Genomic DNA, 144,179 nt, shown 5'->3' on the forward strand with positions numbered 1-144,179 from the left:
ACTTTTGATATTGTCATCTACCCTATTCCTCTCTCTTTCCTCTCTTCTTATCCTCCTATCCCCATTCCTCCTATCTTCAGCTCTTCTCTCATATCTACCCCTCCTAGGTCTTTCAACCTCAAAATCATAGTTATCAACCTCAACTTCATCAGATTCAACTACTGGAGGTACAAGATCCCTCCTATTCGGCCTTCTCTCATTTTTGCCTATCTCTTTGCTCCAATCTTTCCAACCTATCTATGATTTCATTGCACACAACATTCATTCTTTCAAATTGTTGTCTGACTGCATGTAGAATGGATTTTCACCTTCCCCTCACTACCATCACCCCTTCTAGACATGTTTTGGACTGCAAGAAAATGGTTAGTGTAAAGAAAACACCTCACTCACTCCCTTACGTGTTTACACTCAACAGAGGACACTCCACTCGTGTTTAACTCAACAAGGCTTTTTCCCTCTTATGAACTCACCACTCTGTGCCTTTTACCTCTCTTGGCTATGTCCACAAGTTCTTATCAAACTCAAGTAACTCAAACCAAGATCAGAGCCACAAAAATTTAACACACAATAAAATTCTTGAACGTGACGGATCAAAACGAGTAATCAAGAAAACAATAATGTGATTCAAGAAGTCAAGAAAAGAAAAGCTCAAGTATGGAAATGTAATGCAATAGGAATCAAGAAAGAAGACACCAAAATAAAATAGTAGTAAGCTGGAAAAGAGACAACCTAAAGTAGAGATATTAAGCTTAAATATCCAAGTTTGCCACCAACTTATCACAATTACCAGCAGTTCACACAATACACCAAGAATTGCATAAATTTAGGATCACCAAGCAAATGAGTGTATTTTGATCTGAAACTGAGTAGGCAAATTCAACCCAATACTGACTAATTGCTGCAAGAATTTCAGCCTTTTCTTGACAGACTTACTATGTAAATCAAATATAATCGTGTCTGCCGCAAAATTTTGGGTCCCCACACAAACGATTAAATTTTGAGTTGAAATTTAATTTGAGAATAGCTCAAATGTGGCACAAATGGCCTGTAAATTTTCAGGAATTTCGGGGCTGATTTGCTATGTGCAATAATTTGATCCGGTCTGCCACAAAATTTTGGTTCCCCACACAAACGGATGAATTTTAAGCTGAAATTTAATTTGGGAACTACTGATATGGGTTATAAACACCCGGTAAATTTTCAGAAATTTCTGGGTATATTTGCTATGTGAACTTATTTTGATCGATTCTGCCGCAAAATTTTGGTTCCCTATACAAATGGTTGAATTTTAACCTGAAATTTAATATGGGAACTACTGATATGGGGTATAAACTCCTTGTAAATTTTCAAGAATTTCTGGGTCTATTTGCTATGTGAACATAATTTGATCGGGTTTGCCGCAAAATTTTGGTTCAGTAGGCAAACGATATCAAACGACCCCCAAAATTTACACCCAACGTCTTAAACACACCCAAATATTGCTGGTACAGTTTCAGGCCAAATTGGTAAGTTGAACTCAATGAACCAGATAATCTCTCATGCTTAATATAAAAATGAAGGAAGCAAAATGGATGGCTAGAATAATCGCTTTGGCTTGATTAACCCAAAACCCTAAGACAAACCCAACAAAACAAATTTTTAAACAAACAGGTCCAACTAAACCCCAAGAGCCAAACAACAAATATAAAGAAGGTAAAAAACACAAAGAATAAAAAGCAAATAGAGAATCTACCTTGTTTGGACGTCCCTTTGCTCTGATACCAAAAACTGATGTGAACCTTCAAGTAATTGGTAACTTGAAAACCCACATTCAAGAATTAAATGAACAATATGGAAAGCACCAAATCAAGATGTATGAATTTGAATCTTTGAACCAGCACAATCAGATTGTTGTGTAATTCAAAGAAAATATCAGAAATGGGATTCTTGACCTAATTCATATGGAGAATGAATAAACCAAGAATATTATGCACATTAAACCTTGCAAGATAAAATCTCAAAGAAGTTAATGAGCTTCACAAGAACAAAGGCAACAGCCAATTTACTCACTAAAGGAGCAGAAACAATCTCTCATTAATATTCAAAGTGTGTCCTCCACTCTCTCATTACACTTGTATTTATAGCCTCTTGGCTTCAAAGCTAAAGACAAAAATATCCCTACTTTAGTAACAGCTGTAAGGAGCTTTAAGTCCAAACAAAAATTAATCTATCAAAAGACTAAAAACTCCTTATAAAAAAGTAAATTTAATACAGCAGCAAATAAGGGCATTTAAGTCCAAAAGAGAGGTGGTTATAACAGATGGAATATTCCTTGAAAAAGGTTCTAGCAGATACATGTACATGGGTTGGATCTGGTGCATGCATGTCCATAGGTTATTCCATGTAATCTAATGCTCCACATGACACCTGGTCATTTCTAAGCATAATTTTCACCAAATTTAATCCTTTACATTTTTCTTCATGCCATTCCAGCTTATAATCCTTGCTCCTTATGATTTCACAAATTAAATTCTGAAGTGATTTAGCTCTAGCTCTAGTAATTGGACCTTGGATGAAATCCTTTGTCGTGGATGTAGCTTGATTCTCATCAAGTGATGTGGTAATACATGGGGAGAGGCAGCTATTGCCATCAAACATCATTTCGACTACACTAGCCAGAAAAATGATCAGAAAGGGGTGTGAAGCATACTTGGCACATGTGGTAGACACCCAAGTGGGGAGTTCAGCATTAAGGGACATCCCTACAGTATATGACTTTCTAGATGTGTTTCCTGATGAATTGCCAGAATTACCTCCGGAAAGAGAGGTGCAATTTGAAATTAATGTTATACCTGGTGTGGATCCAATCTCCATAACACCATATAAAATGGCACCAGCAGAGTTGAAGGAGTTGAAGGTACAATTGCAAGAACTACTTGAAAAGGGCTTCATCCACCCTAGTGTGTCACCATGGGGAGCGCCAATATTGTTTGTTAAGAACAAGGATGACACTCTTCGTTTATGTATTGTTTAACCTGGAATCTGCATACTTTTATGTTAGTGTTAGAACTATATGTTCTGTTGTTATTCCTTTACAGGGGAATAAATTTTGATGCATTAGTGATTAGTCCTTTAAGATAAGGATTGTGATAATAAGTGAAATTAGTTTTGGAAGAGTTTATAGACGAAAAGTATTTTCTAACACACCATAAATTATAAAGCTAAACTGCAAGCCTACTTAATATAAGGCAAGAGGACGTAAAAGTAAGTTACAGTAATAGAATTGCTCTAGATGAGGGCAAGGATGTTACTGTTAGTAATTTTTAATGGATATTGTAATCAAAATAAGATTCGAATATTAGTAAATTCGAAAAGGAAAAAATATCGAAAAATTTGATCTATTGGGATGTATCGTAGTAACTATGCAATGTTCTTGATGTTTATACTGTAAGCTGTAGATTACAATACTGACTTGAGATTATTGTATAGAGCTACGCACTACTCAATAGTACACCAAGATGAGAATAGTTGCCAACGACATCTGTTTTGGTATAGTTATGCCAGGACAGAGTTTAATTGTTAGAAATAAGTTTGAAAATCCTACTTAGGGATTTAAAACTCAAAAGTTCGAAAATCGAAAGGTTATAGTTTAGTACAGAAGGAAGTAAGTTATAGAATATTAAAAGATAAAAAGAGTTGTGGAAGTAGAAATTTGAACAGTTGATTCAGATATAACAAAGAAATGTTACGAATGTGAGGAAGACTATTGACTAGAATGGTCAGAGGACCAATGACTAGATAAATCATTCTAACATGACCTCAAGGGTCATTCAAGAAGGAACATGAACCAAAATATTAGACAGCACAATAGTAAGAGAAGATTGGTGTTATACAACCGAATTAAATGTTGTATTAGATTGTTAAAAGTCTTATACAAATTCGAGGGAAAGAAGATTATACGATCATATAGAAAGGAGAAAATAAATGTATGACTATAGTAATATGGCTATTGGGAAAAATTTTGCGGACGAAATTTATTTTAAGGGGGGGAGAATTGTAACACCCCTATGTTCAGTAGTGCGTTCTACTACTCCGGTGACTAGTGTCTGTCCGGACAGCTAGAATGCCTAGAACTATATTTAAATATTAGGGAGGAGGCATAGAATAATGAAATAAAAGAAAAGAAAATACAAGAAAAACAAAGGAAAAATAATAGCAATGAAATGTAACCAAGTTAAGCGAGTCGAGAACCCTAGCGATGGGTGACCGCACCGGAAATTCATGGTGTGGACCGTTGACTAGCCCTGGACCGCGGGAAACCCTGGAAAATATTTTTAATACATAATTAAAGACCTATTGAAGTATAAATATCATTAGAAATTTCAAAGAAAAATTAATTAATTAGTACAAAGAAAAATGAGAAATCGAGAAAATGACAAAACTCGGTGTTACGAAAAAATTGGGAATGCAACCCGAACAGGGGCATTGTGGTCATTTGACACCCCAAGTTGTCTTTTGGCCTAAATATCCATTAAAAATAAGTAGTATTAAATTTTGGAAACCCTATGAAAAAGTAAATTAAATATGTAATGAAAATAAGAGAAATTAAGGGGTATGAGTTAGAATAATTAAAAGTTGATTAATTAAATAATTAACTTTGAGTTAGTGGAGATTAGTGGGACATATAAATAGATATAAGTGGACTGAAATTTCCACTAACCACTTCATCTACTTCTCTCCTCCATTGATGGGCGAAATGAAGCTCCCAAAAACACCATAGCTAAATTTCATGCAAACTCCCACTTCACCACCTTCAAGCCATGATCTTCACAAGTTGTCTTCATTAAAGTTAATCCTCACACCATGGGCAGTAGATAGGCAGTAAGAAGATCAAGTTTTGGAGAGGTTTTGAAGAGTTTCCAAAGAGGAAAGTACGTGTTTTTGATTATTGCTTCATTAAAGTTTGTGAGGATGTTATGGGTACTTGAATTGTGGAAAGAATTTTGGAGTTTGATGTTCTAAGGGAGATGTTTATTTTTGGCAGCCATGGAAACTCCTTAAGGGCAGTTTATTCTTGCTTGTAAATGGTAGATTAAAGAGTTGATTATGTGTTTATGTGTGTAGGAATAAATTGGGTGATGTATACTAAGTATATGTGAATGTGTACTTGAATTTGGAAGCTTGGAAATTAATGGAGAGAGATGTATGAATCGGCAGCTTGAATGGTGAACCAAAAAAATGTTATTTCATAGTTTGGTTTATGGAATATTAATGTTGAATTGTGGTACTTGTTATGGAATCTTGTGTATGTGTATGAGGGTTTAAGTTTGGACATGTAAATGAGCTTAGTTATGTAGTTAAATTGTGTGTAAATTGAACTTGGTAAATTCTGGACTATAATGTGCATATTGAGTATGGTTATAAGCTACCAAAGTGACCAAAAATGTTTTGTGAAATATGTTCATGTTATGGTACAAAACAGAAATGGCATGAATGTGTAACTTGGTAAGTGTTAAAAGTGTATTTGGTATGTGATGAAGAGTGTTGCAATAGGGTAGTGTGCATTTTGGCCTAGAACCTTAAGTGTGTGGCTCCAATTAGTATGAAACCAATTCAAGGTGAAACTAAGCACAAAAAGTGTCAACTTTCATGAAGGAAGCTTACCAAAATTCTGCTTGTAAGGCAACTTGAAAAATGACCAAATCCGGATTACTGCATTTAAGGCCTGAAAATTGACCATTTGGGCAACAGTTAGTATTTTGGCCATAACTCACTCAAAACAGGTCCAATTGACCTAAAATTTTTTACCATGAATATTTGAGACATATATCTACAAGTCTTATGAAGACACCAAAGCTCAAAAATGACCACAAGCAACTCAAATAGCTTACACAAGTTCGGGTCCAAAAACTGGCCGAACCAAAAGTGACCTAAAATGACCTAAAGTGACCAATTTTGGTACATTTTGACCAGCAATAGTAAAATGACAATAACTTGGTCTAGTAAACTCAGAATGACCTGAAATTTTGCCCCGCGTGCAATAAGACATAGATTTACAAGTTTGTAGTTTTGACCGAAACTCGAAAACCGAGGGAACTAGGTCATCCGGTTAGGTAAAATTAGTATACCGAAATCTGACAAATTGCACTAAAGTGCACTATACATGGAAATGAATTGGGTAACATGTACCAACACTAAAAGGCTATAAAATGTGACATATTGGTAACATTGAAATCTAATTCACCTAGACTGCATCGAGGGTCGACATCTTAGGTTAACTAAGGAAATAATGGAATTCGATAAATTAATTATTGAATCTTATTCTTAGAAACAGTTTAAATGAGTACTGAAACACTTCAAATTGTGTTTCTCGGTTAGCAAAGACTCAAGGAAAGGGAAGGAAACACTGAGTCAGAGGCAAGAGACAGTTATCAGAGGTTTGTGCACAACAGTTATTTCTTCTGAATTTTTCAATTGAAATAAATTATGATTATTTGTATGTTATTGTTTTAAATTGTGTTTGTGCACAATAGTTATTTCTTTTGAATTTTTCAATTGAAATAAATTATAATTATTTGTATGTTATTGTTTTAAATTGTATTTGTGCACAATAATTTTGACTTCTCATTTTTTACTTAAAAATTTAATTGAACATTATAGTTTTAAATTGTGTCTGTGCACAATACTTTTTATATTCACTGCTTTTACTAGAAAATTTATTTGGAGAAATGAGTTATGAATAATTTTTTTATTATTTTGGCTTTGAGAATTTATTTGGAAATTATTGTGTTGCCTACTTTACAAATGAAAATTTTGAGATAAAATGTGATTTGTGGTTTGTATGTAATATTTAAATATTGTGATTTGGAATTGTTTTTGATTCACACTTGGCATGGCAGTCCCTTACTATGTTCCTCCTCCACTTGTGGGGTTGAGTTTGATATTTGATTATGTTCCTCCCTCTTTGACTTGTCAATCTGAGGTGAGTGTGGATGTGTACTCATTATCTAGCTAGCTTCCTCCCTCATTGATTTCGATTATTGGGTGAGTGTGTCTTGTCGTGGTGTACAACACGGCATATGTGGAAAAATTGTGTCATGGCCTAAATTGTGTTATCAATTGGCAACACTGTGTTACTCAGTTATTTGATCAAATTGTGTTATTGATTGACAAAACTGTATTATTCAGTTATTTGATCAAATTGTGTTATTGATTGGCAAAACTGTATCGTTCAGTTATTTGATCAAATTGTGTTATTGATTGGCAAAACTGTATTATTCAGTTATTTGATCAAATTTGTGTTATATGAACTTTGTAAATTGTGAAATGGAATTGTGAACTATTTGATTTGTGAATTTTCAATAAAAGATTTATGTATCGCATTTCAAATTGTTATTGTGCACCATTGAGTAAATTTTACTCAGCGATAGCTTTTCATTGCTGTCGCTGGTAGACAGACTGACAAGGCAGTAGACTAGGCTGCTAGTACTACACTGAGAGATCATCGGTTATATTGAGTATACCATAATTTGCATCTTATATTGTAATGCATGTTCACTGTATGTATATAGTGTTCTTGGTTTTGAGCAGTTATAAATTAAAGTTGTACATTAAAGTTGTAAAATAAATTGTGAATTATTTTAGGCTTGTAAAATTTGTACTATATTTCTTTTATCTCAGCCTTTGGAAATATTAAAAAATTATTGTAGATTTGAGCTGAGAAAAATATTGTGTTAATTAAGTATTGGAGTTTGAGATTGGGAAATATATTTGAAGTGCTTTTTTACAGGTTTTTGAAGAACTGCTTTATTCAAAATACAAATGGCACTTCGCCAAAATTTTTTTTACAGAAATTACTAATAATTCAAATGTGTTAGCTGTTTCACTTCAGTTCAAAAAAGTTTTTAACACCTGTAAATAGTGCTCACCACTGTAAAAGAAGTAAGAAAAGTTTTAAAATCCCTTGTAGTGTATTTAATGGGTTATCAGTAGACGAAGTTGGTAATTCATTAGGTATACTACGGGATCAAGTTATGCCTTACAGAGGGGTAGGGTGTGACACGATCACCCTCTTCCATAGTCAATTCAAGGATCTTAGACCTCTTAAACAAATAACACAAGGAGATTTTCTCCCGTTAGTGCATATTTATAATGTAATGTACTATATGTATCAAACAATGACATTGAGCAGTTGTACTATGAAGAAAGAATATTCAAATTACAGGTGAAAATAGAATTTAAAAACTTTGCTCTGATACCACTTAAACATGTCACACCCTACCCCTCTGTAAGGCATAACATGATCCCGTAGTATACCTAATGAATTACCAACTTTGTCTACTGATAACCCATTAAATACACTACAAGGGATTTTAAAACTTTTCTTACTTCTTTTTACAGTGGTGAGCACTCTTTACAGGTGTTAAAATTTTTTTTTGAACTGAAGTGAAACAGCTAACACCTTTGAATTATTAGTAATTTCTGTAAAAATTTTAGCGGAGTGCCATCTGTATTTTAAATAAAACAATTCTTTGAAAACCTGTAAAAAGCACTTTAGATTATTTCTCAATCTCAAACTCTAACATTTGTCTACTCAAATCCACAATAATTTTCCAGTGTTTTCAAAAGCTGAGATAAAAGAATATATCACAATATTTACAAACCAAAATAATTTAAAAATTTAGTTTACAACTTTAATGTACAATTTTAATTTACAACTGCTCAAAACCAAGAACACTATATACATACAGTGAACATACATTACAATACAAAATGCAAAATATGGTATACTCAATATACCCAATGATCTCTCAATATAGCATTAGCAGCCTAGTCTGCTGCCCTGTCAGTCTATCTACTTGCGACAGCAATGAAAAGCTATCGTTGAGTAAAATTTACTCAGTGGTGCACAATAACAATTTGAAATGCGATATATAAATCTTTTATTGACAATTCACAAATCAAATAATTCACAATTCCATTTCACAATTTACAAAGTTCATATAACACAAATTTGAACAAATAACTGAATAATATAGTTTTGCCAATCAATAACACCATTTGATCAAATAACTGAATAATACAGTTTTGCCAATCAATAACACAATTTGATCAAATAACTGAAGAATACAGTGCTGCCAATTAATAACACCATTTAATCAAATAACTGAATAATACAGTTTTGCCAATCAATAACACAATTTGATCAAATAACTGAAGAATACAGTGTTACCAATCAATAACACAATTTAGGCCATGACACAATTTTTCCGCACATGCCGTGTTGTACACCACGAAAAGACACACTCACCCCAATAATCGAAATCAATAAGGGAGGAAGCTAGCTAAATAATGAGTACTCATCCACACTCACCTCAGACTGGCAAGTCAAAGAGGGAGGAACATAATCACACTCACCCCAGACTGATAAGTCAAAGAGGGAGGAATATAATAACAGTGTCATGCCAAGTGTGAATTAAAATAATTCCAAATCACAATATTTTATACAATTCCCAAATCACATTTTATCTCAAAATTTCCATTTGCATAGTAGGCAACACAATAATTTCCAAATAATATTCTCAAAGCCAAAACAATAAAAAATTATTCATAACTCATTTTTCTAGTAAAAGTAGTGAATATAAAAAGTATTGTGCACAGACACAATTTAAAACTATAATGTTCAAATAAATTTTTAAGTGAAAAATAAGAAATCAAAATTATTGTGCACAAACACAATTTAAAAGAATAAATACAAATAATTATAATTTATTTCAATTGAAAAATTCAAAAGAAATAACTATTGTGCACAAACACAATTTAAAACAATAACATATAAATAATCATAATTTATTTGAATTGAAAAATTCAAAAGAAAAAACTATTATGTACAAACCTCTGATAACTGTCTCTTGGCTCTAACTCAGTGTTTCCTTCCCTTTCCCTGAGTCTTTGCTAACTGAAACACACAATTTGAAGTGTTTCAGTACTCATTTAAACTATCTCTAACAATAAGGTTCAATAATTAATTTATTGAATTCTATTATTTTCTTAGTTAACCTAAGATGTTGACCCTCGATGCAGTCTAGGTGAATTAGCTTTTAATGTTACCAATATGTCACATTTGTAGCCTTTTAGTATTGGTATATGTTACCAAATTCATTTCCATGTATATTGCGTTTTATTGCAATTTGCCGGATTCTAGTATACTAATTTGACCTAGCTGGATGACCTAGTTCCCTCGGTTTTCGGGTTTCGGTCAAAACTACAAACTTGTAGGTCTATGTCTTATTGCATGCGGGTCAAAATTTCAGGTCATTCTGATTTTACTAGACCAAGTTATGGTCATTTTACTATTGCTGATCATAATGTACCAAAATTGGACACTTTAGGTCATTTTAGGTCACTTTTGGTTCGGCCAGTTTTTGGACCCGAACTTGTGCAAGTTATTTAGCTTGCTTATGGTCATTTTTGGGCTTTAGTGTCCACATAAGACTTGTAGATATATGTCTCAAATATTCATGGTAAAAATTTCAGGTCAATTGGACCTATTTTGAGTGAGTTATGGCCAAAACACTAACTGCTGCCCAAATGGTCAATTTTCAGGCCTTAAATGCACTTATCTGGATTTGGTCATTTTTCAAGTTACCTTGCAGGCAGAATTTTGGTAAGCTTCCTTCATGAAAATTGGCACTTTTTGTGCCTAGTTTCACCTTCAATTGGTCTCATACCAATTGTAGCCACAAACTTAAGATTCTAGGCCAAAATGCACACTGCCCTATTGCAACACTCTTCATCACATACCAAATACACTTTTAACACTTACCAAGTTACACATTCATGCCATTTCTGTTTTGTACCATAACATAAACACATTTCACAACACATTTTTTGTCACTTTGGCAGCTTATAACCACTCTCAATATGCACACTATAGTCTAGAATTTTCCAAGTCCAAATTACACACAATTTAACTACATAACCTAGATCATTTACATGTCCAAACTCAAACCCTCATATATATACACAAGCTGCCATAACAAGCACCATAATTCAATCATATAATTCCATAAACCAAACCATGAAATACATATTTTGGGTTCACACTTCAAGTTGCCGAATTGTAGTCTTCATCAATTAGCTTTCCAAGCTTCCAAAGTCAAGTGTACATTCACATATACATCTAATATACATCACCCAATTTATTCCTACACATATAAACTCTTAATCAACAGTTTAATCTACCATTTACATACAAGGATAAAATGTTCTTAAGGAGTTTCCATGACTGCCAAAAATGTACATCTCCCTTAGAACATCAAACTCCAAAAATCTTTCCACAATTCAAGTACCCATAACATCCTCACAAACTTTAATGAAGCAATAATAAAAAACACCTACTTACTACTTTGGAAACTCTTCAAAACCTCTCCAAAACTTGATCTTCTTGCTGCCTATCTACTGCCCAAGTGGTGTAGAGCAATTTTAGTGAAGGAAGGTCAAGGAAATAGGCTTGGATCATGGGAGAATGAAGCTTGCATGGAGCTTGAAAACTTTGGCCATGGAGGTTTCTCTCACTTTAATTTTGGCTGGTTGTCTCAAAGGTTGAAGAAGATGAAGTTTTTCTGTCCAAATGAAGGTTAATGGTCCACTTAATGGAGTTAGTGGACCACTAAGTGAAGATATAATGTTTATTTATTCTAATAGTTCCAAATTCTCACATTAAGCTCCTATCTTTTGCTATTTGAATTAGGTACCATCAATTTTATTTTTCATGACATTTTCCTAGTGTAATATCATTTAGTTTTAATGGACATTTAGGTCAAAAGACAACTCGGGGTGTCACTTTACCAAAATGCCCCTATTTGGGTTGCATTCCCGATTTTTCAGTAACACTGAGTTTTCTCGATTTTTCACTTTTTCTTTGTACTAATTAATTAATTTTTCTTTGATATTACTAATGGTATTTATACTTCAATAGACATTTATTTAAGTCCTAAAAATATTTTTCAGGGTTTCCCGTAGTCCAGGGCTAGTCAACGGTCCACGCCGTGACTTCCCGGTGCGGTCACCCATCGCTAGGGTTCTCGGCTCGCTTAACTTGGTTACATTTCATTGCTATTATTTTTCCTTTGTTTTTCTTGTATTTTCTTTCTTGTATTTCATTATTTTATGTCTCCTCATCTATATCTAAGTGTAGTTCTAGGCATTCTAGCTGTCCGGACAGACACTGGTCACTGGAACAGTAGAACGCACTACCGAACATAGGGGTGTTACAGATAAACTCTTTCAAAACTAATTTCACTTATTATCACAATCTTTATCTTAAAGGACTAATCACTAATGCATCAAAATTTATTCCCCTGTAAAGGAATAACAACAGAACATATAATTCTAACACCAACATAAAGGTATGCAGATTCCAGGTCAAACAACACATAAACGAAGAGTGCCATCCTTCTTCTTAACAAACAATACTGGCGCTCCCCATGGTGACACACTAGGGCGGGTAAAGCCCTTTTCAAGTAGTTCTTGCAACTGTATCTTCAACTCCTTCAACTCTGCTGGTGCCATTCTATATGGTCTTATGGAGATTGGATCCACACCAGGCATAACATTAATTGCAAAATGCACCTCTCTTTTCGGAGGTAATCCAGGCAATTCATCAGGAAACACATCTGGAAAGTCATATACTGTAGGGATGTCCCTCAATGCTGGACTCCCCACTTGGGTGTCTACCACATGTGCCAAGTATGCTTCACACCTCTTTCTGATCATTTTTCTGGCTAGTGTAGCCGAAATGACGTTTGATGATAATAGCTGCCTCTCCCCATACATTACCACATCACTATACTGGGGGAGACCAAAAGTGACTGTCTTCAATCTACAGTCAATCATGTCGTGATGCCTGGCTAACGAATCCATGCCCAAGATGATATCATAATCTCTGAGGGGCATTTCAATGAGATCAGATAGAAAAGTGTCCTTAGATCACCAAAGGACAATCCCTATACATTATATTAACCCTGACCTCTTATCCTAACGGACTGGCTATTTGCACCTCAAAGTTCATTTTTTTGTATATGGAACAGCAATGCAATCAATGATGCTAGCACTCACATAAGAATGGGTAGAATCCGGATCAAATAACACAAACACATCTTGATTAAAAGTTGAGAAGGTACCAGCCACAACATCAGATGTCTCGACTTCTTCTCTCTGTCTCATTGTGTAGACTCTGACTGGAGCACTATCTTGCTCTGATTGTTTCACTGTGCCTTGGTTGCCTACTGGGTTACCTCCACCCCTGCCTCTACCTCTGCTGGGTGGTTGTGAAACTCTGGTGACAGGGCTCTGAACTAACCCTTTAGCAGTAGTAGGAGGTGGTCCAACTCTACGACACTGGTGTAGTCCTTGGCAAAGTGTCCTATGCCTCCACAGTTATAACAGGCTCCTATGGCCTTGTAGCATACCCCACCATGATTTTTACCACAGGTTTCACATTAGCAGGGAGGGTAGGCACTTCTAATTGTTCGACGACTGGACCTTGGTGGTCTCTGCCTTGATGATCCACCTCTGTTATATCCCTAAGCTCGGGGCTCCTCAAATTCTTTTCTCTTCCTCAAATTACTGCTTGAGCTCTGACCCATAGGTTTCTCCCTTTTCTCTATTTCATGTAGCCCTTGTGGGGGTTGGGTCTGTACTTGGGCTTGGGCTGACAGATTATCAGCCATTTGTTGAAAGAAAGTGGCCATTTACTGGGCCATTTGTGCAGTAATTTGTACCAGTAAAACTGGTACACTCGGGCCTTCGACACTTTGTGGAGCTGGGGCCTCAACTTGTACCTCAGCCTCTATCGATTGATCAACTGAACGATCGCCCTCTTCCATAGTCAATTCGAGGATCTTAGACCTCCTGAACAGATAACACAAGGAGATTTCCTCCCGTTAGTGTATATTTATAATGTAATGTGTTGTATATATCAAACAATGACATTGAGCAGTTGTACTATGAAGAAAGAATATTCAAATTACAGGTGAAAACAGAATTTAAAAACTAGCTCTGACACCACTAAAACATGTCACACCCTACCCCTCTGTAAGGCATAATATGATCCCGTAGTATACCCAATGAATTACCAATTTCGTCTACTAATAACCCATTAAATACACTATAAGGGATTTTAAAACTTTTCTTATTTCTTTTTACAGTGGTGAGCACTATTTACAGGTATTAAAAAAATTTTTTTGAACTGAAGTGAAATAGCTAACACATTTGAATTATTAGTAATTTCTGTAAAAATTTTGACGGAGTGCCATCTGTATTTTGAATAAAACAGTTCTTCCAAAAACCTGTAAAAAGCACTTCAAATATATTTCTCAATCTCAACTCCAACATTTAATCAACACAAATCCACAATAATTTTTCAGTATTTTCAAAGGCTGAGATAAAAGAAATATAACACAATATTCATAAACCAAAATAACTTACAATTTATTTTACAACTTCAATGTACAATTTTAATTTACAACTGCTCAAAATCAATAATACTATATACATACAGTGAACATACATTACAAAACAAAATGCAAAATATGGTATACTCAATATACCCGATGATCTCTCATCAAGCACCAAGTGATACGCTACCTGTTACTGTTAGTTCACGTCTACCGCGATAAGAATGAAAAGCTATCGCCGAGTAAAATTTACTCAGTGGTGCACAATAACAATTTGAAATGCGATATATATATCTTTTATTGACAATTCACAAATCAAATGATTCACAATTCCATTTCACAATTTACAAAGTTCATATAACACAAATTTAATCAAATAACTGAGTAACACAGTTTTGCCAATCAATAACACAATTTGATCAAATAACTGAATAATACAATTTCGCCAATCAATAACACAATTTGATCAAATAACTGAAGAATACAGTGTTGCCAATTGATAACACAATTTAGGCCATGACACAATTTTTCCACACATGCCGTGTTGTACACCACGACAAGACACACTCACCCCAATAATAAAAATCAATGAGGGAGGAAGCTAGATAAATAATGAGTACTCATCCACACTTACCTCAGACAGACAAGTCAAAGAAGGAGGAATATAGTGTACTTATCAGAGCATTTGTAGGCGTTACATATCGCCATCCCTGCAAGCTCCTGGGTTCACGCGTGAGAGTTCCCAGGAATCGCAGGTGTTACATATCGCCGTCCCTATTTTGCTCCGATACCACTAAACACAATTTATCTCAAAATTTCCATTTACAAAGTAGGCAACACAATAATTTCCAAATAATATTCCCAAAACCCAAACAATTAAAAATTATTCATAACTCATTTCTCTAAATAAATTTGCTAGTAAAAGCAGTGAATATAAAAGTATTGTGCACGAACACAATTTAAAACTATAATGTTTGATTAAATTTTTAAGTAGAAAATGAAAATTCAAAATTATTGTGTGCAAACACAATTTAAACAATAACATACAAATAATCACAATTTATTTCAATTGAAAAATTCAAAAGAAATAACTATTGTGCACAAACCTCTAATAACTGTTTCTTAGCTCTGACTTAGTGTTTCCTTCCCTTTCCCTTAGTCTTTGCTAACTGAAACACACAATTTGAAGTGTTTCAGTACTCATTTAAACTGTTTCTAAGAATAAGGTTCAATAATTGATTTATCGAATTCTATTCCTTAGTCAACCTAAGATGTCGACCATCGATGCAGTCTAGGTGAATTAGGTTTCAATGTTACCAATATGTCACATTTTATAGCCTTTTAGTGTTAGTACATGTTGCCCAATTCATTTCCATGTATAGTGCACTTTAGTGCAATTTGTCAGATTCCGGTATACTAATTTGACCTAACCAGATGACTTAGTTCCCTTGGTTTTCGGGTTTCGGTCAAAACTATAAACTTGTAGATCTATGTCTTATTGCACGCGGGGCAAAATTTCATGTCATTCTGAGTTTACTAGGCAAAGTTATAGTCATTTTACTATTGCTGGTCAAAGTGCATCAAAATTGGTCACTTTAGGTCATTTTAGGTCATTTTAGGTTCGGCCAATTTTTGGACCCGAACTTATGCAAGCTATTTAACTTGCTTATGGTCATTTCTGGGCTTTGGTGTCTTCATAAGACTTGTAGGTACATGTCTCAATGTTCATGGTAAAAATTTCAGGTCAATTGGACCTGTTTTGAGTGAGTTATGGCTAATACACTAACTGCTACCCAAATAGTCAATTTTCAGGCCTTAAATGCACTAATCCGGATTTGGTCATTTTTCAAGTTACCTTCCAAGTAGAATTTTGGTAAGCTTCCTTCATGAAAGTTGGCACTTTTTGTGCCTAGTTTCACCTCCAATTGCTCTCATACCAATTGGAGCCACACACTTAAGGTTTTAGGCCAAAATACACACTGCCCTATTGCAACACTCTTCATCACATACCAAATGCACCTTTAACACTTACCAAGTTACACATTCATGCCATTTCTGTTTTGTACCATAACCTAAACACATTTTACAACACATTTTTGGTCATTTTGGCAGCTTATAACCACACTCAATATGCACCATATAGTACAGAATTTTTCAAGTTCAAATTACAAACAATTCAATCACCTAACCTAGCTCATTTACATGTCCAAACTCACACCTTCATACACATACACAAGCTGCCATAACAAGTACCACAATTCAACAATAATATTCCATAAACCAAACCACAAAATAACATATCAAGATATACACTTCAATTTTGCCGATTCATGCATCTCCTTGAATTAATCTCCAAGCTTCCAAAATCAAGTATACATTCACATACATCTAATATACATCACCCAACTTATTCCTACACACATAAACATTTAATCAACCCTTTAATCTACCATTTACAAGCAAGGATAAATTGTCCTTAAGGAGTTTCCATGGCTGCCAAAAATAAACATCTCCCTTAATACATCAATCTCCAAAAATCTCTCCACAATTCAAGTACCCATAACATCCTCACAAACTTTAATGAAGTAATAATCAAAAACACGTACTTACCACTTTGAAAACTCTTCAAAACCTCTCAAAAACTTGGTCTTCTTGTTGCCTATCTACTGCCCAAGGTGTATGGACAACTTTTAATGAAGGGAAGTGCAAAGAAACAAGCTTGGATCAAGCTTGCAAGGAGCTTTCAAGTGGACGGCAATGGAGGTTCTCTCTTGGGAGCAATTTCGGCTGGTTCCAAGGTTGAAGAAGATGATGAATATTCTGCCCAAGATGATGAGTAAGTGGTCCACTTAGGTGAGTTAGTGGAGCACTTAGTGATATTTAATTGTTTATTCATTCAAAAGTTTCATTTTCCCACATTTAACTTCCCATTTTTCCTATTTACATTAGGTACCACTAATTTAATTTTTCATGAGATTTTCCAAGTGTAATATCATGTATTTTTAATGGACATTTAGATCAAAAGACAACTCGGGGTGTCAAATGACCACAATGCCCCTGTTCGGGTTGCATTCCCGATTTTTTGGTAACACCGGGTTTTGTCCGTTTTTCGATTTCTCACTTTTTCTTTGTACTAATTAATTAATTTTTATTTGATATTTCTAATGATATTTATACTTCAATAGACATTTATTTAAGTCCTAAAAATATTTTTCAGGTTTCCCCGCTGTCCAGGGCTAGTCAACGGTCCACGCCGCGACTTCCCGGTGCGGTCACCCATCTCTAGGGTTCTCGGCTCATTTAACTTGTTTACATTTCATTGCTATTATTTTTCCTTTGTTTTTCTTGTATTTTCTTTTCTTGTATTTTATTATTTTATGTCTCCTCACTCATATCTAAGTGTAGTTCTAGGCATCCTAGCTGTCCTGACAACATTGGTCACAAGAACAGTAGAACGCACTACCGAACATAGGGGTGTTACAGTTTTGATGATTTTTTTTTAGTTAATAAAGATGATTAATGAAGTTTAAGGCATTAGAAATCAAATTGCATGGATGTATGATTGAGATTGAAATTATAAGTTAGGGTTTTGACCTAACTTAGTTTTTGTATTATTGCTTGGAATTTGATGATGTTGAGATGATTTAATGACCATTAGAAGTGCCAAATATGTCAAATGAAGTTTGTGGAGTTGGGAGAATTGAATTTGGGAGTGTTGATTCTTATGCAGGAAATTCAGACCTTTGAGTCCAATGTATTGTTTGAGCCATAAATGGAGTTGTATAGGTTGAATTGGTGCAAGGCCAATTGGACATGAAACTAGACACATAGTGGCACAATTTTGGTGAAGAAACCCTACTCAGAAAACCAAACCAAGTTGACCTAAAAATTGCCCTAATCTGGGTGACTTGCATTCTGCCTGGGTAAAATGACCAAATAAATAGTGTTTATTCATTTGGTCATAACTCAGAGTAGAAAGGTCCAATTGACCTGAAATTTTACCAGAGGATAGCTGAGACATAGTCCAACAACTTTCATTAAGAATACAAATCCAAATTCTGACCATAACCTAATCAAATTGCCAACCAAACTTAGGTCACCAAATCTGACAGAACCAAATTGCCAAGAAATTCTGGGTATAGGTCAATCCGGCCAGTTATGGTAAAATGACCATAACTTGAGCTACAAAACTCCAAATGAAGTGATTCAAAAAAATAAATGTAACTAGACACAATAAGGAACAACTTTCATGAAGACAATTTTGTCAAATTCTTACTGTACAAATGACCAATGGAACAGTAAACCTAGGGTATGAAATCTGAAAATTTTGAATAACATAAGATAAGCTTTGAAATGGTATTGGAAATCAATACCAACAAAAATAAAATGCAAAATGTGGTATCTTGGAGAACTTAGGTTTAATAAATTTATTATGTATTAAAAAGTCAATAATTTGAGTGAATAGTCATGTGAATAGCAGTACAAAGACATAAAGTGTAAGAACTAAATTGGTAGAGGAAATTAAGGTATGAAATTTGGAATCCATGAAATGTTCATGGATTACTTGGAACAGAAATAGTAATTTACCTAAATGACTAAATGAACATGTAAGTTATGTGAATATATAATTAAGATTTGTATTCCCAATACTAGTAGGTCAAATAAACATGAGTGATACCACTTGAATATGAAATGAAATTAATCTAGATGGATTGTTGAGACTTATACTCCCAACACCAATGGAGTTCATAATATATTAGCAATATAACTTGAAGTATGAAATGTACTTTATATGAATAGATTGTTGAACGAATAAATATGATAAAAGTGTCATTTGGGATTTAGGTTCCCATCAAGAGAGAAAGGAAAGATGTTTTGAATGTGAATGGTACGTGAGATTAGATGAATGTGAATTGTAATTAGTATGAATATTACGATGAATGCATAAATTACCTAGAAATGTGAATTTGGAAATTATGTTTCTATTATAAACAAAATTAGAATGCTATAAAAATATAAACGAAAAATATAATGAAATGATGAAATATATAAATTGTAACACCCCTTACCCGTGTACAGTGTAGCCAAGCAAGATATGCCACACAGTGTACGAGAACACCCTATTTTAATTCAATCATTTTTATTCTTCCTAATTTATTATTATTATTTTTTATATAGTGATGAAGTATAATTTGTGAAATATAATTCATTTCAATCATTTATTGAAATCATAAATTTATTTGAGGTTCCGCAAGTTTTATAGAAAATCCGGCAGAGTACCGGCTAAAAATGGAGGAAACAGTTCTTCGGAACCTGTGAAAAACACTTCCAAAATTTTCAATCAATCCCAAACTCTATTTTATCAACAAAATTCCAATATTTCTCATATATACTCCCATTCTCATTCATTCATTTTATATGAAATTCATATAAAAGTCATAAATAAATATTCACTTGTTAATTCATAAACACAATTTCCATAATTTACATCAATATTAAAATACATTACATAAGTCTTAATTACACATGAGAGAATAAAAGCTAATTACAAAATACCAAAATAAAACCTAGTGTCCTACCAATGCACTGAGGACGGTAAGGTGACACAGATACTATGCAGAGCTGCAGAAAGTCTCACCCAGTCTGTGGTCTACCGGTCTCTCGGTCGGTCTCTCCAGAACCTACGCGTGGCAAAAAGTAACGCGCTAAGCAATAATGCTTAGTGGTGCAAATAATAAAATAAAAAGAAATAACATAAAATAATTATGCAGTGCATGTTCTGGTGTCTTATACAGATAATTTTTCAATCATTATTGGTAATCTTATTTATTTTATACTCATTATATTCATAATTTCATTAAATTTATTCACTTTAATTTTTGGTTGCCCAAGTAACCTATACTGGATGACTGGACTAGATAAATAGGTAAACCGGCACTGGGTATCAAGTACCTCGGGCCGTCACACCATCGGTCACATATGTATCTCCCGGTGTGCAACAGAATAGCTAATGAGCCGTAATAAATATTGGGCACAAGGCCAAGTATCATCATAATGTCAGAATGGCTAAAAGCCATGAAATCACAGAATGGCATAATGCCATGTGCAGTACTGCTAACTGAACCCTATTAGCATGCCAACCTATCCAAACCAATTTTGCTAGGTGTACTAGGGCATGTTACACTTTTAAACTTTATAATTCTTGAAATTTATGTTTAGGTGTTACTATTCATTTCATTGGTCAACTAAAATATTGACTTTTGCATAGACAATAGGTAAATTGGTTCTAATACTCTCAACATACCACATTTTGCATTCTAAAGTTATTGGTATTGGTTGCCAATACCATTTCTAAGCTTAGTGTTAATTATTCACAATTTTCAAATTTCAAGCCTTATGTTTACTGTTCTATTGGTCATTTATACAGCAGGAATTTGGCAAAGTTTTCTTCATGAAAGTCGTTCCTTATTTTGTCTAGTTACATTTCTTTTTTTGAATCACTCCATTTGGAGTTTTTTAGCTCAAGTTACGGCCTAAACACCATAACTGGCCGATTGGACAGAATCCAAAATTATGGGAAAAACTGGTTCTGCCAGATTTGGTAAGCTAAGTTTGGTTGGCAATTTGACTAGGTTATGATCAGAATTTGGATTTGTGTTCCGCATGAAAGTTGTAGGTCTATGTCTTAGCTTTCTGCTGGTAAAATTTCAGGTCAATTAGACCTTTCTACGCTGAGTTATGACCAAATGAATGAATACTGTTCATTTGGTCATTGTGCCCAGGCAGAATGCAGGTCACCCGGATTAGTTAAATCTTTAGGTCAACTTGATTTGGTTTTATGGGAATGATTTCTTCACCAAAGTTGTGCCATTTTATGTCTAGTTTCATGTCCAATTGGCCTTGCACAAATTGAACCTCTAAAACTCTAGTTATTGCTGCCCAAACCTGCTGGACTCATACTCAATCCTGCAGGTCAGCCAAGGCAGCTCACCCATACACAAATGCCAAGCCTCAACTCACTTCATTTCTTGTTCACACACAACCAAATGATCACTAATTGATCATTAAAACTTATTTTCATCCTTACATGAACAAAGTCTTAAGTTTGTGTCCAAACCCTAACCTCCACAATTCACATCTCATGTAAATACCACAATCCAATTATACAAAGCATATAAACAATTCAATACACACTAGTAGGCATGTGTAATCAACTCAATTCCATAAAACCACTAAGCTCTCATTGCTGGCCAAAATTTTGGTCTTTTATTTAAGCATAATTTCATTCATTTTCCAAGAAATTTCATCTCATGTTAACTTAATTCTATGAATTAAAGAAGGAAGAGATTTAGAAATTGCACTAACCTTAACTTAACAATTTTCCTTCAAGACCAAACTTCAATTTCTTTAACTTTCTTAGCTCCCAATCACTCTAGCAAGGTCCCAGAACAAGTTTTAGTGTTGGGGCTTATGGGAAATATGGTAAGAATTTATGGAAGATGAAGCTTTTCATGAAGAAAAATGATGGAAGAAGAAACCATGGGCAATGGTTCGGCAAAAAAGGAAGAAGATAAAGAAATTCTGATTTTTTTTCCTTCATTTGCTACCCATTTATCTATTTTAAGTGAGTGCTAGCCATGTGTCATCATGTGATTGGTTAAAATTGTTTTAATGACATCATAATGATGTCAAAATTCCCATTTTCTTTCCTTTTATTTTCTACTCATTTTCAATTAAATTTTTAGCAATATTTATTTACATTTTATGTCAAAATAATTATTTACTTAATTGGACAAGTCGATCAAAAATTACCTCTGAAGGCGAAATGACCAAAATGCCCTCTGTTTGGCTTAACAGACCAAAATTGTCTGTACCGATTGAAAAACTTTCCTAAGCATTTTATTGGCATTCTAATACCATAGGAACCTCAATGACCCTTCTCTGGAGTCCAAAAAATTATTTTATGAATTTTCCCTCGGGTCTAGGGCTCCTAGTTGCGAGAACCGCAACTTCCCACTAGGTTACCCATCGCTAGGGCACTGGCTCATTTAACTTGGTTGTATTTTATTTCTAAAATTTTTCCTAAATTTTTCTTATTAATATTTGAGTTAATTATGGTTCCTCACTTCAGTTTAAATATTTTTCCGGACATTCTAGCTGTCCGAACCGACACTGGTCACCGGAACAGTAGAATGTATGGAGTTGCTACAGGGTATTACAACTCTTCCCCTCTAATTTAAATTTTGTCCTCGAAATGTACCTGATGCAAACAGTTGAAGGAACTGTTGCCTCATCGTCTCTTCACTTTCCCAAGTTGCCTCTTCAGTGTTGTGGTGCCTTCAAAGCACTTTCACCAGTGGAATCTGCTTATTCCTCAACTCCTTCACTTCTTGAGCCAGGATCCATATGGGTTCTTCTTCATATATGAAATCCGGTTGTACTTCAATTTCTTCCATGGAGATGACATGTGAAGGATCTAAGCGGTATCGTCTTAGCATAGATACGTGGAACACATTGTGGATCTTGTCCAGCTTTGGTGGTAAAGCCAGCCTGTAGGCCATTGGACCCACATGTTCAATGACTTCATATGGGCCAATGAACCTAGGGCTTAACTTATCTTTTCTTCCGAACCTCAATACCTTCTTCCATGGTGACACCTTGAGAAACACTTTGTCGCCAACCACATATTCTATTTCTTTTCTCTTTAGGTCGGCATAGGATTTTTGTCTATCTGAGGTAACCTTTAGATTGGCTTTGATTAGTTTTACTTTCTCCTCAATCTGTTTCACTAGGTCTGGCCCTACCAGTTTGTTTTCGCCCAATTCAGTCCAGCACACTGGAGTTCTACATTTTCTCCCATACAGTGCTTCATACGGGGCCATTTGGATGCTAGCTTGATAGCTATTGTTGTATGCAAATTCTGCCAGTGGGAGGTATCTATCCCAACTTTCCTCAAACTCAATGACACAACTCCTCAGCATGTCCTCAAGGACCTAACATATATTTCATGTTATTTTTATCATTTCAGTTCAATATTTGTATTAGTTCAATTGGTTTCAATTGTTTACCTGGATTACTCTTTTTGATTGCCCATCCATCTAAGGATGGAAAGCTGTGCTGAAGTGAAGTTGTGTACCCAAGGATTCATGCAACTTCTTTCAAAATCTCGATGTAAACCTTGGGTCTCAATCAGATATGATGGAAAGCGGAATTCCATGTAGTCTAACTATCTCACTGATACACAATTCTGCTAACTTCTCCAGTGAGTAGTCAGTCCTAACTGGCAGAAAGTGTGCTGACTTCGTCAATCTATCTACTATATACTGCATCATGTTTTTTCTGGGTGAGAGGTAGACCACTTACAAAATCCATGGTGACCCGATCCCATTTCCATTTAGGTATGCGTATATGCTATAGCAAACTCGATGGAACTTGATGTTCTACCTTGACTTGCTGACATATCAAGAATTTAGTCACATAGTCAGCTATGTCCTTCTTCATACCAGGCCACCAATACTGAAGCTTCAGATTATGATACATTTTTGTACTTCCTGGGTGCATAGCATAAACACTGGTGTGTGCCTCTTTCAGAATACTGGCTTTCAATTCCCCATCATCTGGTACACACACTCCTCCTTTATAGTACAGACACCCATCTGCTTTCACTTCATAGTCAGTTGCTTTCCCTTCTGAGATTTTACTCATAGTAGTCATTAATTTCTCATCTACCTTCTGCACATCTAAAATCTGCTGTAGAAGGTTTGGCCTCACTTGTAACTCAGCCAAAATAGCTCCATCTCGAGCCAAGGATAGACGGGCATTCAATAATCTCAAAGCTGTGATGGATTTTCTGCTCAAAGCATCAGCAACTACATTTGCCTTCCCATAGTGGTAATCAATCACACAATCATAGTCCTTCAGGAACTCAATCCATCGCCTCTGTCTAAGGTTGAGCTCCTTTTGGGTTGGCAAGTATTTCAAGTTTTTGTGGTCTGTGTAAATGTAGCACTTTTCACCATACAAGTAGTGCCTCCATATCTTCAGTGTAAAGATAATTGCTGCAAGTTCTAGATCATGGGTAGGGTAATTCTGTTCATGTGGCCTTAGCTGCCTGGAAGCATAAGCGACCACCTTCCCCTCTTGCATCTGTATACACCCTAACCCATTATGAGAGGCATCACTATAAACCACAAAGTCCTTTCCTGACACTGGCTGTGTTAACACTGGTGCCTCTGCCAACATAGCCTTCAACTTCTCAAAACTGGTCTAACATTTGTCATTCCAGTCAAATCTGACATTTTTGTGTAACAACTTGGTCATTGGAGCAGCTATTAAAGAAAATCCCTTCACAAATCTTCTGTAATACCCAGTTAGCCCCAAGAAACTTCTGACCTCAGTTGTATTTCTAGGAGGCTTCCATTCTATCACTGCTTCTATTTTCTTGGGATCCACCCTAATCCCATCAGTTGATACTATGTGCTCAAGGAATGCAATCTCATTCAACCAAAAGTCACACTTGGACAACTTAGCATACAGTTTCTTTTCTCTCAGGGTTTGTAGAATAATCCTCAAATGCTCATCATGTTCTTCCCTGGTCTTGGAATACACCAAAATATCATCAATAAAGACCACTACAAACCGATCTAGGTATGGATGAAAGATACGATTCATAAGGTCCATGAATGCAGCTGGTGCATTTATTAGGCCAAAGGGCATCACCAGAAACTCATGATGCCCATATCGGGTCCTGAATGCAGTCTTTGGAACATCTGCATCCTTTACCCTCAACTGATGATACCCTGATCTAAGATCAGTTTTGGAAAATACTCCTGCTCCCTTCAATTGATCAAACAGATTGTCAATTCTAGGCAACGGATATTTGTTCTTCACAGTCATTTTATTCAACTACCGGTAATCGATACATAACCTCAAAGTCCCATCCTTCTTCTTCACAAATAGCACTGGAGCTCCCCATGGTGACACACTGGGGCTTATGAACCCCTTATCCAGTAACTCTTGTAACTAGATTTTCAGTTCCTTCAATTCTGTGGGTGCCATCCTATAAGGAGCAATAGAGATAGGTGCTGTACCCGGCAGTATTTCAATGGCAAATTTGACTTCCCTTTCTGGTGGCAAGCTAGGCAACTCTTTAGGGAACACATCTGGGAAGTCTCTTACTGTGGGTATGTCACACAGATTTGGCTTAGCCTACGTAGTATCCACCACATGTGCTAGGTAGGCTTCACAGCCTTTTCTCATTAGTTTTCTTACCACTGTGGCTGAGATGACATTGGACAAGAAATCTGTCCTTTCCCCAACAACTGTGATCTCATTACCCTCAGTAGTTTTCAAAGAAATCCTCTTCAGTTTACAATCAACCATTGCCTGATGACGTGACAACCAATCCATTCTCAAAATCACGTCAAACTCGTGGGAAGGCAACTCAATCAGGTCTGCCAAGAATTCATACCCCTGAATCCTTAACGGGCAACCTTTGTATACTTTGTTCACCACTATACTGTGGCCCAGTGGATTAGTGACCAGAATGTCTTGGTCACTCTCCCTTACTAATATCCCCCTTTCTACGGGTAGGTTGATGCAGATGTATGAATGAGTGGATCCTAGATCCACCAATGCATGCACAGATGTATTATAGAGGGAGAACATACCCCTGATGATGTCGGGGGCATCTTGCTCCTCCTGAGCTCTCATGGCATAGGCTCTGGCAGGTGGTCTGCTCTTAGCCTCTTTGTTGGCTTAGATGTAGGCCTCTGTGATGGTCCCACTGCCTCAGATTGCCAGATTTTCGACCCCTTTGTGGTGCAGGAGTAGGTCTGTCTGCTTGTGTTGGAGCAGTTGTAGTAGTTCTGCGTGGGCAGTTCCTTAACTGATGTTCTATTGACCCACACCTTAAGCAGGCACTAGTCACTCTCCAACACTCCCTCTTATGCCACTTCAAGCAATGTGGACATGCAGAAGATGCTGGGGCTACTCCCCTGAACCCCGTCCTTGGAGAGCTACCCACTGATGGTGTGGATTGACCTCTCCTAGGGGTGAACTGTGGCCTGGGCCACTAGGACTAACCCTGACCTTGAGGTTGACCTGAACTCTGTGTAGGTGGACCTTTGAACTTCTTTCCTGGTGCAGGAGATGAGCTAGACTGACCCGGGCCCCTCTTCTGTTGTCTCTCTCTTCTGGTCTGTTCACTTATTCTAACCTTTTCAACTTTTATTGCAGCTTCCACTAACTTGGTGAAGTCTGTGATTCCCAAGGCAATAATCATGAGCTTTATATTGTCATTTAATCCCTCTTCAAATCTCTTACACCTTTCGGCTCCATTAGGGACTATCTCCCTTCCGTAGTAGCTCAATCTGACAAATTCTTTTTCATACTCTGCCATTGTCAACTGTCTTTGCCTCAGGTTAATGAACTCTCTTCTTCTCTCTTCTAGGTATACACTGCCCACATATTTCTTCTTGAATTCTGAGAGGAAGAAGTCCCAAGTTATTACTTCTGGCTGCACTTCACTAGACACTGTATCCCACCATTGATAGGCATCATCTTGCAACAGAGATACAGCAGCTTCTAAATTTTGTTCAGGAGTGCAGTGGAGTTGTTTTAAAACTCACTGCTCTGTTTCAACCAGCTTTTACGCAATGTAATCATCTTCTCTCTTGCCAAAGAAATCCACTGCTCCAAATTTTCTCAATCTTTCCAGCTGTGATTTTCTACTGTGGAGGTGGTGGTGGTAGTAGCATTACCCCAGCCATTTATCTGAAGAATTCGGCCATTTGTTGGAACATGGCCTGTGGAGGTCGAGGTGCTCACTGGAGCCGGTGGAGCAGTTCTCCCTACCCCGCCTCGCCATCTGCAGGTGGAGCATGACTATCCACTTTCTCCTCAACTGCCCTCTAAGATGTGGGATCCATATCCTAATCAAAATAACAAAGACAAACAGATCTGCATTAGTGTCACCTCGACTCTTACAAATACAATGCATGGTATGGACTCGATCTAGGCCCAAAAATGCCTAAACCATGCTCTAATACCACTAAATGTGACACCCCTTACTTGTCTACAGTGTAGCCGAGTAAGATATGCCACACAGTGTACCAGAACACCCTATTTTAATTTAATCACTTTTATTCTTCCTAATTTATTATTATTATTTTTATATAGTAATGAAGTACAATTTGTGAAATATAATTAATTTCAATCATTTATTGAAATCATAAATTTATTTGAGGTTCCACAAGTTTTATAGAAAATTTGGCAGAGTACCGGCTAAAAATAGAGGAAATAGTTCTTCAGAACCTGTGAAAAACACTTCCAAAATTTTCAATCAATCCCAAACTCCATTTCATCAACAAAATTCCAATATTTCTGATATATACTACTGTTCTCATTCATTCATTTCATATGAAATTCATATAAAAGTCATAAATAAATATTCACTTGTTCATTCATAAACACAATTTCCATAATTTACATCAATATTAAAATACATTACATAAGTCTTAATTACACGTGAGAGAATAAAAGCTAATTACAAAATTTCAAAATAAAACCTAGTATCCTACTAATGCACTGATGACGGTGAGGTGACACAGATACTATACAGAGCTGCAGAAAGTCTCACCCAGTCTGTGGTCTACTGGGCTCTCAGTTGGTCTCTCCAGAACCTACGCGTGGCAAAAAGCAACGCGCTAAGCAATAATGCTTAGTGATGCAAATAATAAAATAAAAAGAAATAACAGAAAATAATTATGCAGTGCATGTTCTGATGTCTTATGCAGATAATTTTTTGATCATGATTGGTAATCTTATTTGTTTTGTACTTATTATATTCATAATTTCATTAAATTTATTCACTTTCATTTTTGGTTGCCTAAGTAACCTATATTGGATGACTGGACTGGATAAATGGATAAACTGGCACTGGGTATCAAGTACCTCGGGCCGTCACACCATCGGTCACATATGTATCTCCCGGTGTGCAACATAATAGCTAATGAGCCGTGATAAATATTGGGCACAAGGCCAATTACCATCACAATGTCAGAATGGCTAAAAGCCATGAAATCACAGAATGGCATAATGCCATGTGCAGTACTGCTAACTGAACCCTATTGGCATGCCAACCTATCCAAACCAATTTTGCTAGGTGTACTAGGGCATGTTACGCTTTTAAACTTTACAATTCTTGAAATTTAAGTTTAAGTGTTACTATTCATTTCATTGATCAACAAAAATGTTGACTTTTGCATAGACAATAGGTACATTGGTTTTAATACTCTCAACATACCACATTTTTCATTCTAAAGTTATTGGTATTGGTTGCTAATACCATTTCTAAGCTTAGTGTTAATTATTCACAATTTTCAGATTTCAAGCCTTATGTTTACTATTCCATTGGTCTTTTATACAGTAGGAAGTTGGCAAAGTTGTCTTCATGAAAGTTGTTTCTTATTTTGTCTAGTTATATTTCTTTTTTTGAATCACTCCATTTGGAGTTTTTTAGCTCAAGTTATGGCCTAAACACCATAACTAGCCAGATTGGACAGAATCCAAAATTCTGGGCAAAACTGGTTCTGCCAGATTTGGTAACCTAAGTTTGGTTGGCAATTAAACTAGGTTATGGTCAGAATTTGGATTTGTGTTTTTCATGAAAGTTGTAGGTCTATGTCTCAGCTTTCTTCTGGTAAAATTTCAGGTCAATTGGACCTTTCTACTCTGAGTTATGATCAAATGAATGAATACTATTCATTTGGTCATTTTGCCCAGGCAGAATACAGGTCACCCGGATTAGGGAAATCTTTAGGTCAACTTGGTTTGGTTTTATGGGCATGATTTCTTCATGAAAGTTGTGCCATTTTGTGTCTAGTTTCATGTCCAATTAGCCTTGCATCAATTGAACCTCTACAGCTCCAGTTATTGCTGCCCAAACCTGCTGGACTCATACTCAGTCCTACAGGTCAGCCAAGGTAGCTCACCCATACACAAATGCCAAGCCTCAACTCACTTCATTTCTTGTTCACACATAACCAACTGATCACTAATTGATCATTAAAACTTATTTTCATCCTTACATGAACAAAGTCTCAAGTTTGTGTCCAAACCCTAACTTCCACAATTCACATCTCATGCAAATACCACAATCCAATTATACAAAGCATATAAACAATTCAATACACACTAGTAGGCTTGTGTAATCAACTCAATTCCATAAAACCACTAAGCTCTCATTGCTAGCCAATATTTTGGTATTTCATTTAAGCATAATTTCATTCATTTTCCATGAAATTTCATCTCATGTTAACTTAATTCTAAGAATTAAAGAAGAAAGAGATCTAGAAATTGCACTAACCTTAACTTAACAATTTTCCTTCTTGACCAAACTTCAATTTCTTCAACTTTCTTAGCTCCCAATCACTCTAGCAAGATCCAAGAACAAGTTTTAGTGTTGGGGCTTATGGGAAATATGGTAAGAATTTATGGAAGATGAAGCTTTTCATGAAGAAAAATGGTGGAAGAAGAAACCATGGGCAATGGTTCAGAAAAAAGGAAGAAGATAAAGAAATTTGGATTTTTTTCCTTCATTTGCTGCCCATTTTTCTATTTTAAGTGAGTGCTAGCCATGTGTCATCATGTGATTGGTTAAAATTGTTTTAATGACATCATAATGATGTCAAAATTCCCATTTTCTTTCATTTTCTTTCCTTTTATTTTCTACTCATTTTCAATTAAATTTTTAGCAATATTTATTCATATTTTATGTCAAAATATTTATTTATGTAATTGGACAAGTCGACCAAAAATCGCCTGTGAAGACGAAATGACCAAAATGCCCTCCGTTTGGCTTAACAGACCAAAATTGTCTGTACTAATTGAAAAATTTTCCTAAGCATTTTCTTGGCATTCTAATGCCATAGGAACCTCAATGACCCTTCTCTGGAGTCCCAAAAAATTATTTTATGAATTTTCCCTCGGGTCTAAAGCTCCTAGTTGCGAGAATCGCAACTTTTCACTAGGTTACCCATCGCTAGGGCACTGGCTCATTTAACTTGGTTGTATTTTATTTCTAAAATTTTTCATAAATTTTTCTTGTTAATATTTGAGTTAATTATGGTTCCTCACTTCAATTTAAATATTTTTCCGGACGTTCTAGCTATCCGAACCGACACTGGTCACCGGAACAGTAGAATGTACGGAGTTGCTACAGGGAGGGTGTTACATAAACTCTTAATGGTACTATGTGCCCATGTATTGCCTAGACACGTGTGTCAGATTGGATAGATTGGCATGCCAATAGGGTATTGTTTTAGCAGTACTGCGAAAGCTTTATGCCTATATTCATGGCTTTATGACCGTACTCATGGCTTTATGCCCGCATTCATGGCTTTATGCCAACATTCATGGCTTTTATGCCCGATTATGAGTTATCATGGCTTTTTAGCCATACTGACTGCATATGGGGTTGACGTTCTGCGTCCCATGGTATGACGGCCCGAGGCACCACGGTGTCCAGTGCCAACGACCCGTTATCCAGTTTAGTCAGCTTGTCGTAGGTTACTTGGGCAGTCTAATTTATTAAAATAAGTTATGAATATTAGCATTTAAAAATGCTAGAAAGTAAATAAATGAGAAGAAGTTCTGAAATAAATTAGATTAGCTCCAAAAATTTGTTCCTTAGAATGATTTGAAGTAAATTAAATTAGTTCTAAAAATTTTAAATATTACGAAATGATTGTTAACAACTTAGAAAGTATCAAGAAAGTGATAAAAAGACTAGTAGAAGAATTATAACTTAAATAACATTACAAAAGTGACTTTCATAAGAATATTAGTATAAGTTTAAATTTTAGATTTATTTATACATTATATATAAATTATTATTGTAAACTTATGACAAAAGAGATTCTAGAGAGCAACATAAATGACAAAAAAATGTACTACATAAATGAAAAAAAAATGTACTATATGGCAAATTTCATATGAACCCAGTAAAATTATTGAATATAGAAAATATGCTCCAATTATTTTTATTTGTATACATTATTTCTTGTTATATTATTGCACTACTAAGCAGCAATGCATAGCGCGATGGATTTGTTTCCTCACACAGGTACTGAAGTTAAAGCCCAGCGAATACTAAATAGAGATTTTGGAGTCTGATCTGCAGAGTGTTCAAGGTTGTCACCTCCTCAGCAATGCATGTAGATAGAGACCATATAGATCATATTATGTATTTTGTACATTATAATTAGTTATTATTTGTAATGTAAACTATGAATTGTATGTTGAAATATAGATTATGGAACTGTAATTTAATTTATAGATCATGTAAATTATGAATTTATTTAATCAGTCTGTAAATCATGTAAATTAATAAAATTTGAGAATTTATATATATAAATTGTGCATGAATGGAAATGTATGGAAATGAATATTTAATTGAGATATATGAATGAGATGTGAATTATGAGATGGTTATGAGAATAATTGATAAGATTTTTATTGTAAAATATTATTGAAAATTTCAAGCAGATGAATAGCGAAGTACGCCAACTGATAATAAAATAAGGGAAACTCTATTGGTTTCTTCATCTAAAATAATTGATATTAAAATATAACGAGATCAAATTATTAAAATAATAAAATAAGATAAGATAGGGTACTCCGGCACCAAATGTAGCACACTTCGCTCGGCTACACTATAGTCGGGTGAGGGGTGTTACATTTATTGGTATCAAAGCACGGTTTAGGCGTTTCTGGGTCTAGATAAAGTCCATACCATGCATTTCATTTGTAAGAGTCGAGGTGACACTAATGCAGATCTGTTTGTCTTTCTTATTTTGATTAGGATATGGACCCCACGTCATAGAGAGCACTAGATGAGGAAGTGGAGAGTCGTTCTCCACCTGCAACTGAGACTAGGGACCAGGGAGAACCTACTCCACCAGCACCAGTAGTGCTTGCATAGCCTCCACCGGCTATGTTTCAGCAAATGGTTGAATTCTTCCAACAGATGGCTGGGGTTATGCCACCACCACCACTTCCATAGCAGAAATCCCATCTGGAAAAACTGAGAAAATTTGGGGCTGTGGAATTCATTGGTAAGAAAGAAGATGACACGGTGGCGCTGAGAATTGGCTAGACTGTACTATAAGAGTATTGAAGCCACTGCATTGCACCCCAGAGTAGAACTTGGAGGGTGCTGTGTCCCTACTTCAAGATGATGCCTATCAGTGGTGGGACACTATATCTAGTGAGGTTCAGCCAGAGTTGATAACTTGGGATTTCTTCCTTACTGAATTTAAGAAGAAGTATGTGGGAAGTGTGTACCTAGAAGACAGGAGGAGAGAATTCATTAACCTGAGGCAGAGACAACTATCAAAAGCAGAGTATGAGAAGGAGTTTGTCAGACTAAGCTGCTACGGAAGAGAGATAGTCCCCACAGAAGTAGAGAGGTGCAGAAGGTTTGAAGAGGGGCTAAATGACAACATTAAAATAATGATCACTGCCTTGGGGATTACGAACTTCACAAAATTAGTTGAAGCTGCACTGAAAGTGGAAAGGGTCAGAGTAAGTGAACAGAATAGGAAAGATAAGCAGCGTAAGAGGGAATTTGGACTAGGGCAGTCAAGTATAACGACTGATAGTAAGAAGTTTAAAGGTTCTGGTTCACAAGATCAGACACAGGGCTAGAGAGGCCAGATTGGAATATCTATAGCTAGCTCCCAGGCGTAATAACAAGGGGATCAGCCCCAATGCCTGAATGTATGCACTGTGGTAGGAGACACAGAGGGGAGTGTCAATTGTTAACTGGAGAGTGTTTCAAGTGTGGGGCTACAAATCATTTCATAAGAGATTTCCCTTAGAGGAGTGGTTCAATAGCTCCGGTACAAGTTGATAGACTTGCCCCTACAGTTCAAAGGGGTAAAAGATCGGGTAGAGCAGAGATGGCTGACATTTCATAGAAGATTGTTTCTGAGACAGTTGAAAGGGTCGAAGTCAGGGTGGCACCACAGGTATATGCTATGGAAGCTCAGGAAGAGCCAAACCCAGACATTGATGAGACGACACGAGGAAGTGAAGAAACAAGGAGGTAGCAACTCCACAATTACTTAAGTCAGGTAAATTTCGAGGACAAAATTTAAATTAGAAGGGAAGAGTTGTAACACCCTCATTGTAGCAATTTCGTACATTCTACTGTTCCGGTGAATAGTGTAAATATGGACAGCTAAAACATCCGAAAATTAACAAAAACATTTAAACTAAAGTGAGGGTCTCATACCAATTGGGATCACACATTTCCATTTATAACCTAAAATGCATACTGCCCTAATTAACCATACTTTGCATTACAATTGTACATTTCTAATGAACACCATACACATTACATCTTGGTTAATTATCCAACAATAGTTCAATACAACTAATATCCAGCCACAATATATTTGATCAAGTATCCAGCAATTCAATCAATGTCCAAATACAATTCAACCCAAGTAATTATCCATCAACTCAATGCAATTTAATTAAATGTCCAATAACAATTCAATTGCTCAAACCTAATCCAACTAATCAAGATCAATAATATACATCCATTCCTCTTAAATTAACATTAAATATACATGAATTTAAGGCCTTCCTAAGCACATCAAGGCTGCCCAATTTACACATACACTTCAAGCTCCCATTTTCACAACCTCACTTCACATACACAATTCAAACTATACCAATGGTAATCAAACTCTTATACATTTAAACACTCTAATCAACATCATTTCCCAACAAATACATGTAAAAACAAACCAAACTCCTTTAATCACCATGGCTGCCAAAATTGAAGTCCACCAATTACCCATCCAATTCTTTAAATTTCTCCATAAATTAACTCATTACAACATTAACTCAAAGATTAATTAAGAAAGGGAAGGAAAATTAACACTAACCTTGACTTGAGCTTAACAAAAATTCACCAAATCCTCTCCTTCTTGCTGCCTATCTCTTTCCCATGTTGTGCAGACAAACTTTAGTGAAGAAATCAAGTGGAAAAGGGGCTCACTTCATGGTTGCATGGAGGTCCATTCATTCGACCATGGAGTTTCTTCAATGGAGGCTCTCAGCTAGTTTTTTTCCTAAGGTAGAAGATGAATGTTTCTGCTGTCCCAAGTGGCTTTTATAGGTGTCCAAGGATTGAGTTAGTGGAGCACTAACTTATTTTTAATGTTTATTTATTCAAGCTTTCATAAATTACATTTTATGCACCAAACTTCCATCATTTATATTATGTATCACATTTTTAATTTTCATTACATTTTCAAAGTGTTCTATCACTCATATTTAATGGACATTGAGGTCAAAAGGCAACTCTAGGTGTCAAATGACCAAAATGCCCCTCTTCGAGTTACATTCCTGATTTTTCGGTAACACCGATTTTTGCCGGTTTCTTAATTTTTTATTCTTTGACATTTCTAATGTCAATTACACCTCTATAGGCCTTTAATTATGTCTCAAATTTTAATTCAGAGGGTTTCCCGCAGTCCTGGGGTCGGCTATTGCCTGCATCATAACTTCCCAGTGCGGTCAATCATCGCTTCGGTGCCAGCTCGTTTAACCTAGTTTCATTTTATCTCTTTATTTTTCCTTAATTTTTCTTCTATTTTCTTTTTATTTATTTCATCATTTTATGCATGTTTAATTCTAGACATCCTGACTTGTTCAGACCGACATTAGGTCACCAGAGTAGTCGAATGTACTGACTACGTAAAGTGAGGGCGTTACAATGGTATATTAATTTTCATAATGCAATCATGTCATTTGATTTCTCTATGATTCATGAGGACCATTGCATATATATCAAGTAATCTAAAGATAAATTTGTAATCTTATTATTGCATATAGATGATATAGTTATTGTCGAAAATGGCAGTGAGTATCTCAAAACTATCAAAGGATGGTTATCATCTAATTTTGAGATGAAAGACATGGGTGAAGCTGCATATATCCTTGGAGTTAAGATTTCAAGGGATCACTCAAAAAAATTATTGTCTTTCTCACAAGAGTCATATATCCAAAAGTTTCTAGAGTGATTTAATATGCAAGATTGTAAACCCATAGATACTCCCATTTCTAAAGGTGAAGCTTTAAGCCAAAGACTAGGTCTTAAGAATCCTCAAGAGATAGAGCAAATGAAAAATGTTCCTCATGCTAGTGCAGTCAAAAGTCTAATATATGCTATGATCTGTATAAGACTTGATATTTGCTATGCTATTGGCATGGTGAGTCGATATCAATCCATTCTTGGGCAAGCACATTGGAAAGTAATAAAGAGGATATTAAGGTATCTTAAGGGCACAGCTGATTACTCATTGTGTTATCAAGGAAGTGGTTTGCAATTGAAAGGCTATATAGATGCTACTTGGGGAGGTGATTTAGATGAGAGAAAAACTACCTTTGGCTATGCCTTCTTACAAAACAATGGAGCCATATCTTGGTGCAGTAAGAAATAATCATGTATAGCTCTATCAATAATGGAAGTCAAGTTCGTAGCATTTTCAACTATTGTGCAAGAAGCTATTTGGTTAAAGTAATTTCTGGTACACTTGGGAATTTCTGACAGTGCTGTTGAACCTGTGACTATTTATTGTGATAGTCAAGCAGCAATAGCTTATACAAAAGATCCCAAGTATCATGGAAAAACCGAACACATTAACATCAATAACAGCTTTGTTAAGGATATGGTTGCACATTAAGAAGTGAACATGAAGTATATTTCTACACAAGAGATGAAAGCAAATCCATTTACTAAGCCTATAGCAAAAGATGTTTTCTATAGGAATATAAAATCATTAGGATTGCATAAATGTTAAATGTACTAGTACATTTTTTTTATGTTTATGTAAGACACATTATTATGGTAATGTTATTAGCACCTAATTGCAATTTGTTACAAAATATACATACATATTTTTATTTATATTTAAGGACATAATTTTTTTTTTTACTATAAGTAGTATGCTAGACAAATAAAAAGACTAGCCTTCTCACACAGGCAGTCGCTTTCATCGACTAAAGAGAAAATGAAGATGAGAAAATTATAAGTTTTATATTATCTATGAGATAATATTGAGAGCTCAGAACTTATAACATGCAAAGTCGTCTCAAAAAGTTGAGATCATTGGGTCATTGTAATAAGCACATTGACATCATGTGAATTATTGGCGAGGCTGACCAAGATTTCGACCAAGGGTGAGGCAGAATTGTTGGTGTGGCTGACCAAAATCCATACATTGAATTAGACTTGGAATTTTTAATGAAAAGTGGTTGCAATTGGGAGTAATTTGCTGGAACTAAGTTGAGGCAAGTGCTTGTCTAAGCTTGTTATAAAAATTGTTACTTTATGAATCATTGTATGGTGACTACCAGGATTAGTGAATCTAATGAGCAGTCTATTAATTTAGCTATAAGTTGAGTTATAGAGCTCCAATTGAGAATCAATTTAAACTAAAATTTTCTTAAGACATAGATCTAAAATTTCTATGTTTTGACCTAGACTTAATTTCAAGGGTAAAGTGATTGAAATTTTAGTGAAAATTGGTATTGCAAATCTGGAATTTTCTGAAATTCAGCAATTCAGCCCTGTGACCTTTGTGTAGTAAACAGGGCATATCTTCCTCCGTACATCTCTAAATGAGGTGCTACAAGATTCTTTGGAAACCTAAAATTTTGCTTTAGAGACCCTATACAAATTCTGGGTGTAAATTGCTTGAATGTTGAGTGCAAACTTAAATTGGAAATCAAGAAACCTGGAAACTTGAAGTTTCTAGAAAAATGCATCTAGGAACAATAGTTGGTAATTTAGCGATAACTCATGATGTAGGCCTCCAAATTAAGTGATTCTTGAATTGTTGAAAACTTAAAATATGTATGAAGATATTTTATGAGGACTACTTTAATTTAATCTGTCTTTAGAATAGTCAAATTAGCTTACGATAAGGAACTATGAATTCTATTTGTAACCAGAATTCGTTATGCAAAAACTAGACAGTATGTAGAAATTGGAGCTTAACTTGAGATCTAGACCTTGGAATGGGGTGATTCCTAATTCAAATAAAAGTTAAGACCCTAAGCTATAAATTGTATGAAGACCATAAGAGCTAATTCTGTCTTTAGTGTACCCAAGGAGTTGATAGAAGACAGGGTACCAAATAGGTGATCCCCTGAAATGGTAATCTACTTTCTTAAATAGTTTGCACATAAAGGGTTATAAATGAATTTCTACATGTCTAAATTGGATCAAATTAATTTCTAATGAAATTTAAGACATAAATTGACATGTTTTATGAAGGGAACTGGTCTTGAAAATGTCTTTCCCTGGGTTTAATTATAATTACAAAATGAGTTAGGGAATTAACATGATTGATTCTAAATGCTATGTGAAAATGGTTATGTCCTTATTTTGAATATGAAATTGATTATATGATGATAGCAATTGGTGTTAAAATGATGAGAGCAGGGAGTGGCATAAGAGAGTAAACTCCTAGCAAGCTTCTAGGATAGCAAGGCTACCTAGGGTAGTGGAATGCAGGGCATAGGAATAAATCGAATCATACATTGAAATGGAAGAAACTAATCACTAAAGACGCCTTTTGGTGGAATGGCCTGGAGAATTGGAAGAACTCCGGGGTTAAGCATGCTCGCTTATGAGAAATACTAGGATGGGTGACGTCCTGGGAAGTTCTCCATTCCACATATGGGACAAAACTGGAGGCTTAGGATGGGGTGGGCCAAAGTAGACAATTCCTTTAATGGTTGGAGCAGGGGCATTTCAGATGGTATTAGAGCCGAACCCCCTCTAGTAGATGTGTGTTCAAGGATGAACCAGGTGGAAGTTGGTGGCCCTATGATGACCCGACCAGGGAAAGCAGTCCTATGAGGGTGGGGAGTGGCATAAGAGAGTAAACTCCCAACAGGCTTCTGGGATGGCGAGGCTACCTAGGGTAGTGGAATGCGGGGCATAGGAATGAATTACATCATATATCGAAATGGGGGAAACTCATCACTAGAGGTACCTTTTGGTTGAATGGCCTAGAGAGTTGAAAGAACTCCGAGGTTAAGCGTGCTCGCTTGACAAAAATACTAGGATGGGTGACCTCCTGGGAAGTTCTCCATTCTATCTATGGGACAAAATAGTGAGGCTCGGGATGGGATGAGCCAAAGCGGATAATTCCTCTAATGGTTGGAGCAGAGGCGTTATACAAGGTCTAGGAGAGGTCATGATTCCATATTTGTGATTGTGGATAGATTTTCTAAAATGGTACATTTCATTCCTTGCTATAAAATCGATGATGCCACAAATGTTGGTAATTTGTTCTTTAAGGTAGTTGTGAGGTTGCATGGAATTCCTAAGAGTTTGTGAGTGATAGAGATGTTAAATTTCTTAGTTATGGGGTAAATTGGGAACTAAATTGTTGTACTATTTGCCATCCATAAACTAATGGATAAACTGAAGTAGTTCATAGGACTTTAACAACTCCTTTATGTACTGTAGTGAAGCAAAATTTGAAATCATGGGAAGACTGCATTTTGTTCTGTCATACCCCTCACCCGACTATAGTGTAGCTGAGCGAAGTGTGCTACATTCGGTGCCGGAGCACCCTATCTTATCTTATTTTATTATTTTAATAATTTGATCTCGTTATATTTTAATATCAATTATTTTAGATGGAAAAACCAGTAGAGTTTCCCCTATTTTATTATCAGTTGGGGTACTTCACTATTCATCTGCTTGAAATTTTCAATAATATTTTACAATAAAAATCTCATCAATTATTCTCATAACCATCTCATAATTCACATCTCATTCATATATCTCAATTACATATTCATTTCCATACATTTCCATTCATGCACAATTTATATATATAAATTCTCAAATTTTATTAATTTACATGATTTACAGACTGATTACATAAATTCATAATTTACATGATCTATAAAATAAATTACAGTTCCATAATCTATATTTCAACATACAATTCATAGTTTACATTACAAATAATAACTAATTATAATGTACAAAATACATAATATGATCTATATGGGCCCTATCTACATGCATTGCTGAGGAGGTGACAACTTTAAAGACTCTGTAGATCAGACTCCAAAATCTCTATTTAGTATTTGTTGGGCTTTAACTTCAGTACCTGCGCGAGGAAACAAATCCATCGCGCTAAGCATTGCTGCTTAGTGGTGCAATAATATAACAAAAAATAATGATACAAATAAAAATAATTGGAGCATATTTTCTATATTGAAGAATTTTACTGGGTTCATATGAAATTTGCCATACAGTACACTTTTTTTTTTGCCATTTATGTAGTACATTTTTTTGTTATTTATGTTGCTCTCTAGAATCTCTTTTGTTATAAGTTTACAATAATCATTTATATATAGTGTACAAATAAATCTAAAATTTAAACTTATACTAATATTCTTACGAAAGTCACATTTGTAATGTTATTTAAGTTATAATTCTTCTACTAGTCTTTTTATCACTTCCTTGATACTTTCTAAGTTGTTTACAATCATTTCCTAATATTTAAAATTTTTAGAACCAATTTAATTTACTTCAAATCATTATAAGGAACAAATTTTTGGAGCTAATCTAATTTATTTCAAAACTTCTTCTCATTTATTTACTTTCTAGCATTTTTAATTGCTAATATTCATAACTTATTTTCATAAATTAGACTGCCCAAGTAACCTACAGCAGGCTGACTAAACTGGATAACGAGTCGTTGGCACTGGACACTGCGGTGCCTCGGGCCGTCATACCATGGGACGCAGAACGTCAACCACGTATGCAGTCAGTATGGCTAAAAAGCCATGATAACACATAATCGGGCATAAAAGCCATGAATGTTGGCATAAAGCCATGAATGCGGGCATAAAGCCATGAGTACGGGCATAAAGCCATGAATACAGGCATAAAACCTTTCACAGTACTGCTAAAATAATACCTAATTAGCATGCCAATCTATCCAATCTGTCACACGTGTCTAGGCAATACATGGGCACATAGTACCATTAAGAGTTTATATATTTCATCATTTCATTATATTTTTCGTTTATATTTTTATAGCATTCTAATTTTGTTTATAATGGAAACGTAATTTCCAAATTCACATTTCTAGGTAATTTATGCATTCATCGTAATATTCATACTAATTACAATTCACATTCATTTAATCTCATGTACCATTTACATTCAAAACATCTTTCCTTTCTCTCTTGTTGGGAACCTAAATCCCAAATGACACTTCTATCACATTTATTCGTTCAACAATCTATTCATATAAAGTGCATTTCATACATCAAGTTATATTGCTAATATATTATGAAATCCATTGGTGTTGGGAGTATAAGTCTCAACAATCCATCTAAATTAATTTCATTTCATATTCAAGTGGTATCACTCATGTTTTATTTGACCTACTAGCAATGGGAATACAAATCTTAATTATATATTCACATAACTTAAATGTTCATTAAGTCATTTAGGTAAATTACTATTTCTATTCCAAGTAATCCATGAACATTTCATGGATCCCAAATTTCATACCTTAATTTCCTCTACCAATTTAGTTCTCACACTTTATGTCTTTGTACTACTATTCATATTACTATTCACTCAAATTGTTGACTTTTTAATACATAATAAATTTATTAAACCTAAGTTCTCCAAGATACCACATTTTGCATTTTATTTTTGTTGGTATTGATTTCCAATAGCATTTCAAAGCTTATCTTATGTTATTCAAAATTTTCAGATTTCATACCCTATGTTTATTGTTCCATTGGTCATTTGTACAGTATGAATTTGACAAAATTGTCTTCATGAAAGTTGTTCCTTATTATGTCTAGTTACATTTCTTTTTTTGAATTACTCTATTTTGAGTTTTGTAGCTCAAGTTATGGTTATTTTACCATAACTGGCCGGATTGACCCGTACCCAGAATTTCTGGGCAATTTGGTTATATCAGATTTGGTGACTTAAGTTTGGTTGGCAATTTGATTAGGTTATGATCAGAATTTAGATTTGTGTTCTTAATGAAAGTTGTTGGACTATGTCTTGGCTATCCTCTGATAAAATTTCAGGTCAATTGGACCTTTCTACATTGAGTTATGACCAAATGAATAAACACTGTTCATTTAGTCATTTTGCCCAGGCAGAATGCAAGTCACTCAGATTAGGGCAATTTTTAGGTCAACTTAGTTTGGTTTTCTGGGTAGGGTTTCTTCACCAAAATTGTGCCATTATGTGTTTAGTTTCATGTCCAATTGTCCTTGCACCAATTGAACCTATACAGCTCCATTTATGGATCAAACAATACATTGAACTCAAAGGTCCGAATTTCCTACATAAGAATCAACACTCCCAAATTCAATTCTCCCAACTCCACAAACTTCATTTGACATATTTGGCACTTCTAATAGTCATTAAATCATATCAACATCATCAAATTCCAAGCAATAATACAAAACACTAAGTTAGGTCAAAACCCTAACTTATAATTTCAATCTCAATCATACATCCATGCAATTTGATTTCTAATGCCTTAAACTTCATTAATCATCTTTACTAACTAAAACAAAATCATCAAAACCATCAAATTCATTTACTTCCTAGGGCTACCACAAATTGAAACTTCAACATATTCCAACTTTTCTTTTCCTTTCATGCCATTTCAACTTAATCAAGCATGCTTTTCATGCTTAGGAAAGATAAAGGGTATGGTTAGTGCACTAACCTCTTTAACCACTCTCTTGGCTTGTTGAAACCTTAGAATTTTTTTCACTTTCTTCAAATTTCTTGGCAGCCAAACACTTCTCCTTGGTGTGGGTGTAATTTTTAGTGAAGGTGGTTAGGGCTTTTAGGGTGAGAAAGGGTGGGAATTCAAGCTTGGAAGCTTGAAAAATGGAAGAGGAACTCTTCCATGGTGGTGCGACAACTTGAGGAAGAAAGGAGCAGAATATTTTGTCAAGTTTTTGTCTTCCTTATCCCTTTTAATGTGTTTAATAAATTATGATTGGTGGAGAAAATTTAAATGACATCATATGATGTCATAATTAGTTATTTTCCTTCATTTTCTTTTCTTCTTTTCTCTACTAATTTTTAATTTAATTTTCAGCAATATTTATTCATATTTTAGATCATAATAATGATTTATTTAACTGGACAAGTCAGTCAAAAATCATCTCTGAAGACGAAATGACCGAAATGCCCTCCATTTGGCTTATTGAGGCAAAATCGTCTGTACCGATCGAAAATTTTTTCTAAGCTTTTTCTTGGTATTCTAATGCCATAAAAACCTCAATGACTCTTCTCTGGAGTCCCAAAAATTATTTCATGAATTTTCTCCCGGGTTTAGGCGTCTAGTTGCGAAGACCGCAACTTCTCACTGGGTTACCCATCGTTAGGGCACCGGCTCATTTAACTTGGTTGTATTTTATTTCTAAATTTTTCTTATTAATATTTGAGTTAATTATGGTTCCAATTAGAGGTGAAATAGGACTTATAAAAGACCAATTTTCATGTGTAAGTCATGCCTAAATTCTGCCTAGAAATGACCTAAAAGAATTACCAAATCCGGATTAGCATAACATGTAAACCCAGATTTTTGACCATATGAACAGTAGCTAGTCTTTTGGCCATAACTCACTCAAAACTAGTCCAAATGACCTGCAATTTATACCGTTGGAAAGCTTAGATATAATGCTACAACTTTGGTGCAGACCACTAAGCCCAGAAATGCCAATTACCAAGTCAAAATGATCGCCAAAGTTGTGTTACAAAAACTGGCCGAATTGACTTTGACCTAAAAGTGACCCAGAATTGTCAAATAAGTGCAACTTGACCAGCATTAGTAAAACAACCATAACTTGGTCCAGAAAACTCCAAATGACCTGAAATCATTGCCAAAAATTCAATAGGACATAGACCTACAAAATTGGTAATTGGACTAAAACCTAGAAATCAAGAGAAATAGGTCAATTAGTTTGATCAAGTTGACGTATAAAATCTGGAATTGGTACAATTGACCATTAAGTCCAGAAAATTCAAATAGGCATATCTTCCACAAGAAATCTCCCAATGTAATGAGCCACACCAATATGGAAAGCAAATAAAGAGACCTAAAACTTTGTTTTAGATAACTTCCTCAAATTGTAAATATATAAGGTCAGAATTTAAGGTCAAACTATTGACCTAATTAAGGACCATGCCAATATAAGACCTTTGAGTCTAAGTCAACAATTTGGCTATAAATAATTCTATAAGACTTGACAAATTCCAAGTAAAATTTTCGATTGACCCTAAGACATAGGGCAACAATACTTATGAAGAATGCTAGACCACAATATGATTACAAACAGTCCAAATAAATTAGTAAAATCAGAACCGAAAATGCCTAATAAGGAAGTCAAAATTTAACTTTGACCTAGTTATGGTTAAATGACCATAACTTAAGTTATATGACTCCAAATGTGTGATTCAAAAAGGAAATTAAAGAAGACACAATGAGAAACAATTTAATGAAAAGAAATCTATTAAATTTACACTGTAGCTTGATCCAATAGACAGTAAACATTGGCCATGAAATCTGAATAATTGCAATAAAATGCAACAAGCTTTGAAATGAAATTGGCAACATATGTCAACATGTGAGGAATGAAAAATGGAACATATTAGTGACATTAAAACTAATTCACCTAGTGTACATTAAAGGTCAACATTATAGGTTGACTAATAAAAGGAATAGTATTAATAAAATTTAATTATTGAACCTTATTATTAGAAACAATTTAAATGAGTACTGAAACACTTCAAATTGTGTGTTTCAGTTAGAAAAGCTACTGGAAAGGGAAAAGGCCCACTGAGTCAAGGCTAAGAGGCGACTCATGAGAGGTTTGTGCACAACTAGTTTTTAATTGATTTGGTTCTGAATATTTTATATGATTAAATGACGTTATTTTCCTTATGTATTATGTTTATCAAATATTGGATTTAATTCAATGATTATTGAAATTGTTATAATATGTATGAATTTAGCTTTGTGAAATGATATTTCAACAATTATTGAGCATTGTTGTGAATTGAATAAATTAGTTTTAGAAAAATTGTGAGAAAATATGTTTTGAATTGTGATGAGCATAAAAATTATTGGATATTGGAATTGACATTGAATTGAATTGTATTATGATTTATGCTCACAAAAAGGATAAAGAGATTCATGATATTGTTTTATATCTCACTATAAATGCTTGACTAGGTTATTACCCGTCTCTCTCATTTGTTAAGGAGATAATGGAGTTAGCTTTGTTTTGATTATCATGGTACGTGCACAGGCTTAGATTATCCTCTTATTAGAGGTTAGATCTAAGTTTTTCATGGCCTTTTCGGAAGTTTCATTATTGTGTTGTGTACTATGCATGATGATTCGACCTCCCCAACCATAGGGAGTTAGAATCACCCTAGAGATGGCCCTTTCAGATTTAGTCTTGCATAGTTAGTGAGATAAAGAAAAGTTTTTGAATAGTAAAGAATTTCGATTTCAAATGGGATTTATGCATAATTGATTTTATTGGAATTAATCTTTATTTCCATAAATTGCTAGAATTATCTTAAATGTTTAGGTGTAATTTGATAAATTGAATTTCGTGATCAAAGTCATTTTATACAAATGATTTATATTATTGGCAATGAATATTTTGATTTTTGGAATTTGATGAGTATCCAGATTTTCAAATTATTTGCTGTAATTTTGCTAAGGTATATTGTGCTATGTTTTAAGTTATAGTTGTGCACCACTGAGTTCACCACTCAGCGATAACTTTGTATGCTATCACAGGTGAAAGTAAGGATAGAGCAACTGATTGAGAATTCTTGTAGCTGCACTTTGAAGACACATTCAGATCAGCTCCAAGTATATCATAGGTATACCCATGTACATAGGTTTGATGTATGCATATAAAATATGTATGTAAATTATTTGAGCAGGTGTATAAAAACTCTTGTAAAATATTTTGGTATGTAATTAAATGTAAATTATTGTAATGTAAATTTGAGATTTCATTTACCTGTATAGTTTTGTAATATTAATTTTTGAGTCTTGTAATCAATGGAATGTTTTTTTTTTTATGATGAGGTTGGTTTGAAAATGAATTGATTTCATTATTGAGATTTGAATTGTGAGATGAAATGAAGTTTATTGGAGTTGTATTTAAGAAATCATATTGGGAGTGTTTTACTTTTCAGGTTCGAAGAACTATTTTCTCAAAATACAGCCGGCACTCTGCCAAAATTTTGAAAAATTTTTATAACACCAGATTTTAATCGATGATTTAAATTTCACGAAAATTGATTTAAAATTCCTTGTAGTATATTTAATGGGTTACCAGTTGGTGAAGTACAGTAATTCATTAGGTGTACTACGGGATCGTGTTACATCTTATGGAGGAGTAGGGTGTGACAACCATTGCCTTAAAGACTGTATATGTAACGCCCTCACTTTAGATGGTCCGTACATTCTATTGTTTCGTTGACTAATGTCTGTCTAGACAGCCAGAATGTCTGGAACTATATTTAGACTAGAGTGAGGAGTCATAAGTAAATCAAGTAATAGTAAGAAAAATTAAAGAAAGATTTTAAAAATAAAATACAACAAAGTTAAATGAGCCAGTGCTCCAACGATGAGTGACCTAATGGGAAGCGACTGTGAAGACAGTTGTCGACCCTAGACCTATGAGGAAATCCGGTGAAATAATTTTTAGGACTACAGTGAAGAGTTATTGAGGCTTCGATGGTAATAGAATGCCAAGAAAATGCTAAGAAAATTTATTCAATCAGTATAGATAATTTTAGCTTGTTAAGCTAAACGAAGGGCATTTTGGTCATTTCACTTTCAGAGATGATTTTTGACCGACTTGTCCATTCAAGTAAGTGAGGATTATGACATAAAATGTGATTAAATATTGATAAAAGTTTAACTAAAAATAAGTAAAGAAAGAAGAAAGGAAAAGAAAAAGAAAATGAAATCTAATTAGATTTATAACATAGGATGATGTCATTAAAAACATTTCCACCAATCACCATTAGATAAGCTTAAGTATAAATGGCCAAAGGAATTAATTAAAAATTTAAAATTTATCATCTTCTTCCTTGCATCAAGAGTGGCCTACTTTTCTCTCTCTCCCTTCCACCATAGCTTTCCTTCATTCAAGCTTTGATTTGCTTGATTTCCACCATAAAACCCCTAACACCTTACATTAAAATTTATTCTTGCAACTAGAACAAGCTTGAGGCAGCAAAAAGAAGAGAAAAGAAAGAGTTTTTCATGTAACACCCTCCCAGTAGCAACTCCGTACATTCTACTGTTCCGGTGACCGGTGTCAGTCCGGACAGCTAGAACGTCCGGAAAAATATTTAAACTAAAGTCAAGAACCAAAATTAACTCAAATATTAATAAGAAAAATTTAGGAAAAATTTTAGAAATAAAATACAACCAAGTCAAATGAGCCGGTGCCCAAGCGATGGGTAACCTAGAGGGAAGTTGCGGTTCTCGCAACGAGGAGCCCTAGACCCGGGAAAAAATTCATAAAATAATTTTTGGGACTCCAGAGAAGGGTCATTGAGGTTCCTATGGCATTAGAATGCCAAGAAAATATTTAGAAAAATTTTACAATCGGTACATACAATTTTGACCCGTTAAGCCAAACGGAGGGCATTTTGGTCATTTCGCCTTCAGAGACGATTTTTGGCTGACTTGTCCAGTTGAGTAAATAATTATTATGACATAAAATATGAATTAATATTGATGAAAAATTAATTGAAAGTTAGTAGAAAAGAAAAGAAAAGAAAATGCAATAAAATGCCAAATATGACATATTGTGATGTCATTTAAAAAGCTTCCTCCAATCACAATTAAACAACCCTTTAATTAACTAATAAAAGAGACCAAAGGAGACCAAAAATTTTGGTCATCTTCTTCTTCTTCTTTAGCCAAAACGTGACCTCCCCTTTTCCATAACCCTCCATGAAAGTTTCCTTTAATTTCTTCCATTTCCCATGAAATTCCACTACTAAACCCTAAGTCACCTTCACTAAAACTTGTCCCCACATCACAAGGCAACTCTAGGCAGCCACAAAGAGGAGAAATTCTAGAGTTTTCACAAGCTCAATAAGTTGAGCAAAGAGGTTAGTGCTTAATTATGCATGTATATCTCTTGTTCCATGTTAAGGACTTAAAAATGAGTATGAAATTGTGGATTAAATGAATGAAACTTATGGGTATGTATGCCATGGATTTCGGCTGCCCTAAGGAAGGAATAGGATTGAGTGTTTGTGATGGACTTGGAGTGAACTAGAAACCATGTTTAAAGTGTATAAATATAAGGATAATGAACTAGTAGTTAATTAAGGTAAGTTGTGAAAATTCATAATGGGAATTAGGGTTTTAAGGGTGAAAATTGGACTTGGCATTTGAATTGATTAATGGACATTCTAGTGGTCAATTAGTGACCATTTAAGGCAAGTTAATCATAATTTGAAGTGAGTTAATGCATGGAAAAGTGAATGTGTAGGCTGCCTAAAGACAGCAGCAGGGTGACTAAAATTTTAGTCCACTTGGACTGCCATATCTTTGGCTGTGTTGGTCCAATTGGTGTTTGGCCAATTGGACATGAAACTAGGCTTATAATGGCATATTTTTACTGAAGAAACCATGCCCAAAAGACCAAAGCAAGTGGACCAAAAGTTGGCCCCAATCCGGATACCACAAAGACTGCGAAATGACCAAATGAACAGTACTGTTCATTTGGCCATAACTCACTGTAGATAAGGTCAATTGACCTGAAATTTTTACAGAAACAAGCTAAGACATAGAAAAACAACTTTCATGAAGAAACCTACCCCAAATTATGACCAGAACCTAACCCAAATGGCAGTGGCGATCCCTGCTCATGTTCAGAGATATGGTAATTTCTGCAGAATGGAAATCCGGCCAGCTGTGGTTTTTGGACCATATATGGAGCTACAAAACTCCAAATGGAGTGATTCAAAAAAAGAAATTCTAGACAAAATAAGGAACAACTTTCATGTTTTCTATTTCTTCAAATTCCCAATGCAACAATGCTTAATAGAACAGTAAAGTTAAGCTTCACAAACTGAAAATTCTGCTTCCCTTGGTTTAAACTTAGAAATGGTAATAGTAATCAATTCCAACAAGTTTTAAATACAAAATGTGGTATGTTTGGGGTGTTAAAACCAATACACCTATTTTCTATCCAAAAGTCAACATTTTTGTTGACCAATGAGGTGAATAGTGACACCAAAACTTGAAATTCAAAATTTGAAAAATTTAAAAGTATCAAATGCCCTAGTATACCTAACTAGATTGGTTTGGATAGTTTGGCATGCCAATAGGGTATTGTTTTAGCAGTACTGCGAAAGGAAAGGCTTTATGCCCGTATCCATGGCTTTTATGCCCGTATTCATGGCTTTTATGCCCGATTATGTGATATCATAGCTTTTAGCTATATTGACTGCATACGTGGTTGACGTTCTGCGTCCCATGGTATGACGGCCCGAGGCACCGCGGTGCCCAGTGCCAACGACCCGTTATCCAGTCCAGTCATCCAGTATAGGTTACTTGGGCAACCAAATGAATGGAAAAGTATAACTGTGAACTGATTATTAAAGAAAATACGAAAATTAAGTATCAGGAATGATTACAAAAATACAAGGAAGCTCAAGATCATGAAAAAAAAAAAAATTAACGAAATGCATGAAGAAGTTAATATCATAAAACATGATTAGCCCTTGACTAAACAATAAGTTAATAATTACTCATTTCTTATGAACACAATAGCAAGGAAATTATTATTTTTATTTGCATATTATATTTTCTTGTATTATTGGCACCACTAAGCTTTATTCTTAGCGTGTCACTTTTGCAACGCGTATGTACTGAAGATTTGGACAGAGGGTCCAGTAGACCACAGATTCGGTAAGGCAGTTCACAGTTCTGCATAGTGTCCATGTCACCTCACCGTCTACAGTGCATTGGTAGGACACTAGGCTTCATTTTGGTATTTTGTAATTGATTTTTATTTTCCTTTGTGTAAATGAAACTTATGTAATGTATTTTGATTTTCATGTAAATAATGCAAAATTGTGTTTGTAAATGGAAAAGTGAATATTGATCTGTGACTGTTACATGACTATCAAATGTGATGAATGATTGAGAAACGAATGGTTGAAAAATATTGAGATTTTGATATTGGAGTTTGTGAATAGATGAATATGATTATTAGAAGTGTTTTTCACAGGTTCCGAAGAACTGTTTTCTCCATTTTTAGCCGGTACGCCGCCGGATTTTCTTTAAAAATTTCGGAACCTCAAATAAATTGCAATTTCAATAAATGAATTATATTTCACAAGTTATATTCAAAACTACGATAAAAATGAATTAAGATAAAATAGAGTGCTCCGGCACACTGAGTGGCATAACTTGCTCTGCTACACTGTAGTCGGGTAAGGGGTGTCACATTTAGTGGTATCAGAGCAAGGTTTAGGCGTTTCTAGGCTTAGATTGAGTCCATACATGCATTGCATTTGTAAGAGTCGAGGTGACACTAATGCAGATCTGTTTGTCTTTCTTATTTTGAATAGGATATGGACCCTTCATCACAGAGAGCAGTCGAGGAGGAAGTGGAGAGTCATGCTCCACCTATAGCAGCTGAGACTGGGGGTAGGGGAGAACCTACTCCACCAGCTCAAGCAGAGCCTGCTCAGCCTCCACAGGCCATGTTCCAGCAAATGGCCGATTTCTTTAGACAAATGGCCAGAGTAATGCCAGCACCACCACCACCACCACCACCACCACCAGCTCCACAGCAGAAATCACACCTGGAAAGGCTAAGAAAGTTTGGAGCAGTGGACTTCTATGGTAAGAGAGAAGATGATTACATTACTAGAAAATTGGTTGAGCAGGCAGTGCAGTCTAAAACAACTCCATTGCACTCCAGAGCAAAACTTGGAATCTGCTGTATCTCTGCTGCAATACGATGCATATGAATGGTGGGACACTGTGTCCAGTGAAGTGCAGCCAGAAATAGTGACATGGGACTTCTTTCTCTCCGAATTTAAGAAGAAATATGTGGGTACTGTATACCTAGAAGAGAGAAGAAGAGAGTTTATTAACCTGAGGCAGAGACAGTTGTCAGTGGCCGAGTATGAGAAGGAATTCGTAAGATTGAGCCGCTATGGAAGGGAGATAGTCCCTAATGAAGCTGAAAGGTGTAAGAGATTTGAAGAGGGATTAAATGATAATATAAAGATCATGATCACTGCCTTGGGGATCACAGACTTCGCCAAGTTAGTGGAAGCTGCATTAAAAGTGGAGAAAGTGAGAATAAATGAACAAAATAGGAAAGATAGGCAGCGTAAGAGGGAATTTGGACCAGGACAGTTAAGTATACCAACTGATAGTAAGAAGTTTAAGGGTTCTAGTTCACAAGATCAGACACAGGACCACAGAGGCCAGATTGGAATATCTATAGCTAGTTCCCCGGGCACAATAATAAGGGGATCAACCCCAGTGCCTGAATGTATGCATTGTGGTAGAAGACACAGAGGGGAGTGTCGATTGTTAATTGGAGAGTGTTTCAAGTGTGGGGCTACGGATCATTTCATAAGAGATTGCCCTCAGAGGAGTGGTTCAATAGCTCCAGTACAAGTTGATATACCTTTCCCTATAGTTTAAAGGGATAAAAGATCGGGTAGAGCAGAAATGGCTGACATTTACAGAAGATTGTTTCTGAGACAGTTGAAAAGCCCGAAGTTAGGGTGGCACCACAAGTATATGCTACGGAAGCTCAGGAAGAGCCAAACCCAGACACTGATGAGGCGATACAAGGAAGTGAAGAAACAAGAAGGTAGCAACTCCCCGATTACTTAAGTCAGGTAAATTTCGAGGACGAAATTTAAATTAGAGGGGAAGAGTTGTAACACCCTCCCGGTAGCAACTCCGTACATTCTCATCGCTCCGTGACCGTGTCGGTCTGGACAGCTAGAACGTCCGGAAAAATATTTAAACTAAAGTCAAGAACCAAAATTAACTCAAATATTAATAAGAAAAATTTAAGAAAAATTTTAGAAATAAAATACAACCAAGTCAAATGAGCCGGCGCCCAAGCGATAGGTAACCCAGAGGGAAGTTGCAGTTCTCGCAACGAGGAGCCCTAGACCAGGGAAAAAAATTCATAAAATAATTTTTGGGACTCCAGAGAAGGGTCATTGAGGTTCCTATGGCATTAGAATGCCAATAAAATATTTAGAAAAATTTTACAATCGGTACAGACAATTTTGACCCGTTAAGCCAAACGGAGGGCATTTTGGTCATTTCGCCTTCAGAGACGATTTTTGGCCGACTTGTCCAGTTGAGTAAATAATTATTATGACATAAAATATGAATTAATATTGATGAAAAATTAATTGAAAGTTAGTAGAAAAGAAAAGAAAAGAAAATGCAATAAAATGCCAAATATGACATATTGTGATGTCATTTAAAAAGCTTCCTCCAATCACAATTAAACAACCCTTTAATTAACTAATAAAAGAGACCAAAGGAGACCAAAAATTCTGGTCATCTTCTTCTTCTTCTTCAGCCAAAACGTGACCTCCCCTTTTCCATAACCCTCCATGAAAGTTTCCTTTAATTTCTTCCATTTCCCATGAAATTCCACTACTAAACCCTAAGTCACCTTCACTAAAACTTGTCCCCACATCACAAGGCAACTCTAGGCAGCCACAAAGAGGAGAAATTCTAGAGTTTTCACAAGCTCAATAAGTTGAGCAAAGAGGTTAGTGCTTAATTATGCATGTATATCTCTTGTTCCATGTTAAGGACTTAAAAATGAGTATGAAATTGTGGATTAAATGAATGAAACTTATGGGTATGTATGCCATGGATTTCGGCTGCCCTAAGGAAGGAATAGGATTGAGTGTTTGTGATGGACTTGGAGTGAACTAGAAACCATGTTTAAAGTGTATAAATATAAGGATAATGAACTAGTAGTTAATTAAGGTAAGTTGTGAAAATTCATAATGGGAATTAGGGTTTTAAGGGTGAAAATTGGACTTGGCATTTGAATTGATTAATGGACATTCTAGTGGTCAATTAGTGACCATTTAAGGCAAGTTAATCATAATTTGAAGTGAGTTAATGCATGGAAAAGTGAATGTGTAGGCTGCCTAAAGACAGCAGCAGGGTGACTGAAATTTCAGTCCACTTGGACTGCCATATCTTTGGGTGTGTTAGTCCAATTGGTGTTTGGCCAAATGGATATGAAACTAGGCTTATAATGGCATATTTTTGCTGAAGAAACCATGCCCAAAAGACCAAAGCAAGTGGACCAAAAGTTGGCCCCAATCCGGATACCTCGCACAAGACTGCAGAAATGACCAAATGAATAGTAACTGTTCATTTGGCCATAACTCACTGTAGATAAGGTCAATTGACCTGAAATTTTTACAGCAATAAGTTAAGACATAGCAAACAACTTTCATGAAGAAACCTACCCCAAATTATGACCAGAACCTAACCCAAATGGCAGTGGCAGTCACTGTTCATGTTACTATAGATATGGTAATTTCTGCAGAATGGAAATCTGGCCAGCTGTGGTTTTTGGATCATATCTGGAGCTACAAAACTCCAAATGAAGTGATTCAAAAAAGGAAATTCAATTAGACAAAATAAGGAACAACTTTCATGTTTGCCATTTCTTCAAATTCCCACTGCAACAGTGCTTAATGGAACAGTAAAATTAAGCTTCACAAACTGAAAATTCTGCTTCCCTTGGTTTAAACTTAGAAATGGTAATAGTAATCAATTCCAACAAGTTTTAAATACAAAATGTGGTATGTTTGGGGTGTTAAAACCAATACACCTATTTTCTATCCAAAAGTCAACATTTTGTTGACCAATGAGGTAAATAGTGACACCAAAACTTGAAATTCAAAATTTGAAAAATTTAAAAGTATCAAATGCCCTAGTATACCTAACTAGATTGGTTTGGATAGTTTGGCATGCCAATAGGGTATTGTTTTAGCAGTACTGCGAAAGGAAAGGCTTTATGCCCGTATCCATGGCTTTTATGCCCGTATTCATGGCTTTTATGCTCGATTATGTGATATCATAGCTTTTAGCTATATTGAATGCATACGTGGTTGACGTTCTGCGTCCCATGGTATGACGGCCTGAGGCACCGCGGTGCCCAGTGCCAACGACCCGTTATCGATCCGATCATCCAAAGATAGGTTACTTGGGCAACCAAATGAATGGAAAAGTATAACTGTGAACTGATTATTAAAGAAAATACGAAAATTAAGTATCAGGAATGATTACAAAAATACAAGGAAGCTCAAGATCATGAAAAAAAAAATTAACGAAATGCATGAAGAAGTTAATATCATAAAACATGATTAGCCCTTGACTAAACAATAAGTTAGTAATTACTCATTTCTCATGAACACAATAGCAAGGAAATTATTATTTTTATTTGCATATTTTATTTTCTTGTATTATTGGCACCACTAAGCTTTATGCTTAGCGCATCGCTTTTGCAACGCGTAGGTACTGAAGATTTGGACAGAGGGCCCAGTAGACCACAAATTCGGTAAGGCAGTTCATAATTCTGCATAGTGTCCGTGTCACATAACCGTCTACAGTGCATTGGTAGGACACTAGGCTTCATTTTGGTATTTTGTAATTGATTTTTATTTTCCTTTGTGTAAATGAAACTTATGTAATGTATTTTGATTTTCATGTAAATAATGCAAAATTGTGTTTGTAAATGGAAAAGTGAATATCGATCTGTGACTGTTACATGACTATCAAATGTGATGAATGATTGAGAAACGAATGGTTGAAAAATATTGAGATTTTGATATTGGAGTTTGTGAATAGATGAATATGATTATTAGAAGTGTTTTTCACAGGTTCCGAAGAACTGTTTTCTCCATTTTTAGCTGGTACTCCGCCGGATTTTCTTTAAAATTTTCGGAACCTCAAATAAATTACAATTTCAATAAATGAATTATATTTCACAAGTTATATTCAAAACTATGATAAAAATGAATTAAGATAAAATAGAGTGCTCCGGCACACTGAGTGGCATAACTTGCTCGGCTACACTGTAGTCGGGTAAGGGGTGTCACATTTCAAGCTTGGGAAAAACTCCAATTGAGGTTAGTGTCCAATTCTTCCTCCCTCTCTTTAAATTTCTTGTTAGGATGACGAATTGAGTTAGGATTTGTGAAATTTGAACAAAAATAAACATGTTAGAGTACCATACAATTTTCAGTAGCCAGGATGGACTTCAAGGTATGATGAGTTTGATGAAAATTAACATGCCTACTAAGGCCAAAGATTTGTATAATGGAGTTGAAATGGAAAAATCACATGAATTATATGGTGTATGCATGAATTAGGGATTTGAAGTTAGGGTTTTGTGATTAAATTGGGGGTTTTATGCTTTGAGGTGTAATTGTACTTCTAATGGTCAATTAGTGACCATTTGAGGTAAATCAACCATAAATTGGAATGAATTGGGGCATTGGAATGTGAAATAGGTGCAGCTCCTAATATGCTAGAATTTCTGGACCTTGAGTCCATTGTGTTTGGGTAGGCCTAATTTGAATTGTAGGACTTCAATTGGTGCAAGGACAATTGGAGGTGATATTAGACACAAAATGACACATTTTTGATGAAGAAATACTGCCCAGAAAACCAACCTATGTTGACCTAAATTCTGCCTCAATCCGGGTAACCAATATGTTGGCCCTGGAAAATGCCAAAAATGAACAGTGTTTATTCATATGGTCATAACTCAACGTAGAAATCTCCAATTGACCTAATTTTTATACCAATGGAAAGCTTGGACAATTTAGAACAACTTTTGTGAAGAACATAAACCCAAATTTTGATCATAAACCATCCGAATGGTTAGCTAAAGTCAAGACACCAAAACTGCCAGAACCATTTTCTGCCCAGAAATTCTAGGTAAAGATCAATCCGGCCAGCCTTAAAGAAAACAGCATAACCTGAGCTACAAAAATTCAAATGGAGTGATTCAAAAAGGGAATTAATGAAGACACAATAAGGAATAACTTTGATGAAGAGAGTATAGCCAAATTTTTACTGTAGAAAGGCCTGATGGAACAGTGAACTTAAGTGAACCAAAATTGAAAATTTAAAATAATGTCCATTGGGCTTAGAATTGAATTTGGCAACCAATGCCAATACATATAATATTCAAAATGTGGTATGTTGGTGTCATTAGAACTAACATACCCATTGATTATGAAAAGGTCAACATTTTGGTTGACTAGCAAGATGAATAGTAACTCCTAAATATAAAATGCAATGAATTACACAATTAATTTTATAATATGCCCTAGTATGCTTAGTATGATTGGTTTGGATAGGTTGGCATGCTAATAGGGTTCTGATAGCAGTACTGTATATGGCATTATGTCATTCTGTGATTTATGGCATTTTGTGTCATTCTGTGATATTATGGCCTATGGCCATTTTGCTATACTTGTAACACTTGGCCTTATGCCCGATGCTTATTACGGCTTATTAGCTGTTCTGTTGCACACCTAGAGACACTTTTGACCGATGGTGTGATGGCCCGAGGTGCTTGGTACCCAGTGCCAGTTTGCCCATTTATCCAGTCTGGTCAATTCGCATAGGTTACTTGGGCAACTAAATTATGTTTTAATAAATTATTATCAAATAATGAACACAATAAGTACTTAATTGATAATTTTATTGATAATTACCAAAATTTTAGGTTGCATAAAATCTCAACAAAATACTTTCATATTTATTTATTTTAGTTTATTTTTATTTTATATTGGCACCACTAAGCTATATTGCTTAGTGTGTCGTTATTTGCCACGCGTAGGTACTGGAGACGCAGCTGGGGAGCCCAGAAGACCTCAGACTGGGTGATCATTCAGATCTGCAGTGAGTTCAGAGTCACCTCCATTACAGTGCATCCTTGGTAGGACACTAGGAAGTTGTTTCGTATTTTGCATAGTGTATTTTGTAGTCAAACATTTGATTGACATGTGATGTAAATTATAAACTTATAAAATTATTGTAAATATTGTGAGTTAATGGAATTGAATCTTTCTTTGTAAATATGAGTATTTGTTTTATGCATGGAATGAATGAAAACTTTGAGTTTGAGAAATTGTGAATTGATGTGATTATGTGGAATATATTTGGAGCTTGGGGATATGATGAAAATATTTGGGAGTGTTTTTAACAGGTTTCGAAGAAATGTTTTCTCAATTTTTAGTCGGCACTCTGCTGGATTTTCTGTAAAATTTTTGAAAATTTTATATTAATCAATATTTTAATAAATAATATAATGTTATGACTTTCACTCAAAAACTTTTTAATTAACAAATTAGGAACTGTAAATTGATTTAAGATAAGATATGGTGCTCCAGCACACTGTGTGGTATGTCTTGCTCGTCTCCACTGTAGATGGGTAACAAGTGTCACATTTAGTGGTATCAGAGCATGGTTTCGGCATTTCTGGGTCTAGATAGAGTGCATACCTTTGCATTGCATTTGTAAGTGTTAAGGTGACATTAATGCAGATCTATTTGTTTTGGTTGTTTTGGCTAGGATATGGATCCAACCTCGCAGAGGGTAGCTGAGGAAGAGGTGGAGAGTCATGCTCCACCTGTGACTGAAGCTGGAGGCAAGGGGGAACTAGCTCCACCAGTGCCAGAGGCGCCTGCACAGCCTCCACAGGCCATGTTTTATCAAATGGCTAAATTTTTCAGACAAATGGGCAGAGTTATGCCACCGATACCACCTCCATAGTAGAAGTCTCCTTTAGAGAAGCTTAGAAAATTTAGAGCTATGGACGTTCTAGGAAAGCAAGAAGATGACCCTGCGGCAGCCGAGAAATGGTTGGATAGAACTGGAAGGGTATTGAAACAAATCCACTGCACCCCAGAGCAGAACCTGGAGGGTGTTGTGTCCTTGCTCCAAGACGATGCATATCAGTGGTGGGACACAATATCCAGTGAGGTGCAGTTAGATTAGATAACCTGGGATTTCTTCCTTATAGAATTTAGAAAGAAGTATGTGGGTAGTGTATATTTGGAAGAAAGAAGAAGAGAATTCATCAATTTGAAGTAGAGGCAGCTGTCAGTGGAGGAGTATGAAAGGGAATTTTTCTGATTGAGCTGCTATGGAAGAGAGATAGTCCCCAATGAGGCTGAGAGGTGTAGGAGGTTTGAAGAAGGGTTGAATGACAACATCAAGATTATGATAACAACTTTGGGGATTACGGACTTCACAAAATTGGTTGAAGCTGCATTAAAGGGTGAAAAAGTCAGAAGTGATGAGCAGAGCAGAAGGGATAAACAACAGAAGAGAGGTACGGGTCAGACCAGTGCACCTTTTACTCCTAATAAAAAGTTTAAGGGTCCTCCTACTCAGTGTTCCAATTAGCCATAAGGTCAGAGCCAGTCCCAAAGGCCCAGATCTCAGTTCACACCGAGGAGAGGCCAGTCCACACCCTTAGTGGGCAGCTCTCCAAGGTATGGATTGGTTGTCACATCATCAGGCAATAGTAGACTATAAATTTAAGAGAATTTCTCCAAAAACATATAAGAATGAAGAGATAACAGTTGTGGGTGAAAGGACAGATTTCTCATCCAATGTCATTTCAGCCACTACTGCAAGAAAATTGATGAGAAAAAGCTGTGAAGCCTATTTGGCTAACGTAGTTGATACTAGGCAGGCTAAGCTAGGCCTGTCTGACATACCCATAGTAAATGACTTCCCTAATGTATTCCTTGAAGAATTGCATGGTTTGCCACCAGAAAAGGAAGTTGAATTTGCTATTAAGATAATGCTGGGTACAGCATCAATCTCCATTGCTCCATATAGGATGGCATCCACTGAATTGAAGGAGCTAAAAATCCAGTTGCAGGAGTTACTGGATAAGGGATTCATACACCCCATTGTGTCACTGTGGGGAGCTCGGTGCTGTTTGTGCAAAAAAAGGATGGGACTTTGAGGCTATGTCTTGATTATTGGTAATTAAACAAAGTAATTATGAAGAACAAATACCCATTGCCCAGAATTGATGATCTGTTTGATCAATTGAAGGGAGTCGGTGTATTTTTCTAAGATTGATCTCAGATTAGGGTATCATCAACTAAAGGTAAAAGACGCAGATGTGCCAAAGACTGCATTCAGGACTCGGTATGGGCACTATGAATTTCTGGTGATGCCGTTTGGTTTGATAAATGCACCAGTAACTTTCATGGACCTTATGAACCACATCTTCCATCCATACGTATATCGGTTTGTAGTGGTTTTCATTGATGATATACTAGTGTATTCCAAAAACATAGAAGAACATGATGAACATTTGAGGATTGTTCTATAAACTCTGAGAGAGAAGAAGCTATATGCTAAGTTGTCCAAGTGTGACTTCTGGTTGAGTGAGATCTCCTTTCTTGGACACATTGTATCAGCTGATGGGATTAGGGTGGATCCCAAGAAGATAGAAGTAGTGACGGAGTGGAAGCCTCTTAGAAATGCAACTAAAGTCAGAAGTTTCTTGGGGCTGGCTAGTTACTACAGAAGGTTTGTGAAGGGGTTTTCTCTGATAGCTACTCCACTGACTAAGTTGCTACATAAAAATGTCAGATTTGACTAGAATAACAAGTGTCAAGCCAGTTTTGAAAGGTTAAAGACTATGTTGACAGAAGCACCAGTGTTGACACAGTCGATAACTGGGAAGGATTTTGTGGTTTACAGTAATGCCTCACATAATGTGCTAAGGTGTGCATTGATGCATGAGGGGAAAGTGGTCGCTTATGCTTCCAGTCAGTTAAGACCAAATGAACAGAACTACCCTACTCATGATTTAGAGCTAGCAGCGATTATATTTGCACTGAAGATATGGAGGCATTACTTGTATAGTGAAATGTGCTACATTTGCACAGACCATAAAAGTTTGAAGTATTTGCCAACCCAGAAGGAGCTCAACCTTAGACAGAGGCGATGGATTGAGTTCTTGAAGGACTATGACTGTGTAATTGACTACGATCCTGGGAAGGCAAATGTAGTTGCTGATGCTTTGAGCTGGAAGTCCATCATAGCTTGAGATCATTGAATGCCCGTTTGTCTTTAGCTCAAGATAGAGCTATTTTGGCTGATTGCAAGTGAAGCCAAACCTGCTACAGCAGATTCAGGATGGGCAGAAGACAGATGAGAAGCTAATAGCTGTAAGGGGCAATATTACAGAAGGAAAAGAAACTGATTATGAGATGAAAGAAGATGGGTGTCTGTACTACAAAGGAAGAGTGTGTATACCAGATGATGGGGAATTGAAAACCAAACTTCTGAAAGAGGCACACACTAGTGTTAATGCTATGCACCCTAGAAGTACTAAAATGTATCATGACTTGAAGCCTCACTACTGGTGGCCTGGTATGAAGAAGGACATAGCTGACTATGTGACTAGATGTTTGACATGTCAGCAAGTCAAGGCAGAACATCAAGTTTCATAAGGTTTGTTACAACCCATAAGCATACCTGAATGGAAATGGGATCGGGTCACCAGGGACTTTGTTAGTGGTCTACCTCTCACCCAGAAGAAGCATGATGTAGTATGGGTGATAGTAGATAGATTGACTAAATCAACACATTTTCTGCCAGTTAAAACTGACTACTCACTGGAGAAGCTAACAGAATTATATATTAGTAAGATAGTTAGACTGCATGGAATTCCACTTTCCATCATATCTGATCGAGACCCGAGGTTTACATTGAGATTTTGGAAGAAGTTGCAATAAGCTTTGGGCACATAACTCTACTTTAGCATGGCTTTTCATCCTCAGACGGATGGACAGTCGGAACGAGTAACTCAGGTAATACTTTAAAACTCATTGAATTATTACAAATATAAAAATTGAAATGATAATAATAATATAAAATATGTGATAGGTCCTTGAGGATATGCTGAGGAGTTGTGTTATTGAGTTTGAGAGAAGTTGGAACAAATACCTCCCATTGGCAGAATTTGCATACAATAATAGCTATCAAGCTAGCATTGAAATGGCTTCGTATGAGGCATTGTATGGAAGGAGGTGCAAAACACCATTATGTTGGACTGAACTGGGCGAAGATAAACTTGTGGGACCAGACCTAGTGAAACAAACTGAAGAGACTGTTAAATTGATAAAAGCTAATTTGAAGGTTACCTTGGACAGACAGAAGTCTTATGCCGACTTGAGGAGAAAAGATATAGAGTATGAGGTTGGTGACAAGGATTTTCTCAAAGTCTCACCATGGAAGAGGGTATTGAGATTTGGGAGAAACGGTAAGTTAAGCACTAGGTTCATTGGCCCATATGAAGTTATTAAGCGTGTGGGTCCAGTGGCCTATCGGCTAGCTTTAGCACCAGTGCTGGATAAGATCCACAATGTATTTCATGTGTCTATGCTAAGAAGATACCGCTCAGACCCTTCACATGTTATCTCCATGGAAGAAATTGAAATCCAACCGGACTTGACCTATGAAGAGGAACCAGTACGAATCTTGGCTCGGGAAGTGAAAGAATTGAGAAACAAGCAAATTCCACTGGTAAAAGTGCTTTAGAGACACCACAATACCAAGGAGGCAACCTGGGAAAGTGAAGAGATGATGAGGCAATAGTTCCATCAACTATTTGCATCAGGTAAATTTCGAGGATGAAATTTATGTTAGAGGGGAAGAGCTGTAACGCCCTCACTTTAGATGGTCCGCACATTCTACTGTTCTGGTGATTAATGTCTTTCCGGATAGTCAGAATGTCTGGAACTATATTTAGACTAGAGTGAAGAGTCATAAATAAACCAAATAATAGTAAGAAAAATTAAGGAAAAATTTTAGAAATAAAATACAATAAAGTTGAATGAGCTGGTGCTCCGGTAATGGGTGACCTAATGGGAAGCGACTGTGAAGACAGTTGCCGACCCTATACCAGTGAGGAAACTCTGTGAAATAATTTTTAGGACTCCAGTGTAGAGTTATTGAGGCTTTGATGGCAATAGAATACTAAGTAAATGCTAAGAAAATTTATTTAATCGGTACAAACAATTTTAGCTTGTTAAGCTAAACGAATGGCGTTTTGGTCATTTCATTTTCAGAGATGATTTTTGACCGATTTTTCCATTAAAGTAAGTGAGGATTATGACATAAAATGTGATTAAATATTGACAAAAATTTAACTAAAAATAAGTAAAGAAAGAAGAAAGGAAAAGGAAAAGAAAATGAAATCTAATCAGATTTATGACATAGGATGATGTCATTAAAAACATTTCCACCAATCACCATTAGATAAGCTTAAGTATAAATGGCCAAAGGAATTAATTAAAAATTTAAAATTTATCATCTTCTTCCTTACATCAAGAGTGGTCGACTCTTCTCTCTCTCCCTTCCCCCATAGCCTTCATTCAAGCTTTGATTTACTTGATTTTCAACATAAAACCCCGAAAACCTTTCATTAAAATATATCCTTGCAACTAGAACAAGCTTGAGGAAGCAAAAAGAAGAGAAAAGAAAGAGTTTTTCAAGCTTGGAAAAAACTCCAATTGAGGTTAGTGTCCAATTCTTCCTCTCTCTCTTTAAATTTCTTGTTAGGATGATGAATTGAGTTAGGATTTGTGAAATTTGAACAAAAATAAACATGTTAGAGTACCATGCAATTTTTGGTAGCCATGATGAACTTTAGGGTATGATGAGTTTGATGAAAATTAACATGCCTACTAAGGCCAAAATGTGTATAACGGAGTTGAAATGGAAAAATCACATGAATTGTATGGTGTATGCATGAATTAGGGATTTGAAGTTATGGTTTTGTGATTAAATTGGGGGTTTTGTGCTTTGAGGTTTAATTGGACTTCTAATGGTCAATTAGTGACCATTTGAGGTAAATTTACCATAAATTGGAATGAATTGGGGAATTGGAATGTGAAATAGGTGCTGCCCCTAATATGCTAGAATTTCTGGACCTTGAGTCTAGTGTGTTTGGGTAGGCCTAATTTGAACTGTGGGACTTCAATTGGTGTATGGCCAATTGTAGGTGATATTAGACACATAATGACACATTTTTTATGAAGAAATCCTGCCCAGAAAACCAACCTAAGTTGACCTAAATTCTGCCTCAATCTGGGTAACCAATATGTTGGCCTTGGAAAATGCCCAAATAAACAGTGTTTGTTCAAATGGTCATAACTCAACGTAGAAATGTCCAATTGACCTGATTTTTATACCAATGGAAAGTTTGGACAATTTAAAACAACTTTTGTGAAGAAAATAAATCAAAAATTTGATCATAAACCATCCAAAATTCTAGCCAAAGTTAAGACACCAAAACTGCCAGAACCATTTTCTGCCCAGAAATTCTGGGTAAAGATCAAACCGGCCAGCCTTAAAGAAAATAGCATAACTTAAGCTGTAAAACTCCAAATGGAGTGATTCAAAAGGAGAATTAAAGAAGACACAATAAGGAATAACTTTGATGAAGAGAGTATAGCCAAATTTTTACTATAGAAAGGCCTAATGGAATAGTGAACTTAGGTGAACCAAAACTAAAAATTTAAGATAATGTCCATTGGGCTTAGAATTGAATTTGGCAACCAATGCCAATACATATAATATTCAAAATGTGGTATGTTAGTATCATTAGAACTAACATACCCATTGATTATGAAAAAGTCAACATTTTGGTTGACTAGCAAGATAAATAGTAACTCCTAAATATCAAATGCAATGAATTACACAATTAACTTCATAATATGCCCTAGTATGCCTAGTATGATTGGTTTGGATAGGTTGGCATGCTAATAAGATTTTGATAGTAGTACTGCATATGGCATTATGCCATTCTATTATTTATGGCATTTCATGCCATTCTGTGATATTATGGCCTACGGCCATTTTGCTATATTTGAAACACTTGGCCTTGTGCCTGATGCTTATTATAGCTTATTAGCTGTTTTGTTGCACACTTGGAGACACTTTGTGACTGATGGTATGATGGCCCAAGGTACTTGGTACCAGTGCCAGTTTATCTATTTATCCAGTTTAGTCAATTCGCATTGGTTACTTGGGCAACTAAATTATGTTTTAATAAATTATTATCAAATAATGAACATAACAAGTACTTAATTGATAATTATCAAAATTTTAGGTTGCATAAAATATCAATAAAATACTTGCATATTTATTTATTTATTTATTTTATAGTAGCACCACTAAGCTGTATTGCTTAGCGCGTCATTGTTTGCCATGCATAGGTACTGGAGATGCAGCTGGGGAGGCTAGCAGACCTCAGACTGGGTGATCATTCAGATCTGTAGTGAGTTCATAGTCACCTCCATTACAGTGCATCCTTGGTAGGACACTAGGATTTTGTTTTGTATTTCGCATAGTGTATTTTGTAGTTAAACATTTGATTGACATGTGATGTAAATTATAAACTTATAAAATTATTGTAAATATTATGAGTTAATGGAATTTAATCTTTCTTTGTAAATATGAATATTTATTTTATGCATGGAATGAATGAAAACTTGAGTTTGAGAAATTGTGAATTGATGCGATTATGTGGAATATATTTAGAGTTTGGGGACATGATGAAAATATTTAGGAGTGTTTTTAATAGGTTCCGAAGTACTGTTTTCTTAATTTTTTGTAAAATTTTTAGAAATTCTAAATTAATCAATATTTCAATAAATGATATAAATATTATGAGTTTCACTCAAAAGCTTTTCAATTAACAAATTAAGAACTATAAATTGATTTAAGATAAGATAAGGTGCTCTGACACACTATGCAGCTTGTCTTGCTCTGCTACACTGTAGACGGGTAAGGGGTGTCACATTTAGTGGCATCAGAGCACGATTTAGGTGTTTCTGGGTCTAGATAGAGTGCATACCATTGCATTGCATTTGTAAGTGTTGAGGTGACACTAATGCAGATCTATTTGTTTTGGTTAGGATTTGGACCCAACTTCACAAAGGGCAGTTGAGGAAGAGGTGGAGAGTCATGCTCCACCTATGAATGAAGCTGGAGGCAGGAGGGAACTTGCTCCACCATCACAAGAGGTGCCTGCACAGCCTCAGCAGGCCATGTTTGAACAAATGGCCACATTCTTCAGACAAATGACTGGGGCTATACCACCAATACCATCACCATAGCAAAAGTTTCATTTAGAGAAGCTCAAAAAATTTGGGCTTTAGACTTTCTAGGAAAGAAAAAAGATGACCCTGTGGCAGCTAAGAACTGGTTGGATAGAAACAGAAGGGTACTGAAGCAACTCCACTGCACACCAGAGCAGAACCTAGAGAGTGTTGTGTCCCTGCTCCAAGACGATGCATATCAGTGGTGGGACACAGTATCCAGTGAGGTGCAGCTAGATCAAATAACTTGAGACTTCTTCCTTGCAGAATTCAGAAAGAAGTATGTGGCCAGTGTATATTTGAAAGAAAGAATAAGATAGTTTGAAGTAGAGGCAGCTGTCAGTGGTGGAGTATGAAAGAAAATTTGTCCGATTGAGTTGCTATGGAAAAGAAATAGTCCCCAATGAGGTTGAGAGGTGTAGGATGTTTTGTCACACCTTACCCCTCCATAAGGCATAACATGATCCCGTAGTATAATTAATAAATTATCGAACTTCACCTACCGATAACCCATTAAATACACTATAAGGGATTTTAAAACAATTTTTCCTTTTTTTGAAAGTGGTGAGCACTTTTAACAGGTATTAAAACTTTTAATTTCATTTTAAAAACTGGATAAAAATTTTGGCCCTTTTTATTTTTCCGAAAATTTTATAAAAATTTTGGCAGAGTACTGTCTGTAATTGAGAAAAACCAAAAATTTAAAACCTGTAAAAAGCACTTCCAATAAATCACTTCACAAATCCCAACCTCCAAATAATCTCAAACCAAAATCTTCAACCACAATTCAACTCAAAATTCTCATATCAAACCATTTCAAAATAATTCTATCAACATTGCATTCAATAAAGCTAATTTACATTCACAAGTTTAATTTACAGATATAAAATCCAAAAATAATACTATTATAATTTACTGTACAACTGCTCAATTTTATATTAATACATATGATACTATGATATTTACATCAAAATAACTACAAGGGTATAAATAAATACCCATACAAAAAGGTCAATGTAGTCCTCTTAATAGCAGCTCACTCTGCTGCTTTCTCATTGCCCTTATCTGCGACAGCAAAATAAGCTATCGTTGAGTAAAATTTACTCAGTGATACACAATAAAAATTTAAAATACTGTAAATAAAATATTATTGACAAATCATAATTCAATCATTTCACAATCCCATTTCACAAATTTCAAATCACATTGATAATAAAATTTTGTCAAATAATTTTATAAACACAGTGTTGCCAATCCAAACACAGTGTTACCAATCCAAACACAACTTAAGTCATGACACAAAATTTCTGATTAATGCCATGATGCACACCACGATAAAGCAATCTACAACCTCACTAATCAAAATCAGTGAGGGAGGTGGCTAGCTAGCTAATGAGTACTCATCAGATCTCGACCTCAACTGGTAAGCTAGAGAGGGAGGAAAATAATCGATCTCAACCCCCTAAATGGAGGAGGAATAATATGGCACTGTCATGCTAAGTGTGAATCTGAAATCAATTTAAAACAATTTGTTCAAGTATTACAAGCAAAATCTAATCAATTTTCAAACTCACATTTTCATTCATAAAGCGGCAACACAAAAGTTCTTAAACTCATAATTAATATAAAAATTTCATAATGCATACTAAATCAAATTTTCAATGAGAAAATGCTTAAATAAGGTTTATTGTGCACAAACATGATTTGAGTCACCTCCAGGCCTTGACTCAATATTCCTTATCTTTTTCCAAGTCTTTTTCAATTGAAACACACAAATTACAGTGTTTCAGTATCATAACTCATAATAATTCCAATAATTTATTATATATTTATTTAATTTTATCCCTACATAGGTTTAAAATGGTATTCTCTAAACTTTGCATTTTGTGGTTACTATTTATAGTACTATTTAAGTCAAAATATTGACTTTGTCATGTTTAATAGATAGGTTAATTCCAATTACACTCACATACTACATTTTGAGTGCCTAAGTTGTTAGCCTTGGTTGTCATTTAAAATTCTAGGTCTCCTAAGAAAATTTTCAATTTGTCAGTTTTGGTCCCTTGTTTTGTATTATTCCATTAGTCTGGTTACTTTGGGAATTTGGCTAAGTGTCCTTCATCCAAGTTGTTCCTTATTGTCTTATCTTTAATTCCCTTTTTGAATCACTCCATTTGGAATTTTGTAACCCAAGATATGGTCATTTTTCTAAGGCTGGCCAGATTAGTTCAAACCTAGAATTCTGGACACTTTCTTGGTTCTGGCAATTTTGGTTCGCTGACTGCAGCTCACTTTTTGGATGGATTATTGTCTGAATTTGGATTTGTGTTCTTCATAAAAGTTGTAGTGCTATGTCTTACCTTTCCATTGGTATAAAATTCAGGTCATTTGGACTTTTCTACACCAAGTTATGGCCAAATGAACAAACACTGTTTATTTGGTAAGTCTGGTACAGTGGCATTGCACATTACCCATATTTGACCTAATTGTTCACTATCTTAATGTCATTTTTTGGGCATGGTTTCTACACCAAAATTGTGGCATTATGTGTCTACTTTCATATCCAATTGGCCTCACACCAATTGAGGTGGCAGAATTACAGTTTTTGTCTCTGAAAGAGACCTAGGTCATACTGCCTAAAATTGACCCTTCTCGAATCAGAATTGCATTGCACTTCTAATCACTCCAACACATCTCAATTGGTCACAATTGACCATTTCTAACCTACTGCCTAAAATTGACCCTTCTCGAATCAGAATTGCATTGCACTTCTAATCACTCCAACTCATCTCAATTGGTCACAATTGACCATTTCTAACCTCAATTAGGGTTAATTGCATCAATTGACTATTTTCTCCAAATTTTCCCCCAATTTCATGAACTCAAGAACCCTAATTTTTGCAAATGGCTGAATTAGTACAATTAAAGTATCTCACTATCTTCTACACACTTAATTACACTTCCACACCAATTTAATTTCATCAAACTCAAGCAATTCCAACTCCCCTATAGGCTAGCCGAATTTTTCCTGAGGATGAGGTGCATGATTTATGATGTCCCAAAATATGTCCAAGAGGGGGGGGGTGAATTGGACTTTAAAAACAATTTTCGGTTCTTGTTCAAAACCTTTGAAAATTGCAGCTAGGTTCAACTAAATTAACTAATGTGAAAAATGAATAATATAGCTCTATTGACAAGTTGACTCAAGGTTAAGCTATATGCAATCAATATACTGATATAACAGACTATATAAGCATTCAGTAAATATATCAGTAATCTGAATACGTTTTTAACACAGCAACCAGAGCAGTATACCAAATATTCCAACTGACAGCAAATCAAACAACATGCAGATTAAATCAGATATCAGCAGTTTTAGCAGTAAAAGCAGATTTAGCAGTAAACTAATTTTCTCAGTTAGCAGCAAGATGAACAGCATATGATATCAATTTTCAAATCAGCAAAAGCATATCAATCATAAAGTTAAATTGCATAAATGTAAAGAGCAAGGGTTGAGAAAATGAACACTGAAATTTTTATAGTGGTTCGACTTTAACTAGCCTACATCCACTCTCTCAAAGATCCCACTTTGAGTCTTCACTCCACTATTCTTCTCTTTTCAAGGCAAGAGACAAAGCCCTTTACAAATCTTCACACCAAAGCTTTTACAAGTAGCTTCATACTTCTACCAAGTGTTATCCCAAACACTTTTCACAACCAAGCTTCAATAGGTGCTTGAATGACCTCTCACAAATGATAATAATGTGTTTAAAACTCACTCTCACTCAATACAACAGAAACTATAAAGAAGAGTTGAGTAAATAAGCCAATGAAGAGCAATAAATCACTTTGAGCACTTTGAATGAAAGCTTTAAAGATTTTGAACAGTAGATGGACTTTCATTAAGTGCAAAATGGCCAAAGGAAGGTGTATTTATAGCTTTGGAACATTTTTTACCATTGCAGAACTCATTTGAACGTTACAGATACGAATTTCAAGAAAATAGCCGTTATTTTGTCGTTTTCTGTGATGTTGTGCAGAGTTGAAACAGTTAGCATACTTGAGAAAATAGCAAACCAGCTAGCATACTAAAATAAGTAGCAAACCAGTTAGCATACCAGGAAAACTTTCTGCATAACTTTCAAAACTATAAAACTTTACACCAAATCATAGTCAAACATTTTTTAGGCCAATAATGATATTTAAAAGAAAATCTTTTGAGGGATTGAAAATAAGCATCATTGACTTTTACTCCTCAATTCTTTTCACAAGTAATCCTAAAAATAAAACTTAACTTCTATACTATATGTACCTTCAATTTTGATTTTCAATGTAGCCTTGGAAGGTAACATTTTCTTCTTTGATCTCCTTTGATTCGTCCTGTGTTATCCTTAGAATGTCATCTTTTCTTCAAAAGCACGAATCCATTATAAAATCCTTTTGTCCTTTTCACAACACTTAAAACAATGTTAGTTTGATTCTAGTTGAGTTTTGGTATCATCAAAATCTATGCTCCTTTGAGCTTGTGGGGTCAACAATCTCCCCCTTTTTGATGATGACAAAACTCAATTGAATCACCATGCAAATGTAAATAAGTGTGAGAATGTATATGTGTGAATAACTCCCCCTATGTATGTGCTTATATCAACAATTAATCACAAATAACTCCCCCTTAATAATTTCAATGAAATATTCATAAGCATTTTCTTAAGGAGTCAAGTGTGACTAAAGATACTAACTAAATATGCACAATATGCACACTAATCACAAATTGTATATCATTCACAAGTTACACACTAATCACAAATTGTATATCATTCACAAGTTATATCAACAATATGCACACCATAAAGTTATATCAACAATATACTATTCACAAACTATATCAACCACAAGTTATACCATCAAGATTACTCATCCATTACTTTTCTCCCCCTTTTTCTCAGCATCAAAAGAATATGGGAGAAAGCATGTCAAAATTCAGTCTAAGTGCAGTGAATAAACAGTCAAAACAGTCACTGATATAGCAAACTAATTAAAAGTGCAGAAAAACCAAAAGTAGCAGACTAAGTAGCAAACTAACAGACAGACTGTTAGACAAAATTCAATTAAAATTCAGTTCATGCTTTCAGCCTAGAGCTTCTTCTGATCAGTTTTGGAGCAGCCATTTTCAGCTTTTTGGGCTTGACAGGTTTGTCACTTAAGGTTTGAAGAATTACAGCAGCCAATTCAGTTCCTGGTGTCAAGGGAACAATAGGCCCAGCTGCTAACTCAAGGATGACAATGAGTACTGCACTCACCGCAGACTTTTTGCCAGTTTTAGTCTTTTTGCCAGAGGGTTTACCAGTTTCCTCTTTTTGTTTGCTTCTTTGGTCCTTTTGAGCTGTTTTTCCCTTTCCTTTTGTAGGAGCAGCAGGAGCAGGTGTCTCTGGTTCTGCCTCAGACTCTGAGTCACTCATATCCTTCCCACTACCTTCTTTGCTGCCTCCATTACCATTCTCGTCATCAGAATCATTGTCATCTTTTTCTGCTTCAGCTTCTTCCTCTTCTTCCTTTCTTCCTCTTTCTCTTCTTCATCTTCTGTTTCTTTCTCTTCCTCTTCTTCTGTTTCTTCTTCTTCCTCCTCTTCTGTTTCTTCTTTTTCCTCTTTTTCTTTCTCTTCCTCCTTTTCTTTTTCTTTTTCGGCTTGAGGAACAGAACCAGTAGCAGCCTTACTGGTTTCTCCAGCCTCAGTGGTTGAAATACCCAAATGAACTTTGATTTTAAACAATTCTTCTACAATCTTGTACATTAACATCAAAGTCCCATCAACTTTAGAATCAAGAGCATTCATAAGAACAGTTTGAAAACTTCTAAATTTCTGTAGCTCTCCAAGTTCCATTTCAACAAATTCCCTCAAGTTGTTTACTTCCTCCAAAATACCTTCAACATTAATAGTGCCACTTGCACTATATTTGGAACTAGCACCTAGTTCAAACCTAAGCTTTCTACCATCATCATCTTTTTGCAAACTTGTGATTGGGATCATATTGGTCCTAAGTTTCTCGGTTTCCAAAGGTATCCCAAAGTCTCTAAACAGACCATTAAGAAGATGGGCATAGGGTAGCTTGTAAGGTGGCTTCCATTTCATGATTTGCTTCAGCATAAAATAAGCAAGATTAAATTCAATTTGGTTCACAATATGCCAAATTATGCAGAGGTCAAGGGTACTCAAATAGTTGGGACTGTCAGTTCTAGGATTCAACACATAAATGATAAAACTATGAAGAATTTTGATGTGTTGATGAGCATGGGTAATGCTAGTTTTATCCTTCACTTCCCCTTTAAACACCTCACCCTCAAAATCTCTTTTGTTAAATCCACCAACAGCAAAAACATCTTTGTGGGAGCAGATTTTATTCCCACTGTTTGGAATTCCTAGGGCTTTAGCTAATCTAGCAACAGTCACTTCATAGACTTTCCCTTTCATTTTCACCTTAAAAGACTCATCTTTGTCAAAATCATCAACCCTCAAATTTTTATAGAATTCTTGCACTAAATCCACATACACTCCTTCAGTGTCAGAACACAGTTTATCCCATTTCTGATATTCAAACAAGGATTGCAAAGGAACAGAAACTTCAATAAGCGGGCGGTGAATATACCTTGGCTCATGAATAGCCCTCTCCATATGTACAACTGGAGCTTTTGAAGTCTTTTTCTTTTTGGTTCCCTTTTCTTGAACTGGCTCACTGGTTCTTTTCTTGGGTGTTTCTTTTGGTTTGCCAATTACCAGAGGAGCATCTTCTTGTGGAGGAGGTGACGCAGGAACACTTGCGTCAGTTGAGTCCGATGATGAATATGTGGGGATTTTGGCTTTCCCTTTTCCTTTGTCTCACGCCATAACCAATCTCAGAAGCAAAATAGGCCGTAAGGACAGTGAGGACTGCGATTATAAACTCAGCGATGTGAGCAGCCAATATATATTTATATATGTAATCAATCGAAGCATATCATCATTCATTTAGCACAACAGAGCGCAATGGCAAAAAAAAAATTAGAACAGACAGCAAGAGATATTTGGGTTCTTACGAATCCATGGCAATCGATTTATTATTATATACCACATTTTACGAAATGTTAATGCCCAAAAAAAAATAGTGCGAAAAACAGAACAAGCGAAAGCAGGTCGAAGAAAAAAAATATCAGCACATTGCGAAAGCAAATAAAACAGGCATAGATAAAATGTAAAACACGATTCCATTAAAGGTTTAGATTTTATACCTGAAATATACTGAAACAGAGAGTGCGAATCGACTTAGGCAAAAGAAAAATATCCAACAGCAAATGATTTCTTTCGGCAAATTTAGTGAAATAAAGGAAACGGAAAATTTTGGGGATTGTCTTTCTGCAAACAATCGATTTAATCGATTCACTATCAACAGGTTTCGGAAATATTTAAGAATGATGAAGGGAGACGATGGCTTGGAAGGGTGCGACCGAAATGGGTTTGCAGGTGGAAAGGAAAAACGCAGCCGTTCGGGTTCTGGGAGACGGAGCGATGGAAGGAAATGAAGTTTTGAATTTTAAAACTTGAAAAGACACAACTGTAGGTTTTTGTAGGGAATAGGTAGCGTGTAGCAGAGGAGAGACGGCGAGAAGATTGATGGTTCAGGAAAAAATTGAATCCCGCGCAAATTAATGTGTTAAAAGTCCATTTTGCCCTTAAATACATAAAGATGCAATACTCTAAGTAGAGGGGTATTTAAGTAATATGGGCTTTAAACATGCAGAATAGGCGCTCGAGAGAAAAAAAATAATTTTAGAGTTTTAGAGCAATCAGACCTGACTTCCAGTTTGCCAACGAGAAAGTAGGAGCAGTGGTATAGCATTTAGCAAACAAGAAAATTAGCAAACGGATTAGTATGCCACTGAGATCAAATTCTGCAGATTACTGTTCATATCTGATATGATCCAGAATTTTTCAAATTGCACCAAAAATATCAGAATGCATTTTTAACACTACAAATCAACATTTATCACTTCATTTTCATATAGAAACATGAGAATGCATCAAAACTTAATCAAGAGCATCAATCATACCAAGTTCTCTTCTTATTTTGCAGAAAATTTCCTCATTAAGTGGCTTTGTAAAGATATCAGCAAGCTGTTTTTCAGAAGGGACAAATTCGATTTGAATATTACCATTTTGAACATGATCCCTAATAAAGTGATGTCTAATTTCAATATGCTTGCTTCTAGAGCGTTGAACAGGATTTTTTGATAGGTTTATAGCACTAGTATTGTTACATCTTATGGGAATGTGATCAAATTTAATTTCAAAGTCTTCAAGCTGTTGTTTCATCCACAAAATCTGTGCAACACAACTTCCGGCTGCAATATATTCAAACCTGCGTAAAAAGTGCAACAGAGTTTGCTTTTCTTGTGCCATGAAACTAATGCATGACCTAGAAATTGACAAGTTCCAGAAGTGCTTTTTCTGTCCAATCTACTACCAGCAAAATCTGAATCACTATAACCAATAAGATCAAATGATTCACATTTTGGATACCATAAGCCAATGTTGTGAGTGCCAATGAGGTACTTAAAAATTCTCTTAACTGCTACAAGATGAGATTCTTTTAGACATGACTGAAATCTTGCACATAAACATACACTAAAATGAATATCTGGTCTAGATGCTGTCAAGTAGAGTAAAGAACCAATCATACCTCTATAAAATTTGTTATCTACCTCTTTACCTTTTTCATCTTTCTCCAATTTAATTGTTGAGCTCATGGGAGTTCCAATACTTTTCATATCCTCCATTTTGAACTTCTTTAGCATATCCTTTATGTACTTGGACTGATTTATAAAAATTCCATCTTTCATTTGCTTAATTTGCAATCCAAGAAAGAAGGTAAGTTCACCCATCATACTCATTTCAAATTCACTTTTCATCATGTTGGAAAATTTCTTACAAAGAGAATGGTTAGTAGCACCAAAAATAATATCATCTACATAAATTTGCACAATAAGCATGTCTTTTCCAATTTTCTTAATGAAAAGAGTAGTATCCACTTTTCCTCTTTTAAAATCATTTTGAAGCAAAAATTTACTAAGTCTCTCATACCATGCTCTAGGAGCTTGCTTTAAACCATAGAGAGCTTTAGTAAGCTTGTAAACATGATTTGGAAAGTGAGGGTCTTCAAAATCAGGAGGTTGAGCTACATAAACTTCTTCATCAATATATCCATTTAAAAATGCACTTTTAACATCCATTTGATAAAGCATGAAATTCTTAAAACATGCAAATGCACACAACATTCTAATAGCTTTAATTCTAGCAACCGGAGCAAAGGTTTCATCAAAATCAATACCTTCCTCTTGGTTGTATCCTTGAGCTACTAGTTTAGCTTTATTTCTAACTACATGTCCTTTTTCATCCATCTTATTTCTAAATACCCATTTAGTTCCAATAACAGTGTGCTTTTTAGGTTTAGGAACAAGTTTCCAAACTTTGTTTCTTTCAAATTGATTTAATTCCTCTTGCATAGCAAAAAGCCAATTTTCATCATTTTGAGCATCATCATATGTTTTGGGTTCAAATTGAGAAACAAAAGCAACATTACCAAAGTATCTTCTAAGTTGAGCTCTTGTCATCATTCTTTGTGATGGACTATCAAGAATGTCATCTTTGGAATGATTTCTATGGTACCTCCATTCTTGTGGAATATCTTGATGTTGAGGTTCCTCAATTTGTAGTTCTTCCACATTTGGTTGGGAGTCATCTTGAATTTCAATATTTGTGGAGCAAGGGAGTTCTTCTTCTTTGTCATTTTGATCATCCTCCACTGGTTCTTTTGATTCAAGCTCATCATTGTTCGAACTCTTTGAGTTTAGAATCTGCTCAATTTCATCATCACAAGAATCTTTCCTTTGCAAGGAAGTGCTAGCATCATCAAAAAGTATATGCATTGATTCTTCCATGGTCAATGTTTTTCTATTGAAGATCCTATATGCTTTGCTATTTGTTGAATAGCCTAGAAATATTCCTTCACAGGATTTAGCATCAAATTTCTTGAGATTGCTTTCTTTGTTATTCAAAATGTAACATTTGCAACCAAAGACATGAAAATATGCAATATTGGGTTTTCTTCCTTTCCAAAGTTCATAAGGAGTTTTCTTTAAAATAGCTCTAATGGAAACTCTGTTCAAAATGTAGCATCTTTGTATTCTGACACACTTGAAATATTTTGGTAAAAGCTTTTCATTCAGCATTGTTCTTGCCATTTCTTGCAAAGATCTATTTTCCTTTCAACATCTCAATTTTGTTGTGGAGTTCTAGGAGCTGAAAATGTATGATAAATACCATTTTGAGAGCAGAAATTTTCAAACAAATTATTTTCAAATTCTTTTCCATGATCACTCCTCAAAGATGTAATGCAATATCCTTTTTCATTTTGAGTTCTTTTGCAAAAAGCTTCAAATATATCAAAGGTTTCATCTTTATGAGCAAGAAAGAAAGTCCATGTGAATCTTGAAAAATCATCAACAATTACAAATGCATATGCCTTGCCTCCTAGACTTCTAGGTGTGATTGGGCCAAAAAGATCAAGATGTAATAATTCCAATGGTCTAGACGTAGTTACAACATTTTTTGATTTAAAAGATGATTTTGTATGCTTACCAAGTGCACAAGCTTTGCATTGAAATTCTTTTTCAAATCTTAACTTTGGAAGTCCTCTAACAAGGTTCTTTCTAGAAAGTTTAGCAAGTGTACTCATGCTAGCATGTCCTAATTTTCTATGCCATAACCATGCACTATCATCTGAAGTCATAAAACATGTTTCACAATTTTCTTCAAGACTTGTTAAATCAAGTAAGTAAATATTATCTATTCTAGCACCAGCAAACATAACATTATTTCCATGAATTTCACAATGTGTTGAAGTAAAAATCACTTTAAAACCATTATCACATAATTGACTAACACTTAAAAGATTATACTTTAATCCTTGAACTAATGCAACATTCTCAATGCAAGGATTTTTACCAATAGTTCCACATCCAACAATTTTAGCTTTGCTTTTATCACCAAATTTCACATAACCTTCTTCTTTCAAGGTAAGAGAGGAAAACTTGCCTTTATTTCCTGTCATGTGCCTAGAGCAGCCACTATCAATGTACCAATGTTCTGTTTCCAGCATACTCCTTAGCGGACACAAATCGATTAAGCTGTTCTTAGGTACCCAAGCAACTTTGGGTCCTTGAATGTTAGTAATATTAGGTAGGGTTCCTTTAGGCACCCATACTTTCTTTGCCTTAAAGGTTCCTTTCCTAATAGGACAAGCATTAATCATATGACCTCTATGATTGCAATAAAAGCATGTAATACTCGGTTGAGAAAAGGATGTAGCTTTAACAAAAAATTGTTTGTATTTCTCATACTTCATAAATCCATCATATCCAATTCCAGATTTTTCATTTGTGAATCTTTGATTCCCAAGAAGTATATCAAGTGTTTCTTTTCCTTTTGTAAATTTAGATAAATCTTTTGTCAAAGATTCAACTTTTTCCTCAAGAATTCTGTTTTTCTCAAGAAGTTGTTCACACACTTCTTTTGATCTTTGAAGCTCATCATTAACTTCCTTAAATAATTTCAGTTGAGATTTATAAAATTCATTTTCCTTTGAAACCATACTCAATGAAATATTTTCTGATCTTAAGGCACAATTTTCATGAACTAAAATTTTGCATTTCTTTTTAAAAGTTCTATACTTATCATATGTCTTCACAAATGCAAGTTCTAATTCATCAACATTTGAAAGTTCAAGATTTACCTCATTTTCACTATCTTCGATGTGTGAGCTTTCACCTTTTTCTTCAATTGCCATCATGCAAGTATTTGCAGCCTCTTTGTCACTTGTTTCATCATTTGATGAAGAGTCACTATCACTCCATGTTGCCGCCATTGCCTTTTTGCTTTTGTTCTTTCTAAACTTATTTTTCTTCTTCAAAGTAGGACATTTTGGCTTAATGTGGCCTGGTTTGTTACACTCATAACAAACTATTTCACTTGAATGATTTGGAGTCTTTGGAGCATATTTCTTTGTGAACTTCTTGTATTTGCTTCCACCTTTTCTAAATGCTCTTTTGAATCTTTTGACTATCATAGCCATGTCTTCATCATCATCACTTGAAGCACTTGAATCATCACTTGAACCAGCTTTAAGAGCAACATTTTTCTTTTTCTCATCTACTTTTTCGGATATGAAAGCTATCCCTTTCTTTTTCTTTTGATCACCTTCATTCTCATCTTTCTTATAAATCATCTCATGTGCAATGAGAGAACCAATCAGCTCATCATAGGTGTATTTTCTGAAATCCTTGGTGTCTTGAATAACAGTAGTCTTTGCTTCCCACGTCTTTGGAAGAGACCTCAGAATTTTCTTTACAAGTTCTTGTTCTTCAAATCTCTTTCCAAGAGCTTTAAGTAGATTTACAAGATCTGTAAATCTGGTACTCATCTCAGCAATAGTTTCACCAGGTTTCATCTCAAATAATTCATAATCTCGGATGAGGAGGTTTGCCTTTGACTCTTTTACCACATCAGTTCCTTCATATGTGACTTCTAGTTTGTCCCATATCTCTTTTGCAGTTTGACATCCTGAAACACGATTATACTCATTAATATCAAGAGCACAATGAAGAATGTTAATAGCCTTGGCATTTGTAGAAATTTTCTTCCAATCATTATCATCAAATTCAACTTCAGCTTTAGGAATTTGTACAGTTCCTTCACTGGTTTTATAAGGAATATAAGGACCATCTTTAACTATTCTCCAAGCATCAATGTCAACAGATTGTATAAAGTTTCTCATTCTAGTTTTCCAAAAGGAGTAATTTGTGCCATTAAAAAGTGGTGGTCTAGTGATGGAATAACCTTCAGCTAAAGCGTGTATACCAGCAGAATTTCTAGATGAACTAGCCATGTGTGTGGATCACTCTAAGGTGTTTAATCCTCAAGCAAGAGAGACAAGCTCTGATACCAAATTGATGTCCCAAAATATGTCCAAGAGGGGGGGTGAATTGGACTTTAAAAACAATTTTCGGTTCTTGCTCAAAACCTTTGAAAATTGCAGCTAGGTTCAACTAAATTAACTAATGTGAAAAATGAACAATATAGCTCTATTGACAAGTTGACTCAAGGTTAAGCTGTATGCAATCGATAATCGATATAATGCACTATATAAGCATTCAGTAAATATATCAGTAATCTGAATACATTTTTAACACAGCAACCAGAGCAGTATACCAAATATTCCAACTGACAGCAAATCAAATAACATGCAGATTAAATCAGATATCAGCAGTTTTAGCAGTAAAAGCAGATTTAGCAGTAAACTAATTTTCTCAGTTAGCAGCAAGATCAACAGCATATGATATCAATTTTCAAATCAGCAAAAGCATATCAATCATAAAGTTAAATTGCATAAATGTAAAGAGCAAGGGTTGAGAAAATGAACACTGAAATTTTTATAGTGGTTCGGCTTTAACTAGCCTACATCCACTCTCTCAAAGATCCCACTTTGAGTCTTCACTCCACTATTCTTCTCTTTTCAAGGCAAGAGACAAAGCCCTTTACAAATCTTCACACCAAAGCTTTTACAAGTAGCTTCACACTTCTACCAAGTGTTATCCCAAACACTTTTCACAACCAAGCTTCAATAGGTGCTTGAATGACCTCTCACAAATGATAATAATGTGTTTAAAACTCACTCTCACTCAATACAATAGAAACTATAAAGAAGAGTTGAGTAAATAAGCCAATGAAGAGCAATAAATCACTTTGAGCACTTTGAATGAAAGCTTTAAAGATTTTGAATAGTAGAGGGACTTTCATTAAGTGCAAAATGGCCAAAGGAAGGTGTATTTATAGCTTTGGAACGTTTTTTACTGTTGCAGAACTCATTTGAACGTTACAGATACGAATTTCAAGAAAATAGCCGTTATTTTGTCGTTTTCTGCGATGTTGTGCAGAGTTGAAACAGTTAGCATACTTGAGAAAATAGCAAACCAGTTAGCATACTAAAATAAGTAGCAAACCAGTTAGCATACCAGGAAAACTTTTCTGCATAACTTTCAAAACTATAAAACTTTACACCAAATCATAGTCAAACATTTTTTAGGCCAATAATGATATTTAAAAGAAAATTTTTTGAGGGATTGAAAATAAGCATCATTGACTTTTACTCCTCAATTCTTTTCACAAGTAATCCTAAAAATAAAACTTAACTTCTATACTATATGTACCTTCAATTTTGATTTTCAATGTAGCCTTGGAAGGTAACATTTTCTTCTTTGATCTCCTTTGATTCGTCCTGTGTTATGCTTAGAATGTCATCTTTTCTTCAAAAGCACGAATCCATTATAAAATCCTTTTGTCCTTTTCACAACACTTAAAACAATGTTAGTTTGATTCTAGTTGAGTTTTGGTATCATCAAAATCTATGCTCCTTTGAGCTTGTGGGGTCAATAATTTATTCCATTTTTTCATCAATTCTAAGCTAATTATAAGCTAATTCAAGTATGTAAATCACAAAAATAAAGAGAAATTTAAGAAATAAACACTAACCTATTTCTTTGTATGTCAATTCTCCAATTCTCTCCACTTTCTTTCAAAATTTCTTCTTCAATCTTCTTTTCAAGTTACGAAAACAAGATTTGATGGAGTAATTTGGAAAATTTAGGGCTAGGGTTAGTGTTTATTCAAGCACCATATGAGCTTTAATGGAGTTTAGATAAAGATGAGAGAGGGAGTGAGGGACAGCCAAGCTAGGAATGAAGATGAAATTTTTTTTTTCTTTTAATTTTAAACTCTTTTAAGTTAATAATTATCCCACAAATTAAATTATTTAATATTTGATTTTATTGCATCATGCTTATGTAACTTTGATGATGTCAAAATTCTAATTTTCTCTTCTTTTCTTTTTTCCTTTATTTCTCCCTATTTCTTTAATTTAATTCTATATTTCAAACTTTTAATTTCTCCAAATTTATTGGATAGTTAGGTCGTGAGTCACCTCTAGGAGTGAATTGACTAATTTGCCCCTTGCCGGTTTGATCCGGTTTGCACATAATCTAGTGTTTCTTTTGGAACCCTGACTTAATTATTTAACCTACTTATCAACTCTTTTATATGATTTTCTCTTTTCCATTAGCTTCGCAATAGTCCTTAGGACCGTGGTGTCATAATTTCCCGTTCAAAATTTAGGGTTAGAACTGACCTCGCAATCACTTCCCGGTAAGGTCACTCATCGCTGTGACCCCCGGCATTTAACCTTTTATGCTTTATTTTTCTTATTCCTGTTCAGAGCTTTTCTAAGTGACTTAAACAGGGTTTTAATCCTCTTAATTGTCTGGACCAACACCGGTCATCGGAACAGTGCATTACACATAGCTATGCATATAGGGGTGTTACAATTCTTCCCCCCTTAAAATAAATTTCGTCTTGAAATTTTACCTGGTATCAGTCTCTGAACAACTGTGGATGCTGTTTCCTCATGTCCTCCTCTCATTCCCAAGTAGCTTCCTGGCCTGAATGATGGTTCCACAGCATTTTTACCAATGGTAGCTACTTGTTTCTCAGCTGCTTCATCTCATATGCCAGAATTTCAATAGGTTTTTTCTCATATGTGAGGTATGGATTCACTTCAATCTCTTTTACTGGTAGTACATGAGATGGGTCGGATCTATACCTCCTCAACATAGACACATGAAAGACATTATGTATGTTCTCTAGCTCTGAAGGTAGTGTCAATCGGTATGCCAAAGGACCCACTCTTTCCAGAACCTCATAGGGTCCAATGAAGCGAGGACTCAGTTTCCCCTTTCTACCAAATCTCATAATTTTTGTCCAAGGGGAAACCTTGAGGAATACTTTATCACCCACTGCATATTCAATATCCCTCCTCTTCAAATCAATGTAGGATTTCTAATGGTCTGATGCAGCCTTGAGTCGATCTCTGATTAGTCTAATCTTTTCCTCTATCTGCTAAACAATTTCTGGCCCAATCATCTTTCTTTCACCCACTTCATCCCAACACAGGGGAGTTCTGCATTTCCTACCATACAAAGCTTCATATGGAGGCATCCTAATGCTTGATTGATAGCTGTTGTTGTAAGTAAACTCAATTAAAGGCAAGTGCGTATTCCAACTACCCTCAAACTTAATTACATAAGCCCAAAGCATATCCTCCAATATCTGAATTACCCTCTTAGACTGGCCATCTGTCTGTGAGTGGAATGCCGTGCTGAAATTCAATCTAGTTCCTAGGGCTCTCTAAAGACTACCCCAGAATCTAGAAGTTAACCTAGGATCTCTATCTGACACAATCGACACTAGCACTTCATGCAGTCTCACTATTTCATCAAGGTACAGTTTGGCTAATCTCTCTAGGCTATGGTCCATTCGGACTGACAGAAAATGAGCAAACTTAGTTAATCTGTCAATAATGACCCATACTGCATCATAGCTCTTATGTGTCCTCGAAAGTCCCATCACAAAGTCCATAGTTATTCGTTCCCATTTCCACTCAGGTACTGGCAATGGATGTAGTAAACTAGCTAAGACTTGATATTCTGCCTTCACTTGCTGACAAGTTAGGCATTTGGAGACAAAATTAGCCCTCTGTACATTTTAGTGCCACCAAGGTGCATAGCAAAAGGAGACTCATGTGCTTCCCTCATAATGATTTGTCTCAAGTCAACATCATTAGAAATGTACATCTTGCCCTGGTGTAGCAGTAAGCCATCATCCCTCACAAAGAATTTAGGTTTCTTGCCATCCTGAGCTTCTTTCATCAATTTCTGATATTTCTCATCATTCTGGGCAGCCATTCTAATTTGATCAGTCAACATTGGCTGTATATGCCATGCAACTACTGTCTGTCCCTCGTCATTTACTTCTAAGCTGGCTTGCAGTGCTTTCAATTCATGTTGGACAAAGGAGAAACTCTTAGACTTGCCATAGTCTTACGACTTAAGGCATCAGCCACAACATTTACTTTCCCTGGCTGATAGTCTATCAGACAATCATAGTCTTTTATCAGTACTAACCATATCCTCTGTCTCAAATTCAATTCTTTCTGGGTGCCCAAGTACTTCAAGCTCTTGTGATTTGTGTAGATGTAACATTTCTCCACATACAGATAATATCGCCAGATCTTCAAAGCAAATACAATGGCAGCAAGCTCCAAGTCATGTGTTGGGTAATTTCTCTCATGCGGTTTCAGCTAGTGTGATGCATATGCAATGACATTCCAATTTTGCATTAGCACACAGCTTAACCCATTGTGAGAAGCATCAGTATAAACTGTATACTCTTTACCCGGTGTCGGTAAAGTCAGAACTGGAGCTTCAGTTAAACATCTCTTCAATTCATCAAAACTCTACTTGCATTTATCTGTCCACTGAAATTTCACATCTTTCCGAAGCAGCTTAGTCAGTGGAGAAGCTAACATGGAAAATCCCTTCACAAATCGATAGTAGTATCTAGCTAAACCCAGAAAACTGCGAATTTCTATGATATTATTGGGTGGATTCCAATTAAGGATAGCTTCAATCTTACTGGGATATACCTTAATACCCTCTGCCGATCCAAGAAAGAAATTTATGTTAGCTAAAATTCATATTTCGACAATTTGGTGTATAGCTATTTCTCCCTCAAAGTCTGTAGCACAATTCACAGATGTCTATCATGCTCCTCTGCACTCTTAGAATAGACCAATATGTCATCAATGAATACCACCACAAACTAATCTAGGTATGGCCTGAAGATAGTGTTCATCAGGTCCATAAATGCAGTCGGAGCATTAGTTAACCCAAATGGCATAACCAGGAACTCATAATGGCCATATCGAGTTCTGAAAGTAGTTTTTGGGATACTATGCTCTTGCACCTTCAGTTCATAATAACCTAATCTCAAATCAATTTTGGAGAACACAACTGCACCCTTTAGTTGATCAAACAGGTCATCAATGCAGGGCAATGGGTATTTATTCTTTATTGTCACCTTATTCAACTGTCGGTAATCAATACATAAGCGGAGAGTGCCATCTTTCTTCTTAACAAACAACACTGGCACTTCCCAAGGTGACACACTAGGGCGAATGAAGCCCTTATCAAGCAACTCTTGCAATTGTATTTTCAATTCTTTTAGTTCTGCTGGTGCCATTCTGTATGGTGTTATGGAGATTAGATCCACACCAGGAATAACGTCAATCTCAAACTGCACCTCTCTTTTCGGAGGTAATCTTGGCAACTCATCAGGAAACACATCCGAAAAGTCACATACGGTAGGGATGTCCCTTATTGCTGGACTCCCCACTTGGGTGTCTACCACATGTGCCAAGTATGCTTCACACCCCTTTCTGATCATTTTTCTGGCCAGTGCAACCGAAATGATGTTTGACGGCAATAGTTGCCTCTCCCCATGTATTACCACATCACCGTACTGAGGGAGACCAAAAGTGACTGTCTTCAATCTACAATCAATCATGGCGTGATACCTAGTTAACCAATCCATGCCCAATATAATATTATAATCTCTAAAGGGCATTTCAATTAGATCAGATAGAAAAGTATGTCTTTGGATCACCAAAGGACAATCTCTATACATTCTATTTACCTTGACCTCTTGTCCCAATAGACTTGTTACTAGTACCTCAAAATCCATTTTCACAAAAGTAACAGTAGTAAGGCAAGCAATGCTGGCACTAATATATGAGTGTGTAAACCCGGGGTCAAACAAAATATACACATCTTGATTAAAGATTAAGAAGGCATCCGCTACTATGTCTGAAGTCTCAGCCTCTTCTCGCTGTCTCATGGCGTAGACTCTAGCTGGAGCTTGCTCAGGTTAATTTACTATGCTCTGACTTCCTGGGGTACTACCCCTACCTCTGCCTCTCCCTCTATTAGCTGGCTGTGAACCCCTCGGTGTAGAGGCTTAGGCTGATCCCTTTGATGTGGTAGACGGTCCATAACGGCATGGACTGGTACAATCTTTTGCAAAATGTCTGGTTCCTCCATAGTTAAAACATGCACCTGTGGCTTTGAAGCATACCCCACCATGTGTTCTGCCACAAGTCTCACATTGACGGACTGATAATGCCCCTCTGGGTGTAAGCTGGGTCTGCTAACTAGATCAGGGTGGTCTCTGGCCAGAAAATCTGCCTTTGCCAGATTTACGGGAGCTGGATCCCCCAAAATTCATTCTCTTCCCAGAACCACTTTCAGGTGCTTGATCAGTGGCCTTTTCAGTCTTCTCTTTCTCTTGTGTACCCTTTTTAATTGATCCTTCCTTTTTAATTTTTTCTAAGTCCAAAGCCTGTAAGATCAGCTCAAAGAAATTCTGATGTCGGAACCCCACAACTTGCATTCTTAGATTAGGCCTTAACCCGGCCTCAAACTACTTATACCAATCTCTGGGGGTGGAAACTAAGCTTCCAGTATAATGGCTCAACCGAGAGAAGTCTCTCTCATACTCTGCTATGGTTCTGTCCCCTTGCTTCAAACTCAGAAATTCTTACAATTTCATATCCACATAAGCATCAGGGACCCATTTCTGTCGAAACTCCCTCAAGAAGTCTGACCAGGTAAGGATTGGAGGTTCCACCAGGCTGTGGGGGATGGTCTTCCACCATTCATAGGCATCCCCTTGCAGAAGTGAAACAAAGTACTCAAACTTCAGCTCTTTTGCACACTGTAGCTTCCTGAACACTCGTTCCATCCTTTCTAACCACTGTTCTGCTTCCAGTGGATCCATGGTTCCTTTGAATTATGTAGGCCCAAATTTCATTAGCTTCTCATACTGTTTTGCTGGGGGCTGTGGTTGTGTTACAGGGGTTTGTGTCTGTGCTGATGTTGGCAAGTTCCCAGCCATTTGCTGAAATAACGCAGCCATCTGTTGTGCAAATTGTGCAAGAAACTGCGGTACTTGAGGAGGAGCTGGAGTGGCTGACCCACTCACATTCTGGAGTGCTGGGGCTTCCCCTTGTGCCTCAGCCTCAATAGATTGTTCTACGGAATGATCTCCTTCTTCCATTTCCATTTTAGAAATTTTCTACTCCCTGATAACAAATACAAGGAGGTTGACCTCCGTTAGTTTATATTCATGATGTAAATATGTCATATGTATCAATTTAGGACACTTGAGTAGTTGTACTTATCACAAGAAATATTCACATGCATAGTTAAAACTTATTTCAAAACCATGCTTTGATACCACTAAAACATGTCACACCTTATCCCTCCGTAAGGCATAACATGATCCTGTAGTATACTTAATGAATTACCGAACTTCACCTACCGATAACCCATTAAATACACTACAAGGGATTTTAAAATAATTTTGTATTCTTTTGAAGGCAGTCAGCACTTTTAACAGCTATTAAAAACTTTTAAATTCATTTTAAAAACTAGGTAAAAGTTTTATCCCTTTTTATTTTTCCATAAATTATGTAAAAATTTCGGCAGAGTGCCGTCTATAATTGAGAAAAATAAAAAATTTAAAACCTATAAAAAGCACTTCCAATAAATCACTTCACAAATCCCAACCTCCAAATAATCTCAAACCAACATCATCAACCACAATTCAACTCAAAATTCTCACATCAAACCATTTTAAAATAATTCTATCAACATTGCATTCAATAAAGCTAATTTACATTCAAAAGTTTAATTTACAGATATAAAATCCAAAAATAATACTATTATAATTTACTGTACAACTGCTCAATTTTACATTAATACATATGACACTACGATATTTACATCAAAATAACTACAAGGGTATAAACAAATACCTGTATAAAAAGGTCAACGTAGTCCTCTCAATAGCAGCTCACTCTGCTGCTTTCTTTTTGCCCTTATCTGCGATAGCAAAATAAGTTATCACTAAGTAAAATTTACTCAGTGGTACACAATAAAAATTTAAAATATTGTAAATAAAACATTATTGACAAATCATAATTCAATCATTTCACAATCTCATTTCACAATTTTCAAATCACATTGATAATAAAATTTTGTCAAATAATTTCATAAACACAGTGTTGCCAATCCATACACAACTTAAGTCATGACACAAAATTTCTGATCAAGGCCATGTTGTACACCACGACAAAGCAATCTACAATCTCACTAATCAAAATCAGTGAGGGAGGTGGCTAGCTAGCTAATGAGTACCCATCCGATCTCGACCTCAACTGGTAAGCAAGAGAACGAGGAAAATAATCGATCTCAACCCCTTAAATGGAGGAGGAATAATATGGCACTATCATGCTAAGTGTGAATCCGAAATCAATTTAAAACACTTTGTTCAAGTATTGCATGCAAAATCCAATCAATTTCCAAAGTCACATTTTCATTCACAAAGTGGCAACACAAAAGTTCTTAAACTCATAATTAACACAGAAATTTCATAATGCATACTAAATCAAATTTTCAATGAGCAAATGCTTAAATAAGGTTTATTATGCACAAACCTGATTTGAGTCACCTCTAGGCCTTGAATCAATGTTCCTTATCTTTTCCCAAGTCTTTTTCAATTGAAACACGCAAATTACAGTGTTTAGTATCATAACTCATAATAATTCCAATAATTTATTACATATTTATTTAATTGTACCCCTACATAGGTTTAAAACGAAATTCTCTAAACTTTGCATTTTGGGGTTATTATTTATGATACTATTCAAGTCAAAATATTGACTTTCTCAAGCTTAATAGATAGGTGAATTCCAATTACACCCACATACCACATTTTGAGTGCCTAAGTTGTTGGCCTTGGTTGCCATTTAAAATTCTAGGTCTCTTAAGAAAGTTTTCAATTTGTCAATTTTGGTCCCCTATTTTGTACTGTTCCATTAGTCTAGTTACTGTGAGAATTTGGCTAAGTGTCCTTCATCAAAGTTGATCCTTATTGTCTTATCTTTAATTCTATTTTTGAACCACTTAATTTGGAGTTTTGTAGCCCATGATATGGTCATTTTTCTAAGGCTGGCTGGATTAGTTCAAACCCAGAATTCTGGGCACTTTCTTGGTTCTGGTAGTTTTGGTGTGCTGATTGCAACTCACTTTTTGGATGAGTTATGATCAGAATATGGGTTTGTGTTCTTCATAAAAGTTGTAGTGCTATATCTCAGCTTTCCATCGGTATAAAATTCAGGTCATTTGGACCTTCCTACACCAAGTTATGGCCAAATGAACAAACTCTATTCATGTGATCAGTCTGATACAGTGGCAGTGCACATTACCCGGGTTTAACCTAATTGTTCACTATCTTAATGTCATTTTCTGTGCATGGTTTCTACACAAAAGTTGTGGCATTATGTGTCTACTTTCATGTGCAATTGGCCTCACACCAATTGGGGTGGCAAAATTATAGTTTTGGTCCCTGAAAGAGACCTAGGTCATACTGCCTAAAATTGACCGTTCTCCAATCTGAATTGCATTGCACTTCTAATCACTCCAACACATCTCAATTGGTCACAATTGACCATTTCTAACCTCAATTAGGATTAATTGCATCAATTGACTATTTCCTCCAATTTTTCCCCCGATTTCATGAACACAAGAACCCTAATTTTTGCAAATGGCTCAATTAGTACAATTAAAGTATCCCACTATCTTCTGCACACTTAATTACACTTCCATACCAATTTAATTTCATCAAACTCAAGCAATTCCAACTCCCTTATAGGCTGGCCAAATTTTTCCTAAGGATAGAGGTGCATGATTTATTCCATTTTTTCATCAATTCTAAGCTAATTATAAGCTAATTCAAGTATGTAAATCACAAAAATAAAGAGAAATTTAAGAAATAAACACTAACCGCTTTCTTTGTTTTTCAATTCTCCAATTCTCTCCACTTTCTTTCAAAATTTCTTCTTCAATCTTCTGTTCAAGTTACAAAAACAAGATTTGATGGATTAATTTGGGAAATTTAGGGCTAGGGTTAGTGTTTATTCAAGCTCCATATGAGCTTTAATGGAGTTTAGAGAGAGATGAGAGAGGAAGTGAGGGACGACCAAGCTAGGAATGAAGATGACAAATTATTTTTTTTATTTTAATTTTTAACTCTTTTTAAGTTAATAATTATCCCACAAATTATATTATTTAATATTTAATTTTATTGCATCATGCTTATGCAACTTTGATTATGTCAAAATTCTAATTTTTCCTTCTTTTCTTTTTCCTTTATTTCTCCCTGTTTCTTTAATATAATTCTATATTTCAAACTTTTAATTTCTCCAAATTTATTAGACAGTTAGGTCATGAGTCACCTCTAGGGGTGAATTAACCAATTTGCCCCTCGTCGGTCTGATCCGATTTGCACATAATCCAGTGTTTCTTCAGGAACACTGGCTTAATTATTTGACCTACTTATCAACTCTTTTCTGTGATTTTCTCTTTTCCATTAGCTTCGCAATAGTCCTTAGTAACATGATGTCACAATTTCCCGTTCAAAATTTAGGGTTAGAACTGACCTCGCAGTCACTTCCCGATAAGGTCACCCATCGCTGTGACCCTTGGCTCATTTAACCTTTTATGCTTTGTTTTTCTTATTTCTACTTGACCTTCTGTTAATTACTATTTATTATTGTTTAGGGCTTTTCTAAGTGACTTAAACAATGTTTTAATCCTCTTAATTGTCTGGATCGACACCAGTCACTGAATCAGTGCATTACACATAGCTATGCACATAGGGGTGTTACAGGTTTGAAGTAGGGCTAAATGACAACATCAAGATTATGATAATAGTTTTGGGGATTACGGACTTCACAATATTGGTTGAAGCTGTATTAAAGGTTGAAAAAGTCAGAATGAATGAGCAGAACAGAAGGGATAGACAACAAAAGAGAGGTAGGGGTTAGACCAGTGCACCTTCTACTCCTAGTAAGAAGTTTAAGGGTCCTCCTACTCAGAGTTCTAGTCAACCACAAGGTCAGAGCCAATCCCAAAGGCCCATATCTCAATTCACACTGAGGAGAGGCTAGTCCACACCCTTAGTGGGTAGCTCTCCAGGGATGGTGTTCAGGGGACCAGCCCCAGTAGTCTCTTCAGCTTGTCCACACTACCAAAGGTGCCACAAGGGGGAATGTTGGCAAGTGACTGGGGTTTGCGTTCGGTCTGGGTCTACAGAACATCAAATCATAGATTGCCCTAGGAGGACTACAACAGCTGCTCTAGCTGCCCCTACAGCTCAAAGGGGTAGAAGGCCGAGTAAATCTGAAGCAGTTGGCACATCACAGAGGCCGGCAATAGAGTTAGTTGAAAGGCCAGAGGCCAGGGCACCAGCAAGGGCATATGCCATGAGAGCTCAGGAAGAGCAGAATGCCCCAGATGTCATTCGGGGTATGTTTTCTCTTTATGACATACTTGTGCATGCATTGGTAGATTCAGGATGCATGTATTCATATATCTGCATCGAGTTACCCATGGAAAGGGGAATATAAGTAGAGGAAAGTGACTAAGAAATTGTAATCAGTAACCCACTAGGCCACAGTTTGGTGGTGAATAGAGTGTGCAAAGGTTGCCCATTGAGGATTCAGGGGTATGAGTTCTCGGCAGACCTAATTGAATTGCCTTTCCACGAGTTTGACTTGATTTTGGGTATGGATTGGTTATCACGTCATCAGGCAATAGTAGACTATAAATTGAAGAGGATTTCTCTGAAAACATCTGAGAATAAAGAGATTACAGTTGTGGGTGAAAGGACAGATTTCTTATCCAATGTAATCTCAGCCACTGTTGTAAGAAATTAATGAGAAAAGGCTGTGAAGCCTATTTGGCACACGTGGTTAATACGAGGTAGGCTAAGATAGACCTATCTGATATACCCATAATAAATGACTTCCCTGATGTATTCCTTGAAGAATTGCCTGGTTTGCCACTAGAAAGGGAAGTTAAATTTGCTATTGAGATAATGCCAGGTACAACACCAATCTCCATTGCTCCATATAGGATGGCACCCACTGAAATGAAGGAGCTAAAAATCCAGTTGCAGGAGTTACTGGATAAGGGGTTCATACACCCCAGTGTGTCACCATGGGGAGCTTCAGTGCTATTTTTGAAAAAGAAAGATGGGACTTTGAGGCTATGTGTTGATTACCGATAATTAAATAAAGTAACTATGAAGAACAAGTACCCATTGCCTAGAATTGATGATCTGTTTGATCAATTAAAGGGAGCCAGTGTATTTTCTAAGATTGATCTTAGATTAGGGTATCATCAACTGAGGGTAAAGGATGCAGATGTGCCAAATACTTTATTCAGGACCCAGTATGGGCACTATGAATTTCTGGTGATGCCGTTTTGTTTGACAAATGCACCAGCAACTTTCATGGACCTTATGAACCGTATCTTCCATCCATACTTAGCTCGGTTTATAGTGGTTTCATTGATGATATACTGGTGTATTCCAAGAACAGAGAAGAATATGATGAGCATTTAACGATTGTTCTGCAAACTCTGAGAGAGAAAAAGCCGTATGCTAAGTTGTCCAAGTCTGACTTTTGGTTGAGTGAGATCTCCTTTCTTGGACACATAGTATCAGCTGATGGGATTGGGGTGGATCCCAAGAAGATAGAAGCAGTGACAGAGTGGAAGCCTCCCATAAATGCAACTGAAGTCAGAAGTTTCTTGGGGTTAGTTGGTTACTACAGAAGGTTTGTGAAGTGGTTTTCTCTGATAGCTGCTCCACTGACTAAGTTATTGTATAAAAATGGAAGATTTGATTGGAATGACAAGTGTCAAATCAGTTTTGAAAGGTTGAAGACTATGTTGACAGAAGCACCAGTGTTGACACAGCCGATATTTGGGAAGAATTTTGTGGTCTACAGTGATGCCTCACATAATGGGCTAGGGTGTGTATTGATGCAAAACGAGAAAGTGGTCGCCTATGTTTCCAGGCAGTTAAGACCACATGAATATAACTACCCTACTCATGATTTGGAGCTAGCAACGATTATATTTGCACTGAAGATATAGAGGCATTACTTGTATGGTGAAAAGTATTACATTTACACAGACCATAAAAGTCTGAAGTATTTGCCAACCCAGAAGGAGCTCAACCTTAGACAGAGGCGATGCATTGAGTTCCTGAAGGACTATGACTGTGTAATTGACTACCATCCAGAGAAGGCAAATGTAGTTACTGATGCTTTGAGCCGGAAGTCCATCACAGCTTTGAGCCGAAAGTCCATCACAGCTTTGAGATCATTAAATGCCTGTTTGTCCTTAGCTTAAGATGGAGCTATTTTTGCTGTATTACAAGTGAAGCCAAACCTGCTACAACATATTCAGGATGGGCAGAAGACAGATGAGAAGCTAATAGTTGTAATGGGCAAAATTACAGAAGGAAAAGAAACTGATTATGAGATGAAAGAAGATGGGTGTCTGTACTACAAAGGAAGAGTGTGTATATGTAACGCCCTCATAATAAGTAGTCTGTACATTTTACTGTTCTGACGACTAATGTCTGTTCAGACAGTCAGAAAGTTTGGAAGTAGACTTAAACTATAGTGAGGAGATATAAATTGATGGAATAAATGTTAAAGAAAATTTAAGAGAATTTATTAATTGGTACAGATAAAAAAATAACCCGATAAGCACTACGAAGGGCATTTTGGTCATTTCACCCTAAAAAATGAATTTTGACTTAAATGTCAATTTAAAAATGAGAGAAATGAAAATAATTAAAATAAATTAGAAGTATAAACTGATTTATGGAAATGATAAAGGAAAGAAGAAGAAAAGAAAAGAAAAGAAAAGAAAAAGACTTATGACTTAAGTAATGACATAAATTAAAAATTAAGTACAATAATTATATATATAGACACAAGAGACAAAACTCACCTACCCAAAGTCATCTTCTCCATTTCTTCTCTCTCTCCTTAGCCGACTCCATGGTTGTTTCATCCACCATTTTTTATCAACCTTTAAGCTTGAATCTCTCCTCATCCACTCATTAAAACTCATAGTCCCCTTCATTAAAAATTAATCCTACACCTAGACAAAGAGATTTGAAGCAAAGAAATTTGGAAATAGTGAAGTTTGGGGAACTTAAAGTTGAATCACAAGAGGTTAGTGCAAGATACCACTCCCTTTCTTCTTTAAATCTTATAAGCATGATGAAATGAGTGAGTATAACATGAAATTAAAAACAAATGATAAGAAATTTAAGAACCCTAATTTCGGTAGCCATGGAACTTCTTGGGCTTTGATGCTTTTAAATGATGAAAATTAGTTCCATGAGGATGTTTGATAAGTTGATATGATTAGAAGTTTGAATGAGTTAAGTTTGTATAAATTGGATATTTGAAATTAGGGTTTGTGTACATGAATTGGGGATTATGTGTTGCTTGAAATTGACTTAATTGAGATGAATTTGTTGCTTATAGAAGTGCTTTGTATGCCAATTAAAGCAAAGAAGTTAAAGGAAATTGAAAAAGAAAAAAATTGGGAGTGCTTTTCTCTGCAGATTTGGGAAATATTGAGTCCAACTTGAGTTTTGAGCCATAACTGAATGTGTGTTACTTCAATTGGTATGAGACCAATTGGAGGTGAAACCAGACCCAAAACACTTCATTTTTCATGAAGAAACTATGCCGAAATTCTGCCCAAAACTTGACCTAAACACTGTCCCAATCGAGATAACCATGCACAAAACCCAAAAAATTACCAAATGAACAGGATGCATTCATTTGGTCATAACTCCCTCTATACTGGTCAAATTGACCAAAAAATTTTACCATTGGAAACCTTAGATAAAGAGCTACAATTTTCATGAAGACCATAGAGCTCAGAAATGCCGTAAACCAAACCAAATTACTGGCCCAATTTGGGTCACAAAACTGTCTAGAACTAGGTTGCCCAGAAAAGGCAGGAGCTTAGACGGGTCTAAGTACATGGCCCATGTACTTTTGTTCTTCTATAAGTTCTTCAAGCTGGGCTCGGCAGAGACTTACACAATTTTAGGGAAATTACATGGGTCAAGGTACATGACTCGTGTACTTTGCTTCTTCCATGGCTCTGCTGAATTTCTTCTGGCAGAATCTTACACGGGTCCTTGGCTATTCTTACATGGCCCGTGTACTTTGTATCAGCATCAATTCTTAGTCTTTTAACCACTTCAAGTTTCCCTTCGCATTCCTATGTTCTGGGACTTCACCAAAACACCTAAAATATTATATAAGTGTATCATTATGGTTACCCGACCGTAACTTGAGTTCTAAAAACCAAATTGGCATGATTTAAAAGGGAAAATAAAGATAAGATATAGAGGAACAACTTCCATGAAAGAAGTATGGCCAAACAGTGGCTACAAACTGATCAAATGGATAGGTAAAAGTAAAACACAAAACTGAACCTAAAGAAAGATTCATGGGATAAATTATCTTGTGGTAGGAATTTTACTCTAATAAGCCATTAAACATTAAATCACATGAAAGAGGTATGTGGGACCTATTTTCCCATTATAAAGTGACATGAACATTTCTAATAAATAATTAATAATGTTTAATTACCCATAATATACCTAGACTTATTTATTTAACTTGGATCAATTGGAATGCCAATTAGGTACCATAGATAGCAGTATTGCCCATAAGAATAATCATTAATAGATAAAATCTATCTGATATGATTGTTCTACAGGCTTATGCCTGCCCGTTGGCCATTGTGCCTAATATTATATATGGCTTAAAGGCCTGCCCACAGGCTTTATGCCTGACATGACCTACTTATACTGGATAGACATATGACTATCTAACTAGCATACTCCCGTGTATCTAGCTTTTATAATCTATTATAGGTTTCTTGGGCACTGATAATAATTAATTAAGACTTAATATATAATAAGCAAATAGAAAAGATCCCGATAAATTCAATTGTTTCCAAAGTGAAATAAAAATGTAAATGACCTAGATATTATGAATTTTCATATAGAATCATTATTTTTAATTATTTAGTTATAGTTATTTTAAATTATGTACCACTAAGCGTTATGCTTAGCGCGTTGGTTTTTTTTTTATCGTGTAGGTACTGGAGAGCAGTAGCCGCCACAGTAGTGTTTGGATAGAGCTTCGACCAGATCTGCCACCGTCCAGAGTTATCTCACCAGTCTTTTGTATTTTGATAGGGCCCATGTATAGACTAGTAATTTGATTCATTGTGTATAATCATGATGTAATTACTAGTTGGTGATGTAAATAAAAATTATCATTATGTATTTGGGCTGTAAGTAAAGTTGTAACTTTTTGTATATGAGTTTTTATATGAATGAATGAACTTGAAATTGTATGAGCAGAAATGATATGATACGACATGTAGAGATATGAAATTGTTTTTAACAGGTAACTAGTGGAACCTGCTGGATGCCAATTAAACAGAGAAGGCTCTGCCCCAAGTATCCACAGAAAAAAAATTGTGGAAAAAACAAATTTCCACACAATTTTCTATAAGTTTAAAATTTACAGTGAACAGGACAGCATAAGATAAGGTGCTTCGGCACCGAATGTGGCACTCTTTATTCGGCTACATTGTAGACAGGTTAAGGGCATCACAGTATACCAAATGATGGGGAATTGAAGACTAGCATTCTAAAAGAGGCACACAGTAGTGTTTATGCTATGCACCCTGGAAGTACTAAAATGTATCATGACTTGAAGCCTCACTACTGGTGGCCTGGTATGAATAAGGACATAGATGACCATGTGACTAGATGTTTGACATGTTAGCAAGTCAAGGCAGAACATCAAGTTCCATCAGGTTTGTTACAACCCATAAGCATACCTGAATGGAAATCGGATCGGGTCACCATGGACTTTGTTAGTGGTCTACCTGTAACCCAGAAGAAACATGATGCAGTGTGGGTGATAGTGGATAGATTGACTAAATCAACACATTTTCTGCTAGTTAGAACTGACTACTCACTGCAGAAGCTAGCAGAATTGTATATCAGTGAGATAGTTAGACTACATGGAATTCCACTTTCCATCATATCTGATCGAGACCCGAGGTTTACATAGAGATTTTGGAAGAAGTTGCAAGAAGCCTTGGGCAGACAACTCCATTTTAGCGCGGCCTTTCATCCTTAGACGGATGGACAGTCAGAACAAGTAATCCAGGTAAACTTTGAAACCTATTGAATTATTACAAATAATAAACTTAAATGATAATAATAACATGAAATATGTGATAGGTCCTTGAGGATATGTTGAGGAATTGTGTTATTGAGTTTGAAGGAAGTTGGGACATATACCTCCCACTGGTAGAATTTGCATATAATAATAGCTACCAAGCTAGCATTCAGATGGCTCCATATGAGGCACTGTTTGGGAGGAGGTGCAGAACACTATTATGTTGGACTGAACTAGGCGAAGATAAACTTGTGGGACCAGACTTGGTGAAACAAACTGAGGAAAAAGTGAAGTTAATCAAAGCCAATTTGAAAGTTGGCTCAGATAGACATAAGTCTTATGTCGACTTGAGGAGAAAAGATATAGAGTATGAGATTGATGATAAATTATTTCTCAAAGTCTCACTGTGGAAAAGGGTATTGAGATTTGGGAGAAAGGGTAAGTTAAGCCCTAGGTTCATTAGCCCATATGAAGTTATTGAGCGTGTGGGTCTAGTGGCCTATCGGCTAGTTTTATCACCAGAGCTGGATAAGATCCACAATGTGTTTCATGTGTCTATGCTAAGAAGATACCGCTTAGACCCTTCACATTTCATCTCCATAGAAGAAATTGAAATCCAATCGGACTTGACATATGAAGAGGAACCAGTACGAATCCTGGCTCAGGAAGTGAAAGAATTGAGAAATAAGCAGATTCTACTGGTAAAAGTGCTTTGGAGACACCACAATACTGAGGAGGCAACCTGGGAAAGTGAAGAGATGATGAGGCAATGGTTCCCTCAACTATTTGTATTAGGTAAATTTCGAGGACGAAATTTTTGTTAGAGAGGAAGAGCTGTAACGCCCTCACTTTAGATGGTCCGCACATTCTACTGTTCCGGTTACTAATGTGTATTCGGATAGCCAGAATGTCTGGAACTATATTTAGACTAGAGTGAGGAGTCATAAGTAAATCAAATAATGATAAGAAAAATTAAGGAAAAATTTTAGAAATAAAATATAACAAAGTTAAATGAGCCGGTGCTCCTGCGATGGGTGACCTAACGGGAAGCGACTGTAAAGACAGTTGTTGACCCTATACCCATGAGGAAACCCTGTGAAATAGTTTTTAGGAATCCAGTGAAGAGTTATTGAGCCTTAGATAGCAATAGAATACTAAGAAGATGCCAAGACTATTTTATCAATTGGTACGGACAATTTTAGTTCGTTAAGCTATACAAAGGGCATTTTGGTCATTTCATCTTCAGAGATGATTTTTAACCAAGTTGTCCAGTCAAGTAAGTGAAATTTATGACATAAAATGTGAATAAATATTGAAGAAAAATTAATTAAAAATGAGTAGAAAAGAAAGAAAAAGAAAATGAAGAAGTTGCAAAGTTAAATGAGCCGATGCTCCGGCGATGGGTGACCTAACTGGAAGCGACTGTGAAGATAGTCGTCAACCCTATACCTGTGAGAAAACCCTGTGAAATAATTTTTGGGACTCCAGTGAAGAGTTATTGAGGCTTCGATGGCAATAGAATGCCAAGAAAATGCTAAAAAAATTTACTAAATCGGTACAGACAATTTTAGCTTATTTAGCTAAACGAAGGGCATTTTGATCATTTCACTTTCAGAGATGATTTTTGATCGACTTTTCCATTCAAGTAAGTGAGGATTATGCTATAAAATGTGAATAAATATTGATAAAAATTTAAATGAAAATAAGTAAAGAAGGAAGAAAGGAAAGAAAAAGAAAATGAAATCTAATTAGATTTATAACATAGGATGATGTCATTAAAAACATTTCCACCAATCACCATTAGATAAGCTCAAGTATAAATGGCCAAAGATATTAATTAGAAATTTAAAATTTATCATTTTCTTCCTTGCATCATAAAACCCCTAACATCTCTCCCTTCCTCCATAGCTTTCCTTTATTCAAGCTTTGATTTGCTTGATTTCCACCATAAAACCCCTAACATCTCTCATTAAAATTTATCCTTGCAACTAGAACAAGCTTGAGGCAGCAAAAAGAAGAGAAAAGAAAGAGTTTTTCAAGCTTGGGAAGAACTCCATTTGAGGTGAGTGTCCAATTCTTCCTCTCTCTCTTTAAATTTCTTGTTAGGATGATGAATTGAGTTAGGATTTGTGAAATTTGAACAAAAATAAACATGTTAGAGTACCATACAATTTTTGGCAGCCATGATGGACTTTAGGGTATGATGAGTTTGATGGAAATTAACATTCCTACAAAGGCCAAAGATGTGTATAATGGAGTTAAAATAGAAAAATCACATGAATTGTATGGTGTATGCATGAATTAGGGATTTGAAGTTAGGGTTTTGTGATTAAATTGGGGGTTTTGTGCTTTGAGGTTTAATTAGACTTCTAATGGTCAATTAGTGAACATTTGAGGTAAATTGACCATAAATTGGAATGAATTGTGGCATTGGAATGTGAAATAGGTGTTGCCCCTAATATTCTAGAATTTCTAAGTCCAGTGTGTTTGGGCAGCCCTAATTGGAACTGTGGGACTTCAATTGCTGCAGGGCCAATTGGATGTGATATTAGACATATAATGACACATTTTTTATCAAGAAGCCTTTCCTAGAAAACCAACCTAAGTTGACCTAAATTCTGCTTCAATCCGAGTAACCAATATGTTGGCTCTGGAAAATGACCAAATGAACAGTGTTTGTGTGACAGCCCTCACCCGACTACAGTGTAGCCGAGCAAGACATGTCACACTCAGCGTTGGAGCACCCTATTTTATCTTACTTTATTCCTTTAAAAATTTTGTTCACGTTATATTTTAATATCAATTCTTTCTATGGAGAAACCAGTGGAGTTTCCTCTATTTTTATTACCATTTGACGTATTTCACTATTCACCTGCTTGAAATTTCAACAATATTTTCTCAATAAAATCTCTTCAGTTATTTTTATAATCATCTCATCACACATTCAATTCTTGCAACTCATTTGCATACATATCCATTCATACTCAATTTATGTATCAAAATTGTCAAACTTCATAATTTACATGATTTACAAGCTAATTTCATAAATTCACAATTTACATGAAGTACAAATTAATTATAATACCATAATTTATATTACAATTAATAACTAATTATAAATACATAAAATAATTTTTGTGAGCCCTATCTACATGCATCGCTGAGGAGATGACAACTTGAACACTTCTAACACTTCTACAGATCTGGACTCCAAAAATCCCAATCAACTGTCCACTGAGTTTTAGCTTCAGTACCTGCGCGAAGAAAACAAATCCATCACGCTAAGCATTTCTACTTAGTGGTGCAATAATATAATAAAGAAAATAATATACAAAATACATATGGAAATAAAACATAGTTCATTGTAATATTTATTTAAATTATAATTCTATTACTAATCTTTTGTATCGTTTAATTCAATACTTTTTAGGTTATCTTTGATTATTTCATTATAACTAAGGCTCTCAGAGTCATTTCATAATAGATAAATTTTTAACATCAATCCAGTTCATTTCAATTCTTTCTGCTAAATAACTAATCTAATTTATTTTAGGTCCTCTTACTCATTTATTTAATTTCTAATATTTTTAACTTATTTCAATAAATTTCACTGCCCAAGTAACCTATGACAGGCTAACTAAATTGGATAACGGGTCGTTGGCACTGGACACCACAGTGCCTCGGGCTGTCATACCATGGGACACGGAACATCAACCACGTATGCAGTCAATATGGCTAAAAAGCCATGATAACACATAATCGGGCATAAAAGCCATGAGTGCGGCCATAAAAGCCATGAGTGCAGGCATAAAGCCATGAATACAGGCATAAAGCCTTACACATTATTGCTAAAATAATACCCTATTGGCATGCCAATCTATCTAATCTGACACACGTGTCTATGCAATACATGGGCACATAAGTACCATTAAGTGTTAATATGTTTTATTTTATTATTTCATTATTTCATGATAAATTCCAATTATAATTTATAAGATTTCAATTCTATTCGTAACAGAAATATAAATTTTTAGAATACAATTTTACATAAATTATGAATTTATCATAATTTATACATTCATTTATTATATCATTTGTGTTTATCACAATTCACAACAATAGTTCTCATGTACCATTGTACTCGAAACATTCTTTTTGTTTCTCATAAGCCATTAATTATGTAAGGTATTAATTTCTAGTTACAAAAGAGGCATAAGCCCTAGTGATAATTTCACCTCATTTTCACATTTAACAGTCCATATATATATAATTCACATTTTATATTCCCAGTTGTATTATGAATATATTATAAGGTCCAGAACTGAAAATTAAATTTTTCCTAGCAATGTAGTTGAGATACAAACTTATTTATGTATTAATTTTAATTTCTCTTTTTTCCTCATGATGAGAATAAGTATTCATAATTCACCTTAATTCCTCTCCTGTACCACTTATTGGGTAGGATATTATTATGAATTACAATGAAACATAATTCCTCATGTTGACTTCATCTCATTTATACATTTGACAATTCACTTATGCAAATTACAATTTCATATTTCCAATTGTATTACTAATGTATCATGAATTCTATTTGTAAAGGGCATCTAAGCCCTAACTATCTATTTCTCATGATTTAAGTGAATTATCATTCTTATTTCAAGTAATCCATGAATATTTCATGGATTTCAAATTTAGCTAAATTTTTCTTCAATCCTAGTGTCACTCAAATTCACCATTCACAATTTACCTACCACATCCTATATTGATTGTCACACCCTACCCCTCCGTAAGGCATAACATGATCCCGTAGTATACCTAATGAATTGCCAACTTTGTCTACTGATAACCCATTAAATACACTGCAAGGGATTTTAAAACTTTTCTTACTTCTTTTTATAGTGGTGAGCACTATTTACAGGTGTTAATTTTTTTTTTTTTTTTAACTAAAGTGAAACAGCTAACACATTTGAAGAATTAATAATTTTTGTAAAAATTTTGGCAAAGTGCCATCTGTATTTTGAATAAAGCAGTTCTTCAAAAACTTGTAAAAAGCACTTCCAATAAGTTTGATCAATTCCCAAACTCTAATAACCAATCAACACAATAAGTTTCTCAACAATTTGCTAACTCAAATCCACAATAATTTTTCAGTGTTTTCAAAAGTTGAAATAAAAGAAATATATCACAATATTTACAAGTCAAAATAATTTACAAATATAATTTACAACTTCAATGTACAATTTTAATTTACAACTGCTCAAAACCAAGAACACTATATACATACAGTGAACATACATTGCAATACAAAATGCAAAATATGGTATACTCAATATACCCGATGAACTCTCACTGAAGCACTAGCAGCCTAGTCTCACGCCTCGTCACCGATCTGTCTACCGCCACAAAGAATGAAAGCTATCGCTGAGCCATTGTCTCAGTGGTGCACAACATTAACCAAATATAACTTTAAATCACAAATCATAAGTCATATAAATAGTGGATACTTAAAACCATAGTTAAATTCAAAGACAGTGAATGTCAATAAGAATTTAAACTCCATTTCACAATGTTACAATAAATATCAATAAATCATACACACACATAGCTTAATCATGTTGCGAAAGTTCAATTCATCCCAAAAGCCGATGGCAAGTGAGGAATTCAATTCATCCCAAAAGCCAATGGCTAGTGAGGAATAACATAGCTAGCTAGCAATAATACGAGTACTCATTCTATTCATTCTCAACAGGCACAAACGTCAACACTTCAGCTAGAGAGGGAATTCAATTCATCCCACTAAACAAGCTAGCAAAGAATTCAATCATGATAGCTGTGGTTTAAAACCATTTATAATGCTTTTCAATCAATAAGTATCCATCAAATATCATTCAAACAATTTCTCACAATTTAAAACAATAATATACAAATAGTCATAATATTTTTCAATTGAAAAAATTCAAAAGAAATAACTGTTGTTCATAAACCTCTGATAACTATCTCTTGGCCCTAACTCAGTGTTTCCTTCCCCTTCCCTGAGTCTTTGCTAACAGAAACACACAATTTGAAGTGTTTCAGTACTCATTTAAACTGTCTCTAAGAATAAAGCTTAATAATTAACTTATTGAATTCTATTATTTCCCTAGTCAACCTAAGATGTTGACCCTCGATGCACTCTAGGTGAATTAGGTTTAATGTTACCAATATGTCACTTTTGTAGCCTTTTAGTATTGATATATGTTACCAAATTCATTTCCAAGTATGTTGCATTTTATTGCAATTTATCGGATTTCGGTATACTAATTTGACCTAGCCGAATGACCTAGTTCTCTTAGTTTTCGGGTTTCGGTCGAAACTACAAACTTGTAGGTCCATGTCTTATTGCATGCGAGGAAAAATTTTAGGTCATTCTGAGTTGTGTAGACCAAGTTATGGTCAATTTACAAATGCTGGACAGAATGTATCAAAATGGTAACTTTAGGTCATTTTTAGGTCACTTTTGGTTCGGACAGTTTTTGGACTTGAACTTATGCAAGCTATTTAGCTTGGTTCTGGCCATTTATGGGCTTTGGTGTCTTCATAAGAATTGTAGATATATGTCTCAAATATTCATGGTAAAAATTTCAGGTCAATTGGACCTGTTTTGAGTGAGTTATGGCAAAACACTTACTGCTGCCCAAATGGTCAATTTTCAGGCTTTCAAAGCACTAATCTGGATTTGGTCATTTTTCAAGTCACCTTCTAGGCAGAATTTTGGTAAGCTTCCTTCATGAAAGTTGGCACTTTTTGTGCCTAGTTTCACCTCCAATTAGTCTCATACCAATTGGAGCCACCCACTTAAGGTTCTAAGCCAAAACCTACACTTCCCTATTGCACATTGTTCATCCTTTACTAATTACACATCCTATGCTTACCAAGTCACTCTTCCATGCCAATTCTGGTTTGTACCATAACATTAACACATTTAGCAACTCATTTTTGGTCATTTTGGTAGCTTATAATCATTCTCAATATGCACATTATAACCCATAAGTTTCCAAGTCCAATTACAACAATCAAACACATGAATGCACCTCATTTACATGTCCAATTTCAAACCTTTATACACACATACATGGTGCCATCCATAACAACATAATTCAACAATATAATTCCATAAACCAAACCATGAAACAGCACATTTTGATCTTCTTAATAAGGCTGCCACAAGTTTACACATATCCATCAATTGCCATTTTCACTTTTTAAGCTTCCAAATCATACCTTACACATGGAATTCAAGTACAATACAATGAAACATTTAAATCATCATTCAAACCACTATTTACATGCAAGTATAAAATGTTCTTATTAAAGTTCCATGGCTGCCAAAATGTACCTCTCCATTAACTCATCAAACTTTAAAAATCCTTCCACAAATAAACTACCCACAACACCCATTCAAAGTTTAATGAAACAATAATTAAAAATACATACTTACCACTTTTGAAATTCTTCAAAATCTCACCAAAACTTAATTTTCTTCCTGCCTATCTACTGCCCAAGTTGTGTAGAACAACTTTAGTGAAGGAAAATATAAGGATCATGGCTTGAAGATGGAAGAGTGAAGCTTGCATGGCGCTTGGAAGCTTCGGCCATGGAGGTTTCTCTCCTAAGATGTTTCGGCTGGTTGTCCAAGGTTGAAGATGAAGTTAATTTCAGCCACAATTTTTCTTAATGGTCCACTTAGGTGGAGTTAGTGGAGCACTATTAACATTTTAATGTTTGTTTATTCTAAAATTGTCAATTTCCCACATTTTCCTCCTAACTTTTGCTTTTTAAATTATGTACCACTATTTTAATTTTTCATGACAATTTTAAATTGTAATATCATTTATTTTTAATGGACATTTAGGTCAAAAGATAACTCGGGTGTCAAATGACCACAATGCCTCTGTTCGGGTTGCATTCCCGATTTTTCGGTAACACCGAGTTTTGTCATTTTCTCGATTTCTCATTTTTCTTTGTACTAATTAATTAATTTTTCTTTGATATTTCTAATGATATTTATGCTTCAATAGATGTTTATTTAAGTCTTAAAAATACTTTCCATAGTTCCTGCAGTCCAGGGCTAGTTAACGGTCCACGCCGCAACTTCCCAGTGCGGTCACCCATCGCTAGGGTTCTCAGCTCGTTTAACTTGGTTACATTTCATTGTTATTATTTTTCCTTTGTTTTTCTTGTATTTTCTTTTCTTGTATTTTATTATTTTATGTCTCCTCATCAATATTTAAGTGTAATTCTAAGCATCCTAGTTGTCCAGACAACACTGGTCACAGGAATAGTAGAACGCACTACCGAACATAGGGGTGTTACAATTCTCCGCCCACTTAAAATAAATTTCATCTCGAAATTTTATCTGGCATTAGTCTCTGAACAGCTGTGGGTATTGTCTTCTCATATCCTCTTCACGTTCCCAAGTAGCTTCCTGGCCTGAATGATGGTTCCACAGCACTTTAACCAGGTGTATCTGTTTATTCCTCAGCTGCTTTACCTCATATGCCAGAATTTCTATGGGTTCTTCATCATATGAGAGGTCTGGATTTACCTCAATCTCTTTAACTGATAGTATATGAGATGGGTCAGATCTGTACCTCTTTAACATGGACACATGGAAGACACTGTGTATCCTTTCTAGCTCTGGAGGTAATGATAACAATATGCCAAAGGACCCACTCTCTCCAGAACCTCATATTGTCCGATGAAACGAGGACTCAGTTTCCCCTTTCTACCAAATCTCATAATCCTCTTCCAAGGAGAAACTTTGAGGAATACCTTATCACCCACTGCATATTCAATATGTCTTCTCTTCAGATCAACATAGGACTTCTGACGGTCTAATATAGCCTTGAGTCGATCTCTGATCAATCTGATCTTTTTCTCTGTCTGCTGAATAATTTCTGGCCCAATCATCTTTCTTTCACCTACTTCATCCCAACATAGGGGAGTTTTGCACTTTTTGTCATACAAAGCTTCATATGGAGGCATCCCAATGCTTGATTGGTAGCTATTGTTATAAGAAAACTCAATCAAAGGCAAGTGTGTATCCCAACTACCTTCAAACTCAATCACACAAGCCTGTAGCATATCCTCCAATATCTGAATTACCCTCTCAGACTGGCCATTTGTCTATGGGTGGAATGCTATGCTGAAGTTCAATCTAGTTCCTAGGGCTCTCTGAAGACTACCCCAGAATCTAGAAGTGAACCTAGGATCTCTGTCAGATACAATCGATATTGGCACTCCATGTAGTTTTACAATCTCATATATGTATAATCTGGCCAATCTTTCCAGGCTATAGTCCATCCGAACTGGCAAAAAGTGAGCAGACTTGGTTAGTCTATCAACTATAACCCATACTGCATCATGACTATTCTGTGTCCTTGGAAGTCCCGTAACAAAATCCATAGTTATCCGTTCCCATTTCCACTCTGGTACTGGCAATGGACGTAACAAATCAGCTGGAACTTGATGTTCTGCCTTTACTTGCTGACAAGTTAGGCATTTGGAAACAAATTCAGCTATATCCCTCTTCATACCCATCCACCAGTAATGCTCTTTCAGCCCTCTATACATTTTAGTTCCACCAGGATGCATAGCAAAAGGAGACTCATGTGCTTCCTTCATAATGATCTGTCTCAATTCCACATCATTAGGAATGCACATTCTGCCCTGAGTAGCAATAAACCATCATCTCTCACAGAGAATTCAGGTTTCTTGCCTTGCTGGACTTCTTCCAATAGCTTTTGATATTTATCATCATTCTAAGCAGCCATTCTGATCTGATCAATCAACACTGGCTGTACATGCCATGCAACTATTATCTGTCCCTCATCATCAATCTCCAAACTGGCATGCTGTGCTTTCAATTCATGTACCATGGACAAAGGAGAAACTCTGAGACTTGCCATAGTCTTTGTGACTTAAGGCGTCATCCACCACATTTGCTTTCCCTGGCTGATAGTCTATTAAACAATCATAGTCTTTAATCAGTTCTAACCATCTCCTTTGCCTCAAGTTCAATTCCTCTTAGGTGCCCAAATACTTCAAGCCCTTGTGATCTGTGTAAATGTAGCATTTCTCCCCATACAAATAGTGTCTCTAGATCTTCAGAGCAAAAACAATAGCTGCTAGCTCCAAGTCATGTGTTGGGTAGTTCCTCTCATGCGGTTTCAGCTGGCGTGATGCATAAATAATGACATTCTGATCTTGTATTAGTATACAGCCTAACCCGTTGTGAGAAGCATCACTATAAACTGTGTATTCTTTACCCGGTGTAGGTAAAGTAAGGACTGGAGCTTCAGTTAAACACCTTTTCAACTCATCAAAACTCTACTGACATTTATCTGTCTATTGAAATTTTATATCTTTCTGAAGCAATTGGTCAGTGGAGAAGATAACATAGAAAACCCTTTCACAAATCGACGGTAATATCCAGCTAAACCCAGAAAACTGTGAATTTCTGCGATATTCCTGGGCGGCTTCCAATTAAGGATAGCTTCTACCTTGCTGGAATCTACCTTGATCCCTTCAGCTGACACAACATGTCCTAAGAAGGAGATTTCTTTCAGCTAAAATTCACATTTCGATAAGTTGGCGTATAGCTATTTCTGTAACACCCTCCCGGTAGCAACTCCGTACATTCTACTGTTCTGGTGACCGGCGTCGGTCCGGACAGCTAGAACGTTCGGAAAAATATTTAAACTAAAGTGAGGAACCATAATTAACTCAAATATTAATAATAAAAAATTTAGGAAAAATTTTAGAAATAAAATACAACCAAGTTAAACGAGCCGGTGCCCTAGCGATGGGTAACCCAGAGGGAAGTTGCGGTTCTTGCAACTAGGAGCCCTAGACCCGGGGAAAAATTATAAAATAATTTTTGGGACTCCAGAGAAGGGTCATTGAGGTCCCTATGGCATTAGAATGCCAAGAAAATATTTAGAAAAATTTTTCAATCGGTACAGACAATTTTGACCCGTTAAGCCAAACGGAGGGCATTTTGGTCATTTCGCCTTCAGAGGTGATTTTTGGCCGACTTGTCCAGTTGAGTAAATAATTATTATAACATAAAATATGAATAAACATTACTAAAAATTAAATTGAAAATGAGTAGTGATGAAAAGAAAAGAAAAACCAAAATAAAGCAAAATATGACATATGATGATGTCATTTAAAAGCTATAACCAATCACATTTAAACAACCAATTAACTAACTAATAAAAGAGATAAATGAAGACCAAAACAATTAAAAAAAATACAGTAGCCATCTTCATCCTCCCAACCAGCCGAAACCCTTGCCTTGCCCAAACCTCCATTGTTGCTCAAATTGAGCTTGAAAACTCCCAAAATCTAACCTTAAAATCCTAATATCCCTTCACAAAAATTCATTCCCACATCACAAGGTAACTCTAGGCAGCCATAAGAAGTAAAAATTCTAAGGAGAAGACAAGTCCAAGAAGTGCCACTTAAAGGTTAGTGCCTATTTATACCTAAACCTCTCATATCCTATGTTAAAGACTTAAAGTGAGTGAGGATTTGTGAATTAAATGAATGAAATTTATGTTTATGTTTACCATGAATTTCGGCAGCCCTAAGGAAGGAATGATTTTGATTGTTTTGAAGGACTTAGATTGGACTAGAAATGATGTTTAAGGTATATAACTACATGGATAATGAATTAGTGTGCTAACTAAGGTGTATGGGTAAATTGAAATGGAAATTAGGGTTTTGGGGAGTAAAATTTGACTTGGCTTATGAAATGATTAATGGACATTCTAATGGTCAATTAGTGACCATTTGAGGCAAGTTAATCATAATTTGAAGTGAACTAATGCATGGCAAAGTGAAATGTGTAGGCTGCCTAAAGACAGCAGAAATGAGGTTGTGAGTCCAGCCTGTTTGGACTGCCATATCTTTGGCTGTGTAGGTTCAATTGGTGTTTGGCCAATTTAACATGAAACTAGACTTATAATGGCACAATTTTGCTGAAGAAACCATGTCCAAAAGACTAAGGCAAGTGGACCAAAAGTTGGCTCTAATCCGGATACCCTGCACCCAGAATCTGCAGAATGACCAAATGAACAGTAACTGTTCATTTGGCCATAACTCACTGTAGATATGGTTAATTGACCTGAAATTTTTACAGCAACAATATGAGATATAGACAAACAACTTTCATGAAGAAATCTACCCCAAATTATGGCCAGAACCAATCCAACAAGGCAGTGGCAGTCACTATTCATGGTACTGTAGATTTGGTAAATTCTGCAGAATTGGAAATCCGGCCAGCTGTGGTTTTTGGACCATATCTGGAGTTACAAAACTCCAAATGGAGTGATTCAAGAAAATAAATTCAACTAGACAAAATAAGGAACAACTTTCATGTTTACCATTTCCTCAAATTCCCATCAGAATAAAGGCCCAATGGAACAGTAAAATTGGGCTACAAAAACTGAAAATTTTGCTTCCCTTGGTTTAAACTTAGAAATGGTATTAATGCTTAATGCCAACAAGTTTTGAATGCAAAATGTGGTATGTTGGGAGTGTCAAAACCAATGTACCTATTTTCTATCAAAAATTCAACATTTTTGTTGACCAATGAGGTGAATAGTGACACCAAAACTTGAAATTCAAAATTTGAAGAATTCAAAAGTATCAAATGCCCTAGTATACCTAACAAGATAGGTTTGGATAGTTTGGCATGCCAATAGGGTTCAGTTAGCAGTACTGCACATGGCATTATGCCATTCTGTGATTTTATGGCTTTTAGCCATTTTGATATTGTGTTGAGACTTGGCCTCGTGCCTAATATTATTTACAGCTTGTTAGCTGTTCTGTTGCACACCGGGAGATACATATGTGACCGATGGTGTGACGGCCCGAGGTACTTGATACTCAGTGCCAGTTTACCCATTTATCCAGTCCAGTCGTCCAGTATAGGTTACTTGGGCAACCAAATGAATGAAAGTGGACAAAGTTAACGAAATAAATGGATATACAAATACAAAACAAATAAGACATATACATTCAATGCATATTTATTTCTGTTATTTATTTCTATTTTATTATTGCACCACTAAGCATCATTGCTTAGTGTGTTGCTTTTGCCATGCGTAGGTTCTGGAGATACTGATCGTGAGCCCAGTAGACCGGAGACTAGGTGAGTCCATCCTGCAGCTCTGCACAGTGTCCGTGTCACCTCACCTTCCACAATGCATTGGTAGGACACTAGGCTTCATTTTGTTATTTTGTAACCAATTTTTTTTTATTTTCCCTTGTGTAAATGAAACTTATGTAATATATTTTGATTGTCATGTAAATAATGAAAATTGTGTTGATGAATGGAAAAGTGAATGTTTATTTGTGATTTATACATGATTATCACATGAGATGAATGATTGAGAGATGAATGTTGAGATTTTGATGATCTCTGGAGTTTGAGAATGATAAGAAATGATTATTGGAAGTGTTTTTAACAGGTTCCAAAGAACGGTTTTCTCCAGTTTTAGCCGGTACTCTGCCGGGTTTTCTTTAAAATTTTCAGAACCTAAAATAAATTGTAATTTCAATAAATGGCTTAAATGAATTATATTTCACAAGTTGTATTCTAAACTATGATAAAAATAAATTAAGGTAAAATAGAGTGTTCCGGTACACCGTGTGACATAACTTACTCGGATATACTGTAGACGGGTAAGGGGTGTCACATTTAGTGGTATCAGAGCACGGTTTAGGCGTTTCTGGGCCTAGATTGAGTCCATACCATGCATTGCATTTGTAAGAGTCGAGGTGACACTAATGCAGATCTGTTTGTCTTTCTTATTTTGAATAGGATATGGACCCTACATCTCAAAGGGCAGTTAAGGAGGAAGTGGAGAGTCATGCTCCACCTGCAGCAGCTGAGACTGGGGGTATGGGAGAACCTGCTCCGCCAGCTCAAGCAGAGCCTGCTCAGCCTCCACCGGCCATGTTCTAGCAAATGGTCGAATTTTTCAGACAAATGACTGGGGTAATGCCAGCACCACCACCACCACCACCACCACCACCAGCTCCACAGCAGAAATCACACCTGAAAAGGCTAAGAAAGTTTGGAGCAGTGGATTTCTTTGGCAAGAGAGAAGATGATTCTGTTGCAGTCGAAAATTGGTTGAACAAAACAGGCAGAGTCTTAAAACAACTCCACTGCACTCCTGAATAAAACCTAGAGGCTGCCATATCTCTGTTGCAAGATGATGCCTATGAATGGTGGGACACGGTATCCAGTAAAGTGCAGCCAGAAGCTATAACTTGGGACTTCTTTCCCTCAGAATTCAAGAAGAAATATATGGGTACTGTATACCTGGAAGAGAGAAGAAGAGAGTTTATTAATCTGAGGCAGAGACAGTTGTCAGTGGCCGAGTATGAGAAGGAATTCGTCCGATTAAGCCGCTACGGAAGGGAGATAGTCCCTAATGAAGTTGAAAGGTGTAAGAGATTTGAAGAGGGACTAAATGACAACATAAAGATCCAGCTCACTGCCTTGGGAATCACAGAATTTACCAAGTTAGTGGAAGCTGCAATAAAGGTTGAAAAAGTAAGAATCAGTGAGCAGACTAGAAGGGATAGACGGCAGAAGAGGGGCCCGGGTCAGTCTAGTTCATCTCCTGCACCTGGGAAGAGGTTCAAGGGTCCATCTGCACAGAGTTCAGGCTAGCCACAAGGTCGTGGTCGATCTCGGGGCCTGTGCCACGCTTACCCCTAGGAGAGGTCAGTCCACACCATCAGTGGGCAGCTCTCCAGGGATGGGGTTCAGGGGACCAGCCCAACCATCTTCTGCATGTCCACACTGTTTGAAATGGCATAAGGGGGAGTGTTGGAGAGTGACTGGTGCCTGCTTAAGGTGTGGGTCGACAGAGCATCAGCTGAGGAACTGTCCAAGCAGAACTACTACAGTTGCTCCAACACAAGCAGACAGACCTACTCCTGCACCACAGAGGGGTAGAAAATTTGGCAAATCTGAGGCTGTGGGACCATCACAGAGGCCTGCGTCTGAGCCAGCAGAGAGGCCTGACAGCAGACCACCCGCAAGAGCTTATGCCATTAGAGCTCAGGAGGAGCAAGATGCCCCGGACGTCATCAGGGTACGTTCTCCCTCTACAATACACCTGTGCATGCATTGGTGGATCCAGGATCCACTCATTCATACATTTGCATCAACCTACCCGTAGAAAGGGGGATACTAGTAGGGGAGAGTGACCAAGACATTCTGGTCACTAATCCATTGGGCCACAGTGTAGTGGTGAACAAAGTATACAAGGGTTGCCCGTTAAGGATTCAGGGGTATGAATTCTTGGCAGACCTAATTGAGTTGCCCTTCCATGAGTTTGACGTGATTTTGGGAATGGACTGGTTGTCATGTCATCAGGCAATAGTTGATTGCAAATTGAAGAGAATTTCTTTGAAAACTTCTGAAGGTAATGAGATCACTGTTGTGGGTGAAAGGACAGATTTCCTGTCCAATGTTATCTCAGCCACAGTTGCAAGAAGAATGATGAGAAAAGGCTGTGAAGCCTACCTAGCACATGTGGTGGATACTAGGCAGGCTAAGCCAAACCTGAGTGACATACCCACAGTAAAAGACTTCCCAGATGTGTTTCCTGAAGAATTACTTGGTTTGCCAGCAGAAAGGGAAGTTGAATTTGCTATTGAGACACTGCCGGGTACAGCATCCATTTCCATTGCTCCTTATAGAATGGCACCCACTGAATTGAGGGAGTTGAAAACTCAGTTGCAAGAGTTACTTGATAAGGGGTTCATACGCCCCAGTGTGTCACCATGGGGAGCTCCAGTGCTGTTTGTAAAGAAAAAGGATGGGACTTTGAGGCTATGCATCGATTACCGGCAGTTGAATAAAGTGACTGTGAAGAACAAATATCCGTTGCCTAGAATTGATGATCTGTTTGATCAGTTGAAGGGAGCAGGAGTATTTTCCAAAATTGATCTCGCATCGGTATCATCGCTGAGGGTGAAGGATGTAGATGTGCCAAAGACTGCATTCAGGACCCGATATGGGCATTATGAGTTTCTGGTGATGCCCTTTGGCCTAACAAATGCACTAGCAGCATTTATGGACCTTATGAACCATATCTTCCATCCATACCTAGATCGGTTCGTAGTGGTCTTTATTGATAGTATTCTGGTGTATTCCAAGACCAGTGAAGAAAATGATGAACATTTGAGGATTGTTCTGCAAACCCTGAGAGAAAAGAAGCTGTATGCTAAGTTGTCTAAGTGTGACTTTTGGTTGAATGAGATTGCATTTCTTGGACACATAGTGTCAGTTGATGGGATTAAGGTGGATCCCAATAAAATAAAAGCAGTGATGGAATGGAAGCCTCCAAGGAATACAACTGAGGTCAGAAGCTTCTTGGGGCTAGCTGGGTATTACAGAAGATTTGTGAAAGGATTTTCCTTAATGGCTGCTCCAATGACCAAGTTGTTACATAAGAATGTCAGATTTGATTGGAATGACAAGTGTCAGACCAGTTTTGAGAAGCTTAAGGCTATATTGACAGAAGCACCAGTGTTAACACAGCCAGTGTCAGGAAAGGACTTTGTGGTCTACAGTGATGCCTCTCATAATGGGTTAGGGTGTGTATTGATGCAAGAGGGGAAGGTGGTCGCTTATGCTTCCAGGCAGCTAAGGCCACATGAATAGAATTACCCTACCCATGATCTAGAGCTTGCAGCAATTATCTTCGCACTGAAGATATGGAGGCATTACTTGTATGGTGAAAAGTGCTACATTTACACAGACCACAAGAGTCTAAAATACCTGCTAACTCAGAAGGAGCTCAACCTTAGACAGAGACGATGGATTGAGTTCCTGAAGGACTATGATTGTGTAATTGACTACCATCTTGGGAAGGCAAATGTAGTTGCTGATGCTTTGAGCAGAAAATCCATCATAGCTTTGAGATCATTGAATGCCCGTCTATCTTTGGTTCGAGATGGAGTTATTTTGGCTGAGTTGCAAGGGAGGCCAAACCTGCTACAGCAGATTTTAGATGGGCAAAAGGTAGATGAGAAGCTAATGGCTATTATGAGCAAAATCTCAAAGGGAAAAGCAACTGATTATGGGGTGAAAGCAGATGGGTGTCTGTATTACAAAGGAAGACTGTGTGTACCAGATGATGGGGAATTGAAGGCCAGTATTCTAAAAGAGGCACACACCAGTGTATATGCTATGCACCCAGGAAGTACAAAGATGTATCATGATCTGAAGCTTCAGTATTGGTGGCCTGGTATGAAGAAGGACATAGCTGACTATGTGACTAAATGCTTGACATGTCAGCAAGTCAAGGCAGAACATCAAGTTCCATCAGGATTGCTACAGCCTATACGCATACCTGAATGGAAATGGGATCGGGTCACCATGGATTTTGTAAGTGGTCTAACTCTCACCCAGAAGAAACATGATGTAGTATGGGTGATAGTTGATAGATTGACAAAGTCAGCACACTTTCTGCCAGTTAGGATTGACTACTCACTGGAGATGTAACATCCTCCCGGTAGCAATTCCGCACAGTCTACTGTTCCGGTGACCAGTGTCGGTCCGGACAGCTAGACCTTCTGGAAAAATATTTAAACTAAAGTCAGGAATCATAATTAACTCAAATATTAATAAGAAAAATTTAGTAAAAATTTTAGAAATAAAATACAACCAAGTCAAATGAGCCGGTGCCCAAGCGATGGGTAATCAGAGGTAAGTTGCGGTTCTCGCAACGAGGAGCCCTAGACCCGGGGAAAAATTCATAAAATAATTATTGGGACTCCAGAGAAGGGTCATTGAGGTTCTTATGGCATTAGAATGCCAAGAAAATATTTAGAAAAATTTTTCAATCGGTATAGATAATTTTGACCCGTTAAGCCAAACGGAGGGCATTTTGGTCATTTCGCCTTCAGAGGTGATTTTTGGCCGACTTGTCCAGTTAAGTAAATAATTAATATGACATAAAATATGAATAAATATTACTAAAAATGAAATTGGAAATGAGTAGTGGATAAAAGAAAAGGAAAATGAAATAAAAAGCAATTTATGACATCTTGATGATGTCATTTAAAAGCCATAACCAATCACAATTAAGTAACCATTTGACTAATTAATAAAAGAGATAAATAAAGACCAAGGAAGACAAAAAACAAGCAGCCATCTTCTTCTTCAAAATGTGATCCTCTCCTCCATAACCCTCCATGGAAGTTTTCTTTAATTACTTCCATTTTCCCATGAATTTGCACTATAAAACCCTAAGTTATCTTCACTAAAACTTGTCCCCACATCCTAAGCAACCTCTTGGCAGCCAAAAGAAGAAGAAAGAAGGAGTTTGGGTAGCTTGAAAAATATGCCACCTAAAGGTTAGTGCCTATTTACACTTAAATATCTTTTAATTCATGTTAAAGACTTAAAGTGAGTAAGGTTTTGTAAATTAAATGAATGGAATCTATGTATATGGACCCTATGAATTTCGACTGCCCTAAGGAAGGAACAAAGGTGGAGTGTTTTTGATGGTTTTAATGGACTTAGAATGAATTAGAGATTATGTTTAAGGTGTATATACACATAAATAATGAATGGAAGTGCTTAATTAGGTGTATGTGTGAATCATAAGGGAAAACTAGGGTTTTGAGAAGTGAAAAATTGACTTGGCTTAGGAAATTGCTATAGAACATCTTAATAGTCAATTAGTGACCATTTTAGGTGAGTTGACCATAAATTGGACTAAAATATGGCATGGCAAAGTGGAATGGTAGGTCATTTAGGACAAAGACATGGTGGCTGAGATTTCAGTCCACTTGGACTGCCATAACTTGGGTTGTGTTAGTCCAATTGGTGTTTGGCCAATTGGACATGAAACTAGCCTTATAATGGCACATTTTTGCTGAAGAAACCATGCCCAAAAGACCAAAGCAAGAGGACCAAAAGTTGGCCCCAATCCGGATACCCTGCAAACAGCCCCTGCAGAATGACCAAATGAACAGTAACTGTTCATTTGGCTATAACTCACTGTAGAAATGGTCAATTGATCTGACATTTTTACAGCAACAAGATAAGATATAGACAAACAACTTTCATGAAGGACACCAATCTAAATTATGCCATTAACCTAATCAAATCATTGAGCAAAGTGAAGTTTACTGTACTGAGATTTCCAGAATTTTCATTTGAGCAGTAATGTTCGGATGGCTATAACTCTCTCTAGAAAACTCGGATTTTGGCGATTCTTGAACCGATGAAAACCTAAGGCATAGTAGAACATTTCATATGAAGAAAGTTAGGCCAAATTATGAACTTAACTTGATCAAATTACTGACCACAGTTGGACCAAAATCTGCCAAAACCCAAAAGTGCAGCATGAGCGATTGCACGTGAACAAAAACTTATTTTGGCCATAACTTGAGCTACAAAACTCCAAATGGAGTGATTCAAAAAAAGAAATTCAACTAGACAAAATAAGGAACAACTTTCATGTTTACCATTTCCTCAAATTCCCACTGTAGAAATATCAAATGGAATAATAAAGATGAAGCACCAAATCTGAAAATTTTGTTCAATTTGCATTAAGCTTAGAAATGGTATTGGCAACTAATACCAACAAGTTTTAAATATAAAATGTGGTATGTTTGGGGTGTTAAAACTAATACACCTATTTTCTATCCAAAAGTCAGCATTTTTGTTGACCAATGAGGTGAATAGTGACACCAAAACCAAAAATTGGCAATTTTGCCAAAATGACCTAAGCTTTGAGAAAGTGACCAAAACCAACAAGTTTTGAATACAAAATGTGGTATGTTGGGAGTACTAAAACCAATGTACCTATTGTTTATGCAAAAGTCAACATTTTAGTTGACTAATGAAATGAATAGTGACATGAAAACTTGAAATTCAAAAATTGTGAAACTTAAAAGTGCAAAATGCCCTAGTAGGCCTAATGTGATTGGTTTGGATAGGTTGGCATGCCAATAGGATATTGTTTTAGCAGTACTGCGAAAGGCTTTATGCCTGTATTCATGGCTTTATGCCCGTATTCATGGCTTTTATGCCCGTATTCATGGCTTTTATGCCCGATTATCTGATATCATGGCTTTTAGCCATACTGACTGCATACGTGGTTGACGTTCTGCGTCCCATGGTATGACGGCCCGAGACACCGCGGTGTCCAGTGCCAACGACCCGTTATCCATCCGATCGTTCAAGATAGGTTAGTTGGGCATGGAAAAGTATAACTGTAATTGAACTGATTGTTAAAGAAAATACGAAAATTAAATATCAGGAATGATTATGATAGAATACAAAGAAACTCAAGATCATGAAGAAAATAATCAACAAAATGCATGAAGAAGTTAATATCATAAAACGTAATTAGCCCTCGACTAAACATTAAGTTGGTAATTATTCAGTTCTTATGAACACAATGGCTAAGAAATTATGATTTTTATTTGCATATTATTTCTTTCTATTTTATTATTTGCACCACTAAGCTTTATGCTTAGCGCGTCGCTTTTGCAACACGTAGGTACTGAAGATTTGGATAGAGGGCCCAGTAGACCACAGATTCGGTAAGGCAGTTCACAGTTCTGCATAGCGTCCGTGTCACCTCACAGGCTACAGTGCATTGGTAGGACACTAGGTGTCATTTTGGTATTTTGTAATTGATCTTATTTTCTCATGTGTAAATGAACTTATGAAATGTAATTTGATGCTCATGTAAATAATGAGAATTGTGTTTGTAAATGAAAAAGTAAATGTTTATCTGTGATATATATATGATTATCACATGAAATGAATGATTGAGAAATGAATGTGAACTGAAAAATATTGAGATTTTGATAAATGGAGTTGAGATGAATGAATAAGAATATAGGAAGTGTTTTTCACAGGTTCCGAAGAACGGTTTTCTCCATTTTTAGCCGGTACTCTGCTGGATTTTCTTTAAAATTTTCGGAACCTCAAATAAATTACAATTTCAATAAATGAATTATATTTCACAAATTATTTTCAAAACTATGATAAAAATGAATTAAGATAAAATAGAGTGCTCCGGCACACTGAGTGGCATAACTTGCTCGGCTACACTGTAGTTGGGTAAGGGGTGTCACAGGAGAAGTTAGCAGAATTGTATATCATTGAGATAGTTAGACTGCATGGAATTCCACTTTCCATCATATCTGATCGAGACCCAAGGTTTACATCGAGATTTTGGAAGAAGTTGCATGAGTCCTTGGGTACACAACTCCACTTCAGCACAGCATTCCATCCTCAGACGGATGGGCAATCCGAAAGAGTAATCCAGTTAAACAATTGAACCAATTGAATTAATACAACTATTGAACTAAAATGATAACAATAATATGAAATATATGTTAGGTCCTTGAGGATATGCTGAGGGGTTGTGTCATTGAGTTTGAGGGAAGTTGGGATAGATACCTCCCACTGGCAGAATTTGCATACAACAATAGCTACCAAGCTAGTATCCAAATGGCCCCGTATGAAGCACTGTATGGGAGGAAATGTAGAACTCCAGTGTGCTAGACTGAATTGGGCGAAGACAAACTGGTGGGGCCAGATCTGGTGAAACAGACTGAGGAGAAAGTGATGTGAACCTTCAAGTAATTGGTAACTTGAAAACCCACATTCAATAATTAAATGAACAATATGGAAAGCACCAAATCAAGATGTATGAATTTGAATCTTTGAACCAGCACAATCAGATTGTTTTGTAATTCAAAGAAAATATCAAAAATGGGATTCTTGACCTAATTCATATGGAGAATGAATAAACTAAGAATATTATGCACATTAAACCTTGCAAGATAAAATCTCAGCAAGTTAATGAGCTTCACAAGAACAAAGGCAACAGCCAATTTACTCACTAAAGGAGCAGAAACAATCTCTCATTAATATTCAAAGTGTGTCCTCCACTCTCTCATTACACTTGTATTTATAGCCTCTTGGCTTCAAAGCTAAAGACAAAAATATCCCTACTTTAGTAACAGCTGTAAGCAGCTTTAAGTCCAAACAAAAATTAATCTATCAAAAGACTAAAAACTCCTTACAAAAAAGTAAATTTAATACAGTAGCAAATAAGGGCATTTAAGTCCAAAAGAGAGGTGGTTATAACAGATGGAATATTCCTTGAAAAAGGTTCCAGCAGATACATGTACATGGGTTGGAACTGGTGCATGCATGTCCACAGGTTATTCCATGTAATCTAATGCTCCACATGACACCTGGTCATTTCTAAGCATAATTTTCACCAAATTTAATCCTTTACATTTTTCTTCATGCCATTCCAACTTATAATCCTTGCTCCTTATGATTTCACAAATTAAATTCTGAAGTGATTTAGCTCTAGCTCTAGTAATAGGACCTTGGATGAAATCCTTTGTCGTGGATGTAGCTTGATTCTCATCATTCCCCTCCGCTTCAAAATGATTCATCCTCGAATCTGTTCCTGCATCAACACAAGGAGATAAATCAGCAACATTGAAGGTGGCACTGACATTATACTCACCGGGCAGGTTTATTTTGTAAGCGTTATCATTAATTTTGGTCAGTACTTGGAAAGGTCCATCACATCTTGGTTGTAATTTTGATTTCCTTCGAGAGGGAAACCTTTCTTTACGCAAGTGAACCCATACCCAATCTCCAGGTTGAAATGTGACTTTCTTCCTTCCTTTGTTGGCTTGACTAGCATATTTTTCATTTTTCTTTTCAATTTGAAGCTTGGCTTGTTCATGGATTTTCTTCACCAATTATGCTTTTCTTTTTCCATCTAAACTAGCAAGCTCGTTCACAGGCAAAGGTAAAAGATCCAAAGGAGTTGAAGGATTGAAACCATACACAATTTCAAATGGAGAATAGCCAGTAGAAGAATGCACATTTCTATTGTATGCAAATTCAACAAGTGGAATGCAATCTTCCCATGACTTCAAATTTTGCTTAACCACAAGACGCAAAAGAGTAGTTAGTGTCCTATTTACTTCTTGATTTGACCATCGGTTTGTGGGTGACAAGTGGTGGAAAATAACAACTTGGTGCCCAATTTTCCCCACAAAACCTTCCAAAAGTGACTAAGGAATTTAACATCCCTATCACTAACTAAACTCTTAGGTATGCCATGCAACCTAACAATATCTCTAAAAAATAAATTTGCAACATTTGTAGCATCATCGCTTTATGGCATGGAATAAAATGTGCCATTTTTGAAAACTCACAACAACAACAAAAATTGAATCATGGCCTTGTTTAGACCTAGGTAATCCCAACACAAAATCCATAGACAAATGAACCCAAGGATCACTAGGGGTAGGCAAAGGTGTATACAAACCTTGTGGCAAAACTCTAGATTTAGCCTTAGCACACACAATGCACCTAGCACATACTCTTTCAACATCTCTTTTCATATTCAGCCAATAAAAATGTTCCTTCAATACATCTAAAGTTTTGGCAACACCAAAATGACCCATTAATCCACCAGCATGAGACTCATTCACAAGTAATTCACGCATGGAACTCTTAGGCACACACAATCTATTTTCTCTAAACAAATATCCATCATGCCTATAAAACTTCTCAAAAGCATTCTTTTCACAAGCTGCATACACTGTAGCAAAGTCATCATCTTCAGCATATAATTCTTTCACATATTCAAATCCTAATAACTTTGCATCAAGAAGGGCAAGAAGGTTATACCTTCGAGATAAGGCATCAGCCACCACATTTTCTTTCCCATGTTTGTATTGAATCACATATGGGAAGGTCTCAAGGAACTCAACCCATTTTGCATGACGCCTACTCAACTTATTTTGCCCCTTGATATGCTTCAATGACTCATGATCTGTGTGGATGACAAATTGCTTTGGCCAAAGGTAATGTTGCCATGTTTCCAAGGAATGTACCAATGCATACAACTCCTTGTCATATGTAGAATAGTTTAAAGCTGCTCCATTAAGCTATTAACATTCTTTTTGACAAGATCATTCAATGGTGCTGCAATGGTACTGAAATTCTTAATAAATCTTCTATAGAAACTAGCTAGTCCATGAAAACTACGTACTTCAGATGCAGTCTTTGGAATGGGCCAGTCTCTAATAGCTCTAATTTTTTCATCATCAACTTCAACACCATTAGCACTAATGACAAATCCTAAAAAGACAACCTTTTCCATGCAAAATGAACATTTCTTCAAGTTAGCATATAATTTTTCCTTTCTTAACACATCGAATACAACCCTTAAATGATGCATATGTTCATTCATGCCTCTACTGTAAACCAATATATCATCAAAATAAACAATAACAAATTTTCCAATAAAAGCACGCAACACATGATTCATCAATCTCATAAAAGTGCTAGGAGCATTAGTTAGCCCAAAAGGCATCACTAACCACTCATATAGTCCATGTTTTGTTTTAAATGCAGTCTTCCATTCATCACCTACTTTCATGCGAATTTGATGATATCCACTTTTCAAGTCAATTTTGGTAAAAACACAAGCACCACAAAGTTCATCCAACATATCATCCAATCTAGGTATAGGATGGTGATACTTTACAGTAATTTTGTTGACCGCCCTACAATCCACACACATGCGCCATGTGCCATCTTTCTTTGGTACCAAAAGGACGGGTGCAAAGACAAGGGCTCATACTTTCTCTCACATATCCCTTAGCTAGCAATTCCTCAACTTGCCTTTGTAATTCTTTGGTTTCTTGAGGTTACTTCTATAGGTGGGACGGTTGGGAATAACGACTCAGTACAAAATCAATCTGTGCTCAATCCCTCGAATAGGTGGTAGTCCGGTGGCATCTCCTCAGGTAGTACATCCTCATATTCCTGCAAAAGGGAGACAACAACACTAGGCAAATTGGGGTCAAGGTCAGATGTGGATAAACAAGAGTCCTTAAACACAATTAATAACATTTGCTTGTTGGCAAATATGGCATTCCTCACATCTCTTCCTTTAGCATACAAGCTTAATTTTCTCTCCTCTTCCGCATGACTCTCCTTTTGCGCTAAGATTCACCTTTTCAAGCACTCTTGGAATGTTTTGTTTACTATCTTTTGTTTCCTCACAACCACCCTTGTCTTTCTCACTCACAACATTTTCACTCAATTTCTTTTCACTCCTTCTTGTCTTCTCTGCTCTCTTTTCGGCCACTCTTGATTTTTCCTCACCCATTGCTTGCTTAAGCCTTGTTTGGTCTTCATAAATCTGTTTTGGTGTCATAGGTGCCAAAATGATTTTCTTTCCATTCATTTCAAAAGAATACCTATTTTTATACCCATCGTGGATCACCTTTCTATCAAATTGCCATGGTCGGCCAAGTAATAAATGGCCAGCTGGCATTGGAACCACGTCACACATAACCTCATCTTGATACTTTCCTATTGCAAAGGAAATCAAGACTGCTTTGTTACTTTCACCTCACCACATTCATTCAACCACTGCAATTTATAGGGTCTAGGTGTTTCAAGTCCTCAACCTTAATCTCTGCACCAAAATAGTACTAGCAACATTGGCACAACTTCCCCCATCAATGATGACACTACAAGCTTTGTCTTGGATAAGACACCTTGTATGAAAAATTGTTTCTCTTTGCAATTCATCACCAACATCCTCCTTTACTTGAGTATTTAATGCTCTCATAATCACTAGAGCACTTCCTTCAAAGACATATTCTACCTCTGCATCCTCCTCCCCAAGATGTGGAATCACTCACAATTTCCTCCTCTGTTTCTATCTCACCATTTTCTCTCATGACCATGACTCTCATGTTAGGGCATTGAGAAGCTATGTGTCCACGGCCCAAACACCTAAAACACTTCCCAGCTCTATTTCGGGTAGTAGTTGCAACCTCCTTTCCTTTACTTTCTACAAATTTCTTCTCCACCTTCTTTTCCTTATCCTTATCCTCATTTTTCTTATAGTTGCTAAAAGCATTTTCCCTATCCTCCTACCAGTTAGACTTACAAGATGAAGAAGTACCGCATTTCCTCCAAATTTTGACTTGCTTTTAAGTTGCCTTTCTACCTTCATAGCCATGTGGACCATATCCTCCAACTCAACATAGTGATGTAACTCAACAATATGAGCAATCTCCTTGTTTAGCCCATTCAAGAATCTAGCCATGGTGGCTTCTCTATCCTCCTCCACATTTGCTCTAATCATAGCAATTTCCATTTCTTTATGATAATCTTCAACACTTTTAGAACCTTGAGTCAATCTTTGTAACCTCTGATGTAGCTCTCTATAGTAATGACTAGGAACAAATCTCTTCCTCATTATAGTTTTCATCTCACCCCAGGTTGCAATTGATTGCTCATAATTTCTCCTTCTACTAATCAACACTTGATCCCACCAAACAAAAGCATAATCGTGAAATTCTCTCACTGCTAACTTTACTTTCTTTTCCTCTGAATGGTGATGACAATCAAACACAGCTTCTACCTTCCTTTCCCATTCCAGATACACATCCGGATCATTTTTCCCTTGGAAAGAAGGGATGCTCATTTTAATACTTTTGATATTGTCATCTACCCTATTCCTCTCTCTTTCCTCTCTTCTTATCCTCCTATCCCCATTCCTCCTATCTTCAGCTCTTCTCTCATATCTACCCCTCCTAGGTTTTTCAACCTCAAAATCATAGTTATCAACCTCAACTTCATCTGATTCAACTACTGGAGGTACAAGATCCCTCCTATTTGGCCTTCTCTCATTTTGCCTATCTCTTTGCTCCAATCTTTCTAACCTATTTATGATTCCATTGCACACAACATTCATTCTTTCAAATTGTTGTCTGACAGCCTGCATGTAGAATGGATTTTCACCTTCCCCCTCACTACCATCACCCCTTATAGACATGTTTTCAGACCTGCAAGAAAATGGTTAGTGTAAAGAAAACACCTCACTCACTCCCTTACGTGTTTACACTCAACAGAGGACACTCCACTCGTGTTTAACTCAACAAGGCTTTTTCCCTCTTATGAACTCACCACTCTGTGCCTTTTACCTCTCTTGGCTATGTCCACAAGTTCTTATCAAACTCAAGTAACTCAAACCAAGACTGTACCCACAAAAATTTAACACACAATAAAATTCTTGAACGTGACGGATCAAAACGAGTAATCAAGAAAACAATAATGTGATTCAAGAAGTCAAGAAAAGAAAAGCTCAAGTATGGAAATGTAATGCAATAGGAATCAAGAAAGAAGACACCAAAATAAAATAGTAGTAAGCTGGAAAAGAGACAACCTAAAGTAGAGATATTAAGCTTAAATATCCAAGTTTGCCACCAACTTATCACAATTACTGCTAGATTCACACAATACACCAAGAATTGCATAAATTTAGGATCACCAAGCAAATGAGTGTATTTTGATCTGAAACTGAGTAGGCAAATTCAACCCAATACTGACTAATTGCTGCAAGAATTTCAGCCTTTTCTTGACAGATTTACTATGTAAATCAAATATAATCGTGTCTGTCGCAAAATTTTGGGTCCCCACACAAACGATTAAATTTTGAGCTGAAATTTAATATGAGAATAGCTAAAATGTGGCACAAATGGCCTGTAAATTTTCAAGAATTTCGGGGCTGATTTGCTATGTGAACTTAATTTGATCCGGTCTGCCGCAAAATTTTGGTTCCCCACCCAAACGGATGAATTTTAAGCTGAAATTTAATTTGGGAACTACTGATATGGGTTATAAACACCCGGTAAATTTTCAGAAATTTCTGGGTATATTTGCTATGTGAACTTATTTTGATCGATTCTGCCACAAAATTTTGGTTCCCTATACAAATGGTTGAATCTTAACCTGAAATTTAATATGGGAACTACTGATATGGGGTATAAACTCCTTGTAAATTTTCAAGAATTTCTCGGTCTATTTGCTATGTGAACATAATTTGATCGGGTTTGCCACAAAATTTTGGTTCAGCAGGCAAACGATATCAAACGACCCCCAAAATTTACACCCAATGTCTTAAACACACCCAAATATTGCTGATACAGTTTCAGGCCAAATTGGTAAGTTGAACTCAATGAACCAGATAATCTCTCATGCTTAATATCAAAATGAAGGAAGCAAAATGGATGGCTAGAATAATCGCTTTGGCTTGATTAACACAAAACCCTAAGACAAACCCAACAAAACAAATTTTTAAACAAACAGGTCCAACTAAACCCCAAGAGCCAAACAACAAATATAAAGAAGGTAAGAAACACAAAGAATAAAAAGCAAATAGAGAATCTACCTTGTTTGGACGTCCCTTTGCTCTGATACCAAAAACTGATGTGAACCTTCAAGTAATTGATAACTTGAAAACCCACATTCAATAATTAAATGAACAATATGGAAAGCACCAAATCAAGATGTATGAATTTGAATCTTTGAACCAGCACAATCAGATTGTTGTGTAATTCAAAGAAAATATCAGAAATGGGATTCTTGACCTAATTCATATGGAGAATGAATAAACCAAGAATATTATGCACATTAAACCTTGCAAGATAAAATCTCAGCAAGTTAATGAGCTTCACAAGAACAAAGGCAACAGCCAATTTACTCACTAAAGGAGCAGAAACAATCTCTCATTAATATTCAAAGTGTGTCCTCCACTCTCTCATTACACTTGTATTTATAGCCTCTTGGCTTCAAAGCTAAAGACAAAAATATCCCTACTTTAGTAACAGCTGTAAGGAGCTTTAAGTCCAAACAAAAATTAATCTATCAAAAGACTAAAAACTCCTTACAAAAAAGTAAATTTAATACAGTAGCAAATAAGGGCATTTAAGTCCAAAAGAGAGGTGGTTATAACAGATGGAATATTCCTTGAAAAAGGTTCCAGCAGATACATGTACATGGGTTGGATCTGGTGCATGCATGTCCATAGGTTATTCCATGTAATCTAATGCTCCACATGACACCTGGTCATTTCTAAGCATAATTTTCACCAAATTTAATCCTTTACATTTTTCTTCATGCCATTCCAGCTTATAATCCTTGCTCCTTATGATTTCACAAATTAAATTCTGAAGTGATTTAGCTCTAGCTCTAGTAATTGGACCTTGGATGAAATCCTTTGTCATGGATGTAGCTTGATTCTCATCAGAAAGTGAAACTAATCAAAGCCAACTTGAAGGTTGCCTCAGACAGACAGAAATCTTATGCCGACCTGAAGAGAAAAGAAATAGAATATGTGGTTGGCGACAAAGTGTTCCTCAAGGTGTCACCGTGGAAGAAGGTATTGAGGTTTGGAAGAAAAGGTAAGTTGAGCCCTAGGTTCATTGGCCCATATGAAGTCATTGAACGTGTGGGTCCAGTGGCCTATGGGCTAGCTTTACCACCAGAGTTGGACAAGATCCATAATGTGTTCCACGTGTCCATGCTCAGAAAATACCGCTCAGATCCTTCACATGTCATCTCCAGGGAAGAAATTGAAATACAACCGGATTTGACATATGAAGAAGAACCTCTACGGATCCTGGCTCGAGAAGTAAAAGAATTGAGGAACAAGCAGATTCCACTGGTGAAAGTGCTTTGGAGGCACCACAACACCGAGGAGGCAACTTGGGAAAGTGAAGAGACGATGAGGCAACAGTTCCCTCAACTGTTTGCATCAGGTAAATTTTGAGGACGAAATTTAAATTAGAGGGGAAGAGTTGTAACACTCTCCCGGCAGCAACTCCGTACATTCTATTGTTTCGGTGACCGGTGTCGGTTCAGACAGCTAGAACGTTCGGAAAAAATATTTAAACTAAAGTGAGGAACCATAATTAACTCAAATATTAATAAGAAAAAATTTAGGAAAAATTTTTGAAATAAAATACAACCAAGTTAAACGAGCCGGTGCCCTAGCGATGGGTAACCCAGAGGGAAGTTGCGGTTCTCGCAACTAGGAGCCCTAGACCCGGGGAAAAATTATAAAATAATTTTTGGGACTCCAGAGAAGGGTCATTGAGGTCCCTATGGCATTAGAATGCCAAGAAAATATTTAGAAAAATTTTTCAATCGGTACAGACAATTTTGACCCGTTAAGCCAAACGGAGGGCATTTTGGTCATTTTGCCTTCAGAGGTGATTTTTGGCCGACTTGTCCAGTTGAGTAAATAATTATTATAACATAAAATATGAATAAACATTACTAAAAATTAAATTGAAAATGAGTAGTGATGAAAAGAAAAGAAAACCCAAAATAAAGCAAAATATGACATATGATGATGTCATTTAAAAGCTATAACCAATCACATTTAAACAACCAATTAACTAACTAATAAAAGAGATAAATGAAGACCAAAACAATTAAAAAAAACAGAGCAGCCATCTTCATCCTCCCAACCAGCCGAAACCCTTGCCTTGCCCAAACCTCCATTGTTGCTAAAATTGAGCTTGAAAACTCCCAAAATCTAACCTTAAAATCCTAATATCCCTTCACAAAAATTCATCCCCACATCACAAGGTAACTCTAGGCAGCCATAAGAAGTAAAAATTCTAAGGAGAAGATAAGTCCAAGAAGTGCCACTTAAAGGTTAGTGCCTATTTATACCTAAACCTCTCTTATCCTATGTTAAAGACTTAAAGTGAGTGAGGATTTGTGAATTAAATGAATGAAATTTATGTTTATGTTTACCATGAATTTTGGCAGCCCTAAGGAAGGAATGATTTTGATTGTTTTGAAGGACTTAGAGTGGACTAGAAATGATGTTTAAGGTATATAACTACATGGATAATGAATTAGTGTGCTAACTAAGGTGTATGGGTAAATTGAAATGGAAATTAGGGTTTTGGGGAGTAAAATTTGACTTGGCTTATGAAATGATTAATGGACATTCTAATGGTCAATTAGTGACCATTTGAGGCAAGTTAATCATAATTTGAAGTGAACTACTGCATGGCAAAGTGAAATGTGTAGGCTGCCTAAAGACAGCAGAAATGAGGCTGTGAGTCCAGCCTATTTGGACTGCCATATCTTTGGCTGTGTAGGTTCAATTGGTGTTTGGCCAATTGGAAATGAAACTAGACTTATAATGGCACAATTTTGCTGAAGAAACCATGTCCAAAAGACCAAGGCAAGTGGACCAAAAGTTGGCCCCAATCCGGATACCCTGCACCCAGAATCTGCAGAATGACCAAATGAACAGTAAGCCATAACTCACTGTAGATATGGTCAATTGACCTGAAATTTTTTACAGCAACAAGATGAGATATAGACAAACAACTTTCATGAAGAAACCTACCCCAAATTATGGCCAGAACCCATCCAACAAGGCAGTGGCATTCAATGTTCATGGTACTGTAGATTTGGTAAATTCTGCAGAATTGGAAATCCGGCCAACTGTGGTTTTTGGACCATATCTGGAGCTACAAAACTCCAAATGGAGTGATTCAAAAAAAGAAATTTAACTAGACAAAATAAGGAACAACTTTCATGTTTACCATTTCCTCAAATTCCCACTGTAACAGTGCCCAATGGAACAGTAAAATTGGGCTACAAAAACTGAAAATTTTGCTTCCCTTGGTTTAAACTTAGAAATGGTATTAATGCTTAATGCCAACAAGTTTTGAATGCAAAATGTGGTATGTTGGGAGTGTCAAAACCAATGTACCTATTTTCTATCAAAAAGTCAACATTTTTGTTGACCAATGAGGTGAATAGTGACACCAAAACTTGAAATTCAAAATTTGAAGAATTCAAAAGTATCAAATGCCCTAGTATACCTAACAAGATTGGTTTGGATAGTTTGGCATGCCAATAGGGTTCGATTAGCGATCGCACATGGCATTATGCCATGCTGTGATTTTATGGCTTTTAGCCATTTTGATATTGTGTTGAGACTTGGCCTCGTGCCTAATATTATTTACTGACTTGTTAGTCGTTCCTGCACACCGGAGATACATATGTGACCGATGGTGTGACGCCCGAGGTACTTGATACCCAAAGGTTACCCGTTTATCGATCCAAATCATCCAAAGATAGGTTACTTGGGCAACCAAATGAATGAAAGTGGACAAAGGTAACGAAATAAATGGATATACAAATACAAAACAAATAAGACATATACATTCAATGCATATTTATTTCTGTTATTTCTTTCTATTTTATTATTGCACTACTAAGCATGATTGCTTAGCGCGTTGCTTTTGCCACGCGTAGGTTCTGGAGATACTGATCGTGAGCCCAGTAGACCGCAGACTGGGTGAGTCCATCCTGCAGCTCTGCACAGTGTCCGTGTTACCTCACCTTCCACAGTGCATTGGTAGGACACTAGGCTTCATTTTGTTATTTTGTAACCAATTTTTTTTATTTTCCCTTGTGTAAATGAAACTTATGTAATATATTTTGATTTTCATGTAAATAATGAAAATTGTGTTGATGAATGGAAAAGTGAATGTTTATTTGTGATTTATACATGATTATCACATGAGATGAATGATTGAGAGATGAAATTGAAAAATGTTGAGATTTTGATGATCTCTGGAGTTTGAGAATGATGAGAAATGATTATTGGAAGTGTTTTTAACAGGTTCCAAAGAACGATTTTCTCCAGTTTTAACCGGTACTCTGCCGGATTTTCTTTAAAATTTTCGAAACCTCAAATAAATTGTAATTTCAATAAATGGCTTAAATGAATTATATTTCACAAGTTGTATTCAAAACTATGATAAAAATAAATTAAGGTAAAATAGAGTGTTCTGGTACACCGTGTGACATAACTTACTCGGATATACTATAGACGGGTAAGGGGTGTCACAATTTCTCCCGTAAAGTCTGCAGTACAATCCACAGATATCTATTATGCTCCTCTACATTCCTCAAATATATCAAAATATAATCAATAAACACCACTACTAATTGGTCGAGATATGGTCTGAAGATAGTGTTCATCAGATCCATAAAAGCAGCTGGAGCATTTGTTAACCCGAATGGCATTACTAGAAACTCATAGTGGCCATATCGAGTTCTGAAAGCAGTTTTTGGAATACTCTGCTCTTGCACTTTCAACTGATAATAACCAGATCGTAAATCAATTTTGGAGAATACAGCTGCACTCTTCAACTGATCAAACAGATCATCAATGCGAGGCAATGGATATCTGTTCTTTATTGTCACCTTATTCAACTGCCGATAGTCAATACATAAGCGAAGAGTGCCATCTTTCTTCTTAACAAACAGTACTGGCACTCCCCAAGGTGACACACTAGGGCGGATGAAGCCCTTTTCAAGTAGTTCTTGCAACTGTACCTTTAACTCCTTCAACTCTGCTAGTGCCATTGTGTATGGTGTTATGGAGATTGGATCCACACCAGGCATAACATTAATTTCAAACTGCACCTCTCTTTCTGGAGGTAATCCTGGATTTCATTAGGAAACACATCTGGAAAGTCATATACTGTAGGGATGTCCCTCAATGCTGGACTCCCCACTTGGGTGTCTACCACATGTGCTAAGTATGCTTAACACCCCTTTCTGATCATTTTTCTGGCTAGTGCAGCCGAAATGACGTTTGATGGCAATAACTGCCTCTCCCCATGTATTATCACATCACTGTACTGAGGGAGACCAAAAGTGACTGTCTTCAGTCTATAATCAATCATGGCATGATGCCTGGCTAACCAATCCATGCCCAAGATGATATCATAATCTCTGAAGGGCATTTCAATGAAATCAGATAGAAAAGTGTGTCCTTGGATCACCAAAGGATAATCCCTATACATTTTATTAACCCTGACTTCTTATCCTAACGGACTTGTTACTAGCACCCATTTTTGTACATGGAACAACAATGCAATCAATGATGCTAGCACTCACATAAGAATGGGTAGAACCCGGATCAAATAATACAAATACATCTTGATTAAAAGTTGAGAAAGTACCAGCCACAACATCAGATGTCTCGGCCTCTTCTCTCTGTCTCATTGTGTAGACTCTGACTAGAGCACTACCTTGCTCTGATTAATTCACAGTGCCTTGGCTGCCTGCTGAACTACCTCTACCCCTGCCTCTAACTCTGCTAGGTGCTTGTGAACCTCTGGTGACAGGGCTCTGAACTAACCCTTCAGCAGTAGTAGGAGGTGGCCCAACTCTACGGGCACTGGTGCAGTCCTTGGCAAAGTGTCCTATGCCTCCATAGTTATAACAGGCTTCTATGGCCTTGTAGCATACCCCACCATGATTTCTTCCACAAGTTTCACATTGGCAGGGAGGGTAGGAACTTCTGGTACTCTGCTGACCAGATAGAGGAGGTTTTTGTCCTGAATATCTTCCCCTACCAGACTTCTTACCACCTCTGCTGTGTCCCCCATGGTTCCTCCCCTTTCCAGTAGGACCACTAGAACTCTGTTCTACTGACTTTCCCTCTTTTTATGTCTTCTCTGATTTCTTTTTCTCAAGGGCCGCTTCAGATTCAATTCTTTCTAATTATAGTGCTTGAGAAATAAGCTCAGAGAAGTTGTTATGTTTAAATCTGACCACTTGTAATCTGATACTAGGCTTCAAGCCGGTTTCAAACCTTTTACATCTCTCCCTGCTGGTAGCAAGTAGACTTACTGCATAATGGCTCAGGTGGGAAAATTCCCTTTCATATTCAGCCACCGATCTACTCCCCTATTTCAGACTTAGGAACTCTTGCAGCTTCTGGTTCACATAAGCATTAGGGACATATTTTTGTCTGAACTCCCGTAGAAAATCATTCCATATTAGCACTGAAGGTTCTACCAGATTATGGGGAATGGTTTTCCACCAGTCATATGCATCCCCTTGTAGTAGAGACACTGAATATTCAAATCTGAGCTCCTCTGTACAATGTAGCTTCTTGAACACCCTATCCATTCTTTCTAACCATTGTTCTGCCTTTAGAGGATCTACTGTCCCCTTGAACTCAGTAGCCCCATATTTCATCAATTTGTCATACTGCCTAGCAGAAGATTGTGGTTGTACCACTGGTGTCTGTAGTGGGACTTGAGTAGGCATATTACCAGCCATTTGTTAAAACATTGCAGCCATCTGCTGAGTGAACTGAGTAGGAAACTGCGGTATTGAGGGGGCTGGTGCTATTGATCCACTAACATTATGTAGGGCTAGGGCATCCCCTTGTACTCCAGCCTCTATAGATTGATCGACTGAACGATCACCCTCTTCCATAGTCAATTCGAGGATCTTAGCCCTCCTGAACAAATAACACAAGGAGATTTCCTCTCGTTAGTGCATATTTATAATGTAATGTACTCTATGTATCAAACAATGACATTGAGCAGTTGTACTATGAAGAAAGAATATTCAAATTACAGGTGAAAACATAATTTAAAAACTAGCTCTGATACTACTAAAACATGTCACACCCTACCCCTCCGTAAGGCATAACATGATCCCGTAGTATACCTAATGAATTACCAACTTCGTCTACTGATAACCCATTAAATACACTACAAGGGATTTTAAAACTTTTCTTACTTCTTTTTACAGTGGTGAGCACTATTTACAGGTGTTAAATTTTTTTTTTTTTTAACTAAAGTGAAACAGCTAACACATTTGAAGAATTAATAATTTCTGTAAAAATTTTGGCAGAATGCCATCTGTATTTTGAATAAAGCAGTTCTTCAAAAACCTGTAAAAAGCACTTCTAATAAGTTTGATCAATTCCCAAACTTCGATAACCAATCAACACAATAAGTTTCTCAACAATTTACTAACTCAAATCAACAATAATTTTTCAGTATTTTCAAAAGCTGAAATAAAAGAAATATATCACAATATTTACAAGTCAAAATAATTTACAAACATAATTTACAACTTCAATGTACAATTTTAATTTACAACTACTCAAAACCAAGAACACTATATACATACAGTGAATATACATTATAATACAAAATGCAAAATATGGTATGCTCAATATACCCGATGAACTCTCACTGAAACACTAGTAGCCTAGTCTGCTGCCCTGTCAGTCAGTCTACCTGCGACAGCAATGAAAAGCTATCGCTGAGCCAATGTCTCAGTGGTGCACAACATTAACCAAATACAACTTTAAATCACAAATCATAAGTCATATAAATAGTGGATACTTAAAACCATAGTTAAATTCAAAGACAGTGAATGTCAATAAGAATTTAAACTCCATTTCACAATATTACAATAAATATCAATAAATCATATACACACATAGCTTAATCATGTTTCCAAAGTTCAATTCATCCCAAAAGCCAATGGCTAATGAGGAATTCAATTCATCCCAAAAGCCGATGGCTAGTAAGGAATAACATAGCTAGCTAGCAATAATATGAGTACTCATTCTATTCGTCCTCAACAGGCACACACCTCAACACTTCAGCCAGAGAGGGAATTCAATTCATCCCACTAAACAAGCTAGCGAGGAATTCAATCAATATACATGATAGTTGTGGTTTCAAACCATTTACAATTCTTTTCAATCAATAAGTATCCATCAAATATCATTCAAACAATTTCTCACAATTTAAAACAATAATATACAAATAGTTATAATTTATTTCAATTGAAAAAATTTAAAAGAAGTAACTGTTGTGCACAAACCTCTGATAACTGTCTCTTGGCCCTAACTTAGTGTTTCCTTCCCCTTCCCTGAGTCTTTGCTAACAGAAACACACAATTTGAAGTGTTTCAGTACTCATTTAAACTGTCTCTAAGAATAAAGCTTAATAATTAACTTATTGAATTCTATTATTTCCCTAGTCAACCTAAGATGTTGACCCTCGATGCACTCTAGGTGAATTAGGTTTAATGTTGCCAATATGTCACATTTGTAGCCTTTTAGTATTGATACATGTTACCAAATTTTTTTCCAAGTATGTTGCATTTTATTGCAATTTATCGGATTTCGGTATACTAATTTGACCTTGCCGGATGACCTAGTTCTCTCAGTTTTTGAGTTTTGGTCGAAACTACAAACTTGTAGGTCTATCTCTTATTGCATGCGGGGCAAAATTTCAGGTCATTCTAAGTTGTGTAGACCAAGTTATGGTCAATTTACAAATGCTGGACATAATGCATCAAAATGGTAACTTTAGGTCATTTTTAGGTCACTTTTGGTTCGGCCAGTTTTTGGATCTGAATTTGTGCAAGCTATTTGGCTTGGTTATGGCCATTTCTGGGCTTTGATGTCTTCATAAGAATTGTAGATATATGTCTCAACTATTCATGGTAACAATTTCAGGTCAATTGGACCTATTTTGAGTGAGTTATGGCCAAAACACTAACTGCTGCCCAAATGGTCAATTTTCAGGCTGTCAAAGCACTAATCCGGATTTGGTCATGTTTCAAGTCACCTTCTAGGCAGAATTTTGGTAAGCTTCCTTCATGAAAGTTGGCACTTTTTATGCCTAGTTTCACCTCCAATTGGTCTCATACCAATTGGAGCCACACACTTAAGGTTTTAAGCCAAAACCTACACTTCCCAATTGCACATTGTTCATCCTTTACCAATTACACATCCTATGCTTACCAAGTCACTCTTCCATGCCAATTCTGGTTTGTACCATAACATTAACACATTTAGCAACTCATTTTTGGCCATTTTGGTAGCTTATAACCATTCTCAATATGCACATTATAACCCATAATTTTCCATGTCCAATTACAACAATCAAACACACGAATGCACCTCATTTACATATCCAATTTCAAACCTTTATACACACATACATGCTGCCATCCATAATAATATAATTCCATAAACCAAACCATGAAACAACACATTTTGATCTTCTTCATAAGGCTGCCACAAGTTTACACATATCCATCAATTGCCATTTTCACTTTTTAAGCTTCCAAATCATACCTTACACATGGAATTCAAGTACAATACAATCAAACATTTAAATCGTCATTCAAACCACTATTTACATGTAAATATAAACTGTTCTTATTGAAGTTCCGTGGCTGCCAAAATGTATCTCTCCATTAACTCATCAAACTTCAAAAATCCTTCCACAAATAAACTACCCACAACACCCATTCAAAGTTTAATGAAACAATAATTAAAAATACATATTTATCACTTTTCAAATTCTTCAAAAGCTTACCAAAACTTAATTTTCTTCTTGCCTATCTACTGCCCAAGTTGTGTAGAACAACTTTAGTGAAGGAAAATATAAGGATCATGGCTTGAAGATGGAAGAGTGAAGCTTGCATGGAGCTTGGAAGGTTCGGCCATGGAGGTTTCTCTCCTAAGATGTTTCGTGTCACTCCCTACCCCTCTGTAAGGCATAACATGATCCCGTAGTATATCTAATGAATTACCAACTCCGTCTACTGATAACCCATTAAATACACTATAAGGGATTTTAAAAACTTTTCTTACTTCTTTTACAGTGGTAAGCACTATTTACAGGTATTAAAAACCTTTTTGAATTGAAGTGATAGAACTAACACATTTGAATTATTTGTAATTTCTGTAAAATTTTGGTAGAGTGCCATCTGTATTTTGGATAAAACAGTTCTTCAGAAAACCTGTAAAAAGCACTTCAATATTTTTCCAAATCTCAACTCCAACATGTTCTCAATACAACATTTTTCTCAACTCAAATCAACAGTGATTTTTCAAAGACTGAGATAAAAGAAATATAATACAATTTTTACAAGCCAAAATAACTCATAATTATTTTATAACTTCAATGTACAATTTTAATTTACAACTGCTCAAAACCAAAAATAATATGTACATACAGTGGTCATACATTACAGTACAAAATGCAAAATGTGGTATACTCGTTATACCCGAAAATCTTTCGCTGGAGGTACTAGCGACCTAGTCTCGCCGCCTGTCTGTCTACTGCGATAAAGAATAAAGCTATCGCTGAGACAATGTCTCAGTGGTGCACAACATTAACCAAATACATCTTTAAATCACAATTCATAAATCATACAAATAGTGGATGCTTAAAACCATAGTTAATTTCAAGACAGTAATTGTCAACAAGAATTGAAACTCCATTTCTCAATATCACAATAAATTTCAATAAGTCAGATCATGGTTGAATTCAAAAGACAGTATATGTCAATAAGAGTTTAAATTCATTTCACAATATCACAATACATATCAATAAATCACACACAGCTTAAATCATGTTCCAAGGTTCAATTCGTCCCAAAAGCCGATGGCTAATGAGGTTTTCAATTCGTCCCAAAAGTCGATGACTAATGAGGAATAACATAGCTAGCTAGCAAAAATATGAGTACTCATCCAATTCGTCCTCAACAGGCACACACCTCAACACTTCAGCCAGAGAGGGAATTCAATTCGTCCCACTAGACAAGCTAGCGAGGAATACAATCAATATACATGATAGTTGTGGTTTCAAACCATTTCCAATACTTTTCAATCAATAAGTATCCATCAATATCATTCAAATAATTTCTCACAGTTTCAAATCATTTACAATGCATTTCAAGCAATAAATATCCATTCAAACACATTTCCACAATTTAAAACAATAATATAAAAATAGTCATAATTCATTTCAATTGAAAAATTCAAAAGAAATAGTTGTTTTGAACAAACCTCTGATAATTGTCTCCTGGTCTGGACTCAGTGTTTCCTTCCCTTTCCCTGAGTCTTTACTAAATGAGAAACACAATTTGAAGTGTTTCAGTACTAAATTAAACTGTCTCTATCGATGATGTTTGATAAGTAATTCACTGAAAGCTATTATTTGCTTAATCACCTAATATATCGACCCTCGATGCGTTCTAGGTAAATTAGGTTTTAGTATCACTAATATGTCACATTCGATAGTCTTTTAGGGTTGGTACATGTTACCAATTTCATTTCCTTGTTTGGTGCATTTTATTGCAACTTGCTGGATTCCAGGATACTAGTTTCACCTAGCTGGACGACCTAGTTCCCTCAGTTTTCGGGTTTCGGTCAAAACTACAAACTTGTAGATCTATGTCTTACGGAACGCAGGACAAAATTTTAGGTCATTCTGAGCTATGTAGACCAAGTTATGGTCATTTTACTGTTGCTGGTCAAATAGCATCAAATTTGGTCATTTTAGGTCAATTTTGGTCAACTTTGGTTCGGCCAGTTTTTGGACCCGAAGTTGTGCAAGCTTTTTGACTTGTTATGGTAATTTCTGGGCTTTAGTGTCTTCATAAGACTTGTAGATATGGGTCTTAACTATTCATGGTTAAAATTTCAGGTCAATTGGACCTGTTTTGAGTGATTTATGGCCTAAACACTAACTGCTGCCCAAATGGTCAGTTTTCAGGCCTCACTTGCACTTAATCCGAATTTGGTCATTTTTCAAGCTACCTTGCAAGCAGAATTTTGGTATGTTTCCTTCATGAAAGTTGGCACATTTTGTGCCTAGTTTCACCTCCAATTGGTATCATACCAATTGGAGTTACACATTTAAAGTTATAGGCTGAAATGCACACTGTCCTTAAATACAATACTTAAACATCTAGCAATTACACATTACCTTGCTATAAGTCCATCTCTCTTACCAATTCTGATTTGGTACATTACCAAAACCATATATCACTTCACACTAAAGTCACTTTGGGCAGAATACAAACATCCTCAATACACCAAATGAAACTCTAATTCACAAAGTACAAATACAACAATAGATACACATAAAACTCCTAATTATTACATGCAATTTCCACAACCAATTTACATACATATTCATCAATCCTCAATGTCACAATTTACCCAATATCTTCATGAATTTTAAACACTCATCAAGAAGCCTCAAGGCTGCCGAAATGCTTCACATTGTCAAAGTGTCCATAATTTCGTCAACTTCAATCCCAATTGCACAATCACCACATATACATGGAAATAACTTACCAGGACATTAATCACCCTACTCAACATAAATTCCCATCAAATATATGTAAGAATAAATCATCAAATATACAACTCCATGGTTGTCCAAACTGGATATATCAATAACTCCTCAAAACAAAAAAATTTCTTCACAAAGCAAACACCCATAACATGTTTTCAAACTTTAACAAAGCAATATTCAAAATTACAAACTTACCTATTGTAAGGACTTGTTAAACCTTCACTAAAACTTCTTAATATTGGTATCTACTTCTTCCTTGTGAAGTGGGGATAAACTTTGATGAAGAAACCTAGATGTTTAGAGGTGAAATGAAGGAGTTAATGGAGCTTGGAGCAAAACGGCAATGGAGGATGTCACCTTTCCATTTCGGCATGGATGAGAGAATTGGAGAAGATGAGATTTGCAGATTGTGTAATGGGTTTACACCTGCCCATTTAGTGTTTAGTTTATTCCTTAGTGGTCCACTTACACAAATTAATCATATTATATGTTTAATTCTCATTTATTCCACATTAAACCCATAATTTTTGCTATTTACTTTATATACCACCAATTTAATTTTTCATTATATTTTCCAAGTGTAATATTATTTATTTTTAATGGACATTTAGGTCAAAAGACAACTCGGGATGTCAAATGACCATAATGCCCCTGTTCGGGTTACTTTCGGTAACACCGGATTTTGTCTGTTTTTCGATTTCTCACTTTTCCTTGTACTAATAATTTAATTTTTCTTTGATATTTCTAATGATATTTATACTTCAATTGATGTCTCTTCAAGTCCTAAAAATATTTTCCAGGGTTCCCCGCAGTCCAGGGCTAGTCAACGGTCCACGCCATGACTTCCCGGTGCGGTCACCCATCGCTAGGGTTCTCGGCTCGCTTAACTTGGTTACATTTCTTTGCTATTATTTGTCCTTTGTTTTTCTTGTGTTTTCTCTTCTTGTATTTCATTATTTTATGTCTCCTCACTCATAACGAAGTGTAGTTCTAGGCATCCTAGCTGTCCGGATAACACTGGTCACCGGAACAGTAGAACGCACTACCGAACATAGGGGTGTTACATTTCGGCTGGTTGTCCAAGATTGAAAATGAAGTTAATTTCAGCCACAATTCTGCTTAATGGTCCACTTAGGTGGAGTTAGTGGAGCACTATTAATATTTTAATGTTTGTTTATTCTAAAATTGTCAATTTCCCACATTTTCCTCCTAACTTTTGCTTTTTAAATTATGTACCACTATTTTAATTTTTCATGACATTTTTAAATTGTAATATCATTTATTTTTAATGGACATTTAGGTCAAAAGACAACTCGGGTGTCAAATGATCACAATGCCCCTGTTCGGGTTGCATTCCCGATTTTTCGGTAACACCGAGTTTTGTCATTTTCTCGATTTCTCATTTTTCTTTGTACTAATTAATTAATTAATTTTTCTTTGATATTTCTAATAATATTTATGCTTCAATAGATGTTTATTTAAGTCTTAAAAATACTTTCCAGGGTTCCCCGCAGTCCAGGGCTAGTCAACGGTCCACGTCGCAACTTCCCGGTGCGGTCACCCATCGCTAGGGTTCTCGGCTCGTTTAACTTGGTTACATTTCATTGCTATTATTTTTTCTTTGTTTTTCTTGTATTTTCTTTTCTTGTATTTCATTATTTTATGTCTCCTCACCAATATTTAAGTGTAGTTCTAGGCATCCTAGCTGTCCAGACAACACTGGTCACAGGAACAGTAGAACGCACTACCGAACATAGGGGTGTTACATTAATAACTAGAATGGTTCTTATAGTTTGATTTTCTACTTCACATAATTTAGTGGTTACCATTCATTTGACCATTTCCATTCAAAGGTTGACTTTTTGATTTATAATAAATTTGTTGAGCCTAAATTCACTAAGATACCACATTTTGTATTTTATTTTTGTTGGCATTGATTGCCAAACTCAATTCCTAGCCTCCTAGGTTTCATTTCAATTTTTCAAAATTTGAGGTCTAAGTTTACTATTCTATTGGACCTTGCTATAGTAGAATTTTGATAAAACTTTGTTCATGAAAGTTGTTCCTTTATGTGTCTTCTTTAATTCCATTTTTGAATCACTCCATTTGGAGTTTTGTAGCTCAAGTTATGGCCTAAATACCATAACTGGCCGGATTGGTCCTTACCCAGATTTTCTGGGCAAATTTGGTTTTGCCAGATTTGGTGTCCTAACTTGGACTAGCACTTTAAATTGGTTAGATCTAGAATTTGAGTTTGTGTTCTTCATGAAAGTTGTTCTAAATTGTCTAAGCTTTCTATTGATATAAAATTTAGGTTATTTGGACATTTCTACACTGAGTTATGGCCAAGTCAATTTCCAGGACCAGTAGGTTGGTTACCCGAATTTGGTTAATTTTTAGGGCATTGTAAGTTTGTTTTCTGTGCAAGGTTTGTTCATCAAAGTTGTGCCATTATGTGTCTAGTTTCATTTCCAATTAGCCTTGTACCAATTGAACCTACACAACTCAAGTTACAGTTGCCCAAACTTGCTGGACTCACATCTAGCCCTGTAGGTCCTATGAGGCAGCATACCCAACCTCAAATCCAAAGCCATAATTCACTTCAATTTCTCATCAAACACAACCAAATGGTTATTAATTGATCATTAGGACTTCCATTCACCAAAATATGAGCAAAATCCTAACTTCATGCCTCAAACCCTAATTCTCAAATATCCATTAATGCACATACATCAATTCAACATACTTAATGATGTTTAAGCCTCATACTCATGTTCAAGACCACCCATATACAACTTAAATTCATTCAAAACTCATCAACACTTCCATCACTAAGGGTGCCAAAAATTTTAGATGGTCCATACATAGATATGTTCTTTTAATTTCATGAATTTCTAACTAAATCCATACACCTAACTTCAAATTTAAAGAGAAAAATGGAGAGGTATAGCACTAATCTTTTGATGAGCTAACTTGAGCTTGTAATTCTTCTCAATTTCTTCTTCAAATTGTTGCTTCAAGCTTGCTCTAGTGGTAAGGATTAATTTAAGTGAAGATAGGAAGGGGTTTTATGGTGGTTTTGGGTAAAAATCAAGCTTGGAAGAAGTATTTCAATGGAGGATTTGAAGAGAGGGTCTCGACTGGCTGAAAATGAGGGAGGAACACAACAGATTTTTATTCAATTTTATCCTCTTTTAAATGTTTTAATGTGTGCTTGTTGAGTTCTTGTAATACCCTTATAATCGGTAGTGTGTTCTACTGTTCCGGTGACCAGTGTCTGTCCGGACAGCTAGGATGCTTGGAATTATACTTAAATGTTAGTGAGGAGACATAAAATTATGAAATACAATAGATAAAAATACAAGAAAAACAAAGGAAAGTTAAGAGCAATGAAATGTGATTAAGTTAAATGAGCCAAAAATCGTAGCGATGGGTGACCGCACTGAGAAGTTACGGCGATGACCGTTGACTAGCCCTGGACCGCAGGGAACCCTGGGAAATATTTTTGGGACCTAATTAAACATCTATTAAGGTACAAATGATATTAGAAATGTCAAAGAAAAATTAATAAATTAGTACAAAGAAAAACGAAAAATTAAGAAACAGATAAAAATCGGTATTACCGAAAAATCGAGAATACAAACCGAATAGGGGCATTTTGGTCAATTGACACTCTGAGTTGACTTTTGACCTAAATGTCCATGAAAAAAAAATGAAATTAAAGTTTGAAAACCCCATGAAAAATGAAAATTAGAAATGAAATGTAAATAGTGAAAGTTTGGTGGAAAATTTACAAATTATGGAACTTGGAAATTATGGGACTTGGAAATTAATTAAACATAAACCAAAGTTAGTGCTCCACTAAGTGAGGTTAGTGGACATATAAATACAGCATTTTGGGACAGAAAATGTCATCATCTTCAACCTTTCAATATTCAGCTGAATTCATCCTCCATGGAAACCTCCATTGCCATACCTCAACCAAGCTCCATGCACATCACTTTAAGCCACAATTTCTTCTAAGCTTCTTCATTAAAGTTGGAGTACACACCTTGGGCAGCATTTTGGGAGCAAAAAGGGAGAGATTTGAAGAAGATTTAACAAGCTTCAAAGATAGGTAAGTGACTGTTTTCCATTTTTGCTTCATTAAAGTTTGTGTGGGGGTTATGGTGAGTTGATTTATGGAAGGAATTGAAGGGTTTTGATGAATATGGACAAAGCTCCAAATTGGCAGCCCTCATGTCCATGGGAGAATGAAATTATTTCTTCATGAAAATGGTGATTTGAGGTATTAATTATAGTGATTAAATGTATAAAAGTTGATTACCATGTGTATAGGTTGAATTGTGAGTTTGTGAATTGAAATTGGAAGGTTGATGTATATGTGTAAATTTGGACAGCCTTGGGACAGCCTTGATATGCTTAGGAAGACCTTAATTTCATGTATATTTAATGTTGATTTAAGAACAATGGGCTGTATACTATTGATCTTGGTTAGTTGGATTAGGTTTAAGCAATTGAATTGTTGTTAGATATGGATTTGATTAATTGAATGTGATGGAGACTTACTTGAGTTGAATTGGTATTTGGACATTGATTAAATTGTTGGACACTTGATTAAGTATATTGTGGCTGGATATTGGTTGTATTGAAGTATTGTTAGACAATTGACCTAGATACAATGTGTATGGTGTTCATTAGAAATGTAAAATTTTAATGCAAAGTGTGGTTAATTGGGGCAGTATACAATTTCAGCCTATAACTCTAAATGTATGACCCCAATTGGTATGAGACCAATTGTAGGTGAAACTAGGCACAAAATGTGCCAACTTTCATATTGAAAGCCTACCTAAATTCTACCTAGAAGTGACCTAAAAGGATGACCAAATCCGGATTAGTGACTTTGCAAACCTGAAAATTGACCATTTGGACAGCAGTCAGTATTTTGGCCATAACTCACTCAAAACAGGTCCAAATGACCTGAAATTTATACCATGGATAGATTAGACATAGAGCTACAACTCTTATGAAGACACTAAAACCCAGAAATGACCATAAGTAAGTCCAAATGCTTGCATAAGTTCGGGTATAAAAACTGCCAGAATCGGAAATGACCTAAAAATGACCTAAGTTTGCCATTTTAATACAATCTGTCCAGCAATAGTAAAATGACCATAACTTGGTCTAGTAAACTCCAACTGACCTAAAATTTGTGGCAAAAGTTCATTAAGACATAGACCTTCAAGTTTGTAATTCGGACCAGAACCCGAAAACCCAGGAAACTAGGTCATCTGATTAGGTCAAAACAACATACCGAAATCTGATAAATTGCAATAATATGCAATACACTTGAGAATGAATTTGGTAACATGTACCAACACTAAAGGACTATAAAATGTGACATATTGGTAACATTAAAATTTATTCCCCTAGAGTGCATCAAAGGTCAACATTATAGGTTGACTAATGAAAGCAATAGTACTAAATAAATTAATTATTGAACCTTATTGTTAGAAACAATTTAACTGGGTACTGAAATACTTTAAATTGTGTGTTTTAATTGAAAAGGATATTTAAAAGCACAAGGAACATTGAGTCAAGGCTTAGAGGCTGTGACACCTCTTACCCGTGTACAGTATACCCGAGTAAGTAATGCCACACAGTGTACTGGCACACTCTAATATACCTTACTTAATTTGTATCATGCTTTTGAAGCTAATTTATGAAATATGATTTATTTAAGCCATTTATCGAAATTATTATTTATTTGAGGTTTCGAAAATTTTAAAGAAAATCCGGCGGAGTACCGGCTAAAAATGGAGAAAACAGTTCTTCGGAACCTGTTAAAAACACTTCCAAATAATTACCAAACAATCCCAACTTCAATTTATCAGCAAAATCTCAATATTAAGATCTCAACAACATTTCAATTCCAGTTCTCAATCATCCATCACATGTGATGATCACATATAAATCACAAGTAAACATTTACTTTTCCATTCACAAGTACAATTTTTATAATTTACATAAACATCAATATACATTACACAAGTTTAATTACATAGGAGAAAAACAAAGTTAAGTTACAAAATGTCAAAATAACACCTAATGTCCTACCAATGCAATCGCAGGTTGAGGTGACACGGACACGTGCGTAGTCAGGATGGACTCACCCGATCTGTGGTCTACTGGGCTCACGATCTGTATCTCCAGCACTCACGCGTGGCAAAAGCAACGCGCTAAGCAATAATGCTTAGTGGTGCAATAATATAATAAAAGAAAATAGCAAGAAATTAAATGTGTAGTGAATGTGTACGTTTTATTTGTTTGGTATTTGTATATCATTTACTTTGTCCACTTTTATTCATTTGGTTGCCCAAGTAACCTACACTAGACGCATCGGATGGATAACGGGTAAACCGCATTGGGTATCTAGTACCTCGGCCGCCACACCATCGGTCACATATGCATCTCCCGAGTGCAATGAGCGACTAACAAGTCAGAATAATATTAGGCACGAGGCCAAGTCTCAATATAATGTCAAAATGGCTAAAAGCCATAAAATCATAGAATGGCATATTGCCATGTGCAGTACTGCTAACTGAACCCTATTGGCATGCCAAACTATCCAAACCAATCTTGTTAGGTATACTAGGGCATTCGATACTTTAAAATTCTTCAATCTTTGAATTTCAAGTTTCGGTGTTACTATTCACCTCTATGGTCAACTAAAATGTTGACTTTTAGGTAGAAATTAGGTACATTGGTTTTGGCACTCCCAAAATACCACATTTTGTATTTAAAACTTGTTGGCATTGAGCGTTAATACCATTCCTAAGCATTAAACAAAAGGAGCAGATTTTTCAGATTTTGTACCATAACTTTACTGTTCCATTTGGAACTGTTACAGTGGAAATTTGAAGAAATGGCAAACATGAAAATTGTTCCTTATTTTGTCTAGTTGAATTTCCTTTTTTTGAATCACTCCATTTGGAGTTTTGTAGCTCTAGATATGGTCCAAAAACCACAGCTGGCCGGATTTCCATTCTGCAGAAATTACCATATCTACAGTAACATGAACAGTGACTGCCACTGCCATTTAGGTTAGGTTCTGGCCATAATTTGGGGTAGGTTTCTTCATGAAAGTTGTTTTTCTATGTCTTAGCTTGTTGCTGTAAAAATTTCAGGTCAATTGACCAAATCTACAGTGAGTTATGGCCAAATGAACAGTTACTGTTCATTTGGTCAATTCTGCAGGGGCTGTTGCAGTGTGTCCGGATTGGGGCCAAGTTTTGGTCCTCTTGCTTTGGTCTTTTGGGCATGGTTTCTTCAGCAAAAATGTTCCATTATAAGCCTAGTTTCATGTCCAATTGGCCAAACACCAATTGAACCAACACAGCCCAAGTTATGGCAATGCAAGTGGACTGAATTTTTAGTCCCTCTGCTACTGTCCTAGGGCAGCCTGCAACTTCACTTTGCAATCCTATTTTTCAGTCCATTTTATGGTCAACTTACCTAAAATGGTCACTAATTGACCATTAAAATGTTCTCTAATAATTTCCTAAACCAAGTTTACATTTTGCTCACAAAACCCTATTTCAAATTCATGTTTTATACAATTTACCTTAGTTAGCTTTTAATTCATTATTCTTGTGTTTATAAACTTCCAATATGATTCTAATTCACTTCAAGCTCATCAAAAACACTCCCTCCCATTCCATAGCTAGGGCAGCCGAAATTTATATACTCATACACATGAGTTTTTGTTCATTCAAATTACAATTCCTACTAGATTTCAAGTCACAAATCATGAAATTAATGAGTTTTATGTATATAGTTGCACTAACCTTGAATAGGGCAGATTTTTCCCTTCCTCAAAGTCTTGGTTTCCTTTTCTTTTTGCTCCCACAATAATCACCAAGATGATAGAATGAATTTTTGTGTTGGTAGTTAGGGTTTTTAGTGGAAGAAAGCTAAGAAAGATGAAGGATGAAAGGTTGTAACATCCTCCCCGTAGCAACTCCGTACATCCTACTGTTCCGGTGACCTGTGTCGGTCCGGACAGCTAGAACGTCCAGAAAAATATTTAAACTAAAGTCAGGAACCATAATTAACTCAAATATTAATAAGAAACACTTAGTAAAAATTTTTGAAATAAAATACAACCAAGTTAAACGAGCTGGTGCCCTAGCGATGGGTAACCAGAGGGAAGTTGCGGTTCTCGCAACGAGGAGCCCTAGACTCGGGGGAAAAATTATAAAATAATTTTTGGGACTCCAGAGAAGGGTT

The sequence above is a fragment of the Hevea brasiliensis genome, chromosome 11, assembly GCF_030052815.1.
Source record: "Hevea brasiliensis isolate MT/VB/25A 57/8 chromosome 11, ASM3005281v1, whole genome shotgun sequence".
Taxonomy (NCBI): Eukaryota; Viridiplantae; Streptophyta; class Magnoliopsida; order Malpighiales; family Euphorbiaceae; genus Hevea; species Hevea brasiliensis.